A 144,179-nucleotide genomic window follows, 5' to 3' on the forward strand; every position below is an offset into this window, starting at 1 on the left:
TCCCACAAGAGCACCAAAGGTCAAAGATAAGATGTTTGAAATGGGAGGGAGAGAGTGCAGAAAGGATGTCCATGTGTTACCAAAGACAAATCTTGCCCATTCTGAAATTTTGCACTGTAGTCTGTGGGAAAATTAATTTTCTCTGTGTTTCTGTTCCTGTAAAACCCCAGCCTCTGGAGTCATGGATACTGATCTACTCTAAGATGAGAGTGTTTGCTTGGATGTCCCCCAGAAACATTTGCTCTTTACAGCCTTGATTGCAGAGCCATCTGCTGCCGTTTAAAGGGCAATAAAACTTCTCTTATCTTACCTGGAGTCAAAGCCTTACGTTCCAGGATAGGGAATTGCTTTCCCTCCTCCCTAGAGAGACCTCGGGAAGGATTGCGAGAACTATCACCCTAAGTGTTCACTCGTCAAAAGAGGAGAAAACCCTGCTTGTAATTTCAAAGAGGCTGGCTTTATCTCCCCTAGAGGCAATTTAGATTCCAAAGATAATTTAGCTTCCAAAGGGTAAGAATCCAAGATTCTTCCCCTTCTTTTCCTAGGGAAAATTAGTTTACATTAGGGGCAAAGATTTTCCTCCCTCCTTCGAGGAGGGGAAAGAGGAATGGTTATCCCTCCCTATATAAACACCCAGATCCATATATGAGAGTCCCTCTCTTACAGTGTCATCTCTCCAGACGTGGAGGTTTACCGCCCAGCTCTCACTGTCTCACTGTGTGGGGCGCTAGGCCTGAGGGACAACGCAGCAATGTTACTCTGCCTGGTGTTATTGCTGTGAGTAAATGAAGCTCTGATTTCTCATCCAGAGACCTGGTGTTTTTGCTAGTATCTATCTATCTATCTGTCTGTCTACCTATCTATCTATCTATCTATCTGCCTGCCTGTCTATCTCTACACAAGTAGGGTAATAACGTCTCAGACCCATCACAGTTTCTGACTTGACACCATCTTCCTTTAAGAAATTAGTAGGGCAGGCCCTGTGGCACAGCGGTTAAGTGCGTGTGCTCTGCTGCTGGCGGCCCAGGTTCGGATCCTGGGCGCGCACCGACACACCCCTTGTCAGGCCATGCTGTGGCGGTGTCCCATATAAAGTGGAGGAAGACGGGCAGTCTTCCAGGGCCGGTCTTCCTCAGCAAAAAGAGGAGGACTGGCATGGATGTTAGCTCAGGGTTGATCTTCCTCACACACACAAAAAAAGAAATTAGTAAATTACTCTCTTTAATAGTAATTCAACCAACATTGAGTGTCTAATATGTATAGAATATCACTTATGTGTTTTCCTGCCTAAAATGAACGAAATCTAAATATGAGGAAACATTGAGAAAATCCAAATTGACAAACATTTGGATCGGTCTGTGTGCTTCACAAACGTCAATGTCATAGAAGACAAAGTCTTCTTGTGAAGACTTAAAGGAGTCTACAGAAACATAGGACCTAAATGAAATGTGTGAAGGGGGAAGGACTGTTACAGAGGACATTAGTGGAACAACTGGCAAAATTTGCATATGGACTGTATATTGATAATAACAGAGTATCAATGTTAAATTTCCTGAATTTGGTAATTATACTGTGATTTTGTGAGAGATTACCTTTTTCTTAGAAGATAGATGCTAAATTATTTAGGTATGACAGGTCATGATATCTGTAAATTAGTTTCCAAGGGAGAGAGAGAGAAAAAAAAATGTTTACTGCATGTTGGTGACCAGGTGAAGGGGGTTCCAGAGTTCATGGTACTATTCTTGCAATTTTTCTCTGATTAATTTTTTTTTCCAAATAAAAAAAAAAGAAAAGTATTCCCATCAATAGAAAGTTTAATATGTGGCAGGCACCAGCTAACTATAGCCCTAGAGATAGAGTCATGGATGGGATATATGCCCAGGCCTCAAAACCCCAACTTTCTAGTGTAGGAGATAAACAAGCAAATTGATATCATGTGATAAAAATAAAAAAGTATATTATCATTATTATTTTTGGTGAGGAAGATTGGCCCTGAGCTAACGTCTGTTTCCAACCTTCCTCTTTTTGCTTGAGAAAGATTGCCACTGAGCTAACATCTGTGCCCATCTTCCTCTATTTTGTACATGAGATGCCTCCACAGCATGGCTTCATGAGCAGTGTGTAAGTCCACACCCAGGATGTGAACCTGTGAACCCCAGGCCACCAAAGTGGAGCACGCAAACTTAAGCACTATGCCACTGGGCTGGCCCCCAAAAGTATATTATTTTAGAGTATGATTATGATCATTTTCTTCACTTGGCTTACGTAACGTCATTCTTGATTTCTCTCCTATCTCCCTGGCTGTTACTTCTCAGTATCTTTTGCTAATTCCTCTACATCTCCCCAAACTCTAAATTCTGGGGTGCCACAGAAGTCACTCTGTGGACCTCTTCCCTTCTCTGCCTACTCTTGCTCCTTAGGTACACTTAACTAGTTGTATGGCTCTAAAGATCATCCACAAGCTGATAATGCCCCAATTTATTTGTTGAGCCTGGGCCTCTCCTCTGAACTCCTGCCTATTCAGTATCTCCCCTTGGATGTCAGATAGGCATCAAAAACTCAATTCATCTAAAAACAAATTCTTGATTTCCTTTCAAACGTACTCTTTCTATAGTATTACCTATCTCAGTGAAGAAAAACTTTTCTCTTACATGTTTAGGGCAAAAATCTTGGTGTCATCTTTGACATCTCTTTCTCTCAAGCTCTACATGAATCCTTTAACAAATTTTATTGACTTTAAATTCAAAACATAACATATCTGTAATCTGACTACCTTGTACCACTTCACTGCTACAGCTCTGTTCCAAACCATTATCATTTCTTGCCCAGATTATTGCAATGACTTCCTAATTAATCTCTATACTTCTCTGTATCTATTCTTTAAACTGCTAAAATGCAAGCCAGATCACGTCACACTTTAGCTCAAAACCTCCAGTGACATCCTATGTCACTCATGATTTGACAACCAACGCTCAGCCCACCTCCCTGACCTCATCTCCTTATTCTCTTTCCCTTGGTCCCTCAGCTCCAGTCACACTGTCTTCCTCTCTGTTCCCTGAATGCAAGCAGTTTTCCACCTCAGGACCTTTGCACTTACTCTATCTCCCATTTGGAACACTCTTTCATCCTATAACCATATGGCTTCCTCCCTTACTTCCTTCAGGTCTCTTTTCAGATGTCACCTTCATGGTGAAGCTTTCCACGACCACCCTATATACTATTTTGTATTTCCCCCGCCCCCAGGCCTGTGTATCCCCCCTGTTCTATCTTATTTTTTCTCCTTAGCACCTATCACCCTTTGATATCTTATCTATTTGTACTTTTTTGTGTTCCGCCAATAAATGTAAACTCTTTGAGAATAAAAACTTAGTTTTGTTCACTGTCTTATCCCTAGACCTAGACCAATGCCTATTGTATACTAGGTGCTCAATAAACATTTGTTGAATGTATGAATAAATGAATCATAATGGTATGTAGTAAACACACATAGAATTTACACAGAATTGTAAATAATAATTGTATTTAGTTAAAAGCTTTGGATAAAATAGAGAACAAGGTCATACAGATGCGGGTATTTGGAGGATTTTCAGTTCTATGGGAAAACTGCCTGGTCAGCAATAAAGAAGAAGGAAGTTGAACAGCTGGCTCTCAGACATGAGATAAGAGCGTGAAGCCAAATTATATTTCAGACTTGAGACTTCCAGATCTCACTTACCATGTAAGCCAAGAACACATTGGAACCTGGCCAAGGGGGTGGGTGAAGGGCTCCACAACGGGAGACTCCCCAGGCGTGTATTGGTTACTGTAGAAATGGGCTTCCTCCTCAAGATCGTATTGTAATGAGAAATGAAGTACATAGTCAACAAGAGCTGAAAAGCACGTTGGTCTGATTAGTGCCATCTTGGAGGAAGATCTGGGGGAGAGATATCTGAACAGGAGACAAAGGATAAGATCACCTGAGCACAGATTTTAGATTATAAATAAAAAGTAAACCGAGACTGGGGCTCAGGGACTTCGTGGGTACTGAATATCCATGAACCTTTCTTGTGAACCAACTGGCTTGATGATTGGGGTTTGTGGTTCATGTTTATAAATTTGATGTTTTACTCACCAACACTGATTCATTTTATACTTCAATAAAAACAAAGTATTTTTTTTCTGGAAGGAAATAGAATTTATTCTCTAGGTGGTTTGTGTGCCCTGGAGAGGAAATGGAAGGCCTATGGCCTCTTACTGCTTGGTTTGCTTTCTCTGCCTCTCACTGCAGCTAAGAGAACAGACTATCTAGACAGGGAGAGTGTCAAAGGGGAGAGCAACACAAATCAAGAATTATTATAAGTGTGAGGATGTTAACTAGACTTATTGTGGTGATCGTTTTGCAATATATACAAATACCAAATCATTATGTTGCACATATAAAACTAACATAATGTTATATGTCAATTATACTTCAATTAAAAAAATAATTGCGATTATACAATTATTTACAGTGTGATAGTGTTCTGATGTACCAAAGACCTGAAGTCAGTATATTAGTAATAATTATGATTAAAAAGTTTTATTTCTATGATACTTTACAAATTCAAGTGTGCACTATAGACTATTTCATTTTCACATCCACCCCATGAGCTAGGTGTCAACATTGCCATTTTACAATGAAGAAACTGAGGCTCAAGCAGATTCAGATGACCGGCTCAAAGTCATTCAATTGTGCCCTAAACCTAGAGTGAAGAGATGTCCTTCTGTGTCCAGGATAGTCCCAGTTTATGCCTATTGTTCCAGTGTAATTATTAACAGCACCTTTCACTCTCCGAAGTCTCCTAGTTGGACCGTAAATTTTAGGGTCACTCTACCAAAACCTACTTCTTCCATTCACTTAATTATAGTCTTTTATATCATTATTGCTTTGCTTCCTCTACTTATAGCAGCTCAGTTGGTTATAACAGCCGAGAGGGCTATCTTCAGACCATGAAATCACTTCTATGAGAAAGGGCATTTCAATTTGCAAACGAACAACTCAACCAGTAACTTTTAAAATTGAAAATTACCAGGATGGTATAGCAGTTAAATAATCAGGGTCTGCACCTCATCTCTACTATGTTTTAACTGTGTGGCTTTGGGGAAATTAATGTGGAAAAAATCAGCCAGAGCACCATTAGCATAAGACTTTATTAAAAAAAAGTCCAGCCTGAGAAGGCCCCTGAAGGAGCTAAAGAATGGTCTATCTTGGGGAAAGAAGGAGCAAGAATTTTATAGAACTTTAGATGGGGAAGGGGAGGGGACTGTCAGCCGAAATTCAGCTAGTTTTGGGAATAGTTGGTCAGAAAAGCTTCTTGGAAGAGGAGGGAATTGTTGCAAATTAACCGCCGTTGTTTGGACAATTTGGCTTAATCAAAATGGATGGTAGGAATTAGGCGCTAAGATCCTGTGCAAGAAGGAATGGGAGGAACAACTTCAGGCAAAGTAGACATATCGGGGCCACGTGGAAAATTCTTAGGACTTCAAGATCTCTTACATTAATTAACTTCTCCAAGCCTCAGTTTCTTCATCTGTAAAATAAGGATGAAAATAGTTTATATGGTGGTTCTGAAGATTCTGAAGGTGGTACTCACTACGTAAGTATTCAATAACAGTAGCTATTATTATTTCTTTGCGTCTCTCTCCCCATCCACTCACCCTCACCCCACGTCCCTAGTGTAGTAGCTAAGGGCATGGATTCTGAAGCTTAGCCGCCTGGGTTAGAATCTTGGCTCTACCATTTATTAGCTTTGTGACCTTGGGCAGGTTACTTAGCTTGTCTGTGCTTCAGTTTCCTCATCTGTAAAATAAGACCAATTATGGTACATACCTCCTAAGTTGTTGAGAAGAGTAAATGTGTTCTTAAAAATAAAGCAGATGTGGGGCCAGCCCGGTGGCGCAAGCGGTTAAGTGCGCACGTTCTGCTGCAGCGGCCCGGGGTTCGCCGGTTCGGATCCCGGGTGCGCACCGATGCACCGCTTGTTGGGCCATGGTGTGGCGGCGTCCCGTATAAAGTGGAGGAAGATGGGCATGGATGTTAGCCCAGGGCCAGTCTTCCTCAGGAAAAAGAGGAGGATTGGCATTGGATGTTAGCTCAGGGCTGGTCCTCCTCACAAAAAAAAAAAATAAATAAAAAAAAAAATAAAGCAGATGTAATAGTGTCTGACACATATTAAGTGCTTAATAAATGCTATTATTATTATTATTATTTTCTGTCTTCACTTATTTTTGTCTTCTAAAGGAGGGTGAAATGGAAACGAGGGTGAAGATACTATTCGCCAGAAAGGTTTAGGGCAGTGCCATCTCCAGAATTTTTATGTAGTTGTGCTTAGGACTGACAATTTGGAAGCGGGACAGTGACAAGGGCAGCTTGGATTGGCATTAGCACCTCCATAATTTTGATGAACTCTCCCACATACATCTCTGATATGGATAAATGACTTTGTCTCAAAGCACTAGCCCAACACAAATCCTTGTCACACTGTACCATTTGTCACCTCTCTCACCCCAACTAAGATGCCATCCCTAAACGCCAACGTCCTGGATCTGTAAGGGAGAGCTACGGGACTTTCTCAAGGCTTTCTAGTATTTGCGTAGTAAGGTCACCATTCACTACTTAGATTACGTATTATAGATGGATAAGTATAACACAATTTACCAAAGAAGCTTTGATTTACACTTTACATAAGTATGAGAAAATATCAGTTGTTTATAATAAAGGATGAAAACTCCAAAAGGCATCTGGGGTGAGGGATAGAGGGTGTGCATAGAGATTATGGAGGCAGGGAACCTCCCACGCCATGCTTAGACCTCACCCACTCAACAGATTGGAACATAGAGAGGCGACTTGTGGTAGTTTGAAGGTGCTTTGTTTATTATGCATTATTCAGAAATTTTACTATATTTTCCCTGGAAAAAAAAAATCTTTCTTTTTTGGCTTCTTGAAAATAAGGTAGATTTCTTCAGGTGTCAAAAATATTAATGACCAGTCCAACAGCTTTTCTTTAGCCCTAAGACTAAAAGAACAGTGATTAACTTCCATTTACTGTTGAGTAGTTTCGTTGCCAGCATTCATAAATTTTCCATTATTTTCTTGCTGAAACTATTCAAACTCTGTCTAGAACCAAAGGCTCTGGTAATACTGACAGTTTCCATTGTAAGTGTCAATGTTCTACACATTTTAACTCTATCTTTACAACAGCAAAAAGTGCTTTATAGGGATAGTGCTGCTATTAATCAAAGTCTGAAAAGGCTGGCCGTTTTTTCCCGTGTTCAAGGAAATCAGTCTCTTCTGAAATCAACAGAACTTCATGGCACATCTCAACAAGTTGAAACAAAAAAGATACTTCACGTTTTACTTCATGAAACAAATATATAGAATTGTAACACTTTTACAAAGGCAAATTATGGTTTCTAAATTTAAGGTGTATATTTTTTGCATCAGACTAGATAGATAGTCCTTCCTTATCCCAAGATTATACAAATATTCAACTAGTTTTTTTCCTTTTGTTTTTATTGTTGAATGTTTATTTGTTAATGTTGAAACAAGAGTTTCAACATTCCATTTTGCTCCTCTATATTTTCTATATTTAGATTGAACATGTTTTGCTTTTATAATAAAAAGAAAAATACATATATATGTAATTTACATAGGTCAAATAAACGCTAAGGTAGACAATAAGGACAGAAAGAATTCAGAGAAAAAAGGATGAAAACTTAGGTGGCTAAAGAATGCTTCGTGAAAGAGATAGGATTGAAATGGGGCTTGAAGAATGGAAGTGATACAGGTTAAGAGTAGGGGAAAAGGAAAGCAGAGGAATTAGGGGAGGGAGAAACGCAACAAAGAATTGCGACGTGCGTGTTACGTTTATGGAAAGGAGAAAACTTTGGGGATATAGGATCCACATTGTAAAGAGCCTGGAATTAGGATTTAAGGAATTTTAAACTTTATTGTGTAAAACTCAGAGACAAATTCAAGAACTGAATAGAGTTTTAACTTGCATTTGCAAAGGAGACAAGTCAGTACGGAACTGGCTCACCTAATCAAGAAAATAAGAAGCAGTTGAGTAAAAACATCACAAGATCAGGAGATAACTCAGATTGTTATATGGTAGTCAGCAATTCTGATTGGATAACTTTTGGGTCCATTTTGATAAAAAGAAAAACAAGATATTTCTGTCTTTTGAATAAAAAACAACTTTATGGCTTATCTTAGAATTCAAGGCTTTTAGAATATTCCTGTTTTTTAAGGCTTGTCTTAGAGTGCAAGGCTTTTATGAATGTCAGCCTTTTCTAGGCTGTGGTTCAGGATGAGCTTGATTAGTTGTTATGATAGACAGGATTAGACAAGATATCAGTTTTCTTTCTCATGTTGTGTAGACTAGAGTGTAGAACCTATGAAACCATAGGCTTCATCAGGGCCACCAGGTAGAGTTGTGCTGATCATACAAGCTGTACACTGTAAAAATCTAGGGAGTGCTATGTACACAGCGCCCCCTGGAGTTACACAATGCAAAATCTGCCCAGCCACGCTTGGAAACCTAGAGGCCAGGCAGATAACACAAATCAGTGAAGCATATGGCTCTTCTAAAGGATTCCAACTAATTAAAAAACAATGTTCAGAACACTGTGGAGTTGTAGTGAAACAAATTTGCAGCTATAGGCCTCTGCTACAGAATGTAGAGTCAGTCAACATTTTTGAGCAGGGTAATGATGCATTAAAGAAGTTTGTAAAATAGATTACAGTGACAAGAGACTAGAAAGAAAGAGATCAGTCAAAAAACTACTTCAATAATCTAAAGTGGAGGAAAAGGGGTTTCAGCCCAGGGTCATGGTAATAGGAATAGAAAGGAAAGAATTAAGAGGATTCAGTGATAGAATTCAGATTTGATTCAGACTCAAGTCAATTCAGACAATTTTCCACAAGAAAAAAAGAGAAGGGAGTCCAGAGTGATACAAGGTTTTGAAGTCAGGCCCTTGGGAACATACTTGGAGGAAAAATATTTACTTTTGAAACAAATTCAGACTTTTTTTTTTTTCATGAAAAAGATCGGCCCTGAGCTAACATCTGCCAATCCTCCTCTTTTTTTGCTGAGGAAGACTGGCCCTGGGCTAACATCCATGCCCATCTTCCTCTACTTTATATGGAACGCCGCCATAGCATGGCTTGACAAGCGGTGCGTCGGTGTGTGCCCGGGATCTGAACCAGTGAACCCCGGGCCGCCGCAGCGGAGTACGCGCACCCAACCACTTGCGTCACCAGGCTGGCCCCCAGACTTTTTTTAAAGGATTTTTAGATCCAAAATAATTTTAGATTTTACATGCAAAAAAAACAATTTTAGGAAAAGTTAGTAAAAATCATGTTTTGAAAGATTATGTAATGCTATGGTACTGCTTATAATTAAAAATATGTGCAAAAAATGCACACAAGAGGAAGAAGGAAATTAGAAAAACTGCAAAAATGTTAACAGCAGCTATCTATGAGTAATGCGACTATGAGTTAAAATAATTCTCTTTTCTATACTTATATGGAATTTCCGAAATTTCTATAATGAATGTGTTGTATTTGCAATCAGAAAAAATATTTTTAAATATCCCGAGAGACTTGTCTTTTACATAATTCATAGATTAAATCTCTATTTTGTTTTTTGCAACAACCGTTTGCAAAGGCAAACGCTAATAGGTTGGCCTTTTGGTGCTGGGAAAATAGGTCTTGTTCTAGGGTGCTAGATACAATCTCAAGGAGATAAATAGTAATGTTTTCCAGTAATATAGATTTGTTTTAGGCATTATTTTCTGATCAAAAATTAATTTCAAATGGGTTCATGATTTTTTTTTAAAGACATAGTTGTTTTTTTTCAGCATTAGCTATTAGCCTTTCTTAAGTTGTATTCAAGACTTAAAAAGCCTATTTAAGCTTTTGCCAAGAACATAAAGATTCAAAATAAGAAGGAATAATAATAGTATCAACAATAAAAATAATAATATGTTTATAGTGCTTTAAAGTTAAAAAAGTGGCTTCACATGTATTTGATGCGAGGATCATTTGACCTTTAAGACAAAACCAGAATACAATAACAGCAGGGTTTTTTAGCTCTATTTTGTGGAGGAAACATTGAGAATCAGAGAGGTAACATCTCTTGCTCAGTATCACACAGCTGGTAAATGGTAAAACCAGAATTCAAATCAAGTTCTTCCATCTCCAAGTACTGTCATTTTTCCTGCAGATTATGAATGGGAAACCATGAAAACCATGCCTTGCCCACCGGGTTAGACCTTTCTCTATACCGATGGTGGGGCCTGTTAATCTCACCACCTTTGCTCAGCCCCGTGACCTGGTTAAGCTCCAGGCTCTCACTGTGGTCCAGGCTGCTCCAACCTAGGGAAACCCAAAATACAAGGGAGAATAGAAAGTGGTTAAAAACTCTTTCATTAAAGGAAAAAACCACTTTTTTTTTATTTCTTTAAAGGATATTTGGCATTTTAAACTTTGCACAACAGTTTGCACATAAGTCCTTCCTAAAATGAGTACAAGAGTAAAGGTCTGAGATAAATAATGGAAACAACCAAAAAATTTACAAGTTTATTATTGCGATGAGTCACATCCACCAGCAGAATAATTTTTATGCATGAATCTTATATTTATCACAAATGGTGGGCCGGCCCCGTGGCTTAGCGGTTAGGTGCGCGCGCTCCACTGCTGGCGGCCTGGGTTCGGATCCCAGGCGCACACAGAAGCTATGGCTTCTCTGGCCATGCTGAGGCCGCGTCCCACATACAGCAACTAGAAGGATGTGCAACCACGACATACAACTGTGTACTGGGGCTTTGGGGGAAAAAATAAATAAATAAAATTATCACAAATGGTTAAAAGGGAAGCGTAATTCTCTTGGATAACCTGAAGCAGAACTTCAAGAATCAGCTTCAGTTCCACCTCGTTATAGCCTCAAAATTAGTTTTCCCTTCATACTTCTTTTATGTGATCCCATTTGGCAGTTACGCCCACTGGCTGGAAGAATCTCATTGTACTGTGATCAAGGGTGTTCATTTGTCTTAACCGATACTCAACTGTTCGTCATGCAAACATGATTTTTGCTTTGAACACAATTTTGACTTGATACGTTCTCAGGTTGTTCTTCATGCATGCATGGGTTTTTTCTATGTATCATTTTTTTTCTGCCTGGATTATTAACTTCGCACGTATACCGTTTGGGTATTTGCTCATGCTTTTATGGTAGCACCCATACTGCTTTGTTCAGTAAAGCCTTATTGCTGGATAATTTGGATATACTAGCAAATAGCTCGTCTATCACTCTAATAATCACTTTAAAAGCAACATTGCTTTCTCTAAAGGGTATAATAACGTCACAATAAATATGTATCAAATGAATGATTAAATGGATATCAGCTAAGAAAAGAGGTATTATAGCCAACTTTGAGTGGAATGTTACAAAAAGTAGGAGATTCTCATATTTTAAATATTTTTTGATAAGCAATGAAAATAGTTTGTCTAGTTGTAAGTTAGAATTTGAAATATTTTAAGATACCAAGCCTAAGCAATAAAGAGTAAGCTTAAAGAATGAGAATTTGTATAAATGACCAGACTTGATAGCTTCTCAGAGGAAGCAGAGTGCATCCTCCTGCCCAATGGCAATCCCTGCTGTATTATTTATCTATTTCTGCTGATGGGGTTCAGGACTTCCTACCCCAAAATATGGCACCTTGGCATATTGAATATTTTAGTCTGGAGGAGTCTGAGAAAACAGCAGAAGCAGGAATGTCACTCTGACCTTCCCCCTGCCCTTCTCCCTTGAAACAGATCGTAAAACCCTCATGTGGGAGGTGGCCTCCGTATACCCGGTGGAAAGGAGCATCCTTATCTTCAAAGACAAAGAGACACTGAGAAGAATCCTAGCAAACAGGCCTTACTAAGTGTCCCCCAGTTTACTACAATTACCTCATACTCCTTGACCTATCGTATTTCTCCACGACTGTCTACGCTTCATCAAATCCAGCATAAAAATCCTCAGGTTTAAATGTTTCTCCTGGTCTTCATTTCCTTATGAAGGTTCCTGTGTCACATAAACATATTAAATAAATGTGAATGCTTTTCTCCTGCTCATCTGTCTCTCTGTCAGTTTAATTTTCAGACCCAGCCAGGGAGAGTCAAGGAAAGCTTTTCTCCCCCTACACTGCATAACAAATTACTGGAGACTTAGAAGCTTGAAACGATAAACATTTATTATCTCACACCCTCTCAGATGTTGAGGAATCAGGGAGCAGCTTAGCTGAGAGGTTCTGGCTCACAGTATCTCATGCAGTTACAGCCAAAATGTCACCCAGCCTGCAGTCATCTGAAGGCTTATCTGAACTGCAGGATCCACTTCCAAGTTCACTCACACAGTTGTCGGCAAGAAGCCTCAGCTCCTCATCATGTAGGTCTCTCCAGAGGGTTGCTTATGGAATGGCAGCTGGCTTCCCCCAGAGGGAATGATGAGAGAGAGAGAGCATGCGAGTGCCACCAAGATGGAAGCTACAGTGTCTTTTATAAGCTCATCTCAGAAGTGACATATGTGGAGGCAAATAATCCATAATCAATCCATAAATCAAAATTGGGGTGAGTTTATTATCAGCCAAGTGTGAGGACTATAGCCTGGGGGGCTTCTTTCCACAATGAAGTAAGAACACCCAAGAAGTGGGGTGTACAGAGTGGTTATATACTGTCTCAGAACAAAGAGCATACATCACCTATGACAGGAATATCCCTTTTACCACTGTCACCAGATGCGTAGCTGGTATAACAGGTCAGTGCTCACAAGGCGAGCACAGCAGATGGGTGGTTAATCCTTAGTTTCCAGGAAGAGATGCTTATCCTTAAAGAAATGCCGATATGGGTGGGAGGCTATGTCCCTATCTTTGAGGGCATCATTCTTGTCTTTGGGACATTGTCAATGTTTAAAGCAGATGTACAATGCATGCTCAACAGGCCATGTCAGGCTGTTTTGGAAAAAACAAGGCCAGGCTATAGTAGTTTTAAACCAAATTGCTTCCTCGTATACTCCAAGATATCCTATTGTTTTTCATTTATTTATCACAGAGCATCACTTCTGTCATATTCAATCAGTCACGCAGACCATCTCTGGTACAACATGGCAGGGATGACACAATTGTGTGAATACCAGAAAGCAGGGGGCATTGGGGACCATCTTGGAGTCTGGCTTCTACACTTCCCTTGTGTACTTGATTATCTTCTCCCACCTCCATCTATACCTTATTGGGGAAAACAGAAAAAACAAACCCTTCCTAGACTATAGGTTCCGCTCTAGTTACAACTCTATCTCCAAGGCTGAGCTCCTGAAAGAGAAGTCCACACACACCTCCACTTCCTCACTTCCCATTTCTTTGGTCCACAGCAATTTGACCTGCACCCCAACCTCTCCAAAGGAACTGTGATCCCCAGATCACTGGGGCATTGCAAGGACTTCTTGGTTGAAAATTCCAGTACATTTTTCAGTCCTTACTTAATCTCTGTAGCATTTGTTTTCCATGAATCTCTTCCCTTAGCTGTTCTGACACCATTCTTCCCTGGCGTTTGTCCTAACCCTTTCGTGACCGTTTCTCAGCCTCCACTGCTGATCCTCTTCCTTTACCTCCCTATAAATATTGGGAAAAATTCAACCCTCACTGCTTTTTTCTTATTATCCTAAACACTCTCCCTTTATAACTTCTATACCAGTGGCTTTAGCTACCATCTGTATACTGTTAACTACCAAATCTAAATACCCAGATTACTTCTCTTTCTTGAGTTCCACACCATTGTAACCAACTCCTTGCTTAGCAGTGTGAAAGCCCTGCAGGTTTCTCAATTGATAGATGTGTTGGCTCAATTTGAGGGGATCAATTATTTCTGAGAACTTCTGTTGGGGAGAGGAAACAAACAAACAGAAGTATTCTGAAGGGAACCTTGTGTCCAAAAAGAGTTTGATCTATTTGGTACAAGCCCTAGTGCAAAGGCACTATGGAATATGGACCCAGCAAAGGGTTCCCCTCCCTTCCTAGAAGAAGCCACCATCCACCAAGCCTTTATAGTTTTAATTCAACATAAAGAAGAGCAGAAGCCTCACCCTAATTAAGAGCTGCACCCAGCCATATAGTCAACTCCTATTTGCCAGCACCTCCTTCAGATACTTCATGGTGGTTGTCCAAAGACTTCCAGAACTCCCAAACAGCCACCTTCTGTCCTCTCAGACCAAATTGCTCAACTAAGACCAACTTCACCCTGGAATGCTCAGAGTTTCAGACCTAAACCTCTCGTGAACCACTGCTATGAGACCAAGTTCTGAGTCATGTTCCACGTGTGTTGTTAGCATAGACAATGGGTCCACATCCAGCAGCTGGTACTGCTACAGCTACTCCTACTGTCCCCACATTTCTACCATATAAATGAGCTGTGAGCAAGAGGTCATCATGCTCAATCACATTGTAATGTCCCATCACAGGCTACCAGGCAGCAGCCTGCTGTTCCTATACATACAAGATCATTTCAACTTTTAACATTTCCATGTTGGTATGTGCCCTTTCTCAAGAGCAAAACCAGATGTCAGGTGGACAGGTGTTTCTTCTTACTCGAGCCATGAACCTTATTTTTGCCAGTGAAATTGCTGGCATTAAGACTGATTACTCAGAACTTCTCCACAGGTTTGACCCTCCAGAGCCTCCATTCTAAGACTGATGAAACCATCTCTGTGCTTCAAGCCTGTCCAGTCCCCAAGCCTGCCCAGAACCAGGCAGCAGCGCTACGGCTGTTCTAAGGTTTAAAACTGATCAGGAATCACAAGAAGAAACTCATGTTTCATCTAAGGAGAAATATCTGAACACTGAAAAACTTCAGTAGTGAGGGGTAAAACTGCAAAATAAAATGAAATTTTAAATAGAAAGAAAATTGGAAATGTACGTACTGAGAAAATGCCATGTCTAACAAACTTAATGCTAGTCCTAGATTGTTTATGGAGCTTTAAAAAGAGAGAGAAGAAGGAAGGAAGGAAGGAAGAAGGAAAAAAGGGAGGGACGGAAGGGAGGGGAGGATGGGAGAGAGAAAGGGAGGGAAGGAGATAAAAAAATATACAAAGGGAGCCTCTTTATCCAGAAATCAGTGAGAAATGTACAAGGCTTGGTTCTAGATACCCTGAACCTACCTTTTCAAGTTAGCCAATGTTCCTTCATCTCATAGTGCTACTTTTTATTTATTATTGGGATTGTATAAATTTATGGCTGGAGTTGTTTTATACCAATATGTTTGTATTTTTGTTAGGTTGAGAATGCTTTATAGACTCTTTGGTAATTAAGACATAATTCTCATCCTGTACTACATAAATTATTTGTAGTCGCCTGTAATCTTGATGCTCTGATGATCGACTTGGAAGAAGGTATAAAAAATTTCAAATAGGATCTCTGGTACGAGGACAAAGCAGGATAGTTCTGATCCTGACAGTTGTTTAAACATGGAATAGTGCTGACTTTCACAGCATTCCCAAAGCCCACAGCAAGAAGATAAGCTACTTAAAGATAAGACGTTTAAGCCCAACATTGTCAAATTAGGAGGAAGAATTTTAGCAGCAGAGTAGATTACAACCTCACTCCATCAATCTACCCAGTCTAACATGCATATCACAGAGTGGTACACATGTGCAAAAGGAACCACTGAATCACTCCAAGTATTACAAACACTTATTAGAGGATGTAGATAACGATAAGGAGACTCTGATCAATGTTGTACATTTGGGATGGCTTTGACTGTATGTGTTTTTTCAAGAGTTTATTGTTACGAGCTGAGTTTGAGACATCTTGGCACCGGCATGAATCACAAGATCAATAAAACCTTCCAAGATTCTGCAAACCTGGTACCTCCGTCTCCTTGACATTCTCCTGTTACACTTGAGACAGGCTGTTGAGATTGAGGGAGAGGTTGAATGGGCAGCCTAAAGAAAATTGTAAATGTTTGTAAAATCTGCTGAGGGAATTTTGGAGAAGCAGATGGCCCAGAACAAATAAAAAGATGGCTAACCTCTGTTGGAGGTTCACCTGAGTTTAGAGGTCATGGATTTATTATGGCTATTGCATGCCAGCCCCCTCAAGTTTGTTTTCACATTTAATCCTCATGACATCCATATACATAAATATAATTTTCTTGATTATACAGCATTTAAGTCACTAATATAAGCTTCTACAGCTAGTTAGTTAGGGTTTTGTGGTTGCAAACAACAGAAAATGACTCTGGCTAGTATAAGATAAAAATAATTTCATTGAAAGCATATGTGCAAGCTGACAAAACAAAGGGGAGGCTAATGAATCAATATGTAGAGGATGAAACCAAAGCGTTTTCACAGGTCTCGCTAGTAGAAATGAATAGACTGATTGTTTAGGACACAGCTGCCTATGTAAATCACTTAATGTCTTTGGATCACTCCACTCCAGAGTCCACTTCCAGAGAGAGAGAAACTCTTTGCCCCAGCAAGAGGCATATGCTTAGTTAGGGGAGCTGGCTCCAAGACTGGAATACAGTGTTGGAGCGGTAATTCACCAGAGAATTGGGATGCTGTTGCCAAAAGAAAAGGGGTTGGATGATGGTGAGCAAAAACTAGTAAATGTCCACTGCAGATAAAATAGCAGAATTAAGATCTGAATCTATATTTATCAGATGTAAAACCTAATGTTGTACATTCTTTAGCAAGTTACCTCCTAACAGGAATAGAGAAGGGAGACTGTTGTTTAGGGGGTTATAGCACATGTGAAACAGAAGAGTAAAAATGTGAGAGAGTTGAGAATGCTGGCAATAATGATAGATGATGGAGCCTACAAGCTAGGGAAGTAAATGAGGCCAGAAGGAGACTTGAAAACCAGGAGAACTGGAGGGACAAGATGGTAAGACATGTGAGGCAAGGACATTTCTGAGAATCTTCTGACATCATGCCAGAAATTCAATGATGTAAACCAAGTGAGAGACATGTCCTGAGACGCCGAGGTATCTCATGAAGGATCATCAAAGAACAAAGTCCCAATTGTGTTTTAGTTTCTGATACAGTCAGAAGCACATTAATTATTTGGTTTACTGAAAACTTAATCAGGAGGGAGATGGTTAATTGCCACAGTCATCTTAAATATAAAAGCTTCTCCAGAGCAAAGGAGAAATGAAACTATATTGATCATGGTATTTACAAACTAAGTGAAGAATGTCTGAAGAATATTTTATGAAGGAACTTATTTTTCTACTTGCTCTTTCCCCCAAAGAACTGTTTAATGACTCCAGATAATTCTTTCAAACAAGAGTGTTAAAACAAGCCTAGAGGCAATAGGTTTTAGGTGCCTAAAGATAGTCTTACTGTTACAAGAAATTGAAAACAGTTGTCTTTATTTGCTTTATATTGAAAGGAAGGAAAAAACAGCAAAAGAAATATGCCATTTATGAAAAGAGCAAAGCATGGTTAAAATGAACCTTCCAAGAAAGGGGAGGGGAGGGAAAGAAACAGGTATGGCTATACAAGGGTGACATGAGGGATCCTCGTGGGGATGGAAATGTTCTGTATCTCGACTGTCTCAATGTCAATATCCTGGTTGTGATATTGTGCTTTAGTTGAACAACATGTTACCACTGAGGAAAACTAGATAAAGGCTACATGGGATCTCTCTGTATTATTTCTTGCAACTGTATGTGAATCTACAATCATCTTAAAATTAAACATTTAATTAAGAAAGAAAAGAACACACACACACACACACATAATGAACTTTCCTAATTATAGGAAAGAACAGTTATCTCCACCCCCTAAGTTTCCATACACAATAACTTTGGCTAGCCCAGTGGTTCTCTACTCTGGCTGCACATTTATTCCCTGGGTGACCTCAAACTGCCAGGAGGACTGAGAATCACTGAGCCTCTCCCCATTCCTTATTTACTCCTCCCCAGGGGAATAGGAGTGACTAGTTGGACACGTGAGTTGGGGAGAATAAACAGCTCAGCCCTTCCCCTACCCTTTCTAGACCCTTGTCTTGCAGAGAGTGGGTCTGCTCTCCTCCATGGACCTGTCTCTACTGGGAAGCCTGTGTTATTCAACTGGGCCAGTGACTAGTGGATAAGTCTGAGAAAAGCGTGAGCATGCCCACTTGGCCATGTCTTCCAGTCGGCTTTATTAAGGTAATATTTTGACCTTCATCTGTTGACTTCTGTATCTCTCAGCTGATTCTGAATTCAAGAGGAAGAAAGGGACAATATTTATTAAGTACCTGGTAGCTGCAAGAAAAGGGTTTTCAGCTGATCTGACCTTTTACCCCAGGAACCCTGGGGATATGACCTTAGATTTGCCCTCTTGCCACTCTGCTCTCCAGAATGTAGCAAAGTAAGATAAATGTGGAATGTTAGCAGGTCAGATTGCACCTGGTTTATGGAAGCATTTATTGTGAAATCTCTGACTGATGAGTTGCAGCTGCACGGGGAGGCACGTGATGTGACTTGGCACTTATTCCTAGAAAGGCTGTGCAACAAGCGTGGGATACACACAGGTAGGGAATAGAAAGGGTGCCCTAAGGTGAAGTTGTGTGCACCGGGTTCAACCTCGTCTCTTGTGACTGAGCCCTGAGGAGTGGAGGAGAGTGGAAGCTGTACCTAACCTATTGCCAGATGTCAGAAGGTCTCTGCTGTTTGGCCATGGGCATTGTTTACTGTCTGTCTTTTAAAGCTAAGTAAACCGGTGTGGGGAACATACTGTAACTTGTGAGTCTTTTTATCAATATTGAACCTAGGGCCAACAGATATTGAGTAATACATGTAGCAAGCAGTCCAATAAAATTCCTACACTCGGTACCTGCTCTTCAGTAACCAGATAATTAAAGTTCTTTGTTAAATTCACCTAGTTGCAGTCATCTGTAGGTTAGCGCCTCTATCACTCATTCCAACCCTTATTTCAATTTTCCTTCCTTTTTTAGAGAAGCAGGAAAGCCAAAAACTTACCTTCTCAGATTTCCTTGTGAGTAGGAGTGGCCCCAGTGACTCATTTCTGGTTAAAGAAATGTAAACTGGAATTTTCTGGTGCTGCCTCTTCCACGTCATTCTTCTTGCCCAGACACGTGTGATGCCTGAGGCTTAGCAGTCATTGCTGAGTATGGTAGAGAGCTAGACAGGAATCTCCAGACTTCCTGGTGCACGAGACAAAGAGATCTTTTACTTCTTTAAGCAGTCAAGTGCAATCCTAACTGATATATTTATCAATCCCATTTCCATGTATGGTAGGTAGAATAACAGCTCCCTAAAGATGTCCATATCCTGATCCCTGAAACCTGTAAATACATTACCTTACATGGCAAAAGGGACTTTGCAGCCAGGATTAAGTTAAGGACCTCCAGGTGGGGAGAGTAGCCTGGATTATCCAGGTCGACCCAGTATAATCATAAACGTCCTTATAAGTAAAAGAGGGAGGCAGAGGGGAGGATTGGAGAAAGAGATGTGACAACAAAACCAGGGTCAGAAGAATGCTGTATTGCTGGTTTGGAAGACGGACGAAGGGGGCGATGAGTCAAGGAATGTGGGCAATCTCTAGAAGCTGGAAAAAGAAAGGAACGCAGCCCTTCCAACACCGTGATTTTAGCCTAGTAAGGCCTGTGTCAGACTTCTAGCCTACCAAACCATAAGATAATAAATGTGTGTTGTTTAAGCCACTAAACTTACAGTAATCAGTTACAGCAGCAATAGAAAACTAATACACTATATTAAGGCCTTTTAATAACAAATTATAAGTCTAAGAAAATTGCTTCTTCTCAGTGCAAGACACCTCTAGTTTTTTCATCAAGGACAGGCAAAAAGAGACATCCCTTTTTTTTTTTTTTTTTGGTGAGGAAGATTAGCCCTGATCTAACATCTGTTGCCAATCTTCCTCTTTTTGTATGTGAGCCTCTGCCACAACATGGCCACTGACAGATGGGTGGTATAGGTCTGTGCCCGGGAACCAAACCTGGGCTGCTGAAGCAGAGTGCCCCAATCTTAACCACTAGGCCACTGGGGCTGGCCCTTTATTTATTTATTTATTTTTTTAATAATTTTATTTATTTATTTTTTTCCCCCAAAGCCCCAGTAGATAGTCGTATGTCATAGATGCATGTCCTTCCAGCTGCTGTATGTGGGACGCGGCCTCAGCATGGCCAGAGAAGCAGTGCGTCGGTGCGCGCCCAGGATCCGAACCCGGGCCGCCAGCAGCGGAGCGCGCTCACTCAACCGCTAAGCCACGGGGCCGGCCCTGGCCCTTTATTTTTTAAGAATAAAAAAAATCCCCACAAACCTAGCAAAAGACTGATATTTTTATAGCCATGGCAACAAATAAACACCAATGCTGGTTTTAAATCTGTTTAATAATTGATCAGTGACAACTTGCTACAGTAAACATGTCTCAGTAACAGGAAACGAGCTTCTGTAACCCATGCTTCTAAGGCTTGTTTTCAACTACTCCTGCCTCAGTAACCAATATTTCCCAAGACAAACAATTCCCATAAATCCTATGTTTGCTTTGCTTAATGAGATTTTGTCTGATCAGTATAGGTTTCCCTTACTTAAATAAGCAGTAAATTCAGTTTCTAGGTTCCAGATTTGGGGTGATGGTCTCATCCTTTGCTATATTGCACATTCTTCTTAAGAAAAAAGAGATGTGTTCTTAACAAGGGGCAAGGAAAACACAAAGTACCAAGTTTTGGTACTAACTATTAAGTGAAGGGAGGCGGGAAAGTGGTATATGAGAATTTGTTTTAATTATATAAAGAAATAAGTATGTGTTTGTTTAAAACTTTTGATTTGTTCCTGTTTTTATTTGAAAAACAAAAACCCTAAAAATAAAGAAAGTCACTCATAGTCCCACCATCTTCATTTTTGAAATATTTAAAGAAGTAAAAGTCTTCCCTGATCTCCTTCTAACCAATCCCACTCAACAGAGATAATTGCCAATAACAATTTTATGTGTATCTTTTCAGATGTAAACCTAAGCACAGGGGTGTTTTTTGTTTTTTTGTGTGTGTATGAGGAAGATTAGCCCTGAGCTAACATCTGTTGCCAATCCTCCTCTTTTTTTTTTTTTTTTTTGCTAAGGAAGACTGGCCCTGGGCTAACGTCCATGCCCATCTTCCTCCACTTTATGTGGGACGCCACCACACCATGGCTTGACAAGTGGTGTGTCGGTGTGCACCCGGGATCCGAACCTGCGAACCCCGGGCCGCTGCAGGGGAGCACACGCACTTAACCACTATGCCACCAGGCCAGCACCACACAGGGCTGTTATAAAAAGCCAATTTTAACCAATAGCCATGGTGTTGCTGGAGTCTTTGGGACATATTTTATACAGTTGGATATAGTTTAGTATTTTAACATGGTTGTGAGCTTCTTGATAACAGGAGCCATGATACATTTATCTCTGCATAACGCATTATGTTACTTAGTAGGTTTTCAACAAATATTTATTGAATTAAGAACTAAACTTCTCTAATAAGATTCCATTTAATCTCTGGTATAAGAATTTAATACTTAGTCCTAATGGGATATAGATACAGGTACTGGGCCCAACTGCGGTAGACATTTTGGGATCTGAATGTTTCAAGTTCTAGGACAGTATTGCTCAAAAAGTGGTCAACTGGTGGTCCATCAAGTGGTCAAAAGAGTTTGGCCATGTCAGAGGAAAAAGCAAAGTAGTAATTTTGTTCACACATGGTTTATAAATGTGAAATTAAGATTACTACTTTTTACAGAAATTCTCTTATATTCTTAGTTTATTTAAAAAATAGATATGATTTTCACATGATTCAAAATTGGAAAAGGTCAAACAGCAAAAGGTCTCCCTCCAGCCACATCCCCTAGCCAGTACTGATCAGTTTGTTATGTATCCTTCCAGAGATATTTTATAATATACAAGAAAATACTTACACACACACACAATTCCCTTTTTTTACACAAGTAGTTTAGGCTATACACTCTTCTGCACCTTACTTGTTACATGCAACAGTATGTCTAGGACAACCTTCCATATCAGTGCACAAAGAGTGGCCTCATTCTTTTTTACAGTTGCAGAGAAACTTTTTTTTTTTTTTGTGAGGAAGATCAGCCTTGTGCTAACATCTGCCAATCCTCTTTTTTTGCTGAGGAAGACTGGCCCTGGGCTAACATCCATGCCCATCTTCCTCCACTTTATACGGGACGCCGCCACAGCATGGCTTGCCAAGCGGTGTGTTGGTGCACGCCCGGGACCCAAACCAGCGAACCCCGGGCCGCTGCAGCAGAGCACGTGCGCTTAACCGTTTGCGCCACAGGGCTGGCCCCGAGAATTCTTGAATGGACACAAAGATATTTTTCAAATTACAAACAAAGTCTTAATAAATAACTTTATACAAATGTCAATTCATATGCATTTGAAATAACAAATAACTGCACAAATGTCAGTTCATACTCATTTGTATCTATCTGTAGGACAAATTCCTAGAAACATAATTGCTGAGTCAAAAGGTATGTGAATTTTGTAACTTTTAAAGTTACTGCCCAAATCACTCTTCATGGAGGACAATTTACCCATTCACGGAAATAAATAATGCCTGGTTTCCCATAGGCTCAGCGACACATTACATTATCAAATATATTTTCTTTGCTAATCAGAGAGTTCAAAAATGATCTCTCAGTGGGACATTAACTTGCATTCTATTGCGAGTGAAGTTAACATTGTTTCCATATGTTCGAGGCATCAGTATTACCTTTTCTCTGAATTGCCTGGTCACATGATTTGTCTATTTTTGTAATGAGTTGTTTTTTTCTTTAGTTATTTTAGGTGCTCTTTTATATTAGGATAATTAGCCCTTTGTGATACTGTATCAAATGATTTTCCTCAAGTTGCCACTGCCTTTTCAACTTAGTTTAGGGTAACTTTTTCCACGCAGGATTTTTTAAAATATGGGATTGCATTTCTCAAGCTTTTCTTTAGCAGCTTTTGAGCTTCTAGGAAATTATATTTAAATTTATGCAATGATTTATTCTATTACTTTGATAACTGCATTTTTGTTCTATTTTAATCTTGGATTACCTAAGATCTATCTTGATTAGGGTGTGAGACATGGATCCAACAGCTTTTTTTTTCTAAGATGACTATCCAGTTGTCCTCAAATATGCATTGCATAGTTCACTTTTACCCTAGTGCTTTAATAAATCACTTGATTATATATTCATTCATGGAGTTGGGTCTATTTCTGGACTCCATTCTGCTCTATTGCTATGTCTGTCTGTTTAGGCTCTAGCTCCATGCAGCTATAATTACAGCTTTAAAACAGGCTTTACTCTCTGGCTTGACTAGTTCTCTGTCATTTCTCTTCTTGATCAAACATGTTCGGGTTTTTTAATTTTATAAACTTTAGAATCAGTCTGTCTCTTAAAAAAAAAATCCTTAGAATGAGGGGAGTGTGTTGAACACTAATTTAGAAAGAATTTTTAGTTTGATGATGTTGAGTCATCCTATCCTATGTTAAGTTATGCCTTTCCATTTGTTCAAACCTTTTGTTTCCCTTAGTAATGAGTTAGAAGTTTTCTTTGTTTAGATTTTGCACATTTCTTGTTAGATTGATCCCAGGAGTTCCTTCTTTCTTGTTGCTATTGTAACTAGATCTTTTCGAACTGCTATTCTTTCTTTGTATGAAAATGAGTGTGATTTCTGAATATTAACTTCATACCAATCCATCTTAATTCTCTTATAATCTATAAAATTCTGTGTTTTTCTCTCTGACTTCCCAGGTATATAATCATATCATCTGCAAATAATTTATAAATTTAGCACTTCCATTCCCTCAAAATTATTTTTTTCATTTTTTGAAAAATTCTCTACTATATGATAAACTTGAAGCTTGGCAATATTTTTGAGATACATTAAAATATGATAAAATTCACCATTTTAAAATGTGTAAGTTAGTGATTTTTAGTATATTCACAAGGCTGTACAACCATCACCACTATCTAATTCCAGAACATTTTTGTCACCCCAAATAAACCCCATAGCCATTAATAGTCATTTCCCATTCCTCCTTCCCCCTAACCTCTGGTAACTACTAATCTACTGTCTATATGGATTTGCCTATTCTGGACATTTCATATACAATATGTGGCCTTTTGTATATAGTTTTTTTCAATAATGTTTTCAAGGTTCATCCATGTTGTAGCATGTACCAGAACTTCATTCCTTTTTATAGCTAAATTATACTCCATCTTATGGATATACCACATTTTTTTATCTGTTCACCAGTTGATGGACGTTTGGGTTGTTTCCACTTTGTGGATATTATGGATAATGCTGCTATGAACATTTGTGTACAAGATTTTGTGTGGATATATGTTTTCATTTCTCTAAGGTATACACCTAGGAGAGGAATTGCTCAGTCATAATAATAACTCTTAGGTTTAACTTTTTAAGGAACTGCCAAACTGTTTTCCACAGCTTCTGAACCACTTTTTTCCCCACCAGCAATGTATTTCTCCACGTTCTCGCCAACATGTTATTGTCCTTTTTAAAGATTATTATAGCCATCATAGTGGGTGTGATGTGGTATCTCATTGTAATTTTGATGTGCATTTCCCTAATGATTAGTGGTGTTGAGCATCTTTTCATGTGTTTATTGGCCATTTGTGTATCTTCTTTGGAGAAATGCCTATTCAAATACTTTGTCCATTTTTTTAGTTGGGTTGTCTTTTATTGTTAAGTTGTTAAAGTTCTATATCTTTTCTAGATACAAATCCCTTATCAGATAGATATATGACTTGCAAATACTTATCCCATTCTGTAAGTTATCATTTCACTTTCTGGATTGTGTTCTTTGAAGCACAAAAATTTTTAATTTTATTAAAGTCCAATTTATCTATTTTTTGCTTTTGTTGCTGGTGCTTTTGGTGTCATATCTAAGAAACTATTGTCTAATGCAAGGTCACAAGGATTTATATCTATGTTTTCTTATATGGGTTTTACAATTTTAGCTCTTACATTTAGGTCTTGATCCATTTTGAGTTAATTTTTGTATATAGTATGTGGTACTTGAGTTCCAAATTCATTCTTTTATATGTAGATATCCAGTTGTCCCAGACCCATTGTCACCGAGTTGGGGCCTCGAGAAACTCAAAGGTGGGTTTGGAAGCAATCAATTGTTTTTCCAAGTTGTTTCTTTTCCTTTTGCATGTTAAGGAGATATAATCACCAGCCATCCTGAAACTGACCAAGTGAGGCACTCAAGGGAGATGTAACCACCAGCCATCCTGAAACTGACCATGCCTCACCACAAGAGCTATGCCCATGACCTTTGCCTTATTTTTAATGCAAAGATCTCTCCAGGAGGAGCTTAGGCCTCATTATGTAGAAGCATGTTCTCCAACTGAACCAGTGTAAGAGAATATCCGCCTCTCCCTTTTGAATATTTGTTCCCCAACCAAATAAAAGTTCCTGCTTTACTTTGTTTGGGGACTCCATGACTTTGGAAATGATTCCTCATGGCCTCCTATTTGCTGCCAATACGCTTTACTTTGTGAGGCAACTTCCACTGGTGTAGAGTCTTATTTAACTCACCAGGAGGTGAGCCCGCTTGGTTCGGTATCACCATTTGCTAAAGATTATTTTTCCCCCATTGAATTATCTTGACACCCTTGTTGAAAATTAGTTAACCATAAGTGTATGGATATTTCTGGACTCCCAATTCATTCCGTTCATCTATATGTCTATCCTTATGCCAGTACCACACAGTCTTGATTACTGTAGCTTTGAAGTAAGTTTGGAAATGGGAAAGTGTGAATCCTCCAACTTTGAACTTCTTTTTCAAGATTGTTTTGGCTATTCAGGGCCCCTTGCAATTTTATATGAACTTGAGGACCAACTTTTCCATTTCTGAAAAAAAGGCTATTGGAATTTTGACAGGAATTCTATTGAATCAGTAGATTAATTTAGGGGAGTATTGTCATCTTAACAATACTAGGTGTTCCAGTACATGAACACAGATATCTTTTTAATTGCAAGTCTTCTTTAATTTCTTTCAATGGTGTTTTGTTTTTTTTCAGTATGTCATCCACTTCTTTTATTAAATTTAAGTATTTTATTATTTTTGATGATATTGTGAATGGAATTGTTTTCTTAATTTCATTTTTGAATTGTTATTACTAGTGTATAGAAATACAACTATTTTTGTATATTGATCTAATATCTCTGCAACATTGCTGAACTCATTTATTAACCCTAATGAATCTGTGGATTTTTTAGGATTTCCTATACATATAGGATTATGTCATCTGCAAATAGAGATAGTTTTACTTCTTCTTTTTCAATATAAATGCCTTTTATTTCATTTTCTTGCCTAATTGCCCTGGCTAGAACCTCCAATACAAGGTTGAATAGAACTGACAAGAGCAGGCATCCTAGTTTTAGTATTTTTTTAACTTGTAGTTTTTCCCCAAATTATAAAGATAATTACATTATCTAGGAGAATGTTAGTGGAAATAGTAGTCATCATTTTCTTAACCTTTTATTAAAGAGAGTGCTTCTAATATTTTCCTATTGAACATAAGCTGTCTTGGATGTTAAAATAGATTCATGTTAAGGAAGTGTCTTCTATTATTAACATTTTTTTTTATTTTTTTAATTGATGTTTTAATAGTTTATAACATTGTGAAATTTTTGGTTGTACATTTTTGTTTGTACATCACCATATACATGTCTCCCTTCACCTCTTGTGCCCACCCCCTACCCCCATTGCCCCTGGTAACCACCATACAGTTTTCTCTGTCCATGTGTTGGTTTATATTCCACATATGAGGGAGATCATACGGTGTTTGTCTTTCTCTTTCTGGCTTATTTCACTTAACATAACATGCTGTAGTTGTTGATTATTTCTAATAGTTTTCTAATGGATTCTTTAGGGTTTTCTACATATAAAATCATGTCGTCTGCAAATGTGTCCAGTTTTCCCAACACCATTTATTGAAGAGACTTTCCTTTCTCCATTGTATATTCTTAGCTCCTTTGTTGAAAATTAGCTATCCGTATATGTGTGGTTTTATTTCTGGGCTTTCAATGCTGTTCCAGGTCCATCCATTTTGTTGCAAATGGGACGATTTTGTCTTTTTTATGGCTGAGTAGTATTCCATTGTATATATATACCACATCTTCTTGATCCAATCATCAGTCGAGGGACACTTGGGTTGCTTCCACTTCTTGGCTATAGTGAATAATGCTGCAATGAACATAGGGGTGCATAAGCCTCTTTGGATTGTTGATTTCGGGTTTGTTGGATAGATTCCCAGTAGTGGGGTAGCTGACTCATAGAGTATTTCTATTTTTAATTTTTTGAGGAATCTCCATACCATTTTCCATAGAGGCTGCACCAGTTTGCATTCCCATCAGCTGTGTATGAGGGTTCCTGTTTCTCCACATCCTCTCCAACATTTGTTGTTTTTTGTCTTGGTGATTATAGCCATTCTAACGGGCGTGAGGTGATATCTTAGTGTTGTTTTGACTTGCATTTCCCTGATGATTAGTGATGTTGAACACCTTTTCTTGTGCCTATTGGCCATCTGTATATCTTCTTTGGAGAAGTGTCTGTTCATTTCCTCTGCCCATTCTTTGACCAGGTTGTTTGTTTTTTTTTGTTGTTCAGTTGTGCAGGTACTTTATATATTATGGAGATCAACCCCTTGTCAGATGTATGTTTTGCAAATATTTTCTCCCAGCTGGTGGGTTGTCTGTTCATTTTGATTCTGGTTTCATTTGTCTTGTAGAAGCTCTTTAATCTGATAAAGTCCCACTTGCTTATTTTTTCTTTAGTTTCACTAGTCTGGATAGGCATGGCATCCGAAAAGATTCCTTTATGACCAATGTCGTATAGTATGTTGCCTATATTTTCTTCTATGAGTTTTATAGTTTCAGGTCTCACCTTCAGGTCTTCGGTCCATTTTGAGTTAATTTTTGTGAATGGTGATAGCAGATGGTCCACTTTCATTCTTTTGCATGTGGCTGTCCAGTTTTCCCAACACCATTTATTGAAGAGACATTCCTTTCTCCATTGTATGTTCTTAGCTCCTTTGTTGAAAATTGGCTGTCCGTATATGTGTGGTTTTATTTCTGGGCTTTCAATTCTGTTCCATTGATCTGTGTGTCTGTTTTTATACCAGTACCATGCTGTTTTGATTACTGTTGCTTTGTAGTATGTTTTGAAGTCAGGGATTGTGATGCCTCCAGCTTTGTTCTTTTTTCTTAGGATTGCTTTACCTATTTGGGGTCTTTTGTTGCCCCATATGAATTTTAGTATTCTTTTTTCTATTTCTGTGAAGAATGTCATTGGGATTCTGACTGGGATTGCATTAAATCTGTAGATTGCTTTAGGTAATATAGACATTTTAGCTACATTTATTCTTCTAATCCATGTGTATGGGATGTCTTTCCATTTCTTTATGTCATCATCGATTTCTTTCAATAATGTTTTGTAGTTTTCATTGTATAGGTCTTTCACCTCCTTGGTAAGATTTATTCCTAGATATTTTATTCTTTTGATGTGATTGTAAATGGTATTATCTTTTTGAGCTCTCTTTCTGTTAGTTCATTATTAGCATACAGAAATGCAACTGATTTTTGTAGATTGATTTTGTACCCTGTGACTTTGCTGTAGTTGTTGATTATTCTAATAGTTTTCCAATGGATTCTTTAGGGTTTTCTATATATAAAATCATGTCGGGCCGGCCCCGTGGCTTGGCGGTTGGGTGTGCGCGCTCCGCTGCTGGCGGGCCGGGTTCGGATCCCGGGCGCGCACCAACGCACCGCCTGTCCGGCCATGCTGAGGCCGCGTCCCACATGCAGCGACTAGAAGGATGTGCAGCTATGACATGCAACTATCTACTGGGGCTTTGGGGGGAAAAAATAAATAAATAAATCTTAAAAAAAAAAAATATTAAAATCATGTCATCTGCAAATAGTGAGAGTTTCACTTCTTCGTTGCCTATTTGGATTCCTTTTATTTCTTTTTCTTGCTTAATTGCTCTGGCCAAAACCTCCAGTACTATGTTGAATAAGAGTGGTGAGAGTGGGCAACCTTGTCTCATTCCTGTTCTCGGAGGAAGGGCTTTCAGCCTTTCCCTGTCGAGTATGATGTTGGCTGTGGCTTTGTCATAGATACCCTTTATTATGTTGAGTTACTTTCCTTCTATACCCATTTTGTTAAGAGTTTTTATCATAAATGAATGTTCTATCTTGTCAAATGCCTTCTTTGCATCTATTGAGAGGACCACGTGGTTTTTATTCTTTGTTTTGTTGATGTGGTGTATCACGTTGATGGATTTGCAGATGTTGAACCATCCTGTGTCCCTGGTATAAATCCAACTGGATCATGGTGTATGGTCTTTTTATTTTTTTTTTTTAAAGATTTTATTTATTTATTTATTTTCCCCCCAAAGCCCCAGTAGACAGTTCTATGTCATAGTTGCACATCCTTCTAGCTGCTGTATGTGGGACGCGGCCTCAGCATGGCCAGAGAAGCGGTGCATCGGTGTGCGCCCGGGATCCAAACCCGGGTTGCCAGCAGCGGAGCGCACACACTTAACCGCTAAGCCACCGGGCCAGCCCGGTATGGTCTTTTTAATGTATTGCTGTATTCGGTTTGCCGATATTTTGTTGAGGATTTTTGCATCTGTGTTCATCAGTGATATTGGCCTGTAATTTTCCTTCTTTGTATTGTCTTTGTCTGGCTTTGGTAGCAGGGTGATGTTGGCCTCCTAGAATGAGTTAGGAAGTGTTCCATCTTCCTCTATTTTTTGGAATAGTTTGAGAAGGATGGGTATTAAATCTTCTTTGAATGTTTGGTAAAATTCACCAGAGAAGCCATCTGGTCCTGGACTTTTATTTTTTGGGAGGGTTTTGATTACTATTTCAATCTCTTTACTTGTGATTGGTCTATTCAGATTCTCCATTTCTTCTTGGTTCAGTTTTGGGAGGTTGTATGAGTCTAAGAATTTATCCATTTGTTCTAGATTGTCCAATTTTTTGACATATAATTTCTCATAGTATTCTCTTATAATCCTTTGTATTTCTGTGGTATCTGTTGTAATTTCTCCTCTTTCATTTTTAATTTTATTTATTTGAGCCTTTTCTTTTTTTTCTTAATAAGTCTAGCTAAGGGTTTGTCAATTTTTTTTATCTTCTCAAAGAACCAACTCTTTGTTTCATTAATCCTTTCTACTGTTTTTTTTGGTCTCAATTTCATTTATTTCTGCTCTGATTATTATTATTTCTCTCCTTCTGCTGACTTTGGGCTTTGTTTGTTTTTCTTTTTCTAGTTCTGTTAGGTGTAATTTAAGGTTGCTTATTTGGGCTTTTTCTTGTTTGTTAAGGTGGGCTTGTATCGCTATGAGTTTCCCTCTCAGGACCGCTTTTGTTGCATCCCATATGATTTGGTATGGTGTATTTTCATTTTCGTTTGTTTCCAGATATTTTTTGATTTCTCCTTTAATTTCATCAATGATCCATTGCTTATTCAGTAGCATGTTGTTTAATCTCCACATCTTTGTCACTTTCCCAGTTTTTTTCTCGTAGTTGATTTCCCGTTTCATGGCATTATGGTCTGAAAAGATGCTGTTATGATTTCAATCTTCTTAAATTTATTGAGGCTTACTTTGTTTCCCAACATATGGTCTATCCTTGAGAATGTTCCATGCGTGCTTGAGAAGAATGTGTAGTCAGCTGTTTTTGGATGGAGTGCTCTGTATATGTCTACTAGGTCCATCTTGTCCAGTTTTTCATTTAAGTCTGCTGTTTCTGTATTGACTTTTTGTCTGCATGATCTATCCATTGGTGTAAGTGGGTATTATGAACATTTTTGATTCAAAAGTAGACATTAAAAGTTTTTATCAAATTCTTTTTCAAAGTCTATAGAGTTGATCTTCCTTAGATCTATTCATAAAATATATGTCCAAATATTTAATCATTCTTGTGTTCCTGAAATAAACCCCATTTTGTCATGTTATTCTTTTAAGATATTGCAGGATTCCTTTTCCTAATATTTTATTTAGTATTATTTCAGCAATATTTATAAGTGAGATTAATGGGCAGTTTTTTTCCCTATAGTCTTTGTCAAATTTAGTATCAAAATTATTCTGCTTCATATAAAGAATTTAGAAGGTTTCTTTCTTTCTCTATGTGCCAGAATAAATTAAATAATTTTGAAACTATCCATTCCTTAAAGGTGCAGCATAACCATCTACGAGAAGCCCCTGGTGCTTTTTGGGGGGATAGCTCTTTGTACTTTCTTTTATGGTAATTGATTTGTTTAGACTTTCTGTTTCTTTTGAGATTAGTTTTGGTAAATTACAGCTTCTTAGAAAAGAATCCATTTCATCTAGAATTTCCAAATTATTGCATCAAGTCTATTTTTGCTTTTTTTCTTAATTAACTTAGTTAAAAGTTTATTTTTTTTAGGCACCCAGCTCTTGGGTTATTGATTTCTACCATTTTTTGTTTTCAATTAAGTAGTTTCTACTTTTTTTTTTTTTAATCTCTTCTCTCTGCCTTCTTAGATTTATTTGCTGATCTTTATTTACCTTCATTTGGATGCTTACTCCATTTGTTTTCATTCTTTCTTATTGGTTAATATACTGAAATTTTCTAGCTGCTTTGTGATTTCTTCACCCGTGGATAAGACCGAGTTTGGAATATTTGTAGTGCTGGATTCTAGGATATGTTTGTATCAGCATGATCTGGAATATATGCAATTTATATCTGCTTAGAAACCAAAATCATTTCAGCAGGCACTGATAGCCATTGACCAGGCTGGTCAAACTTCGTGCTTGACATAATTTTGATCAGCTAAAGGACAGATAGGCCCTGAACTTTATGCAGACTCTCTGCACTGTAACTTGTTTGCCCCATCTCAGACCCAAACTCCACCCCATGTGCCTAACCACCGACTACAATTTCCTGCCCTGATGTTCCTGTTTTTGCAATACTCGACACAGTTCGTTAAGTTCAAGAACCCCCCCAGCAATTTTAGTACACTCCTTCCTCTTTCCACTGCCACCTGTCCTGGTCTCTACATATAAAAGCTTTGCTTGCCCACTCCTTCTCAGAGAAGTTTCTGGCTTAGTTTTTGAGTGTCTCCCTATTGAAGTAGTCTCCCTTAATAAAGTCATGCCTTGCTAATGTGCAGACTTGCATTTTTGCTTTGATACCAGAAGAGTTTGAAAGACACTTTGATTCGTAGAACTCCACTAATTTTTGGATTATAATTTTGCTGCAAGTGATTTTTGCTTATTAAATAGTATATTTACATATGTAGTAGGTTTTTGGAATCTCCTAGTACAATCTCTATCTATTCTGAACAAAACCACGTCAATATATCTGCTATTGTGGCATGTTATGAAAGTATTTAAAATATAATGTTTCCTCTGAACATTTCCTCTTTAGCAGTATCACATAGGTTCTGATATGTAACATTTTTATTATTGTTGTTTTCTAAATAGTTTTCAATTCCATTTGGATTTTCCTCTTAGGCCCAAGAGCTGTTTAATGTGAGGTGTTTTATTTCCAAGCGGGTAGGGGCTTTTGATTCCTCGTTATGCTATTGCCTTCTCATTTTATTGCATCGCTACTAGAGAAAGTTGTTGTAATATTTTATCTTTTTGGAAATTATCGCGATGTCCTTTTTAATTGGGAATATAAATAGGAGGTATATTCTTTGTTTTCAGAATCACGGAATTCGACATATATCAATTAGCTCTACCTTATTAATTATTGTTATTTATGTCTACTATATCCTTTTCTTTTTTTGTGTGCTTTGTTATGGACTGAGGGGGTGAATTAAAGTATCCTGCCACTAATGTGTCTCTATCTACTTCTGTGTACCTTAACTTTTGCTTTAAGGGCTCTGCTTATATTGATGCTATGCTATTTGTACATACATATTCATAACTGTTATCTCTGAATTGCAGATGAGCACATGAAGTGCCCTTCTTTGTCTCATTTAATGCTTTTTGTCCTGAACTCAGTCATATCTGAAATTAAGATTGCAACCACTCTTGTTTGCATTGACATAGCCTGGTTTACCCATTCGTTTATCATTTCTCTATTTTCATTTTCTATCTTCTGCATCTCTTAGTTTTAGGTTTTTCTTTTTTTATGGTGTAAGAGTATTTTTGTTTTGTGTCCAGTATGACTTTTCCCCTTTTACAGGATGAGTTTAACTCATTTATAATTGTTACAATGATTTACAATTATTAATATGAAAAGTATGGTTAGTCACGGTTATGTCATGTTATTTTGTGTTATGATTCATGTTTTCAAGGTTAAAAAATAATTTCCTGTGTGAGATTTTGCTTGGTTACGTGTGCCTTTCTTCTGATGTTTATGAATGTTTGTATTTTTGTTTAATGTCTAATCTTCTCTTTTTTTAGACAGTATTATAAATGTCCTATTCTGAACAATAATTAATTTAGTAGCTTTCCTCTTCCTTCCACCTCTCCTTTCTCTCCACAACTTCCCAATATTAATTATCTTTCTTAATGTTTATCTTTCTGTTTAATAACAATAATACTCACGTTGTGTTAGTCTTACTTATCAGCAGTCCTTATGCTGCTATCTAATTTATGCTTTCTAATCATCTCTTGTTTGATAAAATTTGTCCACTGACAGATTTTTCAAGTGAGGTAATGGAAACAGTACCCCTAAGGTCTTATGTTTTCAAAACTCTTTGCCTTTATACTTAAGCAACAGTTTGATTGGATATAAAATCCTGGGTCACACCTCTTTCTTTGAGGATTTTGTCTGTATTGCTCTGTCTACAATGTCTTCTAGAAATGAACATTGTGGAGAAATCTGAAGTCAGCCTCAGTTTTCCTCATTATAAATTGTTGTCCTAAAAAAATAAAACAGCCAGCTATTTTACCAGCAAAATGGGTTTATTTGGGAATAGGAGAGGAATTGCAATTCGGGACAAGCAAGCAATAACAAAAGCCATAGGCAAGTCCAGCAAGCAATGGAGAGGAATGTTATTTTACAGAGAAAAAAGAGAAGTTGAGTGTGGTTGTTTTGAACTAAAGTCCACGGTAGAAAGTGCGAGTTCAGGATGGTGATGGTTTCTCATTGGCTGAGTTGCTGGGATAGTCCGTTTCTTATTGGGGATGCAATGTACATCTCCTCCTGTTGGGGTCTGTAATTGACATTCTTCCTGCTGACCACTTCTTTCTGATGGGGGATGTAATTGACAATTTTTCCTGTAATTGACATTGATTGATAGTGATTGATAGTGCATGAGAGCTCCCCCTCTGGCCTCCTGACTCCACTTTAAATGAAGTTTCCTTTATTCAGTTTCACAAAGGGATTTATTTTCTTTGACTTTCAAAGAATGCTTTATTTTTGAAATGTGATAATTTTATGAGGACATCTATTGATGTTGACCATGTGGGACCATTTAAAAAAAATTATATATATATATATAAGGGCATATGTAAAAGGGCATATATATGTATTTATTTTCATTTTTCATTTATTTTCATTTCATTTCATATATTTATTCATTTTCAGACTCGTCTCCTTTTATTTCTGCAGTTTTTTCTTGAGTTATATTTTTAATTTTTTTTCCTATTCCATTTTTTTTCTTCTTTGCTTTCAATGTCTAGATTTCTGTTTTTCGTCAATTCTGGCAAATTCACAGCCATTATCTCTTTATATATTGCCTCTTCTCCTATCTCATTATTCTTTCTATTTGGAACTCTATCTAAATATTTGATCTTCTCATTCTGTCTTCTATATGTTTTAACCTTTTTTTCTTACTTTCCATTTCCTTGTTTTTCTTTACTGCATTCTGGATCAGTTCTTCAGATGTATCTTCTGGTTCACAAATTCTCACTTGAGTTATCTAATCTAGTTATTCCCTCCACTGAGGTTTTTTCTGCTGCCAACAATTGTATTTTTTATTTCTGGTTTCTTTTGGGTTGTTCCCAAAACGTTTCTGTTCATTCCTGAGTGTTTCTAGTTGAATGTTCACTTTTTTAATTGCATACTTTATTTAACCACTTCACATATAGCTGTTTTATGTTATATGTATGTAATTATAATTCTAATACTTGAAATCTTTGGGGGATCTGAATCTGTTTCTTGTTTCTGCTGACTCTCACTCATGGTTATTGCCTTCTTGTGTTTTTGGTAATCTTGTTTGTGAGTTCATAGCTTAATCATAATCTGTGGGAGTCCTCTGAACCAAACTTGGAGAGCTCTGCACCGAAGTTTGTGTCTACTTCTGTCAGTAACCAAAACCACTTCACTCCTCCTTGGGGTTTTTGGCTTAGAGTGTCCCAGATTCAGCTTGTCCACATGGCTGCGGTTCCAAACTTTGGTACCCACAACAGTTGTGTTGCTATAGCAATACTTCCTTAGGCAAACACTGTACTTCCTGGCTTCCTGCCCGTCCAAGCGGCTTCCTGTTGCTCTGGCTCTCTACTGTTTTCCAAGCCAGCAGGAATTTGGCTTATGACCCAGTATTTTGTTTATGAGTTAGTTTGACCTTGACTTCTCCCCAGCCAATGGAGAGAGGCCATGACAGTGATATTCACAATGCAAAGTCTCTCTTCTCCCCTACTGTAACAGATACAGACTATTTTCTGCAAATAGAATTTGTCCATGTGATACATAGGTTGCTGCACTTTCTCTGCTTCTTGGAACCATATGGGGTCCAGGGAAGCTCCTGCAGCTAACCTGTGAATCTCATTCCTGCCTTTGAAAGAAAAGATTCAGGCTCTACACAAGAGATTTAAGTTATGTCTTTAGCCTTCAAGCAGTATACTTTGCTACTTAACTCTAACCCTGACCCAAATCCAAGTCCAAACCCTAAATTTAGTGAGATGTTTCTAAAATCTGCGCTCTTAACATCCTCCCATACTCCACCCTTCCCGTTTATTTTGTAATTTAGGGATTTGTCTCATAGTTTGTTCTTCTCATTTTGGTTGTTAGTTTGGGGTGATTACCTCCCCAAAAGGAAAAATGCTAACCTTATACTACTGTCTTCAAATCTTAAGTCCCACTACATTCTTTGTGATCATTTTATTTTTGAAGATACCACATGCACTGTAAAAACTGGCAGTTTGTCTCCACTAATATTCCATTACCAGGTGCAACTCATCTTGGTTTAAAATATTTTCACAACATTTTAATTTTTCTTGTGGTTACTATTGTGTGGCCTTATATCTCCAATGTTTAAAAAAATTGTTATCAAGGACTTTGAAAGTGTTTTGTTAGAGCAAAAACATAATGATGAAAATAGTAATGTAAATATTCAAGTTCAGAACTTTATAAATGTAAAAAATGAACAGGACCACCATTGTTAGATAAGTGAAGAGGCAAATGTGATAATTTCATAGAAACAAGTGAAAAAGAAAAATATGAATAGAAGTGTGAGAGTGGATATCCGAAAATTAGCAATCCAGTTATTTTTTTTCTCACTGTGTTATCTTCTAAGAAACTTTGTCAAGTTTTGGCATGAAGTTAATGATGCTTTCATTTCAATTTCTAACAAAACACTGTGACCTCTGGTAACCCAGTTAAATTTTTCATTACTAAAACAAACGGAATGGTACAAAATTAAACAATTATTTCTGCTACAGTCAGAAAGATGCCCAAACTACAGATATTTTATTCAAAGTTGCACTCCTTATGTACTAAAACAGTTAGTTCTCACTGTTGTCAAAAGGTTTGTAAAAACCAGCTGCAAAGTTATTAAAAATATGCTCAGAGAGAAAGCTAAATAAGCTACTAGCAAAGTTTCCACCATCAACTTATTTGGCATTGTGTAATGTCAATGGCATTCAATGTGAAAGAGGAATTACTGTCCTGTTTGTATGCTAGCAAATATTCTGTTCAGAGCTGGATGAAGCCACTAATTACTAATATGCAGAAAATGAATCAGTGCTTGGCATATGTGGTATATGAGGGAGAAGTACTAGAGGACTTTTTGTTCTGCTCATTACTAAAATCCAATGCTTCAGGAAAATCTATTTTTTATTTAGATAATCACTATTTTGTGAGCCTTAACATAGACTGGAAAAATGTCTGACCACAAGCCCAGCAGTGTGAGCTGCGATGGGAAGGTGCCGGAGAGACCAAAGAAAAGACCCCGAGTTGGCTGTGTGAGACATAAGTGTTTGCTGGGAACTTGCATACGGGGAGTCCAGGAGTGGCCGGCGGGACAGAGTTGCGCACCGCTACTGCGTACAGAGAGACGGTTGCTTAAGTAGGCAGGGGAACAAAGGTTCCGTGCTTCCCAAGACAGACTGCCCTTACATGACCAGCATTCCAAGGACCAGTAGCTCACGTGCAAGGACTGTGTTCCTTCAAGACGTGATGTTCTTTGAGATAAGCAGATCCGTGTTGGCCAGGCCCTGGATTGTTGAAATACCAGATGGTTGGCGTCATGACTTGAAGGAGGCCAGGGGGACAGATGGTTACTATAGGGCATGTAGGTTATTGCCGGGCAAGCGAGACCTTACAAAAGGGTATGCTGGGTTCAGTTCTGATGGTACACCAGCTAACTACATGTAACAATGAAAGGTGCACTTGAAAGACAATGCATGCATTGCTTTATAAAGAAGAATGAGTGGTCAGTAATATGCCTCCTGAGCTTATTTGAAGGCAACTGTAAAAAAAAAAAATGTGAATAAACCAAATGGTGGCCACTGAGCACTCAACTCCCCAGTGTGTTTTGTAAAGCCAGTCGGACTTCTACCTGCTTCCCCTAATCTCTTATCAAAGTTGCCAACCATCTTCGTCTTGCCAAATCTAATAATTAGCTCTCTGTCCAAATCACAGTTGATCTCTTAGCAGAATTTGATCATTCCTTTCTCTTTGAAACATTTTCTTCTCTAAGCTTTCCTGAAACTGCACTCTCCTATTTCTCGTCTTCATCACTGGCTGCTCCTTCTCAGTCTCCGTTCTAGTACCTACGGCCTTGCCCATCTTCTAAATATCAGCATACTCTAGAGCTGGTCCTTGACACTTCTCTTCTTTGTCTACACTCTTTCTCTATGTTATCTCAACCAGTCCCATGGCTTTATAACAACCATATGCTACAGATTCCCAAATGTTTATCTCTAGCTCTGCTCCCCTCTCTAAACTCCAGATTCATCTATCCAATTGTCTTTTTGACTTCTCCACTTGGATGTTGAAAAAGCTACTCAAATTTAATATATCCTAAAGATAATTTTGTTTCTCCCCTCCAAATCGTGCTCCTTCTGCATTCATTGCCATCTCAGTTAACAGCACCACCATCTTCCCTATTGCTTCAGCCAAAAACCCATGAGACATTCCAACTGGTGGTCCTGGTTTCTCTTGTTTCACTACAACTTATTCTCTACAGACAGGGTACTCCACACAGTATCCAAAGCAATTGTTTTCTATTTATGCTTTTAAATCTATGAAATATATTTCACATATCAAAGAGTATATACAATATATTATAAAGTAAATATCCATGGATCTACACACAAGTTTAGAGATGGAACGCCATATGCAAAAGAATGGTGTTGGACCCTCTACCTCACATTATATACAAAAATTAACTCAAAATGGACCAAAGATCTGAATGTAAGAGCTAAAACTAATACTCGTTGAAGAAAATATAGAGATAAATCTTTGTGTCCATGGATTTAGCAAATATTTCTTAAATATGACACCAAAAGCACAAGCAACCAAAGAAAAACATAAATAAATTGAACTTCATCAAAGTTTTAAACTTTTGTGCTTCATAGAAATGGAACACTTTCAGTACCTCAGAGGGCTGCTTCCTGCTGACATCTCTTCCCTTCCTGTTGAGATAACCACAATCCTTATTCTTTTTTTTTCTGACCATTCTCTTAACTTCAGTTTTACCACGTGTATACACGCCTAAAAATATAGTTTAGTTTTATTAATCTTGCAATTATATAAATGGAATCCCACTATATATATTCTTTTATGACTTGTTGCTTTTTGCTGAATATTACGTTTGTGAGCTTCATCCATCCTGATGGATATAGCTGTAGCTCTGTGTAAAATTTCATAATATAATATACCATAATTAATACCATAGATTATGCTATTTATGGACCTTGGGGTGTTTTCAATTATTACTAGTGCTAGAATGAACGTTATGATACATATCTCTTGGTACTTACATGCAAGAGTTTCTCTAAGATTTATATCTAGGAAAATATAGATATTGGACTGTTTAATAAACATGAAAGTGCGCATCCTCAATTTTCCAAAATGGTTATACCAGTTTAACTCTCTGACCACCAGAGGATGAGTTTGTGTTGATATTGTCAAAGTTCTTTTGTGATGTCAGATTTTTTTCCCCACTTTTACCAACCTGGTGGCTTATACAGGTATTTATTGAAAGGTTTTCACATGTATTTCCCTGGTTGGTTAATGAGATTCATTTTTCAAAATTCATTTTTCATTCATTTTTTATATGTTTATTGACCATCTGGATTTCCTCTTTTAGGGAACTGCCTACTCAAGCATTTTGCTAATTTTCTGACTGCGTTTTTTGTCTTTTATCGTATTGATTCATAGGAGTACTTTTTATACTCTAGAGTACTTTTCTATACTTTTTTAATACTCTATAGCCTTCTTCAGTTATTCGTACTGCAGGTATTTTCCCCAAATTTATGGCTCCAAATTGATCTGTTAAAAATGCCTGTCAGATCTTGTCATATCCTTGTTTAAAGACTTCCAGTGACTCTCAACTGCACTTAGCTGTAAAATCTAAACTTTCCTGATCCTCAAGGCCTTATATGATCTAGTCCCTGCCTGCCTCTTTGGCCTTATCTCCTTCCTCCCTAAGCTCCAGCAACACTGGCTTTCTTTTTCTTCCTCAATTATGTGTGTGAGATAGACTTGAGCTTCCCTGCCCTGCGCAGCTTTGGACAAGTGCCAGTTCTTAGCAAACGCTCGCTTGCACCTCTGCACCTCTACAGGAAGTTAGAGAGGCCCAGCCGCAAGGTGCATAACACTGGCCCTCATAAAACGCTTTCTTGCAGTTGCGTAAGACCAGAAATAAAATAAAACAGCAAAAATAATCTCAACCACAAAAGAAGACAGAAACTAACCAGGGCAATGTCTATTGTTAAAGCTTGTATCCAACGGAAAATTACCAGCTTAAGTACTATACCAGATGTCACGTGCAAGGAGAATTATATAAGCCACAGAAGAAGCCCTTCAGATGAGTAGGTCCTACCTCCTACTGGTTGCAGGTCTGTTGGAGGCCATACTTGCTGAGTAGCTTGAAGCCTATGAAAACTGTGCATTCCTGGGAAAGAAACACCACCAGGGAACATCACATCTGAAAATATAGGGTATTTCTCTATCTTTTATTAGGAGTTCTGAAATTGAGTTCCATACCCTTTGTTAATAGATGAACTGTGACTAAGCTCTGCTCTGAGAATTCTCCACTGAATCTGACCCAGTGAATCAAATAAATCTTGTGACTCATACCGAGTTTGTCTAGTCTCAAGGTATTTGTGTTTACTGTTCTTTTCTTAAATAACAGCATTGAGATATCATTCATATGCCATACAATTCACTCATTTAAAGTATACAATTTAATAGATTTTAGTATATTCACAGAGTTTTACAACTATCACCACAAACAATTTTAGAACATTTTCATCAGCCTAAAAAGAAACCCTGTACCCGTAAGTGATGTGTTTGCTCTTCTTTATACCTGGAATGTTAGTTCCCAGATTTCATAAGACCGAACACCACTTCTTGACAAGACTCAAGTAAAACATTCCCATCTCTAGGAAGGTCATCTTACCTTAATGATCTCTAGGAATATCATTACCGTGCAAGAAATGGGGGATAGAGGTGGGTATGGTGGTCTGGGCAGGCAGAGACCTGCAGTCCCCACTCCAATTGCACAGAAGACTGGGCGAGAAACAAGGAGCCACTCCTCCATGCTCTGGACAGGAGTGGAGGCAGGGGTTAGTATTAGGGTTGGGGGCATTTCCTTTGTGTATATAAGGAGAGGCCAGGCAAACCCTTGTATATGTTCTTCCGCTCAAAAGATATTAAAAACTAAAATAATCCCTCAGTCCAGAGTGAGTATACGTTGTCATACCTCTCCTCTCACATATTTAGGTGGGAGGGACAAGCCAGCCCCATTTGACAGATGGAGAAATTGAGACTTAGTAAGGAGAAGCCATTTCCTCAGGGTTGTGCACCACTGCAGCAGTAAGGCCACAAGCAGACCATACGCCTTTTCCCTCAGGAACAATTCACATTACAGTTCGCTGAGCACCCAGCCTAAGCCTCCCTATAACATGGGCTCCATAAATAGGAGTTGTTCACCCTATCCCCTTTCTAGGCTCCTCTGAGAGGCCCTCCTGTTAGAGAAGGAGGGACTGAGAAGAGAAGTGACTGGCAAGGAATAACAGAGCAGACAGGCTGAGGGCTGCCTCAGGAGCTCTGATTCTAATCATAATAATAGCCAATATTTATGGAGTACTTCCTATGTGCTAACTCCTCTTCCAGGACCTTTACACATAGTATCTTTTTCCATCCCCTGGCAACCCTATAAGTTATATGCTACAAAGCCACAATCCCTTATCTGTAATTTGGAAGCCCCAAAATTTTAGAAACCAATAGACTTTTCCTATATTTGCTGCCCAAACTCTTTTGGTGGCAAAATTAGTCCTGAAGAGGTGTGAGGCTATTTAAATTATTATTTCTTATTTATAAATTTTAAAAATCAGGGAAAAAAAGCATGAATATTCATACCTTTATTAGTTTTCTATTGCCATGTAATAATATTACTACAAACTTAGTGACTTAAACCAACACACATTTAATATCTCTATGTATATGTTGGTCAGGAGTGCAAGCTAGGTCCTCTGCTTAGGGTCTCACAGGCTTCAATCAAGGTGTCAGCTAGGGCTGCAGTCTCATCTGGGTTCAAATGGGGAAGGATCCACTTCCAAGCTCACTCATGTTATTGGCAGAATTCAGTTTCTCAAGGTGGTACAACTGAGGGCCTTAGTTTATTTTGGGGGGTTGGGTTTTTTTTGTTCGTGTTTCTTTGTATTTTTTGCCACCTGTCAGCCAGAGGCTGCCCTCAGCTCTTAGAGGCTGCCCACATTCCTTGCTATGTGGGGTCTGCTACCATGGCCATTTCCTTCCGCAAAGCCAGCAAGGGGGAGGGGGAGCGAGATTGACTCCAGCAAGATGGATACTACAATCTTATATAACAGAATCATGTACATATAATCACACACGTCTTATTATCTTTGCTGTATTCTTTCAGTTAGAAGCACGTCACAGGTCCTGCCCACACTTGAAGGGACAGGATCACATAAGGGAGTGAACACCAGGAAGTGGGGATTGTGGGGCAGTCTTAAGCGTGTGTCCACCATAATACATTCTTTCAGTGCAGATATATTACTGTTTGATTATGCCCTTGGGCCTCATGGGGGTGTCTCACAATATCTGGTATATGCACCATAAGAGCTTCCTAAAATCCTGAAATTTTTAAATTCTGAGACATATCAGTCCTCATGGGTTTTAGATAAAGTACTATATTACTATCCTCATTTTACATGTGAAGAAATTGAGTTACCAAGGAGTTAAGTGACTCAGTCTAGGGAAAACTCACTTCCCTGTTTCTCCTCTACTCTCAGTACTCCACTACTCCAGTACTCCACTTCTGAGTTTTCCACACATCAAGCCATTCTGTGACACCAGCTGGGTATCCTACAATTTAACTATTTCTGACACTGTCTACCTGGCGATAGCATCAGATCCCAAAGGTTAAGGGCTCAGTCCCACAAGTCCTGCCCCCCACCCCCATCACTTCAGACGCCAATCACAAGTCCAGGTTGTTACCTGTGCTTCTGACCCACCAGCTATATATTGGAGGTTTCCATGAACCCCTCCTTGGGTTCAATTAATTTGCTAGAGTGGCTCACAGAACTCAGGAAAACATTTTACTTACTAGATCACCAGTTTATTGTAAAAGAATATAAGTCAGGAATAGAGAGATGGAAGAAATGCACAGGGCAAGTTTTGGGGAAGGAGCACAGAGCTCCCATGCTTTCTCTGGGTGCACCACCCTCCCCAAAACTACACATGCTCACCCACCCTGGAGCTCCCCAAACTCCATCTTTTTAAGTTTTTATGGAGGCTTCATTACATAGGGATGATTGACTAAATCATTGGCCATTGGTGATTGATTCAACTTCCAGCCCCTCTATCCTCCCTAGAAGGCTGTGTAGGGGGTGGGACTGAAAGTTCCAACCCTCTAATCACATGGTTGGTTCCCCTGGCAACCAGCCCCCATCCTTAGGGGCTTTCCAAAAGTCACCTTATTAACATAAACTCAGGTGTGGTTGAAAGGGCCTTGTTATGAATAATAACTCCTTTAACCTTTAAGGCTCTGGAGCTGTTTCAGGAACTGAGGACAAAAGACCAAATACTGTAACAAAAGATGCTCCATTGCTCTTAGGAAGTTCCAAAGGTTTTAGGAGCTCTGTGCCAGAAACAAGATGAAGACCAAATATACACTTCTTATTATAAATCACAATATCATACTCATCTTACACAAAATTAAGGGTTCAGACTCTGAGATCAGAGCCCAAGCTCTTAGCCACATGCAGGCTCCATGGTTCTGTGGGGGATCAGAATTTGCCACACCAAAATGTATCTCCTTGGCTTGACTATTTAAAAAAAAACAGAAGGCTCTGAAAGAAACTTTGACCTTCCCCCTAACTGCCTCAAAGAATTTAAGATAGAAGGCCTGTTCCAGGAAAGAGTTAATACCAGAAGGTAACTATAGTGTAATATAAACTAAGTGCGATAGACAGGGAGGAACCTAACAAGGACTTTTTAATCAAAGTCCTCTCCGTCTCTCATTGTCTTTGCAAGGCACGGTCAACATTTGTTTATCAAACATTTGCTTTTTCATCTCCATGCAAATTGCCTTCCTCCCCTTTGAAGTCCCAAACCACTACCCCCAACATCCTCCTTTGTCTTTAGCTGAAGATGGTATTTAAGATGGTGGCTTTGGCCATTTTTGGTGAGTTACTCAGATTTCCTGGGTTTCTTCCAGGTGTACATGTTATTAAACTTTGTTTTATTATTCTCTTGTTATTCCAGCTAATGTCGATTTAATTCTTAGACCAGCCAGAAGGACGTAAAGGGTAGAGGAATAGTTCTTCCTTCCCTACAGTTCTGAGATTTAGGAGTGTATGATGTGGAGATTCCATGTACCATCACTGCCATGATGGCAACCAAGGATTGAAGGATTCAGAGCCCTGGCACAGAGGTCCTGCAGATGCACATGCTGCTTACCACCACTACAGCTCTTCTTTCCCTGGAGGGCTGTCTTGACATAAGTACAGCCATGTTTGGCCATTCCATTGACCTATAGCCACCAGCACACAAAGAAATATAAAGCTGCTTTCCGTGTGGTGGGAACTGGCCTTTTTCCCAGGAACTGCCCTTTCTCCCACGGAGAGAGTTGCAAGTTGTAACATTTCAAGGCTCTTTGGGCGTCCTAGCATGGGATGGACAGGCCATCTGTGCTGGGCTGGGACCATAACCAGAGAGAACAATGCACATACATAACTACTGGGCTGGGACGATAGCCAGGGGTCTCAGTGCACGTACGCCACTGATAACCATTTTTGCCTGGGAACACTAAATGCTTGCTCTGCAAAACTCTGTAACTGCTTACTCTGGAAATTACTGATGTTATAGAAACTGAGGCCTGGTGAGAGTTCCACCTGTGGAAGGGACACCTTGCTCAGGACGTGTGATCCCCGCCCAGCCGTGTGGATTGACAGGACTCTCCCAGCAGTGGGGCGTGGATGTTGTGAGTAATTGATTTATTGTGAGCAATTGATTTATTGTGAAGTAATTGATCTGACGTGTTCTCTTTTGGGTCAACCTGGTGTTTCTCTTTCTGGTTGATTTGTGTCATTTCTCTTCAGTAGATGTGGATGCTTTCCCTTTCTAGTCAAGCTGATGTTTTTCCCTCTTAATATTTGACCTATTCGGATCTGTTTGCAGACTATCACCTTTACTATCCTCTATATAATAAAATATACCTTCAGTCCATTTGTTTGGAGTGGAAAGTTTCTTTTACGTCTCCGATCGAATCCCCCGAACCTCTCATAACAAGGGCATCTTCCATCTGCTTGTGAGGGGGCTGAGGATGCAAGGTGGGGCCTAAGGAGAGGTATAGCTTTGGGGGAAAGTCATCACCAGGCTCAGCTGTGGTCAAGACATTCTGTGATTCACTCCCCACAGCCTCCTCCATTCTTCACACTGCAGCCCAAATGGTATCAATCCCCTTCTTTAAACCTTCAATATTTTTCATTTCATTTTGAATAACATTCACATTCAGTCCTTTGGTCATCAAGGTTCCATGTGAGCTGGCCTCTGGTCTTATCTCCTACTATTCCTCTGTCTACGTAAATAATCCATAATCAATCTATAAATCAAAATTGGGGGTGAGTTTATTATAGGAGCCAGGTCTGAGGACTATAGCCCAGGGGATTCCTTCCCCAAGGAAGGAAGCACTCTGAAGAATCAGGGTGTGCATACCATCTTGGAACAAGGAACATCCGCCACATATGACAGGAACATCTCTTTTACTACCGTCACGAGATGCTTTGCTAGCACAGCAGGTCAATGGTCACAAGGTGAGCACAGCAAGGCAGTGGTCAGCAGGTCAGTGGTCATGAGATGAGTTAAAGCAGGTCAGTAATTAAGCCTTAGTTTCTGGGAAGAAATGCTTATCCTTAAAGAAATGCTGACATGGGGGAGGCAACAGCTCTATCTTTAAGGGCGTCATTCTTGGCTTTGGGACATTGTCAGTGTTTAAAGCAGATGTACAATGCATGCTCAACAGGCCACATCAGGCCTTTCTGGAAAAACAAGGTCTGGCCAAATTAGTTTTAAACCAAATGGCTTCCTCATATCCTCCAATATATCCTATTCCTTTTCATTTATTCATCACCTCCCTCCATTCAATCACACTGGCCTCCTTCAGTCCTTCAAAATTCACCAAGCAGATTTTTCGCTTCAGAGTCTTTCTCTTCCCTCTGTCCCCAGATTTCTTCATGCTTAGCTCCTTTTTATCCTTCAGGTCTATTAAATTAATTAAACAAAGAGGCCATTAGACTGAAGTGGCTCTAATGCCATAGCAGCCTACATAAGCAAACCAAAATTTAAGCCTGTAAATGCCTCAAGGTTACGATATCAAATGCTAAGGATAAGCAATCACAATCAGCCAATGAGGCTTTAAAAATGATTCCCTTTCTTTGCTTCTGCACTTTCTCTATATAAGTCTTTGCCCTGAATCCTGTTGGCAGAGCACTCCTAACTACTTCCGGTTTCGTGCTGCCCGATTCCAAACAATTACAAATGAATCAAACTCGGGCCAGCCCCAGTGGTCTAATGGTTTAGTTCAGCCATTTGGCAGCCCAGCTTTAGTTTCCGGGTGTGGACCTACACCATTCATCTGTCAGTGGCCGTGCTGTGGCGGCAGCTCACATACAAAAAGAGGAAGACTGGCAGCAGATGTTAGCTCAGGGCAGAGCTTCCTTAGGAAAAAAAAAAAAAAGAATAAGCTCTTGAAAATTTTAATATGGCTCAGTTTATCTTTTAAGAGGTCTCAGCAAAAATGTCATAGCCTCAGAGATGCCTTCCCTGACCACTCTGGCAAAAGTAATCACTCTTGTTACCTGTCTCCTCCCCCTTCTCCCTCTCTCCCCCTCCTATCTTCTTTATAGTCCCTATCTCCACATACTGTTTGTGTGCTTGTTTTCCGTCTCTCAATCTAAAATGTAAACTCCAAGAGGAGGTGTTTGTTTACTGATGTATCCTGCCTGGCACATAGTAGATATTACATATTTGTTTGAATGAACGTAATTAATGAATTTTTAACATCTGACTAATCTGCCAGAACAACCAGGTATTTGATTCCATTGCAAATGACCAATAACTGTGAGTTGGGAGTCATATAACTTTGTAAAAATAAAAATAACAAAGGAAGCTCACTAGAACAAGATAAGGTTTAAGTCGTCATTGCACAGGTTCTCAGCACGCTGATGAAAGACCACAATTGCCATCCCTCTCGCTGTATGAAACTATAATAATTATTACTTTGGCTCGGACTAAGCTATTATTCTTATTAACTGTCAAAATGTTTGTGATATTTAATTACTTTATCTAAAAAATCGGTGGTCTATGAATTGGATATTTTCCACTGTATCCTTCTCTACTCTGGGCTCTAACAGGCTGACTTTTGTAGACTGTGAAAACCGGGATCCCCTTGACCTTAACTTCTGGTTGGGTTGAGGTCCTGAGAGGCACCAGCAGGAGATCAAAAGGGGGATGGAGAATGGAGTTAGAGTATTTATTCTTCCAGCTCCCTCCTGGCTGGGTCGCCATAGGCTGGCTATGTCCCTTTACTGACCCAAAGGCCATAGCTCCTTGTAGGTGGCCACACCTATGGCCATTTTCTCCAGGTTTTGGTAACTGCTCCCTCCCCTTGCCCTTTCAGGACTAGGAGAGGTAAAGGCTTCCTGCTATTGCTAGCCCTAGGGTATTGAACCACCCTTACCCCTGTTTTCCCTTAACTCTGCCCACACCTTTGTAAACAGCCTCTTTATTAATATCTCTGCTTATCCTGTTTGAACTTGCCCGGCTGTTTCCTGCTTGGATCCTGAGTCATACATTGTACGCCTCAAACTCCTCAGAATTTGAAAGACACGGATCTATAGCCTAGAAACAAATTAAATCAAGAGTCCAGCCAACGGAAAATTTTAACAATGCACAAGAATTCATGAGCATCGGCACTATTGTTTCCAATTTGGAATAAGACATAATACGAGATGTAAAAAGAAATTAAATAAAAAGAACACGTTATTTTCACATTGCCACGAATTAAGGATACTCTTACTTGGAAATAACCTACACATGGTAGGATAATAAAATAGTGGCTCATTCGGCTTATCTTAGTTCTGTTTGTCTTCAGCCCCCTTCAGACTTATAACCTAAAGATTGTTAAGACAAGGTGGTGGCAAACCTAGGTTCTAGTTCCATCTTTGCCATTTGTCTGCTCAGAAATCTTGAGAAATCAGTCCACTTTTCCAAAACATAGTTTCCCAAACTGTAAAATTAGGATGTTGGAATAAATTAATGCTAAGATATCCTTTAGCTCTAAATCTCTGATAATCCTATTTTATAATTATGAAGAACTGTCAAGAGTTTTCATTTTAAAGTTGTAGGGGCAGCAATATAGTATTGCTTAAGAACCCAGCTCTCCAGCCTAATTGCTTGGTTTCAAATCCCAGCCCTACCACTGACTAGCCACGTGGACTTGGGCATGTTTCTTAATCTCTTTGGGCCTCAGTTTCCTCATCTGGAAAATGGGTATGATAATAGTAAAAATACCTACCAATCAGGATTGCTTTGAGGATTAAATGAGTTGGAACTTGTAAAATACATACTGTGCGCAAGGCATTATTCTAACTACGCAATAAATGTTCACAATTATCACTGATGCTGTTAAAAGCAAATACTCCACAGACAATTTACTGATCTAGCAGGCTTTTATTTCGCAATTCACAAATAGGGCAGCATTCAATCTGGCAGATAGAAAGGAGCTTCAAAGAGCTGTACAAGGCAAGAGCTGTTTATAGACCAAAGCTAGAAGAAACAAGAGAAGTTATATGGGGTATTTGCTGATTGGTTAAAGCAGTATTACTTCCCTTATCTGGAGCAAAGGGAAGTCTTGGAGTAGGAGCCTGAGCAGGGTCAGGTAACTTTGCTAAGCAGGCAAGTGCTGGTTGGTTGGTGTAGGCCTTCCTTTTCTGGGAGAGCTGAGCATAGAAACTTAATTAAGTTCCAGTTTGCAGATGTGGGGCTTAGCATAAGCAGCTCCATCTGGAGCCTAGTCTGGACACTTTAACAATAGTCAACTGAAATGATTTGGGGTTAGAAATACCTGATGATGTGTATGTTACATTGAATTGAAAATTAATATTAGAAGAGCAATTGCTATTTTTAATCCAAATATAAGCAGTATGGCTTAAGAACCTGACTCAGAGCCTCTTGTTATATTTTGAGATAGGACACGTGAAGATGATTTGAACAACAATTTATTGCCATCTACTTGTGCGCACATACGTTCTTATTATCAACCCAAGATTCACTATATATGTGTGTTTGTGTATGCACACTTACGTATATACAGCATGAGATATAATCATTTTATACACATACATTTATATGTTTTAATACACACATACTAGGAATGAATAGCATGATTTAAGGAAAGTAGTATTGCTTATTATTCTTATATAACCTACCCAGAAGAACAAACTTATAATAAACAAATATCTAACAAACAAATATAACAAACTTATACGGTACCTAGGGTAGGAAATGGAGGAGGTTCTGAGCTGGAGGAAACTACAGTAGAGTGGGCACGGCAAGCAAAGAGATGAGAAAGGGAAAATGACATCTTGCCCTTAGCCTAGCCTTATCCACAAATCACTTACCATGCACCAGAAAAGACTTCCATTCCTAATGACCTTGCATTCCAAGATAAACCATGAATAACAGGAACCTTCTAAAAGCCTTGACTAACAGGAAATCCTAAAAGCTTTGCCTCCCGAGATAAGCCACAAAAACAAGCACATCCTGTTTTCCTTACCAAAAGACAGGAACATTTTGTTCTTATCCAATCTGAATTGTCAACTGCCATATCATCTGAGCTATAAATTCCTCTTCTATTTGATGAGCCACTACTTCTGAAAGCCTCATTCCCTTGAACTGCTAGGAAAATGTTTCCCTGTGTTCGCTTTTGTCTCTGAATTTTATTTTGACAGAGTTCCTGAATAGTCAGTAGTTAGAATTGATTTTCTTGGCAAGTCCTGAGGTTGGACGCACTCAGGGCCAGCTTCACGTGTAGGCCACTTGTGCAGTTGCACAGTGCCCCGCCCTTGGTTTAATGCTCTGCTATCACCATCTTGACATTCTCAATAACTTTTTAAAAAGGGGCTCTGCAAGTTATATTGCTGGTCTTGGAAGCACCATAAACCTCTCTCCTGATCACCCAAACAGAGTAGAAAGAGCATGGTCTTTGCAGTCTGACAGACCTTTTCATTTGAGAAAGTTCTCATCTTCATCTATAAAATAGCGTGATACCTCAGACTTGTTAAATGATCACGTGAGGTCATCTAAGTGTTTACCATGTTTGACACCTAGAAGGTCCATAAATAGCAGTTCTGAATTGTCCCATTTACCTTCTTTGAAGTAGAGCGATACCCTTATACAATCTACTTTTCTTCTCAGCATGAGCCTAAATAGAAATAGCAATTCATTTGAACAAGTATTTATTGTGAGAGAGAGCTGAGCTACTTATGTGTTCATTTCCTCACTTCCCACTCATTGCTCCCATTACAATCAGGCTGCGTGGAGACAATGACCCTCAATGCCCTTCTTGTTGCTAAATCACCTTCAAGTGTTATCTTACTTGACCTCTCTGCAGAATGTGACAATTTTAATCATGTTTATCTTCTGTAGCATGCCGATGTTTTTTCCCTACCTCTTTGGCTGCTCTTTCTCAGTGTCAATTGCCAGCCAATTGCTGTTTCTCAGCTCTCTCTCCTAGGAATCTACATACTTTTTACTCTACATATATGGTTGGGTGAGCTCATCTATTCCTATACCTTCAATTTCCAGCTATGTGCTGGTGACTTCAGCTATGAATATGTAACTTAGTATTTTTTGGCAGCAAGAAAGAGCAAATCCAACTCCACTGATTTTATCAACAAAGGAGATTAACTGAATTATGTAACAGAAAGTAGTGTTGAAATAAATTCCTAGGCCCAAGATGGAGCTGTTCCTGCCCAGGACGCCACGTCAGCCAACCAAAACTTAGTAACTCCTGTTCCTGTAAATGCTCTGCTCCACCAGAAGCTTAGTGTATCCAGCCAGCCAATCCCCAACTGCCAAGAATCTGTAATGATTCTTCAGCCAATCAGCTTAAGCCAAGTACTCTTTCCTTATTAAGGAAATCTCTGACCTCCTAGCCAATCATGCCTGTTTCCTTATTGCTGCTTCAGACACTGAAACTCACTCTCGCCCAAACATCCCTTCAGACACTATGAAACTCACTCTCGCCCAAACATCCCCCAATCCGTGGATTACGTTCACTTGAATGAAGGACATCAAACTCATTGCTAAATTGTTTTATTTTTGTCACCTGACAGTAGAGAGGAGGGGTGATGCTCAGAAATAGTTCAATCAGGACCCTTGCTGTTCTCCTGTGATTCTTGTACTCTCTTCCTCTGCTTTACTTCGTTCAATATGACAAGGCTGAGAAAAGAGTGTTGCTTCACAAAGCATTGTCGTAAATTGAAGGAAACTTCTTTCCCAGAAATCTCCAGCAAAACTTTTCCTGCTTATTGGCCCCAAATGGGTCACATGCCCACATGCCCGTTCTTGAACCCATCCCTCTGGCTGAGGGAATATCGATGATTTCTTGATTGCTTTAGGCTTGCTAATGGCTGAATCATCCACTGCAGTGAGCACTGCTTAGCCTTAATCTAGATCCACCTCTGAACATAGGGTCAGTTCCCCAAATCATACGGCTGCTATAAAATAACGAAGGAATGAAATGAGTATGTCAAGGCAACCACAATGTACATCAGATCTATCTTATTCAGTGGCAAGAGACTCAAAATAAATTTCTTGATACAGTTATGCTAAATATCTGACAGGCTGGTTCGAAGATACTGCAGGCCCTAAAACCTGCAGGAAATCACTGTGAATAGTTCTAAGAATTATGAAATCATGAGGGTTTACACATCTTTAACCTTTAAAATAATTGGCTAGAAATAAGACTTTGTTATCTTACCTTGTTACATAATTCATGCTTTCTTAAAAACACCAGCTGTGACAAATTTTTTTGACTATCTAGAAGAATGCAGGCACCCAAAGCTGTACATCTCATAAGACTGGGGCAGTGCCCTGCATTTTCCTCACCTTGAAGAATCAAGTAATCAAAGAGAGGCCCTAGATGGACAGCTATGAATGACAGATAGGAACAACCATGAAAAATTCTGCCCTTATCTGCTCTGTCAAGTTCTTCCATGGTCTTCCAAGGTCTAACTGGCTCTCAGAGCAGCAGAGCAGTCTTCCAAAAAATTATTGTATTCATAAGTAAATACACGCACTATCACTGCTATTCAATCTCTTCTTTAAAAGCAAATCAGCACAACTTCCAGATCTATAGTTCCAAGCCTATATTTTCCATAGGCACTTCAAAATCCACATGTCCAAACTTTAAGTAATTTCCCCCTCTCTTCAAAAAACCCCTCTACTCCTCTCAGCTCAATAAATGCCACCACCATATGCCACTCAATTCTTCAAACCCAAAGCCTAGAAATTAGCCTTGACTCTTCACTTTCCCCTACCCCGCCAATCTCTAAATCTTATCAATTCTACCTCCATTACCTCTTGAATAGTTCATTCCACTGCTATTACTTTTTAGGCTAGTCATCAAAGGACTCCTATTTGGTCTCTGAGCCTCCACCTGTGACCTCCACAATTCATTTACCACTTAACAGCTAGACTTCTTTCTAAAACTCCTCTTGATACAGGCCTAAACCAAGGTTGACATGAGGGAAGCCATACTGTAACTTAGAATAACCTCTAACCAACCCACCCAGGTGTATATGTTTTAACTTTCACATAGCCTAGGTGATAAATAGCTACCCTTGAGGAAATATGCATGCTCTGTAGATTTTATAATCCTGGCTGACACATGTACCTCCCTGTAGTTAAAGATGATAACTTTGTTCTTTTTGAGTTTCTTAGGAATATGATGACCTCCTTGGAGAAGAACATCTATGCTGGCATCCACCATCAATGACAACTGAAAGACCTGGTGTGGCGTCTCTAGCCGTAGATGCCAGATGGTCAACATTCCTGAGCCCTTCCTTCATAGCCCACCAGCCCTATACAACTGCTTAAAGTTTGTGCTTGTTTAAGATGATCTTTGGGACATGAGTCCACCATCTTCTGATTTTGCTGGCTAATCGAATAGATCCCTTGCGCAACCACCAACTCCTCTTGCAATTGATTGGCTTCAAGGTTGCGGCAAGTAGAACGAGCCATTGCTCAGTTAAAATCTTTCTTATGCACATCCTATCCTTGCTCAAAACCTATTTATGACTCTTCCCAAAGTCCTCCAGACAAAGCCTAAATTGTCTAACTACACAGGCCATCAGGCCCGATTTTAGCTTTCTAGATTAGGAGAGGGCAAACCACCAGCCAACGAAATCCAGCCCACTGCTTGTTTTTGTACAGTTTGCAGTTTAAGGTTTTTAGATTTTTAAATGGTTGGAAAAAAACCAAAAGATGAAAAATATTTCATGACACTGAAAACTACATGAAATTCAAACTTTAGTGTCCATAAATAAAGTTTTACTGAAACACAGCCCCACCCATCTACACTGTCTATGGCTGCTTTTGAGTTATAAGTTGAGTAGCTACTCAGCCAGCCAGTATGGCCCACAACACCTAAAATATTTACTATCGGGCCCTTTATAGAAAAAGTGTGCTAACCTCTGCTCTGCACTCATCTCTCACCACTCTCCACTGTAGCTATCCTCAACTATTTGCAGTCCCTAACAAACCACCCTTTTCTCTCTGATCTGCTCCCATCACCCCACCATGGGTGCTCCCATGGAACTATCTCCATTTTAGAATTTAAGTTATTCTGATTGTCCGTTTACTTGTCTGGTCCAAGTGTTCACCACTGAATCCTTAGCGCCCAGCACAATCTCTGCCCTCCTTCAGTGCTTGATAAATGCGTACTGATTGAATAAGCAGCATCCTGAAGAGATAAACAAGACTGGGTTCCAATTTTCAAGAGCTTACGAAGGGAAGACAGACATACAAACAACAAATTCACCTACAAGGAAGAATAAAAAAGCACTAAAACGCAGCAAGTACTCTGCAAGGAGAGAGAATTCCACCTGGAGAAAGGTGCCCCTTCTTTAGAATCCTTTCTGATTTGAACATAAACCCCTACCCCATGATGAAATTCTTACTGAACTTTTTTGTTGGCATGTAGTGTCCTCATCTGTAAAACAAAACTAAATATTTCCTATTTCACAGGACTAAATGAATATGGCCAATTATTGAAAGCATGTAGCTCAGTGCGTGCTTCATAGAAGGTGCTCGGTAAACGGCAGTCACTCCCGGATCCTCTAAAACGCTCCATTAGACGGTATCTGTAAGGAGTCTGCATCTGAGGGGGGTCTTCGCTGTGCATCGCCAAATTCATGGCCCAGCAGCAAACGCAATCCTGCAGTAACAGCAGCGACCTCTCAGCAATGCGCGGCTCCAGGCGCACCGGGCTCGGCTGCGCGCTAGGATGCAACACCCGGGAAACCGCCCCGAGCCGGAGCCCGCGAGGCGGAAGAACTACAACTCCCGTCGTGCTTCACCCGAGTTAGGGGTACTCTATATTTTATCGCTCCCAGCGCCTTCCGCACAGCCTCCAGAGGCTCCGCCCCGAGGGTGGCCTCTCTTCTTTCCCTCTGTAGTCCCGAGCTTGGCCGCGCCCCCGTCACCGGAAGACTCCGTGTGACGTCACGGGGGCCTACGCGTCGCGCGGGGGGTGGGAGTTGACGGACGGTCTCTGGCTGGTTTCGGGCGGCCCTGGGACCGCGGAAGAGGCTCCCGAGGGCGGCCGCGATGCCTCGCCCGCAGCGAGTCAGTCAGCTCCTGGATCTGTGAGTCCACCCGTCCCCGCCTCCCCTTCGCCCCGCCCCAGCACCTCCTCCGCCCGGCCGGGCCCTGCGCTGCTCTGCCTCCCCGCTCCGTTCCACCCCCAGACTCTGAAGAGGCCCCGCTGAGGTTTCTATTCCTGGGTTTCTGACCTGTCGTCTCCTCGTTGAGAACGGTTGTGCCGAGTGGGCTGGTAGGCGGCCTTGCCCCTCTGTCCTCTGCCCTGGGCGCCCCCAGACGGGTGTCCGAACTCGCAGTCAGCCTTGACCGCTCCATGCCCGCCCGGGTAGCTCCTGGCAGTGGCCTGTTTCTGACATGAGCAGAAAGCCTTCGTAGGACAAAACACACTGGATAGGCTCTCAAAAGCCTTCAGCGAAGTTCCACCCAGTTTCTGTAACTGGGATAAATATTGATTCTTTGAGGCAGCACGGATCTTGATTGTGATTGCTGGATTCAGCTCCCGGCTCTGCGTTCACCAGCTGTGTGACCACGGGACACTAACAATCTCTCTCTGTGCCCGCGCTCTTGATCTATGAAATTAGTGTAATAACAGTGCCTAGCTCATGGAGTTGTAGTGAGGAATAAATTTAACACATGTAAAGTCTTCAGAAGGATGCCTAATATCAAAAGAAATTTCAGAGACTTTTACTTGATATGAATATCTTATTGAGGGAGAAACAAGCTCAGATGCATATAGTTACAGGATGGCTTATAAAGTGAGAATGAGGAAGTTGTTTAACCTTTACAATGGTTATTACAGTGGAAATTTACAGTTGGCAAAGGATTGGTTAAAAGTGATTGTCTTACACTATTTTAGGAAGACGATTTAAGTTGATTATCAGAGGCATTTACGGGAAATAACATGTTTTGCTTATGTTCGTGAAGTAAACTAGATTAAGTCTCGCTTGTGTAGCCTACATGGTTTGGCCTGCTTGGGGGGTTGTCAGGCCTGGTCTCCATTTTATTTTATTTAAAAAATTCTCCTGTTTTGGTCATTCTCTCAGCAAGCTGAGAATGTGAACCACTATAGTATTACTCTCACTACCACTTTTGATGTAGTCATTGGGATAAGTGGTTATGTAATCGCTGTTACCGACAGTTGTGTAGTCATCCTAGACAGGTGGGTGGTAGGATCATTGAGTTCTTCCAAGTTGTCTAATGCTGTGATAACATTGGATGTGTCAGTGGCCCTGAAAGGCATTTAAAACTCGTGAGAGGATACATCGCACTAGGGAGTTTAACATGATGACTATGAGGAGAATAATAGCCAAGGATTGAACAGTTCCCCGGAGCAGAGAGCCCCAAGAGCCAAGATTTAATCAACTAAATAAATTAATGGAAGAAGCATTGCCTATTTGATGAGAGATTGGCATCTGATCTTTAAGATCTTTTAGATTTGGGGTAACAATTCTTAAATTATTAACATACAAACAACATTATGTACCAGTTACAGCACATGCACCTCTTTGTGGGCTGGTCAGGGGGTCTAAGGCTATGCAACTGTCTGACATAACTTCGGCTAAAGAGTTTATAGATTCTTGCTGTAATTGTAGAGATTTTGCAGAGGATAAGATCTCTCCTAATGAGGTTTAAGTGCCATATTCTGTTGGTGTCTTTTCCAATAAACGAAGTGTCTAGGCTCTAATGTATGGGACACAGTGTCTTCCTTTGGAAGCAGATCTCAGAAAGCTTTTTGGACCTGGTAGAAATAAGCCTTTCAGTACTGCATTAGGGCCTTACAGTATTGAACTATGTCACGATTACTTAGGGCAGGTTAAACAGGAGGATGTCCTATTTCAGGAGGCGGTGTTATATAGGTAAGCGTCCATCTAAGTTAGGCCCCTGTATAGTGAGAGCATCAGGTATTTAATGAGGCATTTCTATGGAAACAAAAGAAAGACAAAGATTAATAGTTGGAGCAAATTATAAGCTTAGTTTCTGAGTCCAGAGAGGAGCCAGTTGAAAACATTTCTGGATTTGACCTCGAATCTTTAGATGGTAGAATGAGGATGGCAATTTCAATCTGATGGATTTTCCTGGTTTGCAGTTTAAATGTCTCTGATGATATCATCAGGTGTTCTGGTAAGCTCTCTTGGTGGCCCACATAGAAGTAAATATGAAGGTTGTCTATACATGATCTATTGTGGTGATTTCTCTGAAGTTTATACCAAGACATACAGCTTTAGCTTGTAGGGTTTGGAGAAAAGGGCAGTTTTAGTTTTTATTCCAAGTCAGAAGTGTGGGAGAAAATTGGAAATGTAGCCAGATATTGAAGGAAACTAGAAGAATTCAGGATCCAGTCCAGTTTACAGGTAGATACAAAACCTCAAAGACGATGAACAGGACTAGAATCTGATAATGGGTACACCAAAGTTTTCTGCTGAAACATAATTTTTCTCTCTATAGTCACCCCATTTTTACCAAAGATAATCACAATAAGATTGATTTGTTTGTAAAATAAGTCTAGTTTCATTACTTGGCTTGTTATTTACATAAGTGCAGCAAGAATAGTGATTTTATGCACATTCTCAGATATGATATTTCAGTCAAAGCTTTGGTAATGTCCAAGGGGTTTTATTGGCTCCATAAAGTCAACCTGAGTTCCTTAATACTGTCTGGTAATAAGGAATCTCAGATTAGATCTTTAAAAGCCTCTTTATGCTGAGAAGCCAGTCCAAGGATTCATCCAATTGTGTCCTCTTACAAAGAGAACAGGTTCTTATTGAATTTATGCAAATATCTATATTGCCATGAAAATAAGAATACTCAGTAAGAGTTTTTAAATTCTGTAGAGATCAAATAGGGAAAAAAGATAAATGTTTCATTTTGTTTTCAAAAGTATACCTCACCAAATTATTGTAAGTTATAGATAGTTTAAAAGAAAAGAGAAAAAGGGTTCTTTAAACCTAGAAAACAAAACATTAAAGAACCAACAGTGTTTCAAACAAAGTCATAAAAATTATCATCATCTTCATCAGTTTATTTAGTCTCATGAAATTAATCCTTGTTTTGCTTGATCTTGGGTTAGCAGTTTTAAGTTTTGATCAGTTTCTCCATTAAAGTTCTAGAAATTCTTACCCAGTTCAGTGGTATGATCTTAAAGTTATCAGAAACTTGTATTCTAGAGTACTTGTCAGGGTTCTTTCCATGAATGTCCATGAAGACAAAGCATTTTGGCCTGTAGTTGATTGTAAATGCTTTCAGGGAAGAATTAAGATTAAAATAACTGTCTGTGAATGGCAAAAGACTTAAAAATAGCCATGGTTAAAGATCTGATGAAAGTTCACTATTAAAAAATGACATGAGGTCGGCCCCGTGGCCTAGTGGTTAAGTTCGGTGTGCTCCACTTTGGCGGCCCAAGTTTGGTTCCCAGGCACAGACCTACACCACTTGTCAGCAGCCATGCTGTGGCGGCACCACATGTACAAAATAGAGGAAGATTGGCACAGATGTTAGCTCAGGACGAATCTTGCTCAGCACAAAATAAATACATAAATCTTCACATTTTTGAAAAAAATGACCTAATTGACAGGTAAATTTGGGTATTTCTGTGACCTACAGTTTTTAAGATAATAACTAGAGTTATGACTGATAACATAATACCAGGACATATCAGATTTCTAGGAATTTCATGCAGTTTCTGGAACACTTATATATTCTGGAACACATATGTCCAGAAAAATATAACCTAAAGAGGTTAAGCATCACCTTTATTTAACAATACTTCCCTTGCAATTCAACATATCAAAACAGCCTAATTAGTTTAATATCTCTCTTTATAAGGAGAGATAACAAATCTTTTGAGATCTTCCAGGGGCCCTCTGAAAAATCCCAAAATTAGTTCAAGATCAACGAGACCTCACTTAGATTTTGGGAAATTTCTCAAAAATGTCAAAGGGTTTAAAACACTTGATTAAATAAGGTCACAGGTCATTGTGACCTTGTTGTGAAATGTCACAGGTCATTGTGAAACAATACTCAGTTATCTATGCAACCAAAGTGACAGTTAAAAGATTTCAAAAGCAAATATAAAAAGTTACATAGTTGTGGTTATAAATTAGTTACAATACAATAAGTTACATTACAATAAGTTACAAAATAGAGGAAGATTGGCAACAGGTGTGTGTTAGCTCAGGGCGAATCTTCCTCAAGCAAAAGGAGAAAGATTGGTGACAGATGTTAGTTCAGGGGGAATCTTCCTCAGCAAAAGAAAAAAAGTTACATAGGTGTAAAAACAACCTTAGCTCTTTTAATATTGAAAAGATTCAGTTTTCCTAAGTAATCAACGACCTGATAAAACCAACATGAAGCACAGGAAATTGTTTTGCTAAGGCAGAGAATCTTTGATTCCTGGGCAGATTACACAAAAGGTAAAGAAAAACCTTTTATAATCTCAGAATAAGAGCAGACCAATAATCTAAGAAACAAAGAGAAAATTAAACTCTAGTTTTGTATCAGTACATTATTGAGCTCATTTTTAAAAAGGCTTAAAAATAAATCCATTTAATTTTAGTTAACTTTGACCTTGCAGCATAAAATTTCTAAAGAAGCCGTCTGCAACTTTCTATATCCATTTAGATTTTGTCTTATTCCTTTTTTCTTTTTCATTCTGGAATAACCAGTAATTTTACTTTACAAAATTACAGTACAAAATTACTCTCTTTTTTCTTTAACAAAAACACATCCTATATTTCTTGCATAGTCTTCATATAAAATGCATCTCATTTTCTTTCATACTTTATATACAAAGTTGTTTTCTTTCATTCTTGTTTCTAGTATTTTATTTTATATATTGATTATAAATTTTAACCATTAGTAACCTTTATTTTCCAGTGAAAACTAGGAAGCACACAATTGTGAACTGTCATATATCAGCATCCTGTAGTAGATTAGCAAATTCATGAATACATAATTATAAAAATTTATGTATTTTTAGAAACATACTTTTTCATAGTATAATTTTTTATGTGGCAAAAGATGTGTTTACTAATAGTCCCAAGTATTTTTTGTCTCTGTGAAAGTTAAGAAGCCAAAAGTAGATAAACTTAAACTTATATTTAGCAATTAATGTTTCAGTATATTATTTTATTTGGAAATGATCTAGATATTTAATGAATATCTATAATTTAATTTAACTTAGTATAAACTTTTACTTACATCTATTTAATTTACTTGCTTTTCATAATTATGCTTGGATTAAACATTAAACAGTTAACCATCATCTTAAATTGTTTTTCTTGCTGACAAATTTTGTAACATAGAGATGGCATGAGCTTATTCTACTAGTAAACCCAGGTAGAAAAGGTTGTATATTTGCATTATATTTAATGTTGACACTCTGAAGACATACCTGTTTTTATTAAATCAACACATTTAAATTAGCTTTTATTTACCAAAGATTATCTCAGATCACACAAACTTGAAAAGCATTTGGGTTCGTTTCTATATTTCTGAGAGTTTTAAGAATACTTATTTTATATAAATGCTTATTTTCCTTTAAGCCAATTAAATAGAGCTCTTTAAAAAATATCTCACATATATAACATGCCTACATACATACATACGTATGTACATACATACACACATATGCATAAATATACAGACACAAACAGAGATCTTACAGCTTTCATTTGAAAATTTTAGCCATGTGTCAGGTACGATAATATAAAACTCAAAAGAATAGTTGGATCCAAATTGTGTTTCTGGCAGATGGAATAAGTTAAAGTTCCTGCTCAGATGGCTGAAGCTTTTTTCCAAAAATTTTTTATCTGTGTGCCATGAGGATTCTTTCAGAGAAACTATTTTTGGAGTCATTTTGTCTTTAAGAAACTTTGCATACCAATCAAAGAATGCATTCCATTGTCTCTGAGAAGTTTGGAATCCTCTCTTTTTAAGCGCACCCCTAAGATAGACTATCGTATCTAAGTTAAAGGTTCCCCAAAGTGGCCACTGCAATTCCAATTATCCTCTGTAAAGTTCACCCATTTTTAAAAAAGGCACAAGATCCTGGTCTGAGATTTGGACCAGGTGGAACCCATCTTTGCTTTAGATTCCCTAAGACGTCTTAACTATGAGGGGTCTTGTTTTTCAACAGCTGTTCCAAAACACAAGGAATTATGCATTTCCCTCCCTGTTTTGAACATAACAGGGTGACTTACTGAAAAGTTTCAACAAAGCTTGCTCAGTAAAATTGGAGAGCTCAACACAAAGGGAATGGAGATTGGACGTGAGAGAGATTTACTGGGAACTCTATGACTGGTGAGAAAGCGGTGAGCACGATGGGCTCCATGAGTACTTGCACCTAATGGAGTGTGGGAGTGTGTGTGTTGGGATGTCGTCCATAGATCCCACTTCTGACACCAAAAACTGTCAAAAGAAAATTCAGAGAGCTTTACTTGATATGAATAGTTTTATTGAGTGAGAAAGAAACTATTTGTGAACAGGGAGACTTCAAACCAAGAGTGGTTAGAAGCTGAGAGGCATGGCTTATAAAGTGAGAATGAGTAAGGTGTTTAATCTTTACAGTGATTGGTTACAGGAGTTTACATACAGCAGGGGATTGATTAAAAGTGATTATCTTATACTATTTTAGAAGACAATTTAAGTTTTGTTTGTGATTGTCAGAGGCATTTACAAGAAATAACCTAAGTTTCACTTAACGTTCACGAAATAAGCTAAATTAAGTTGCACTTATGTGGCCTAACAGGTTTTGTCTGCCTGGGAGATTTTCAAGCCTGGTCTCCATTTAATTTTATTTTAATACTAGCAAATAATAAACTGAGTGTTAGTTATTATTGTTATTAATTACTTCACACCAGAAATTGTGCTAGAAATTGCAGTTACAATGGCAATTTCTTCTCTCCAAGAGCTTTCAGTCTGTTAATATTGCTATGTAAAAAATTAAGGCTAAGGAGAACAATCACTTTACTGAATGCTTTCTAAAACAGTAGGATTTGACATTTACATTATATCTCATAAACTTCTGGCCCTCAGTTCACAGTCACTTTTCGTAAAAGGGAAATCTGTTGATTCTCCCTTGTGTAGACTCAGACTTGTGTAGAGTCTTAAGAAAAGTGTCTTGCTTTAGTTCTTGGCATAAATTTTACACCTGATCCAACTGGAATGTTTTTTCTTTTTAAGACAGAGTAGTGGTTAAGAGTGCAAGTTAGGAAGACAGACTACCTGAGTTCTATTCATACACCTAACGTTTATTAGTTATAAAATCTTGAGCAAATGATATAACCTGTCTGGGTTTCAGTTTTCACATTTGTAAATGGAAGGTAATGATAATATTACCTACCTTATTGAACTTGCAAAGATTAAAGCCAATACATGTAAAGCCCACAGAACAGTGCTTGAACATAGTAAGTGTTCGTTTATGTTAGTTATTAATATTATACCTAGCATAGAAAGCAGTGTAACAAAGGATATGTTACCTAAGGCCTGACCTTTTTTCTAAGGCCTGGCTTAATTCCTATCTCTTAATTCCTATCTCTATCTCGAGGGTTCCGTACAACTGATCCATTGAACTACTGTGGCCAGAATCAAGTCTTTTTCCTCTTTATATCTAGTTTCCTTATTTTTAGTAGTTGCTCAGTATACATTTAAGCATGTATTTAAAGAGTATATGTGGCATATGAAGCACTTTGCTGATGATTGCGGGAAATAACTAGCATAAAGGAGATACAGTCTTATGGGACTAGCACAAGACAAGTATATAAATAACTATAACATAGGTAGAATAATACCACAAAGGAAGGATTAACAAATAGGAAGAAATGCATCCAAGACGGAGTAGAATAATAAGAGTAAAGGCTTGACAAGCAGGAAAGTTAGAAATATATGAGAAGACCAAAAAGTAGTATTTCATTTTGCCTGGAGAGTACAATATGAATGGTGGAGAATACGACATAAGGCCAGATAATTAGGAGTAGAACCTTGGGGAACAGAATGAGATAAGGGTGTTAATTCTGTAGTAGTGGGGAGCTATCAAAGGTTTTGGAACTGTGCTGGGAGCAGAGGGAGATTTGAATTAGGGAGGAGTTGGGAATAAGGAGACACTTAGGAAACTGTTACAGAATCGTGGGAAGAAGTAAGGAGAGCACAAACTAAGAGATATGTGTGAAAATGTTCATTGCAGAATTCATTCTGGTGACAGAATTGGAATGTCCATCACTGGGAAAGGTGCCTTAGAGTATTATGCAGCTGTTAGAAAGGTAAAAAGTAACAGCAACTAGAAGGATGTGCAACTATGACGTACAACTGTCTACTGGGGCTTTGGGGAAAAAAGAGGAGGAGGATTGGCAATAGATGTTAGCTCAGAGCCGGTCTACCTCAGCAAAAAGAGGAGGATTAGCATGGATGTTAGCTCAGGGCTGATCTCCCTCACAAAAAAAAAAAAAAAAAAAGGTAAAGAGTAGATGTATATGTAGTCACACAGATGAAACTTAAAAACATAGTGCTTAGTGAAAAAAGAGGAAACAGAGTAATACAGATTAAGAAAAATTATTCAAAACTTGAAAGTAAAGTAAAAGGATGATCACATGACCTTCGTTATCATACTCATATCATACCCCATGTAAGGATCCATATTTGTCTTTAGCTGCTCTTTTCTAACCCTCTTGGGACAAGGTATGGTCAGATTGGCAGTTGCTCAGCAAGCTATTTCTGGATTGTGACAAGGTAAGGAGCCTGATCCAGAATAGCAATCACCTGTTTTTACTAAGCACACTGTGTAGTCCAGATGATGGGACTTCCTCCATGAAGGAAACTGCTTGGTTTGCATCCTTGCATAAGCTCCTAATCTCCTCACCGACCAGCGCTTTGAATAGCACTGCCTTAGAGAATCCTTTGGATCTGGGATATGGTGAATACTTTTGAATAGAGGGAACAAGGAAAGAGAAAAATAAAAAATTACTCTAAAGTTTTCAGCTTTGTGTACTGGGAGAATGGTGCTATCGTTAGATAATTGTGGAGTTAAGTGTCTTATGAGGAAAATAAATCAGAACAACCAGTAGAAGTATCAACTAGGCAGTTAGAAATATAATTTTTAATTGGCAAGAGAGATCAAGGATTGAGACTAGGATAAGAAGTAAACTCCTTACAGATAGGTGAAGCCATGGTTAAGTGTAAGGGAGAGGATATAGAGAAAAGAAAAGGAAGCCAAGGACCAAGTTTTATGCAACACTTAACATTAGAAGCAGACCATTTTGCCAAAAGTCATTTCTTTGTTAGATTAATTCACCGTATAACTGATTGGCTAAATGTTAATAAGTTGTTTCTTTTAACTGTGAAGTTTAGAGCAACTCGTATTGGACAGGATGTCTACCTCTCCCCTTTTTCTTACAGCTTTTGAAGATTTTTTTTTTTTGTGAGGAAGATCGGCCCTGAGCTAACATCTGCCAATCCTCCTCTTTTTGCTGAGGAAGACTGGCCCTGGGCTAACATCCATGCCATCTTCCTCTACTTTATATGGGATGCCGCCACAGCATGGCTTGACAAGTGGTGCGTCGGTGCACGCGCCAGGATCCGAACCAGCGAACCCCGGGCTGCCGCAGCAGAGCGCTCACACTTAACCGCTTGCGCCACCGGGCCGGCCCCTTGAAGATTTTTTTTAAGTTTTAGCTGATCACTTTTTATTTTGTCTTGAGAACCGAGATTACCCGTGTCAACTGTTGGGATTGAGAACTGAGATCACTTACATTAATGTAATTTTTTCTCCAGGAAGTTTCTGCAATCAATTTATCTAAATAAACATTTGGTTATTAGGACAAACATTTTGATTGTTAGGGCAAACATTATGTTTATCAGGATAGATTGTTCATCCGGGCTTGCTTTGAGACTCCATGTCCATCAGTCTTTTAAGCTATTGTGTCACAACTTTTTGCTAATCCTAACCCGTTCCCCATTTTGGAGGGAGAGAACCGTCTTAAACTACTTGAGCTTACATCCCAAATCCTGAGTGTACTCTTCCCTAGCTTTACCCTATTGAGACACTACTAAAAACCTGTTAGACCCTTGCTGCAGTAAATGTAATAAGCTCGCTTTGTTTAACCAACAGGCTTTTTAGAGGGTCTTTGTGAGCCATTTAATAGTTCTCATAGCAGTATTTTAGGAAATATTTGTTTCTGTCCCAGCTCCCTGCTGTTGCTGCTGGAGGGAACTGGAACAGAAAGAGGAAGCCATTGACTGTGGGGAACACATGGCACAGCTTGCACAGCTGAGCTCAGAGAAGAGGCTATTGAAGGGCCAAGATGAAAAAGACTGAGAGGAAGAGAGAGGGGGGAGAAAAAAGAATGGTATTGTGGAAAAAAGGAAACATTTAAAAAATATAGCTGAAATCTGCATAAAGGAAAATATAAGGGGAGTGATTGTTAGTGTGGAATTTGATTTTATCCTTCTTATAAGCCAGTGTGTTTTTAGCCTGGTCTTGTTTCATGGATGCTGGTAGAAGACCGGAGACTCTTGGGTCAGAGACACAAAGGACTTGATTATTCATTGCACAGCAAGCAGCGTGAGCATTAGCATGTTTATGTTACTTCCCCTTGACCTTCAAGACACAGCAGCAACACAGAGGGCCCAAAAGGATGCCTACACAAGCAGTGGGTTGCACTGCAGAAGAGAAACACAGAGGGCCCGGATGTGTGCCTACACAGGCAGTGGGTTGTGTCACAGAAGAGAAATACAGAGGGCCCCGATGGATGCCTACACAAGTAGTAGGTTGCATTACAGGAGAAACACTAAATTTGGGGACTCTGCCGTTTTATAGCAAGCAGTAAGCAGCCTCTTGGTCCTGGAGGGAGACATTACTTTATCCCAACAGTGTTGTTCATTATAAACACAACCCTGAGAAGGGCCCAGATAGAGAGTATCAGGCCTTGTATTCTTGCCATTCCCAGCAAGACAGCTCGAACCATGAAAAATCTTAGAAGATTGCCTTCCTCAACATTCCACCTCTTGGTCCTGCCATCTTGGCTTCTGACAAATTGTCACACGCCACTCCTTCAGCCACACTGATTAATTTGACCAGCAGACACTGGGACCAAATGTATTCAATTTGTGTTATACATTATTTAACTAATAGTGCTCCGAGAAGCAGGATGAGGCATACCTGCGTTATTGACCTCAACTATGCCCCCAGGGTCCCAGACTCAGCCAACTGTTGAATAAATCCCAGGGGAGACCAGTATGTCTTATTTCAGACAGCCAAGATATAGTCTAAGCCCAGAATAGTATCCATTATGACCTGCACAAAGATATTTAAGTTTATCTGCTAATCTTTGGTGGTGGTGTCAGTAATTACAGGGCCAATAGATAGGCCAAAAAGCAACCTCCAACCCAACTGAGAGAGATTCCATGGCCTATTCTTCTGTACATACCATCATATAATCCAAAGGAACAGAGGTCACTCTAGTACAAATTTATTGTTAAACTTGACTCGGATCACCATGACATTGTTTTGCTTATGCCCCATGGGCAATGTCTCTGAGTAGTTGCAGCCTTGATTGCTATACATAGAATAGCCCAAGATCACTTGGGCATCAGGAGAAACATGAATTTGTATCTGTCAGAATGAAACAACGTTGTGCTAGTCCAAGGTTTTATACGCACGTGTGGAGAGGCCAGGCACAGCAGCATAGTTCAGGGTCATCCATCTCCATGTGAATTTTTTTGTTTTCGTAGCACATGGACAAGGATGAGAAACCCAGTAGCAGGTCAGATTGTCAGCTGCAGCTGCTGCTTGCCTCAGGTGGACCATATAATTGTTTTGCCAAGGTGCAGTGCTGGATCCAGAGGACAAAGGGAGAATTAATTCCTCCTCTCCCTGGAGTACTTCTCAAGGTCTAAAGTGTTCCCTCCCCAGGTTCTGGAGTTATTGCTATTCCTTATGATCACAAGAGTGGTGTGTCCCATACCAGTACATATAGCTTCACTTTTTCCAGTCATCTCCTACTCACAGAAGTCAAGTGCAAGAGGGACAAGGGTCTTTTTACAAAAGTTATAAGAGACCCATCATATTTCCCACTTTGACAGGCATGGGCCACTCTAGGGGGACTTGGTGAACAGTGTAGTCAACCAAGTGGTCATTATCTTCACAGGACAGAGGTTGGCAGACTTTTTCTGGAAAGGGCCTGATAGTAATATTTTCAGCTTTGTAGGCTTCCATCATAGTTACTCAATTCTGCCATTATATAGCAAAAGCAGCTGTAAAGAAATGGTCATGGCTGTGTTCCAATAAAACTTTATTTCCAAAACAGGCAGCAGGCCAGATTCAGCCATAGGTCACAGTTTGCTGACCACTGATCTGGAACTAATTCATTCTAACAGGAGAATTCAGGGTACTAAACCAGAATTAAGTTTGAATTCCCTAAGCTCCCTTTTGGCCAGGCTGCCACCCAGAGGGTGTACCAACCAGGCTGGATTGGAGTTGCTATTAGGGAAAAGAAAGACGCATCATGCTCAGGAATTGTCAGAGTGGAATCCTAAATTTTCAGAATAGGTCTAGATAACCCTCCACCCCTTTCATCCTGATCATTACCTAGAAGGTGACCAAGAGGATATGAACTCTTTCAGGGGATGCTTGCATTTAGTGACGAAACTACCTCACTAAGGTGTGTGGGGCAGGAGAAGGTGAAGGAGGTAGAGTCAGAAATCTCTTTTAGTTGATTTTTTTTTTTAGTTGACTTTTTTAAAGTCCGTTTTATCTCTTGTTGGAGCCAGCAGCCTAAGGATGATAAGGGATATGAAATTGTCCATAAAATACTTGGACTATTGGCCCAGTGTTGAGTGACCTTTGCAATAAAAGGCATCTCATTGTCAGACTGCAAATGATCTGAAAAAGCCAAAAACATAACACATTTTATGTGATGGCCAGTGTGGCTGGAGTTGGTTGATCAGACTGGAACAGTGGCACAGTAACCTGAAAACGTGTCAACAACAGTAAGGCATCAGTGGAGGCCCCGAGAGGGGAGCCAAAGGCCTGATGTAGTCAGCTTGTCAGGAGTGAGAGCAGATAACACCCCATGCAATGTGGCCTATTTCATTAAAGACAAACAGGCTGACTTTTGAAGGGAGGTACAGGACTGGCATGCAATGGTAGCTTCAGCATCAGACACATGTAATCCTTACTTTGTTCCCAGGCCATGGTGGTTGATGTGTTGCTATGTTTGGTATGATAATGGATCCCAGTATCAATGGCTGGGATCTGGGTGGTACATACTTAATCAGCAGCATAATTTCAGCCCATTCCATTATAGAATGAGCCATTGCCATGTATATCTGTCCAACTGTCAGCTATAATTTGTTTCCATAGTTCACATTCCTAAAGAGGGGTGTCTTTAATCTGCTTATCTATGATCTTCCAAGTGGCAGACCAGGTGACTAGGCCATTGGCAACAGTCCATGAGTCAGTAAAAATAAAATATGCCTCAATCTTAGGAGTACTGTCTATTATCTAGGGCAGATATTGGCAAACTTTGTCTGTAAAGGTCCAGATAGTAAATATTTTTGGCTTTGTAGGCCATACAGTCTCTCTCACAACTGCTCATCTCTGCCATTATAGTATGAAAGCAGTCATAGACAGTACATAAATGACTGGACATGGCTGTATTCCAAGAAAACTTTATTTACAAAAGCAGGCAACAGGCTGGATTTGGCCAATGGGCCATAGTTTTATGACCTTGGTCTAAGGCAAGGGTAACAGCTTTCATTCACCCGTTGCCCTGACCAGCCCATACTGCAGTCTATCTTCCAAAGTTATCATTCGGGCTGGACAGCTACTGACACCCAGTGACCACCATCCGCTTTCAGCTGAGCTGAACCATCAATGAATGAGGCTCAGACTTTTAGGGAAACCTGTGCATGCAGGGCCACTGAGCCAATGGCTTTGCTCCAGGTGGTAGGAGCGGCAGGTAATGTGTCCCCCAAAACTGTCGTTTTTCCACACAAAAACAAGATCCCTCTAGAACCAGGCCAGTTGTGATCTTGACTATACAATTTCCATATGATCAGCAAGGCCTTTGGGCCCTTCTCTTGTTAGTTGTAGAGTCCTAGTTGAGCCACACCAAAATGAGCATATCAGGCCGTGCAGTCACAAGGCCTCATGCTCAGCATTCTGTTTCAACAGGAGCTTATTAGCAGATTAATAGCTGCCTTAAAAAACAAGTGTATTTATGTGCATCAGGCAGGTAGTAATGTTGTCCTTGAAAAGGGCTTGTCTGAATACTCTGGCAGCTATTAAGTCTTTAAAGCTGTGATTTTTCCTTCTCTTGGGATTCTGTATTTTTTCTTCTGGACTCTTCAGGAGGGGACAGAGAGGTAGAGCGCAAGTTACATATTCCGTGTTACCTTTCTACATGTGGCATTTCTGGAACAGGAGAATCAGCTCTGATTCTCATGGAGTAGAGAAGTATAACCATGTAACACAACAGTATCAATTATACATTCAGCAGCAAAAGCCACAATGACAGTATATTGATAGGCCCAAAGGGCTCCACCCATAGGGTCACTTTAGCATCTCTTCCCCACTGAGAACTTTACTCAAATGCTGTAAGTTGAATTTGGGTGCCTTTTCCTCCTAAGTTATCAGAGACCAAGGATCTTAACGCATGCACAAGTTATGAATTACAGCAACAGCCAACAAGAGACTATGTGATTCCCTAGCTAGTGGAGAATGCAGAGTGGTGAGAAAGGCTAGCTCAGAGGGGATATTAGGAGTGGCAAGGATGCTTTTTTCTCCCTTGGCCCTCCCACTCCAATATTGGTGAGCGTAGGTACTGCTTCCTCCTCTGGGTACCTCCCAGTGAGCATCCTGGCTCAGAGGTCCCTTTCTTTCTGCCCCAGTGGACACCACTGCATTTTACCCCACAGTCCTTGGTAATTTGGGCCACCTCTATGCCCAGCACCCCATCCTCCTCACCAGTCACACTGGACTGTGGTGGGAGCCAGAAACATGAGCAGCTGGCTTTGCACTGTTAGGCAAGGCTTTACATTCACTTTTATTTTGAAGGGCTGCTCACCTGTGGCTCAACCAAAGGAAGTTCTAATGTTTTTGGTCCACTCATAGGTCTGTCAAATAGCAAGATCCTCACTACTGTTACCATTTATTTCAGCATTAGGGTTTAATTGCCTCAGAAGCCACAATAATGTAGCCTTTCACCTGGAGCCACAGGGTTTGCTACCTAATTGTCATAATGACATCCCTTCCTCCTCCCATATAAAGGAGAGGGAGCAATAACCAAAACACCATTCAGGTGGCTTGTTTCAATCCTTTGTCTAATCACTCAGCCTCATCAACAGGTAGGACAGTGGAGGACCCTTATTCCTTTCTCTTCACCCACCACCTGGGTGAGAACATTTGCTACCAAATCTCAGAGAGTCTCCTTGTATCCCCAAACCTGGCCTACCAAACCTTCCTCTTCCATAAAGCTGTGTTTCTGTCAGCATCTGATTCTCATTGCCAAACTGTCAGATCTAGGATTTAATTTTACGTTACTTACACAATAATAGATTAGACTGTTATTGTTTCATGGATGCTGGCAGAAGACACAAGATTCCTGGGTAGGGACAAAGGACTTTGTTACAGCACAACAAGCAGCATGAGTATTAACGTGTTTGCCTCAGTTCCCCTTCTCCTCCAAATCCCATAGGGTGACACAGAGGGCTCGGATGGATGTCCGCACATATCTGTGGGTGCATTACAGGAGAGGAACGCTGAGCTTGGGTAAGAAACCATTTTATAGCAAGCAAAAAGCAAACTTGCCCTTTGTCCTAGAGGAAGACAATATCTCATCTCTTAGAATTGCTTGCCACAAACACAACCCACCTGAGAAATGGGCCCAATAAAGATCAGTGAGGACCTTGCATTTTTGGCATACCCGTAGAAGTGTGAAAGACTTAACTATGACCACCAGGCGGAAGTTGGAAAACTATCTCACTGCAATTTTTAACACAATTTAACAATTTTATGGAGTTTTAAAAATATACGTGAGTATAACACACACACACACACACACACACACACGCACACTATGCTTTCCAAGAATTGTTTTGGAATCCATTGGGATGGAAGAACCCTGTACTCAAAAGTAAGCAAACTTAAAATGACCAATTCATTCAAAAAGAAATTGAGTATATATTTGAAAAAGAAGGAGTAACAGTATTTCCTGCTAATGGGATCTAGATGTTTGTTAAATTGATGAGAAGATTGACAAGATTTGGAAGACTTACAAAATGGCAGCATGAGGAGCTCCATGGACCCGCTCCCCAGTAAAATAAGCATAAAAGTTGAAAATTATAAAACAAAAACAACCACTTAAACTCTGGAAATCATCCTAAGGGGATACAGCAAATGAAGAAACATTCATTCAAGATAATTTATTAAAACTCAGTAAGAACAGCGAGAGTCTGTGGCATTTGAACTACACCTGCTCCCTCCCTCCATCTTCCTCCCCAGCTCAGCTTGGCTGGAAGCTCCACTCCAGGTGAGTGTGGCCAAGATGATGAGGCTACCTCTCCCCTCCAGCTCCCAGTTGAGGGCTTCAGTATCTTCCTGGGAAAGGCGGGATGCCAGCATTTCTCATCACCTATCTCCCCAGATACTTGTTCACAGGCTAAATTATAAGCAAGTATGGCCAAGAGGTTGGGTGATTGCTACTTCCACCTAGCCTCCACTGATAGGACAGAGACTCTATCTCAGCATGTCATGCTGAGAATACTGGGGTCCCAAACTCCCTCATCCCAGCTCATTCATGAATAGAAGTTCCATCCTAGAAGAGGCAAGCCAAGAAGATCAGAGGCTACTGCCTAGCACCCTTCTCCAAAAGCAGGGGTGTCATTCAGAGAGAAGCACGTCATTGTCCTTGTTCCCAGCTCTGAAATTGTGGCTCAGAGATTTTTCCCAGGAGGAAAGGCAGGCTGCAAAACAAAGAATTCCAAAACTCTCGAGAAACTGACTTTATTTGAAACAGAGGGTGAGGGAAGTTCAAGCCTAAGGGTGCTCTCAAAATCAATGGAGATTTTGGTATTAAGTAATTACAAAGAGGCTGATGGCTTCATGTGAGACACAAGCTAACCCATAGGCCAGCAAGTTTACTAGAGAAACCCAGAGAAAGAGACATCTAAGAAGAGCCTGCCTGGAGTCAGAGCAAACCTCAAACACTGACCTCAGAAACTAACCTTGCAAAGGAGTCCAAAGTGAATTGGATGACATAGTGAAGCAATTTATACCCTAGGCATTGTTGAAAACATTAGAGCAATTAATCTGCCATGAGTGAAGGCTAACAGCTGGGTGTGATATCAATAGAGGCTTAACAGAATAATCAAAGAAAGAGATGGTCAAAGAAAGCCCTACAAAAACCACTGTCATTCCAAAGTGACAATGCTTATGTCCAAGGCTGTGCCCACTAAGGAGCAACATCAGAGGTTGTATACAGTGAGGGAAGTATATTTCACTAAAATAGTCCAGCCATGTAACTAAACAAATAAACAAGTAAACAGTCACAAGTCTAGGGGGATCACTATCCAGAGTTACTATATTATATTATCTAAAGTGTCCAGTTTTCAACAAAAAATTGCAAGACAAGCAAAGAAACAAAGTATGACCTATGCACAGGGGGAAAAAACAGGCAACAGAAACTGCCTATGAGAGGACCCAGATGTTGGACTTAGCAAAGACTTCAAAGAAACTATTGTAAATATGTTCAAAGAACTAAAGGAAGCTTGCTTAAAGAAGTAAAGGGGAAAACAGTTTGGCACTTCCTCAAAAAGTTAAACATAGAATTACCATATTACCCAGGAATTCCACTCCTAGGTATATACATAACAGAATTGAAACTGGGTACTCAAACAAATACTTGTACACAAATGTTCATAGCAGCACTATTCAATAGCCAAAAGATGGAAACAACCAAAATGTCTGTCACCAATGAATTAATAAGCAAAATATGGTATATCTATACAATGAAATATCATTCAGCCATAAAAAGGAATGAAGTACTGATACATGCTACAACATGGATGAATCTTGGAAACATTATGCTAAGGGGAGGAAGGCCACATATTGTATGAATTCTTTTATGTGAAATATCTGAAATCGGAGAAATTGGAACCCTCATACACTGCTGGTAGGAATGTAAAATGGTGCGGCCACTTTGGAAAACAGTTTGACAGTTCCTCAAAAGTTTATACACAGAGTTACCAAATGACCAAGCAGTTTATGTGAGCCATCAATTGAACTAGATATGTCCCCAAGAGACATAAAACCATATGTCCCCCCCCCGAAAAATTGTACAACCTTTATAGCAGCATTAGCAGCATTATTCATAATAGCCAAACAACCCAAATGTCTGTAAACTGATGAATGGATAAACAAAATGTGGTATATCCATTCAGTGGAATATTATTCAGCAGTAAAATGAATAAAGTGTCAATACATGTTACAACATGGATGAACATGAAAACATTATGCTAAGTGAAAGAAGCCAGTAACAAAAGACCACATATTATATGATTCCATTTATATGAAATGTGCAGAATAGGCTAATCTAGAGAAACAGAAAGTAGATTGCTGGTTCTGTAGGCTGTGGGAGATGGGGGAAATTGGCAGGTGACTGCTAATGGGTTCAAGATTTCTTTTTAGAGTGATGAAAATGTTCTGGAATTAGATAGTGATGATGGATGCAGAATTCTGTGGATACACTAAAAACCACTGATGTTATGTCAATTATATCTTTAAAAGTAGTTACCAAAAAAAAATTTTTTTTTAGTTAAGCTTTTAACTTTTAGAATAAGTGACATAAATTTCTGTTGATGGTAGAGTATCTGATTTCAATATCAATCTAAGTTCCTTTGCACATTTCATAATGGATCATAGACTGGGCTTTGACTACGTCCTGTCTGTCTAAAATAAAACCTACTGGTATCCCTTCCTGCCATACTGATTCACGGTTAGCTGAGTCTGGGACTCTGGGGGCACGATTGAGCTCATTACTACAGATTGGCCTTATCCTGCTCCTTGGCATGCTGTTGATAGTAGCCTTAATTAAATACTTTAAGACAAATTGAACAGATTTGGTTTCAGCCTCTGTTGGTCAAATTAGTCAAAGTAGCTGACAGAGTGGCATACTTATATAAATATTTGAGTTCAGTCAAGAACATGTTGGGTAGATAGTTGGGAGAGGCAACTGCCATGGACCAGCACATTCTTGCTGGGTATGCCAAGAATGCAGGGCCCTAATTGCTCTTTACCTAGGCATTTCTTAAGGTTATGTGTTTGCAGCAAGCAACCCTGAGGGATAAAGTATTGTTTCTTTCCAAAAAAGAGCGGGCTTGCTTCAGTTTGCTATAAAAGTGGTGAATTGCTCAAGCTTAGTGTTCCTCTCCTATAATACAACGCAGTGCATGGGCAAGCATCCATCTGGGCTCATCTACTTTACACTGAAGGACTTGGAGGGCCTGGGGAGCCAAAACAAACATGAAGGTCTGGATACTGAGTATTAGTATTACTCTTGTCATGAGTAATAAAGTCCTTTTTTTCTGACCCAGGAATCTCATGTCTTCTGACAGCATTTATGAAGTGGTAATAGGCTAACTTGTAAGCTTATAAGTAGGGTAAACTCTCAGACCCTGCACAATTCTTGACATTGTAAAAATCAGTTCCTGGTGGTTTTTAAGTCAAAAAGTAAAAGGTAAAACAATAAATTTAGTTAATTTTTTCTAGAAAAAAACATAGAAGACTATCTTCATAAACTTAGGACAGGGAAAGAGTTCATAAACAGGACACAAAAAATACTTGCCATAAAGAAAACACTGATATATTGGACTATATTAGAATGTACTTCTCTTCAGCAAAAAAAAGTGATTAAGAGAGGGAAAAGGCAACCCCCAGAATGAGAGATATGTTTACAACATATATATAACCAACAAAAGGCTCATGTCCAGAATGTAAGAGGAACTTCTACATATCAGTAAGTAGATCAGTCGACCCAAAAGAAAACTAGACAAGAGACTTGAGTAGATACTCCACAAGAGGCTATCCAACTGGACAATAAAGAAATGAAAATGTGTTCCAATTAATTAATAATCAGGGATTGCAATTTAAAGCCACATTGCATTGCTACTATACACTCACTAAATTGGCTAAAATTAAAAAGACTAGCAATGTTGAGTGTTGGCAAGGATATGGATTCCAGGAACTCTCACTGACTGATGGTAGGAGTGTGAATCAGTATAACCACTTTGAAAAACTGTTTGGCATTAAGCTAAACATATGCATATCCTATAAGCCAGTAATTCTACTCCTAGATATATACTCAATTGAAACACAGGTACATGGTGCAGCAAAAGACATGTCCAACAGTACTTAATATTATTCAGAATAGTAAAAAATTATAAGCCACCCAACTATATACTTCAGCAGTGGAATAGATAAATAAATTGTTCAAACAATGGAATATTATGCAGCAGTGAAAATGCATGTGAACAAACTGAAAATGAAAATGAACAAACCATAGCTATCTACAACAGTGCAGATGAATCTCGCAAATGTTAGCAAAACAAGCCAACGAAGGCTGGTGGAGCAATATTAAAACCAGACTGAATAGAATCTAAAGTGAAAGACATTAATATGGGTATGGAGAGACATTACTTAATGATAAAAGGAATATTCCACAAGAAGATATAATGATCATGAATTTGCAACAAACACCATAGTCTTATAAAAAGGAAAATTATCACAATTATAAGGACAATTGACAAAATTCAGTCATGGTAGGAAACTTAATATGCTACTCTACATTTTATAAATACAGAAAATAATACTATATGTTATTTATGGGTATATACTTTAGTATTAAAAGTATAATACAATCATGGACAGAAACTAGTTTAAAAACTTCATGGTAGTAGTTACCTCTGGAAAGGGAGATAAAGAGAGTAAGCCTAAGTAGATATACAAAGGAGACTTTAATTTTATCTGAGGTGTTTTATGGTTTAAGAAACAGAGCTGACACAATATGATAAAGTAGTAACATTTTTAAATGCTAGGTTTTGGGTACATGAATTTAGATCATCCCATTTTATTTTTCTGTATTTTTGAAATTTTTCATTATAAAACAGTAATGCACACAAACTAGCAAAAACTAGTAGAAATGAAAGGAAAATTTGATTTCAAAATACAAGTATTGTAAATTAAGAATTCTACAGATTTAGTAGAAAAAATAAGAAAAAGAAAATTAAATAATACTATTAGTAAACAGTATATTTACATAATATATTTGCGTCCACATATATATACACGCGTGGAAAGGGATATTTAGACATATGTAATAGAGAGAGAGAAAACACTACATCTCTCAAATAGAGACTATATATTCTTTGAATATTTATGGACCATAAACAAAATCAATCATGTATTTGGCCACAAAAACAGCTCTTACAAATTTAAGCCAAAAAAATAGCAAAATAGGCAAAGGATATGAATAGACAATTTAGAGAAAAGCATATCCAGATAGCCAGCAAGTTCATGAAATATGTTTAATTTGTATTTTTCTAATTACTAGTAAATTTAAGTAATAAGGAGATACCACTTTTCACCCGTGAGATCTTCCAACATTTAAGAGTAGGTAGATCTTAAAAACATAGGGCTGAGTGAAAAACTAAACAAATCTATGACAAATGCCGTATACGTAAATCAAAAATACATACATACAACAATCATGTTAAAAGGACACATACAACAAAAGGACATTAGACATTAGAATTGTTTGCTGGAGTTATAGAGGATGGGATTGGGAAATGGAAATAATGGAAACAAATGGAAAAATAAGTGAAATGAATGATAATACCTATTGCTTGAGGGATGTAGAGGACGAGCAACCCTTCGACACTGCTGATAGAAATATGAAGTGTTACAGACTTTCTGGAAAACAATCTGACAACATATGCTACCATATTCTAGAAACAGTGGAATGCTCATCAGTAGGGGAATGACTAAATAAATCATCCGTACTGTGAAATGTTATATCGCCATTAAAGGAGAATTAAAACTATACTTGATGCTTTGAAGAATTTCATAAGGTATTAAATAAAAGAAGGTGTAGAAAAATGAGTGTACAATAATGCCATTTTATTTATTAACGATTCCCCCCTCAACCCTTTAAATGTATATATGAGTATGTGTGTGTGTACGAGCACAGAGAAAAATGAGAAAGAACATACGCTAACTTAGCATGAGGAGCTAAACTAATGGGAGGTGGAAGGATAGGAGAGGGGAAGGTGGAGGCAACCAAAACAGGAAAAGAAAAAATAAAGATAGCACTAAAAAACTCAAGTGTGTGGGGCTGGCCCTGTGGCACAGTTGTTAAGTTTGGCATGCTCTGCTTTGACATCCCAGGTTCATGGGTTTGGATCCTGGGCACAGACCTACACCACTCATCAGCCATGGTGTGGCGGTGACCCACATACAACAAAAATAGAGGAAGATTGGCACAGATGTTAGCTCAGGGCTAATCTTCCTCAGCAAAAAAAAAAAAAAAAAAGAGTTCAAGTGTGTGATCACATTTATTCATGAATGTAAAATTATGTATATGTGGGGTATTTGTAGGCAGAGAATAATACGATTTGTATTTATTTGTTTAACGTATAAGTTTCTTAGATAGTTGGAATTTCAGGCCACCTATGAGATACATTGGTCATATGGGTCTTGGTTGTTGCCTGCTCTGATAATTCTACTTTATGCATATACAGTCCTTACACTAAGTTTGTTATCTCTATGATTTGTGCTATTTGTGGAATCTTTGTGGTTATCGTTCTTTCTGTAGTGATTCCTTACCCACATAATTTTTAGGAAAAATAGTGAAAACAAGTTTCCTGGGTTAACAGATAAAACTTGTTGATTAGTAGGCCCTAGTTTAATATTGATCTGCATCAATAGGCATCAATGTATATCTACATCAATAGGTATAGGCAACTGAAACCTTGGTGGTAACTGTGTCTTAGGAATTTGAGAGACGGCCTTAGAAGAAACACTTTTTTGTCATTTAGAATGCATTTTAGGAAATGAGGTATGCTGAGAAAAGTTATGTAGAGGAAGAGCAATCTGTCCATAACTGAGCACAGACAAGGCTTTTGAATCTTACCACGCTTAAGTTGTAAATATTAATATAAAATGTGCACCCTGCTTAGGACAGGACTAAGTGCTAGCAAACAGCATTAAACAAATATTAGGAATCAGTACTGTGCAGTGTAATTTATTATGTTGTATTTGTGTTTCAGATGCCTTTGGTGCTTCATGAAGAATATTTCCAGATATAGTACGGACATTAAGCCTTTGCCTCCCAACATAAAAGATAGACTGATTAAAATAATGAGCATGCACGGGCAGATAACAGATTCAAATATCAGTGAGGTAAGAGTATGTACAGCTGTAAAGCAAGCATACTTTACTGTTTAGATATGGTTTCAGACTGTTGGAGCAATGGTACACAGTAAGATTAGTAATAATTTTAAAATATAATAAAGCATCAGGGTTCTTTTTTTCTCCAGATAACCAGAATGTCCGTGTGTAATAGTTCCTAAAAAAAACTCCCACTATTCTTCCAATTACTTGCCTTGTCTTCATGGTACCAGCACCCTTGATCTCCATGTTTTCAAAAAGTTTTAAATTTTTTGATCAATTGTACCTCAATAAAGCTGGAAAAAATAAAAATAAAAATGCAGAGTGAATAAACACATGGCAAAAAAAAAGACTCATAGTAAGAAATATATGTTACATTGTGACTCTAGTACACAAACCACACTTACGTGTACCAATACTGTGTGCAGTATACTTGGACATCTTCTATTTTATTCTAATTTGTCTTATTTCATTTAAAAAATGTTGATCACAGTCTAAATCAATTTTATCCATTCATGGATAACAATCAGCAGTTAAAAAATCGCTCATCTAAACTCTTCTCATTCTTCTGGGTACCTTACTCTTGCTAACTTAGACTTACTCCCCTTCCCTACAACTAAGCTAAAATTGGCTATTTTATAAGGTAAAAAGTATAGTAAAGGCCTCCACCCTGAGTTAAAATTCAGGCTTTGCCATCTTTTCTGAGATTGAGCCTCAGTTCTCTATAAAATGGGTTTGCAGCCACCATCACTATCTGCAGAGACTGGAACTACTAATTGCTGACTTTACCACACATTCTGCCCAAATCCTGTGATCAAAAGGAAACAAACTGCTGATAGCATATCAGCTATCCTGCATATGACCGTCCCTGTGATTTCACATTGTGATTGTGCTTCAGTGGGCCATTCATGTTTCTTCTACATTAACCTGAGGTACCTTTAATGCTTTATATTCTTCATGTTAGCTTGCATTTGAACATAGACATTTTAGTGTTATAGCCTGCTTGGCTCTAGGGAGGTAGAATAATATCTCTAGGCACTTATTGTTGATGGTTCTGTGGATGTATATAATTTATGTGTGGGGCCGGCCTGGTGGCATAGCAGTTAAGTTTGTGCACTCTGCTTCAGTGGCCTGGGGTTTGCTGCTTTGGATCCTGGGTGTGGACCTATGCACCACTCATCATGCCATGCTGAGACAGTGTCGCACATAGAGCAATTAGAAGGATGTACAACTATGACATACAACTATCTACTGGGGCTTTGGGGAGAAAAAAGGAAAAAAGGAGGAAGATTGGCAACAGATGTTAGCTCAGAGCCAATCTTCCTCAAAAAAAGAAAAAAATTTATGTGTGGTTCACAGATGAAACATGACACTACAGACACTATAGGTTTCCTTCACTTCCCCACTATCCCCATTTCGTTCTACCCCTTTAGCCTATATTTCAGTGACTTAAACTTTTGTTTATGGCAATCCTTAACATTCATTTAAACCTAATTTTACCTGAATAAAAAAGGGGTAAAGGGATGAATGAGATGAGGAAAAAAGCATGATTTTCCTTGTTGCTCTCCCTCTAATCCCCATCCTTACAAGAGTCCTGCTTATGAAATTATTCGAAAAGCCAGATCTAACGTCTGTTACCAAGTTGCACACATCTTTAGATGGCTCTTTTTGAAATATTTCCTAAATCTTTTTGTAGTCTCTGGATGGAAAAAACCTTTTTAAACATGACACCAAATTTAGAAAACAAGAAGAAAAAGATTGATGGATTTGATTACATAAAAATATAAACTTATTTATGGCAAGAAGAAAAAAAAAAAGAAACAAAGTTAAGTAACAAACTAGGAAAAATATTTGCAATATGTATGAAATTCTACAGGATTTTTAATCTTGAAACCAATTTCAAGATAAAATCTACAAACCAATTTTTATCTACAAATCAATAAGAAAAATCAAATAACAAAATAGAAGAATCAGGAAATACTCAAAGAAAAAAATATAAATCACCGATAATATATAAAAGGATATTTAACCTCATTGGTAATCAAAGTCACAGTTTGTCTATCAGTTTGTCAGAGACTTAAAAAATAATAATACCGAGTGTTGGCAGTAATGTGGGGAACTCGCTTTTATCCCCTGCTGGTGAGAGTGTAAATTGATAAAAACCTTTTAGGAGGACAGTTGGGCATTAACTCTCAAAAGTCCCAAAAATTTGCTTCCTATTGACTCAACAATTTTACTTCTGGTATTTTTTTTCCAGCTTTATTGAGATATAATTGACGTATTGTGCAAGTTTAAGGTGCAAGTACAAGTTTAAGGCAGTCTGCCTCAAGAGCACGTGTTCTTAATCACCATACTATATTGCCTCCCTAAATCAGCCCGAATGTTCAACTTGAGTGTTTGCCAGTGTAGGATATGTTTAGTAAGTTATGGTACATGCATAAAATGGAATAGTATGTAACCACAATAAGTTATTTTTGTAAAAAGTGCTCATCTTATGGTATATATGATCTGATCCCATTTTTCTTCAAAGAGTTTTTCTTTTTAACTCAAAAACATCAAAACTAATATTATGTTTGTCTCCGGATGTTGATATTATGAGCAATTTTAAGTATAGTGGTTAAAAGCATAGCCTTTGGAATTAGAAAAACCTGGGTTCCAATCCCAGCTCTGCTCCTGTTTTGGCTGTGTACTTTGTGTGCGCTGCTTAAGCTCTCGGTGCCTCAATTTCCTCATTTCTAAAATGGTAATGACCCATCTCTCAGCGGGTGTGTGTGTGTGTGTGTGTGTGTGTGTGTGAGAGAGAGAGAGAGAGAATATTCAGTGACAATGTATGTAACATACTTAGTACCCTTCCTGGTAAGTGCCCAATAAATAGAAACAGTTATTCTTATCATTTATTATAATTTTTCTATATTGTCTGAATGTTTTACAGTAATAATACAGTACTTTTATATGCATAATAGCAAAGGCATTTCTATTTTGGAAAAAATAAAGTAAAAGAAAAGGAAAATACCCCCAGGAAGAGAGCTCAGAATGCTTTGAAACTGATCTGCTATTTGTTAGTCTCAAGTAAACACTCAATAATACTGGGTTTGTTACTAGCTCCCAAAAATAAGAATGAAGAAGGTAAGTGTACTAGATAAGCAATACTAATACCCTGTAAGCATTTGGTATATAAGTGATTAAAGACTCATACCTGCTGAGCAAAGAGGCATTATAGCCAGAATCTCTAATAGCAGTCAGGAACTACTAGAAGAGGAAAAGTGCCCACCACCACCTTGGTTCTGCATCTCAGGTCTAGTGGATCCTTACTCTGCACCAGCTTCTCAACAGTGCTGTGTGTCCCAATGAGGACTTTGGGGACATTAGAAGCTGCATCTCCAGCTGGAAGTGGACTTGGTTTTTTCATGCTTTATATATCTGTCTCCACACAGGTAAACTTCTGTATTCTTTGCTGTATCTTCCATCCACTCTTTGTCTGTTATGACCACCAAAACACTGAATATGGAATAAACATTTGTATTTACAGGAAAAGTTAATTTTTCAAAATCATGTATTTATTACAGATTTTACATCCTGAAGTCCAAACTCTAGATCTACGGAGCTGTGATGTTTCAGATACTGCTCTCCTGCATCTGTGTAACTGCAGAAAACTGAAAAAATTAAATTTAAATTGCTCAAAAGGAAACAGAATTTCTGTAACTTCAAAAGGTATGGTCATTAACACTGAATGAATTGGTAGATTACTCTTCACTATCTGGTATCATTTTGGAGCAAAGAAGGGGAAAATATGTCAAAAGAGAGTATGAAGGTATCAAAAAATAGGTACTATATTTATCAATAAAAATATTCAAACTAAGATGAAGAATCCAAATTAGAGTTCTTGATTATAACCAGTGCTGAAAGTTAAGAAATAATTGGGTAAGTCACTACCTTGTATTTTAAACATATTTAAAATAAACATGGATAGATAACTATGTATTTTAAATATTTTGCCTGGTATAGTGGAACAAGAAATGAACAGTTCATACTTTGTTAAGACTTTTTTTTTTTAATTTTATTTATTTATTTTTTTTCCCCCAAAGCCCCAGTAGACAGTTGTATGCCATAGCTGCACATCCTTCTAGCTGCTGTACGTGGGACGTGGCCTCAGCGTGGCCGGAGAAGCGGTGCTTGGTGCTTGGTGCACGCCCGGGATCCGAACCCGGGCTGCCAACAGCGGAGCGCACGCACTCAACCGCCAAGCCACGGGGCCGGCCCTGTTAAGACTTTTTTGATACAATATTACAACAGAAGGTTAAATCAGCATCAGATTAAATTTACCAGACACTCTCCAATCAGTCTGTACAATGTATAGTTTTTTATAGCCAGATTTCATTTTTCAATGTCACTATACCATGAATTAGTGGATTTTTACCATTTTTTTCAATATAGACCATTTTTTTTTCAATATAGAATTTTTACCTTTTTTTTTTTTCAGTATAAGAAAGAGGGACTTATATGGCTAACTAGGTTTCTGGAAAATTTTGTGGGTAGTCAGCTATATTTTGCAATCAACTTCGTTAGCAAGTTAGGATATTCACAGTATTGCAAAGAACCATAGTTTTTAAATGTTCACACAAGTAATGACTGACTAGAAAGAACTTCCATGCTGGACAATGATGAATAAAATAAAAATTCTTTCTTAAGATATGGAAAACAATAAAATATTGACCTATTCATGAATTTACCATCTTCCCTTTTGTGTATTTTGCCCATAAGGCTATCTTTTAACGGTTCAATAATGTTTGTCTGTGATTGAAGGGGGATCTACCAAGTACACTTTTATAGTCATGTGCCACATAATGACATTTTGGTCAACAATAGACTGCATATACGACAGTGGTCACATAAGATTAGTGCCATATAGCCTAGGTGTGTCCTCTATAATGTTCACACAATGACCAAATCGCCTAACGACATTTCTCAGAATGTATCCCCGTCGTTAAGCGACACACAACTGTATTTATGTGGCACGTTATCATGTACCAGTCTCCATCATGCATTTACATCTGTTTAATTGGATTTAAGGACTTCTCTTTTCTTGACCCTCAGTAAAATATAAGATTGGTGCGGGGGGCCAGCCCAGTGGCGCAGTGGTTAAGTTTGTGCATTCTGCCTGGGCGGCCCGGGGTTGGCCCGTTCACATCCTGGGCTCAGACCTACTCACCGCTCGTCAGGCCTCGCTGAGGCAGTGTCCCACATGGAAGAACTAGAGGGACCTACAACTAGGATATACAACTATGTACTGGGGCTTTGGGGAGAAAAAAAAACAAAAAAAGAGGAAGATTGGCAACAAATGTTAGCTCAGGGCCAATCTTCCTTAAAAAAAAAAAAAGAAGAAGTATTTGAAGGGCATTAAAAAAAACAAAAAAAGATTGGTCCAGACTAACAGAGAAGGAGCTTGGTAGTAGAAAAGAACAGAGTCAAAGGAAGAAGAGAAAATGCAAAGACACAGGTATGATTCTTAAGGATAAGCATGAAAACTGTTACTTAAAGCATTTGGGCAATTTAACGTCTGATTTCCCTTGAGAGTTCACAAGAAAATTAATTTTACTACATTAAAACTTTTGTTTTAACAAAAAGGAGAATCATTTACTATTTAATTACCTAATTTGGTTCTGAATGACTTTTGGCTGTTTCCTAAAAGCAAATCTACTCATAAACAATAAAGGCTTGCCATTAATTGCAGATATTCTGAAGAAGATACTGTGTAGAGAATTCCTGAAACATTCCAAAAGACTTTTAAATAATGACAGCATCACTAGAGAATAAGTATATCCTCACAGATGGACTACTTTGAAAAAGGCTAACAAAGAAGTGGATGTACCAGTCCTGGTGACGCTAAAATGAAAATCAGTCACATTTCTCATACATATACATATATAGCTCATCAATACATGATTGTGTTTTCTCCCAGGAATAAAAGCTGTAGCATCATCTTGTTCTTACCTGCATGAAGCTTCTTTGAAAAGATGCTGCAATCTCACTGATGAAGGAGTTCTTGCTCTCGCGTTCAATTGCCGGCTGCTGAAGATCCTTGATTTAGGTGGCTGCTTGGGTATTACTGATGTATCCTTACATGCCTTAGGAGAAAACTGCTCATTTTTGCAGTGTGTTGATTTTTCAGCTACTCAGGTAAGTGAAATGTAGACTTGAAATATAAAGACTGTATATGTTTGCCAGTGTATTTCCATGACTCATCAGAAGAACATAATTAATTTTTGTTGTTGTTGAAATTGTTGACCACTTCATGCTTTGGTGGTTTAAATAATTGCAATACAATTTGGCACATTCCCCTCAATTATTTTAAGTAAGGGTGGAAGGTGTGTGTGGCTAAAACACATGTTTGCTGAATGGGAGGCAATAAAATTATATCTAAATGCTTAATAATTTTTAGAAAATTTTACTTCCATCATCTCCATTTATGTGCTGTATTGCTTTTTCCCGTTGCTCAGGTGTCTGACAATGGTGTGGTTGCGCTTGTCAGTGGACCTTGTGCCAAGAAATTGGAGGTAACTTAAAAATATCTGTAATGATGATGCTAACTAAATTTTTATATTATCCTCGGAAATTATTTTTTAAACCAGATAACCAAGGCCTTATTATCAATGAGGTATTTCCATGGAATTTTTTTTTTTTTTGCTTCCACCTCTTTATTCCCAGAGTAAAGGAAAACTGATAAAGTTAGGAGATAAAGTATGCTTTAAAATAAAAACCCATTTTACTTCCAGTGAAAGTTTTTATTTTCCAGAAGTTTTAGCTTCTAACACTTTTAAGAATAGTCTTATTATAGATGAAGATTGTGATAATTTGTCAATGTAAAGTGATATTCCGTACAATTTTCATGTCTGACTGATATTTCTACCAGGACTACTTATTCTTTTGCCATCATATTTTCCTTGCTATTGTATTTATTTTCTTGCCATTGTATTTTTCTGAATCCGTGAAGGGATCCAGAATATACCACTGCGGCATAAAAATTATTTTGAGCTGAAGATGTTTGAGAATCCACAGATGCAGCAAGAGGCTTTGTCTAAACCCTCCCTTCCCCCCATCTGCCTAAAAGCAGAGCCTTCCAGAAGAATTCAGCTGCCATCAAAACCCCTTCAAGGAAGACTTCCCATACCTGGGAATATCACTCCTATCACTGGGGAAGCCAGATGAGAAATTGCATAAACAAACATTGTCACGAGACTATCGTACCTCCCATCTACTTTCCTAAAGGCCCATTTTGTCTTCCCTGAAAATCATTTGGTTTTTGTCCTTTCTCCCCTTCACCTGCCCTATTAAGATGGTATATAAATTCTAAATTCTAGCCATTTCTTTGAGCCACTTTCTTTGTGAGCACTCATGTGAATAAACTTTGGCTTTTCTCTTGCTAATCTATCTTTTGTCAGTTTGATTCACAGGCCTCCAAAACAAGAACCTAAGAGGATAGAGAAAAGGTTTTTCCTCCCCAACAGCCACATTGTACAGCCATTTAAAAAGGTCTTAAATTAGTGTTCAGCCTTTGGATCCAATGACTGATATGGCACCTATAACCTATTTCTAAATATGTTAAGAAGACTTTTGTGCCAGGGATTTTGGTTTCTTCCTTTCTCGGTTTATAGTGGTTTTTTTTTTTTTAATTCTTCTTTAATATAGCTGTGCTTTTCATCAGTAAGCCACACCAAATCCTTTTTGAAAGTAACCAAGATATAAATGAATTATAAACGTTAGTAATAACTATTGTGATAGAATGGCAGTGCCATGTTTTTGCCAAAATATTTTTCTTTGATTTATTGCCCAAAGAGTTTTTTTGTGTAATTTATATATCTGCATCTTGCTTGTATGTATCTGTGTGTGTATATATATAAAAATCACATATATATTTTTTATAAATCTTTAGATTAAGAAATTACCATATTTTCCTTATACCAAGTTCCAAATTCCAAATTGCATCCTACTTGTAGCAGAAATAAATTCTGCCATAATTTTTACTGTTTTAACTTTTTGTGTGTGTGTGTGAGGAAGATCGGCCCTGAGCTAACATCAGTTGCCAGTCTTCCTCTTTTTGTTTGAGGAAGGTTGTCCCTGAGCTAACATCCATGCCAGTCTTCCTCTGTTTTGTATGTGGGATGCCTCCACAGCGTGGCTTGATGAGCAGTATGTAGGTCCATGCCCAGAATCCAAACCTTTGTGCGAACCCCAGGCTGCTGAGGCGGAACGTGCGAACTTAACCACTACACCGCAGGGCTGGCCCCTGCTGTTTTAAATATTAACAGTTGTTGAGCACTGACTATGTTCCAGCCTCCACGCTACTGCCTTATATTCATTAGGTTATTTAATTCTTACAACATTATCCTATAACCACCATCATTTTTAATAAAGTTCTCAAACAGTTAACCTAGTTTATCACTTCCTTATAAAACCACCAGGAAATTAGTTGTTATGCAGTGATAGGAATATACCTACATATTTACTTTAGTGTTATAAAATTAGGAGCACCAACCTAAGCAAACTTAGGAAAAAATCTAATAACCAGTAAGTGTTCGCGATTATAGTGCCATATCGTTGAATTTTTCATTTTTCCAAAGGTTGTTTCTTTAAGTGCCAAAACATTTTAATGGAAATCTTTCTAAAATTTGTTAGAACTTAATTCCTTCCTTAAAGAAAGTGGAGTGAATGTACTTTGACGTTTGGCTCATAGCATTTTTGTGCCCACAATTTCTGACTGAAATTGAAATACAAACTTCTTCATCTTTTTAACTGGTTCTTCTCTTGTACGTAATATGTATGCCTACCTTTTATCAGATGCCCTGTTTTAATCTGTTGCTCTGAATTTGTTCTATTCTGGGAAATTAAATTATTAATGTTCCCAAATTGTTTATAACTTGAAAATAAATTTGCTTAAAAGTCTAAGGACCTCTCCTAAAGATTGACAAACACTTAGTACAAACTTATGTTACAGCATTTATTAAATGTCATGATTGTTTCTAAAATCTCTGTTGATCTGAATTCCTAGTGAGCAGGGACCATTTTGTTCATCATTTTATCCTCAGGTTTACTATAGTTCTAGACACATGGTAGTATCTCAATAAATATTATCACATTCTTCATATTCAGTCATTTTATAATTTTCTACAATCTTCATGATTAAAAGTTTAATTTGCTCTATAAAATTATTCATTTATTCAACAAATATTAAGTATCAGATATGTTCTAGGCACTGGCATATCAGAGAACAAAATCTGTCCATATAATGTATCATTCTTTCCTTTAATCATTTTTCTATTGTTGATAATTCAGATTATTTAGTTTTTAGCTATTTTAAATAGTTTATGTTGTGGTGTATCACTTTTTTCTTCCGTTATTATAACAAACCCACAAAAATGGAACAAGTGGATCAATAGGTATAAACAGTTTTTTAGTGGTCCTAAATTCATATTGCTAAATTGTTTCCTGTAAAGGTTATGTTGTAAATTCACAATTTTTGCCTGGAGCCCAATTAGCCAGAATTGAATATTTTCTGTTTTTTTTTAATGCCTTAATTTAATATATTTTAAATGGAACCTGAGCTGAACACTGTTCCTTCCATCGGTTGTTCTCAAATTGTAATTCTTTGTAGCCTTTGCCAATTTATATCATAGGATACTTTTTGCATCAATTTTTATGAGTTTTCAATATACTCAGGTTTCCTTTATTTCTAAGATATGATTGATTGTAATATGTACACCAACTTGATATCAGCTTTTCTGGAGAAAAGAAATACTACTCCCATAAATATACAGATTTTCCTCAATTTACGATGGGGTTACGTCTCAATAAACCCATCATAAGTTGAAAATATCATAAGTCAAAAATACATTTAATACACCTAACCTATTGAACATCGTAGCTTAGCCTAGCCTACCTTAAATGTGCTCAGAACACTCACATTAGCCTACAGTTGGGCAAAATCATCTAACACAAAGCCTGTTTTATAATAAAGTGTTGAATATCTCATATAATTTATTGAATACTGTACTGAAAGTGAAAAACAGAATGGTTGTGTGGGTACAGAATGCTCGTAGGGTATTGGTTGTTTACCCTCGTGATTGCGTGGCTGACGGGGAGCTGTAGCTCACTGCTGCTGCCCAACATCACAAGAGAGCATTGTACTGCATATCACTAGCCCGGGAAAAGATCAAAATTCAAAATTTGAAGTAAAGTTTCTACTGAATGTGTATTGCTTTTGCACCATCATAAAGTCAAAAAATTGTAAGTCAAACCATTGTAATTGGGGACTATCTGTACACATCAGCTATTAGATGAATCTTACTTCCAGAATTGTTAAAATATTTTTTATAGTGGTCAAATGTACATAAAATTTACTATTTTAACCATTTTTAGTGTACAATTAGTGAAATTAAGTTCGTTCACATTGATGTGCAGCCGTTACCACTATCCATCTCCAGAACTTTTTCATCATCCCAAATTGAAACTCGTTACCCATTAAATAATAACTCTCTGTTACCCCCTCCCCCAGCCTCTGGCAACCTCTATTCTACTTTCCATCTCTATGCGTTTGCTGATTCTAATCACATTTTGTTTATCCATTCATCCATTGATATTTGTTTCCACCTTTTGGCTATTGCGAATACTGCTGCTATGAACATAGGTGTACAAATATCTGTTCGAGTCCTTGTTTTCCATTCTTTTGGGTATATACCTAAAGGCGAAACCGCTAGATCAGATCATATGGTAATTCTGTGTTTCATTGTTTGATGAACCGCCATACTGTTTCCATAGCAGCAGTGCCATTTTACATTGTCACCATCAAGGCAAAAGGGTTCCAAATGAGAACATCAAACAAAGGATATATACTCTTTCAAACATATGGGAAAGTATAGAAAATAATATAACAGAAACCTGTGGACCAACCACTTGAATTTTAACATTTTTTGCATTTACTTCAGTTCTTTTTAAAAATGATATGTTCTATCTAAAGCTCCCTGCTCCTTGATTCCCCTTCTCTTCCTTCAGAGTAACCACTATTCTAAAGATGCCTGCATCTTTTCTTGCACATTTGGATCCTTCATCTCTCTGCCCCTCTCTCTCTCTATAGAGATCCGTAAACACGATATAGTATTGTTTTATATATTTTAAAATTTTATATAATAGTTTCATAATGTATGTGTTCTTTTACAGTTTGCTTTTTATTCAAAATTATGTTTTTTAATTTTTCAAGCTTTATTGAGGTATAATTTACATATACAATAAAATTCACCCATTTTAAGTATACAGTTTTATCAATTTTGGTAATTATTATAAAGCCTTGTAATCACCACCACAATTAAGTGTAGAACATTTCCATCAACTTAAAAAGTTTTTTCCCATCCCTTTGCAGTCAGTCCCCTTGCGTGGCCCTCCCCCAAGCAACCACTAATTTACTTTGTCATTATAGTTTTGCCTTTTCTAGAATTTTATATAAATGGAATCATACAGTATGTAGTCTTTTGGTTTTTTACTTTTTTCTTTTACTTCTTTCACTTAATGTAATGTTTTTGAGATTCATCCATGTTGTTGTATGTCTTAATATTTCATTTCTTTTTTTTTGCTGGGTAGTATTCCATAGTCTGGATATGACACAGTTTGTTCATACGTTCACCATTTGATGGACATTTGGGTTGTTCCAATTTTGGACTATTATGAATACTGCTATGGACACTTGCATACAAGTCTTTGTGTAGACATATGTTTTCAATTTTCTTGGGTAAACACCTAGGAATGGAATTGCTGGGTCATATAGTAAGTACATGTTTAGCGTTATAAGATACTACCATATTGTTTTCCATAGTGTGTGAACTAACATTATGTTTGAGATTTATGTCTATTAACCCAAGTAGATTTTTTTCATCTTAACTGTTTTATATTATTCCATTATATTAATGAACCACCATTTATCTACCCATTCTCCACTTCTTTACTATTACAAATAATATTGCAATGGGCATATTTATAAATTGTTTCCTTGTGCACGTGTACAAGCGTTTGTCTGTATAGTGGACATCTGCAGTTGGAATTGCTGGGTTTGGGGGTATACTCTTCTTCAGCTTTAATAGATATTGCCAAATTGCTTTATAAAATGGTGGGGCGTTTAACTTTTAAAGCTGTTATAGCTTCCAAATTACTGCAGACTTACACTGGTCCTTTCTGTAGTTTTTCTTGCAAGTATGTATTTGGTTCTTTTTGGATCAGTGTTTTCCAAGCTTTTTCAAACTGTTATTGTAGGCCTGTTTTTTCTTTGGATTATCCTTTCTTTATTTTTGAACAGGAGATTCATATGGGACATTGTGTGAATCTGACTGACGAGGCTGTGGAAGCTGTCCTTACTTGTTGTCCTCAGATACGCATCTTACTCTTCCACGGATGCCCTCTTATCACAGGTTAGTATGATAGATTGCTTGGGTTCACATCCTGGTTTCACCTTTTAATAACTATGTCACCTTGAGTAAATTACTTAACCGGTTCCATTATTCAGTTTCCTTGCCTGTGAAATGGGTATAATGACAGTACCTACCTCATAAACTTGACCATGATGATTATCTGACGGCACTTTATATGGTGCCTCCACGTAGTAAGGGCTCAGTAAATATTAGTCACGATGACGATGGTAGTGGTGATGGTAAGTGCTCAATAAATGTTAACTATGATGAGGATGATGATGGTGGTGGAGGTAGTGGTCATGATATTAAACTTATGCTTTATGTAGACAATAAAAAAATTCAAGTTTATAATATTACATCTATCAAATATACTAAATGGCCTGTTAACTGTAATCTCATCAAGCGGTAGCAATTGAGATTCAGAATAATTTGGACTCTTCACCTAATGTGGCACTTCACTGAAGGAGAACAAAGTAGTCACAGCCCATTTGGCCTGTACAAGAGCCATGACACTGTATATCATTGTGCCCCCTAAACCACAGCACCTCACCCCTTTCATATTACCCCTGCAATGGGTCCCATACCACAATATAACCTGGGTCTCACTTGTAAATTGGTACTTATGCCCAGTCCTTCCAGCTCATTTCTCTAATTACAGTCTAAACAGTTACTCTCTAGGTTGAGTTATTTTCCTAGAAGTCCTTTTGACAAGTTCTGTTTTTTCTTATGTTTGGACTGCCAATCTAAACCAAACATGTAGCGGGTTATATCTGGTTATCAGTGACATCTATAATGAAGACTAAATCTTATTTTAGGCAAAAACATTTCTCAAAAAATTAAAACCAGGGGCCGGCCTGGTGGCGTAGTGGTTAAGTGCGCACACTCCGCTTTGGCGGCTTGGGGTTCGCGGGTTCAGTTTACATGGCGGCATCCCATATAAAATTGAGGAAGATGGGCATGGATGTTAGCCCAGGGCCAATCTTCCTCAGCAAAAAGAGGAGGATTGGCATCAGATGTTAGCTCAGGGCTAATCTTCCTCACAAAAAAAAATTAAAACCAGAAGGGACATTTGAAACCGTTAACAGTGGTTACCTCTAGAGAAAGTTGTGGAGGGACAAGAATAGGAAAAAGCCTTTATTATATACCCTTTTGTACCTTTTGAATTTTGTATCACGTGGATGATTTTAGCTATTAAAAATTAATAATAATAATTTTAAGAAAATAATTTAGAACTGGAAAAACTCATGGGACTGAGTACAGGGGATTGGTACATGTGTACACTATTCTGGCAGTTGTGAGAAGGCAAAGAGAGGCTCTCTAGTCATCAAACAAGGCAGAAAATTGTCTTCTGAGTAGGCTGTTATTGTAAGGTGTAGGTTACCACAATATGTGAAATGTAATAATGGCAACCTTTGATAATCTTACCAGAATACCAACTAAAAATGTGTAAATCTACCCACTGAGCTATGTGTGCATTTAATCAATACATTGAATAAGCAAGTGGGACTCATATAGTGACTCTATTTTCCTCACACTATTTTACTACAAATCTGCTCTAAAGGGAATAATTTTTCCCAAAGCTAGGTGAAATCTCAGACATGTGCCATTGACTTTTCTCATCATCCTCAGATAGTTAAAAGTCTTGTCATTTCATATCACTGAAGCCCTCTCATTTCAGTAATTAAAATGTCTTAGACCCATGTAACACTCTAAACAAGTGCAAGTTAAAGCTTTTTGCTCCTCCAGTCAGCCCAGGGTTGCTGGAGGTGGAAAGGCTGCAGTGGGTAAGGGGACTTTGTTAGTTTCTCTGTTTTACCATCCTGTGCTTTTCCTCTTCCTTCCCCATGTTGCCCATATGGTTTCTGACCCCACCAATGTCAGTACAGGGTGGGACAGGGGTGGGTAGGAGGGCGAGGTAAGGGAAAGAAAAATCTTACTTGACCACTACTGCTGTGATCTAGTGTCAGCACTCTGGGCTCTGTGGGTGAGCTGATTCTGATCTGTACTCTCTCAAGGGTGAAGTTGTTTCTGGGGTTCTTCAGAGCCCTTTTCTTCCTATCTCCACCCTCATCGTTGCATATGTCTCCTGTCTGCAGTTCTCTTGATTCAAGCAAATGTGTCTCTTCTGCCTTGTAGCCAGCATTTTCTTCCTCTGCCCTCAGGCATCTGGCAATACACCCTCAGTCTCTTTTTGTCGAGGTTTCCTAGCCCATCCATGTTGCTCTCATGAGGCAACCCTATGCCAGCCCACGTCCATCCACAGGAATACATGCTTCAGACAATGAGAGTGCAGGTCTTTCCCAACTTCAGTCCTCTCTTTAGCTGCATGGACTCTTGCCATAACCTCTGACCCTTTAGTATTCTTAGATGTGTGTCTGATATTAGTGTGCAGTGTCCCCCAAGCTCCATGGGACATATCAGACTCTGCAACTGATCTCCTTAGAGCCCCCTGTCACTAGGCTTGAGGGGAAAAGCAAGCACCTCTAAGCCCTCTCTCTAGAACTCAAATCACAGCTATCTTCAAAGAAATTTTCAACTCTCCATCCTTCCCACTTTAACACTTTTGTACCTTTGAAAGGATGAGGCACCATGGATTCTGAAACCAGTTTTCAGCCAAGCATTTGCAAGTCATGTGTATAGGTGGTCTGGCATCTCATTTTGAGATGAGTTGGTACCTCTAGTCCTGGAACCTTAGCTGAAATAGTTCTATTTTAATGTTCTGTTATATTTGTCTCAGGATCCCTTGGCTATACAACATGTTATAAAATCAACCTTTGCTAATTTTATCTTGATTATCTTTCTGGTTACCATTTGGAAATAATTAAATTGGCACTTTCCCTCTACTTTTAACAGAAGTTAAGTCAGAAAAAATGTATACAGTCAACCAAGAAAATGTATCCTTAGGCAAACTGCCTAAAACAGTTATCAAAGACCTTATGGGTAATGAAATCTTTAGAAGATATAACCAAAAGCTTATTTAAATACAAGACCAATATTAAAATATTTAAATGTGCCTGTATTAATACAGAGATGACTGACAAATACCAACAATTTTCAAGTCTGAAAAATATGTTGGATGGGTTAATCTGATTTTCAAACCAGGAGTCTTTTGAGATAAATAACATAATTATTGAGATCACTGATAACCAAAGATATGTTATCAGTTGGTGGATTCAAGATAAACGCCTTCCTGGTATGATTCCAGAAGCTGGGGAGGCTTGGTTTTTTTGTTTTTTTTCCCCCAAAGCCCCAGTAGATAGTTGTACGTCATAGTTGCACATCCTTCTGGTTGCTGTATGTGGGATGCAGCCTCAGCATGGCCGGAGAAGCGGTGCGTTGGTGCGCGCCCAGGATCCAAACCTGGGCCGCCAGTAGCGGGGCCCTCGCACTTAACTGATAAGCCACCGGGCCGGCCCTGGGGAGGCTTAATCCTAATAAATTTTTCCCCATCCACATAATGACTCAAAATGCTGACCTTACCAACTCAACTTGAAGATCGTAAAGGACAGGGATTATGCCATGCAATTCTTTTTTTTGTTTTGTTGTCTTCCATATCTAGTGTAGTGTTGTACACATAGCAGATACTCAATGAATATGTATAATTAATTCTAGATCATAAAAGTAAAATTAATTATATTCTTCTATACAATATGGCTACTTTAGTAAAACATTAAATTGGAAATTTCAACTAAGGCAACTAGATACAGTAGGTATAAAATTCTAAGGTGAGAGAAATGCCAGAGATGCAAATTTTCAAAAGATATATCTGAGAACCTATTTCACAACCCTAAAAACCCATCATCCACAAAAAGGTTTTAAAGGGGTTGAGATGGTGACTATTGAGAGAGGGTTTTGGTGAGGACTTCTGGATAGTGCTGCTGTTTCACCTTTCACCTAGAGTCCAATGAGAGGACCTTCAATGGGACTACTCAGGCCTGATATGTGTCCCCTGCAGTTGCCAGGTGGCCGTAGGCTAGCTGCTGGCAGTAGAAGTGAAGGAAAGGTTATTGCTGCTGCACTAAAATCAGCCTGCACTCGTAGAATTTGAAGATACATAAATGTTGCCCATAGACCAGATGTGGGCGTAGTGGGAGGGAGAGCCATCCTAGAGGGATAATTGCAGAGGCGGGACTGGATATTTTGCAACTTAAAATGTAGTTGGATAGTCTATGGTAGGAATGATTAGAACATCACAGTATTACCTAAATTTTCATCCAAAAGCAGGGGGAGAATGATCCCTCAATGAACAGTTTTGGAAGGACAAAAAGAACAAAAATAGAGTTGATATTAACGTTGTACCTTAAGAGCCATGCTTACTCAACATACAAATGAAAGTCTCATTATAGAAAAATGTCATGACATGTTTAGAAACATTTTTAATCACAAACAAAATGGTAATTACAATTATAAAAATAAAAATATTCAGTTAATCAGAAAAGCTATTCCCATGCCTATGGTCAATTAAAGATTACTTCTTTTTCTTCAGAAAAAGAAAAAATACTTTTAAAATATTCTGATTTATTCAGAGGTCATAGTGCCTGAAAATATAATACAAAAACCTAAACTGATTCCTAATCCTGAGAGACTTACCTAGCTATTCCCTACTTCATGGAATTCTTATTCATTCAGTAGACTTCCAAATTAATGTGTTTAGAAACTTAATCAAATAAAGCTATTTACTTGTACTCTCTATTTATGGAATTATTAGATTATTCAATCTGTAATATTCTGTAATACCTTTGATAAATGTTAGTCAAATTATGAGCATATAGTTTATTCTCTTGGCACTGAATATGGACCATTTCTTCCCAAGTTTAGGGGACTTCGTGACTCAATAGTTCAATCCTTTTGGTATCACAATGGAAAGAGTGACCATCCAGGCTGTGGTCACCTCCTTCAACTCAGGTTCACTGAGAGAACGATTGCCTAAACCAGACCTCCTTATAAACATGCTAATGGTATTTGCCAGTGGAAAGGGTCTGTTTAGATTGCTTATTTAAATAGACCTGGAATATATGACTTTATGGGGCATGGCTGGATGGAGAATAGTTATCACATAGACTCTTTTCTATCTGTGTAACTAGCAGAGTACAATCATGTGTCATTTAACCATAGGGATATGTTCTGAAAAATGTGGTGTTAGGCAATTTCGTCATTGTGCAAACATTACACAAACCTAGAGAGTATAGCCTACTATACATTTAGGCTATATGGTACTAATCTTATGGGACCACTGTCATATAGGCAGTCTGTCATTGATCAAAACATCGTTGTGTGAGAATGACTGTATATAAAAATAGAAGAATCCCAAAACAGAACCAGCTTCCTCTGAGAGCAATGGTCCACACACATTATTAAACAGTTGTTTAACAATATCCCTTTTGAATCACTTCTTATATTTTCGTGTAGCTGCAAAGTGGTGGAAGCAGACATTGAAATGACAAGCGTTCAAAATATTTGGGATAGAATAATATTTTTGACCTAGAAGATCACCTAGCCCAGTATTTACCAACTGTATTACTGTTATATAAATGAGCCAAAGATGGCCTCTATATATTGGCCCTCTGTTGGTTACTTCTTCACAGCAGACTGGGACTGTTAGTTCAAAAGCCCACCAGCACCAAACTCAAATTTTCACCCATCCAGTTGTTTTAAATGTAACCTAACTAAGCAGATTTTTAGCCATCTGGAGCCTGCCTGCTTTGCATACCCCGAAAAACAGCACTCAACGTCTACTACCCATAGATAAGATGAAACCCAGGGCTGTAAAGACCCCAAGCCATTCTTGCCCTTTGGAGCTCTCTGACCCAGAGACTCCCTATCTTGTTGCCTAGCAACATCATGAAACATAAATCCCCTCCTGAGTCCTCTGGGAGTTCCCTTACCCTGATGCCCTTCTGAGTAGTATCCCCTCCCCCACACTCCCGGTTGGAAGGTTTCATGTTGTAAGGGACTTCTCTCCGTGCAAACCTATCCAAGTGCTGCCCAACTAAAGCTCGTTGTGTCCTGCTGCCACCTTGTGGTCATATCTTTTTCCTTGATCTGCCCTCAAATCCCTTAAATTCACTAACTACTATTATATGGTATGGTGTTCTGGAAGACACCAGAGGTATAGCATAAAACAAAAAATGTTTCTATGTCCAAAAAGTTTGGGAAATGCAACATACCACTATAATGAATATCAATTTATCAAAGGCTCTGAAAAAATACTATATCTAAGAAACTTAACTTTTTCACCCAAGTACTTCCCAAATTTTTTTTTAGCACGGAATACTTTATATATTTCTTCTGATCCCTGATTTCACAGAATAGGAAAGTGAGATATTGAAATCTTGTTTGCCCATTGTGTCACAGTTTTTAATAATAGTGCCAAGACTAAAACTAAAATCTCAAGATATAATGAAATGAGCACCAATCCCGTCTGCTGCTGTGTCTCCAAAATGTTGAAGAACTTAACTTTTATAGACCTCAACTTTCCCTTACGTGAGTCATAAGATGGGGGGAACTGATAATAATGTAAAAGAGAACACAATGGCTTTTATCAATAAAGGCTCTTAAAGAGAAAAAAGCTGAAGTTTTTCAACTACCCAGATCATCTCTACTCTTCCTCCTTTCCTGTCAGCACTGCTACCATTGTATATTTTGTATATTTTTGCTACCATCGTTGAATGAAAATAGAGTGGGCTAAGATATTCACCTCATAGTTAATTTTTAATTTCTTTTTTCTCCAAAGAAGACAAATGCTTTTTTTTTTTGCCTGATAAGTGAAAGTTCTTTCTTCTTTCATGACACCTTATAGAACATATTTCCTCTTGCTTATGTATTCATGTGATGGCTCCTATATGACTATATAAGACAATACAATACTTATTCTATAAAAAGAATATATGTACGTCCATATGTTTGTGCAATTCTAATGTTATGTTATCCTCAAAGCAACCTGACCCCTAGATTGGCAGTGTCCCCTGTAGTTACCATTCAGATTCCCTGAATTAATAGGTTTATCTTCTCTGCTATATTTCTAAGTATTTATAAAATTTCTTAACCTTACAGTCAGGCTGTAAACAGAACTCCACATTATAAATTGGAAGTTTAAACTGTTAGAAGCATTCTGATTTTCTTTCTTCAGAGGAGACAAAAAAACTAAGGTGCTATTTAAAATATTGTAAATCATAAACGTTATGGAAGCAGAAAATAATTTTTAAACTTATTAAATTCTCTTTAATTCAATTATGTTTACAATGGTTATCAGTTAGTTCAACTCACACACTTTGTTAATCCCCTACAATGGACATTCATTTCGGTTTCTCATAATTGTCTAAAAATGTTTCACAGTATTCACACACATGAAGGTTTGGATTTTAGAAGGGCAATGAAGGAATTAGATAGCCCTCGAGTCCTTATGTTTACATTGAAAGGCAGGAAAACCCAGCAGGAAATCTGCCACTTTGATTTGATTTGACTCGAATTTTAGTGATATCTGAGGATTTGTTTCAACCCGACTATTTTACAAGCAAGTTCTTTACTTAGATTCCTGAGTAATAAATATGTCAAGATTTACCACAAAGAGCCAAAACAAAAGTATTTTAAGACCCAAGTGGTTTGCTTCAGAGTTTCCCTGTAATTAAAGCTGATTTCTTGCAAGGACAGCTCTTTTTTTATTTCATATTTTTCATTTTCTAAATGCTATATTCTGTTTCCTCATCATTATTTATTCGTTCATTACTAATCCAGCATGACAGAACTTTTTTATGCCAGACACTGTGATGAAGCATTAGAACCTTGACTATTGTTTGTAAAAATGTGCCCAGCGTCTTTTTTCATAGTGTATTCTATAAAAATGTCTAAATTTGTTTTACTTGATCATTTGAAAAAAAGATTGTTAATTTATGTTTCCTATAGTTTCTTTTCCTTGGTGCTCCGAAAGCTCCTGTCGTGAATCTCTTTCAAAAGATGGTCTCCATCCATATTAGTCATAGATTTTTAGAGAGATGGTGAAAGCTTCCTTAGAAGTCATCTGTCCAACTTCCTTGTTTTAAAGATAAGCGAACAGAGATGCAGTGAATTTAAGTGACTCACGCCAGATCTTAGAAATAGTTGATAGAACTGGAAGTAAAAATCTAAGTCACCTGATCCATAATCTCTAATTCTTTCCCCAGTAGAGCAATTCCTGAGCCTTTGGTGTCAAGTGGCTTAACTATGACTAGAAAAGGGAAGGAAATAGGAGAGTGACTTCAAGCATCAGTAGTGTGACTTCAAGCATCAGTAGTGTGATTGGTATAAATGACCTTTTGGGTCTTTTTCAGTCCTGAGAGTCTGTGTTTTGAAGGGTAGCAGAATATGCCACCCTAAATTATACCTCTTTGGCAGAAGGATTATTTTGAGCTGATTATTTTTGAGAAACAGCAGGCACTGCAGAAGCTCTGAAAACAGAGTGGAAGTTACGCTTTTGTAAGGGAAGTTTACATTTATAAAGGAAATCTCTATTTGTAAAGTGTTTCCCTCTGTAAATGTTCCCCTCTCTGTTCAAGGAAGAGAAGGATGCCTCTAAATCATAAGAAAATCTTATCAATGGAGAAGGCACTGACTTAAATCTGTAGAGCAAACATTACCCTTGTTTACTGTGCTTTTCCTGGCAACCTCCCATAACTGCCCCTCCCCACCCCAACATCTTTCTTTTGTCTTTAGCTGAAGATAGTGTTTAAGGTGGTGGCTTGGGCCATCTGAAGGAGTTGACTCATTTTTCCTGGGTATCTCCTGTGTATGCATGAGGTATACATGTTGATAAATGTATGTTTGTTTTGAAATGAGAAAATTTTTATTTTGAAGTATATGGGGAAGCCATTCTGGTTTGGCCTGAATTTTTTTGAACCAAAGAAGCCTGACTTAAAGCCTGTCATACATTGTTCATCTGCTTTAATCATTACCCTAAAATAAAGAATGTACTCTTTAAAGATAAGAATTAATACCTCCCTTCTTATGACGCCAGTACCCTCTGAAAATAAGTCTCCCTTCTCATGATGCCAGCGTCATGTTGACCCACTGTGTATGTGCTAATCTGTAATGAACATCTCCTCGAACCCTTGAAGGAATGTACCCCCGTCATGCTTGATGAAGGTATCTTTGTTTCGAAATGGTATATAACTATGCTGAAAATCGGTCTTCCCCAGAGCACTTTTTTCCCTTGTGAGGGCTTCGACTCCTGGGCTGTCGTCTTCAGTTTGGCTCAAATAAAAAACTCTCTTCTTTTCTTTACTATAGAATAATTATTGATTATCTGTGTCCACAGTTTTTCTCTTGTTAATCTGTCTTTTATTACAGGGGGTCTCGACCAAGAACTCAGAAGGGTAGAGAGAAAATGCTTTTTTCTCCCCTACAGTTTCTATAAAGTGTTCTGGCAAGGGATCATGAACTAGAGACCCCACAGTTTCTCTTTATAGCATAATAAACTCACAGGCATTGAATATTCCTGCTATTCAAACTCACAGACTGAAATATACTTTCAAAGGAAAAAGCTGCCTGAGGAGACTTTGAATAATGTAATACTGCCATCTAGTATCAAAATTTTTAAACTACCTAAAAATATATTGTGTGCTTACTATTGGAGGGAAAAGTATCTTCCTATTTATGTGCAATAGTAAATTTCTACAGAAGAGTGACACAAATATAGTCAGAAAACAAATCTTTGTATATAGTATTTGATAACATTCATAACTAGTAAAAATGCCAAAATAATTCCAGAAACACCAGCTAAAATGAAATTGGGAAGTGTAAGTTTCTAATTTTGTTCGTTTTCAAAATTGTGTTGGCTATTCTGGGTCCCTTGAATTCGCATGTAAATATTATGATCACGGGGCCGGCCCGGTGGCGCAAGCGGTTAAGTGCCTACGTTCTGCTTTGGCGGCTGGGGTTTGCCGGTTGGGATCCCGGGCGCGCACTGACACACTGCTTGTCAGGCCTTGCTCTGGTGGCATCCCATATAAAGTAGAGGAAGATGGGCATGGATGTTAACTCAAGGCTGATCTTCCTCACACACACACACACACACACAAAATAAATAAATAAATAAAAATTCAGTTGCTTTAAAAAGAAAAAAATATTATGATCATCTTGTCAATTTCTAAAAAAAAAAAAGAGGCCAGCTGGGATTTTGGTAGGGATTGCATTGAATCTGTAGATCAATTTTGGGAGTATTGTCATCTTAATATTAAATCTTCTGATCTATGAATATGAATGTCTTTCCATTTATTAAATCTTTAATTTCTTTCAATAATGTTTTGTAGTTTTCAGAGTATAAGTTTTTTTCACTTCTTTTGTTAAATTAATTCCTAAGTATTTTATTCTTGATGGTAATGTAAATGGAATTATTTTCTTAATTTCATTTTTGGATTATTCATTGCTAGTGTATAGAAATATATTTGATTTTTGTACAGTAATGCATCACTTAATGACAGGGATATGTTCTGAGAAATGTGTCGTTAGACGATTTCATCATTGTTCAAACATCATAGAGCGTAAACCTAAACCTAGATGGTATAGCCTGGGACACACCTAGGCTATATGATACTAATCTTATGGGACCACTGTTGTATATGCGGCCTGTTGTTGACTGAAACGTCATTATTCGGCAAATGACTGTATATTGATCTTGTACCCTGAAATCTTGCTGAACTTGTTTATTAGTTCTAACCTTTTATTGGATTCCTTTGGATATTCTATATACCACATTACATAATGTACAAATACAGATAGTTTTACTTCTTCCTTTCTGATGTGAATGCCTTTTATTTCTTTTTCTTCCCTAATTTCTGTTGCTGGAACCTCCAGTGCAATGTTGAATAGAAGCAGCAAGAGCCGACATCTTGTCTTGTTCCTGATCTTAAGGGGACAACATTTAGTGTTTCACCATTAAGGATGATGTTCGCTGTGGGTTTTTCATAGATGCCCTTTATCAGGTTGAGGAAGTTCCCTTCTATTCCTAGTTTGTTGAAGGTTTTTTTCATGAGTGTTTTTATCATGTTGAGTTTTGTCAAATGCCTTTTCTGTATCTATTGAGATGATCATGTGGTTTTTGACCTATATATTCTATTGATATCGTGTATACCATAGGCAGAATAATGCCCTACCCAAAGATGTTCATGTTCTAATGCCCAGAACCTGTGAGTTTGTTGACCTTAAAATAGAGAGATTATCCTGGATTATCAGGTGGGCCCAGCGTAATCACAAGGGTCCTTAAAAGTGGAAGAGGGAGGCAGAAGGAGAACCAGAAAGATGGCAGCATGAGAAGGACTCTGTCCAATGTTGCTCACTTTGAATGTGGAGGCATACAAGGAATGTGGTGGTCTCTAGAAGCTGGAAAAGTCAAGGAGGTAGATTCTCCCCTAGAGCCTCCAAAAAAGGAATGCTGACCTACTAATGCCTGATTTTAGCCACATGAGACCCATTTTGGAATTCTGAACTCAAGAACTGTATGATAATAAATTTGTGTTGTTTTAAACCATTAAGGTCATAGTAATTTATTTCAGCAGCAATAGGAAACTAATACAGTGTATTACATTAAATGATTTTCAGATATTAAACTAACCTTGAATTCCTGGGATAAATCCCAGTTGATCATGGCATATAATTCTTTTTGTTAGATTTGGTTTGCTAGTGTTTTATTGACGATTTTTGAGTACATATTCATAAGAGATATTGGTTGGTTGTTTTGTGTGTGTGTGATGTCTTTGTCTGGCTTTGGTGTCAGGGTAATACTGACCTCATAGAATGAACTGGGAAGTGTTCCTCCTTTTTCTATTAATATAGGCACTCCAACTTTATTATAGTTGCTGCTTGCATGATATATCTTTGTCCATCCTTTTACTTTCAACCTATTTGAAACCTGTCTTTAATCTAGATTTCCCATGCAATAGATTTCCTCTGTAATAACTGATGATATTTTTATTACAATGAATAAAACTGCATTTATCTTACTAGCTGCTCTTTTTTAATTTGCTGATGTAAACCTTTATTTTCACTACTGTAATAACTTCTTGTTTCCATATGCTCTCTGGTTCTCTTTCTTGCACTGAACTTTGGGTATTTTGGCTTTTTTTTTGTTTTGCTTAAAATAAAATTTAGTAACCATATTTGGACCCACTATTTTTTCCTACTGATCTATGAAATCTGTAAGTCTCAGAACCACTAAACTAGAAAATTTCCAAGACTAGATTAGAGATATATTGTACATACAACATAGGTTGTATCTATGGAACAAGTTTGTTAAACTTCTGAGTAATTTTCTAGGTAATAAAATTTTAGCAGTATTTTTGCTTTAATTCATAATTTTCGAAGGCATTATAAAACTGACTTTGCAAAAGGGCTGTAAACCGTATTAAAATTACTACTGTACACTGAATAATTGAAAACCATCTGGATGTCAGATAATATAGCTTGGTTAAATTATAATGAAATCATATAATAGTTATCTATTAAAAGTCATGCTTTATAATAGTATTATATGACGTGGAAAGATGTTCAACTACAGGTTCAGGTTGTCCTGTTCTAGTAACTGCTCCCTCCCCTAACCTTTTGCGCATATTGTAGCTTCCCAAGGTGCTTTACCACATGTGTCAGCTTTCTTTAATCTTGCTCACTCCTTTGTAAATAGTCGCTTCATTAAACCCTGTTCAAACACCTCACTTTAGTGCGTCATCTATTTCCTGCCGGGACCCTGGGAAACATTATACACAGGTTAATGGTGAAATTACACTGTTACTCTGTGGTTGGTGAAATTATAGAGAAAACAATAAATGCCTATCTTTTAAAAAGTATTACTATGTTTTGTACACTACAGCTAATAATAGTGAGGGTTACCATTAATTAAATGTATTTTTAGTTGTATACTATTCTTTTTTTTTTTTTTGAGGAAGATTGGCTGTACGCTAACATCTGTTGCCAATCTTCCTTTTTTTTTTCCCTCCCCAAGGCCCCAGTACATAGTTGTATATCATAGTTGTAGAGATGTAGCTCTTCTATGCAGAATGCCACCTCAGCATAGCTTGATGAGTGGTGAGTAGATCCGTGCCCAGGATCCAAATTGGTAAACCCTGGGCCACTGAAGCTGAACACTCGAACTTAACCACTATGCCACTTGGCCGACCCATATACTATTCTTTATATATCGTCTCATTTAATCCTTTAAATAACTCTATGAGATATAATAGTTATCATCATCCCCAGTTTATACATTAGGACACATGAAATATCATTGATTACTGTGAATTAATGTATTGTCATTGTTTTCTTTTATAGATCATTCACGAGAAGTCTTGGAGCAATTAGTAGGCCCAAACAAGCTAAAGCAAGTGACATGGACTGTTTATTGATGCTTATTGAAGCTTGTCAAAGCTATGATCGTCATACTACTGTCCCAGGAAACAATGGTCTTAGAGATTGGCTTTCCAATAATATGGTTTGTGCTTTGAAGTTAACCAGACCCTTAAACATTTTAATAGTGCTGTTGTTCTGTGTTTGTTTAATGAGTCATTGTTTTTGAAATGGTAATCGTAACATGCCCTCTGATGTATTTGGAGTGGGAGTGAAGTGTTGTGTTTGTTGCGTAAATAACAAAATTTCAAATTACCTGTCTTCCCCGTAGATTTCCTTCTCCTACCTAGATATTTGAGCTGTTATAAATTTACCAATATGGATAAACATTAGGAAAATTCTAAGTAAAGTTACTTCTAAAAGCATAATTACCTTCCTAGCTATTTTCTGGCTCCTACCTACCTGAAGTATTTAAATGCCCATTTGTAACCGAACTCAATGGGTTTGTCTCTTGGTGAGTGCAAAGTGGAAAAGCACAACCAAGGCAGAAGTAGGTGAAGAAAAGGTTTTTTGCTTGCACAAGCAATGGAGACCACCGGGGATATCTCCCCAAAGCAGTGTCTCCCTGAGCTCAGTGCTGGTGGAAACTTTATACACAAGACAGCAGAAGATAACAGGTTTATTTATAACAACTGTGTAACAACTGTGCTCATTCAGGGTGCATGCATAGCAGGTAAACATGCTACTACATACATGATCTGAAAATGGCTGCTTAGACCCTCCCAGAGGAGGAGAATTTAAGATGCTAATGAATTTAAGGTAACTTTAGGACACTTAGAGCTGGAACATTTGCAGGGGTCTTGCTGCAAACATGTAAGTTTATCTGCAAGATAGCAACATCTGCAAAAATGGGAACATCAATTTCTGCAAAACAGAACGCATAGTTTCTTCCTGTCTGAAAAACATTGGACAGACCATGTTAGTTATTGAGCAGATCCTCAGTAACCTTTTCTTTGCCTGGTTCCCTGTTCACACATTGGCCAAAAGCAAAGCTGAACATCAGGCCTATAAATTCTTTACAGAATTTAATATTTCAATGAAACAGAGAAATATAATAGTTTAATGTCATAATCCATGACATAATACACCTTAGCCATTCAGCATATGAACATTACTGAGCCCCTTGCCCAGCCATTATTTCATTGATTTTTACGGCTACTTTTCCCAAATACGTCTATGAACTTCCTTCCTTAAAAACTGCATTCAGGAATGTGTAAGAATTAGTAAATACAAAATATCATTACAGAGGTTGTATCCAGAAGCTCTATTGGTTTTCACATTGTGAAATAAACAGCACAGGTCTTAGTTTTCAAATGAGATGTATTACTTTTCTATAATCAAAAAATTCCCTGAAGTATACTGTGCTTAAACTGCCCCTAAATTCAGCATATTCCCTGTGCCATGAGCCTGTCTCAGTGGGACTTTGTCAAGATTTCCTATTTTAACTCTGATGTAGTGAAAAGCTAAGAGAGTAAGGTATGGTAAGTTTCTTGTACCTGTTTACAGGGAGGGTTTACATATTCAACTCTGTTTCTCGTCCTCACTATTAATTACTTTATAAATGTGGTATGTTTATAGTGTGGCTATATATATATTGCCACTGCATAAGTGGCACATATGTATCTACGTGTAAAATGAGTAAGGCCATAGTTCCATCTATGACATTTTTCTGAAGGCAAATTCAGTAAAATTTAATATTGAACATCTAAGTCAATAGCTTTTTCCCCTTTTTGGGAATATAGTTTCAAGATCTAAAATGTCAGCTTTTTAGGGTTTGTGAAGGATTTATCTTCCTAAAGCAGTTTGCAGTTTGATCTTGCTTTTTTTTATGTTGCTGGTTGTATTAGCTATTTCTTACCACCCTGTTTAAAATCTCTGTACCTCATTCCCTACCCCACCTATCCCTATCTCCCTGACCTCTCTTTTTCTCCTTACCACCTATCACCATCTGACATCTGTTTTATTTATTATCTGTCTCTTCACCCCAGAATATAAGCTTCATGAAGACAGAAATTTTTGTCTTGTTTTTTAACTGTTGTATCCCCAGTGCCTAGAAAACAGTGTCTGGTACATAATAAGCATCCAAATATTTGTTGAATGAATGGACAAGAAAATAAATAAAGGAGAAAAGAAATAAATAACAGTAACACATACTTCTAGCTTCCGTTCTGACATGTAGAGAGATTAGAAGTCATCACTCCCATCCTCACAATAAGATAAAAGCTGAACAAACTGAAAATCATGAAGCAGTACAGTATTATTTGAAAGTGGACTTGGATTAGTTGTAAATGTATACTACAAACTCTAGGGCAACCACTAAAAAAAATTTTTAAGTAAGTATAATTGGTATCGTAAGGCAGGAGAGAAAATGGAATCACATAAAATGCTCAATTAAAACCAGAGAAGGCAGAAAAAAAGAGTAGAACACAAAAAAAAGAACAGGGGCAATGGATAGGAAAATTAAAAATATGGTAGGAATTAATCCAACTGTATGAATAACCACTTGAGATGTGAATGGTTTTAATACAAACCTGTTAAGCTATGAAGTCACTTCAAGTCTCACTGTTATAAACATGAGAGACTCAAAAATATTTTAAGTAATATTTGGATACCTCAAAGACCTTCTTGGGCCCTCTTCATAAATCATTAAGATAACAGAAACAGGGTTGTAGATATTTAAAATTAAATCTACTCTTTGCCTCATCAAGTTGATTTCTAATGGTGCTCCAGAGTTTAATTTTCTCTTTCTTATCTTGCTGAGAAGAGCAATAACCAGAATACCCTGAATTTTCAAAGCATATGTCAATAAAACTTTCCTCTCAAATATCATCCAATGCCACTGTAGCCTGTAATTTCTATTAATTTCAACCAAGGCTGAATCAAAATTTTGAGTTTATAATTTTTAAGCCCCAGTAGACCAATGGAAATTGGATGCAGCAAGAGTTGACTGGCTGGGCTGTAATAAACTCTGACTTCCAAAGTTCAAGAATCACAAGTAAATAAATTTCAAGATCCTCTGTGACCCCAGCTCCAAAACTCCCATCTAATTATCCTGTTTTCCTATCTAAGCAACAACTTACCCTTAATTGCTTTCTCCACATTTCTGCTGTATGACTGTAACTCTGATCATGCCTCCCTGGTGTCCTAATCCCACTGGCATGTGTATATTATTAGAAAGCAGAATGTAAGTGTCATAAACAATTCCTAAGCAGTATATAAGAACATGAGAGTACATTGGAAAGGCTGCACTTTATACTTCACTTGTAACCTATATAGTGGTAGTGTTTAGTTTTAAATTAGAGAATAGGAAATACAGTACATATAATTAGTACAAAATTACAAGACCCAAAGGTAAAAAGGAGGTCTCCCTCCCATCCCAGTCCTCCAGCTATCTGGTACCCTCTCAGAAGGCAACCACTGTTACCAGTGTCTTATTTTAGTGATATTCTATGTATACTGCAAGCAAGTATGTATTTTATACACATACATACATATGTAGGTATATACATACATCTTTTTTATATAAATAGTAATATGCTATAGACATTCTTATTCACATTGTTTCTCATTTATGTCATAGTGTTTTTATTGATATATAAGATCCTGACAAGCTGAGGCATGTAGTGGTGGCAAAACCAATTTCTAGCTAACCTTAGTGAGGCATAAAGAGGGACCATAAGGTGTCACAGTACAGAGTATGAAGAAAATTCTAAAATCTTTATTTTTATCCATGGTTGTCAATTGAGGCCCTATAATGTACTAAATACTATATTAGGCACTTTATACTTCCATTTAATACAATAGCCATTTGAGGTGAGGTTTATAAATTTTGTTACTATTTAATAGATGAAGAAATTAAAGCTCAGAGAGCTTAACTAGGCCAAAATCCCAACTAGAAAGTGACAAGAGTTACCTGATTCCAAAGCCCATGTATTCTGTACCATACTAACTGCATCTTTGATCTTTACAGATAATTTTTTTAAAATACCAGTATTCTTCAGGGACCGGCCCAGTGGCATAGCGGTTAAGTTCGCACACTCTGCTTCAGCAGCCCAGGGTTCGCAGGTTCGGATCCCGGGCATGGACTGATACACTGCTTGTCAAGCCATGCTGAGGCGGCATCCCATATAAAGCAGAGGAAGATGGGCACAGATGTTAGCCCAGGGCCAATCTTCCTTAGCAAAAAGAGGGGGATTGGCATCGGATGTTAGCTCAGGGCTAATCTTCCTCACACACACAAAATATATATATATAGTATTCTCCAATATTTTGTACTTAGATACATCATATAGTTGTCCTCAACTACAGAAACAGACTCTTGCTACAATATCTAATTCCTCTCCACTGCTTAAATTACCTGTTGCTACCATTGGGCATTGCCTTCTATAATTATATTCCTATAGCAGTAAAATGAGGAAAAAAAAATTACAAATAGAGATTTGGCATAATGCAGAACTAGTTACACGACACAGGCTGACAAAACTTTAAACCTTCATATTTTGGAAACAAGATCTGCTATTTAACAGGAATTGCATTCTTTAAACTGGAGAATCTTTTAGGGTTAAACCCCAACATTGCCATATCCATCCTTGGAAGCACTTTGACAACTCAAGGCTGAAAATCCCACACTGTGCTTGTTGTCAGTCCGTTGTTTTCCTGCCTAGTGGGCTCTGGAAGTGAATATTCTACCACTTTGTGCAGGTGATGCTGAATGCTGTGTCCACTGAACTGGGGTCGCCCAGGGTCACCAATCAATACTCGAGTTCCGTGGGTCCAAAAGCAGTTCTTCAGCCATTGATGAAGACTATCTGCAAGGTCTTCATCATAAAACATATCTCCAAGCATGACAAGGTCCCACTTATCTTGTTCCAAATCCAAAATGTTTTTGGTTAAAATGGGAAAAGGATTCAGTTGGTTCAATTCACAATTTAGTGTGATAGCCATTCCTGCAACTTTAAAAAAGCACATAATGAATTGAGATATGCTAGGCTGTTTAATTCCCTATTGATTAATTTAAGTAATTTAGAAAATCTCATAACAATATTTTTTTCCCTTTTTGGTGAAAGTTGTTTTTTTAGTTAAGGAAGCTGCAATTTTCAAATATATGAATGGATATCCTGAAAATAAAACAAACAATACAAAACACCTGCAAATGTTGAGGTTTTCAGGAACATGTGCTGATCTCAATAACCAAGAGTTTTGGTTTGTTAGGGCTATACAGGAGACAGGGAAACAAGCCTTGGGCGAGAAAGCTGGCAAGTTAGAACTGGGACCCCTGTATAAAATAAGAATCTTCAAGGGCTAGATCCTCAGTGAAAGGGAAGACTAGAAGAAAACCAGATAAAATTAAAACTTACCTGTCTCAACTTGGGTTCTAATGGAACAAAATCTCCCTCAAAGACACAGGCCTATCCTCACTTGGGTTTTGGGTCAAATAAACACCCACCTACATATTTCAGGAAATTCCTAGCTCAGAAATTAACAGTAAGTGCTCCCAGGTTGGTATCACTTTGGGATATCTGACAGACACAAATACAAATCCTCTTGGGAAAAATGCACCGTCAACTCAGGCCTACATGATTCCCACAGATAATGTCCCACTGAACAAAATTCACAATATCAGATTGCAAAATACACATGGAAATAAGCTATCACATTGAGGCATTTGTAGTTATTTATCCTGGAAGAAAAGAAGATGAGCTTTGAATATTTTTCAATATGAAATCCTTACTAGGGTCTATGTCGTTGGCCAAGACCCTTGATGCCCCACTCATCTTTGCAGCAATAGCTGTCGCTCCACATCCACTCCCAAGATCCAACACAGATTTTCCTCTGACAACGTCAGGATTATCCAAAAAATACCTAAGTTAGAAAAAGAGAAAGCGAAAAACATTATCTAAGAGAGATGGGAGAAGGTCGGTAAGAGATGTCCAAAAAGAATTTCTTTGAGTTGACTGGACAAAGAAATAGTGGAACTTAGCAGAAGAATTTGGTCCAACCTTGGCAAGTCTGTCCTGACTAGCGTGAGACAAAATGTTAATCTTAAGAGCTGGGCAGAAGTGGCAGAGAGAGGCCCTGATCATTTGGTCTTTCTCTTTAGCAGTTGTGAAGAGCAGTTCCACACAACTGAGCACTTACTATGATCCAGACACTACCAAGCACCAAGAATATAGACTGACAAAGTGCTGCTAAAATCAGGACTCAGTAGGCTAACCCCAAATTAACCATCTCCTTTTGATTGTCCATTAGACTGGTTTTACCGACTGCTTGAATTGTATTATAATGACCTCTCTGGTAAGGTATGATCAAAGTCCAGTTCAACCAAAGATTTGGACCAGGATTAAGTAGTAACCAAACAAGTGAAGATGAAGAGGAAAACACTGAAATAATAAATCAACTGACACTCGATCTTAGTATTGGAGTAATAAAGAATAGCAGGGACTAAGGCAAAGTAAGGGTGTACATGCCCTGTCTAAAGCGACAGTTGCTAGCCATCTTCAGCTAATTGTTGCCACATAGAAATCCCGTGTTATCAGAGATTCCTGTTTTTCAAATCAAAGTAGATTTTTAGATGAAATCTCTCAAGTTTTAAATGTTAGCAACTGATCTGTTATAAGTTTACAAATAAAGGCCAAACAAAAGACATCTGTGGGTCACCAGTTTGTGACCTCTGATTCAGACAGTCTCTTAAGGAGTTTGACTGTGTTTATATTTGGAGTTGATAAACGATAACTTTAATAGACATCACTTAAAATGTCAGTATTTTAAAAATATGATGTAAGTAAATAAAGCTTGAAAATTTGGCAACACAACAACCAGAAAATTGGAATTGTTTGATACCACCTGGAAAGTTTTCTAGTCCTTGGGATTCTCCAAAAAGCTCTATGTTTGCATTTATTTATTTTGCATTTAAAACTATAGTCATGTGCCGCATAATGACGTTTCGGTCAACGATGGACCGCATATACACCTGTGGTCCCATAAAATTAGTACCATATAGCCTAGGTGTGTAGTAGGCTATACCATCTGGGTTTGTGTAAGTACACTCTGTGATGTTCACACAGTGACGAAATTGCGTTTCTCAGAACATATCCCCGTGGTTAAGTGACGCATGACTGTATATACAACATCAATTCTGTTAGGCCATACCGTTCCTGTGAAAGAGAAATCCACATCCTTCTCATTTCACAGCTTTGTAACCTCAAAGCATAAACATTAAATCATTTACCAAGCCAAGAGCAAAGACTAGATGAAATGCTGAAGGTCCTTGGCTTTGTTTCAGCAGCTGTGTTTTAATAAAAGCATAGTGTGAATGTGTGAGAAAATGTAGTAGAGAAGACCTTTGCAGCATGGGGAGCTGGAAGGGGGAACCTTAACAACACAGGTTCGGGTCCAGAGTTCACCTGAGATGTCAGCAAACCACTAAAGAAGAGGGAATCCTTGAGCAGCCCAATCACTCATATCTCTTATTCTTTGGGAGATGGAGAGGCAACGACGGAGGAAGTGTGAGGCTTAAGGAGCAACATTTACAGGATTAAACTAGGAGAACTGAAGGACTGGGGCTTTAGGTTCCATTGAGGAACTGCACTGGCCATACATTATGAACCATGAACCTGAGGATACTGTGAGATTTCTGGATCACTTATAGCTATCTAGGGTCTCGACAGGTGACCCTAGCATCTCTCTTAGGGAGAGAACTATATTTGGGGAAATACCTTGATAAGCTTGGAGTAGAAGGGAGAACTGTGCAACAAAGCACCAAAAAATATTCTTAATCTGCTCTAAATTAGGAAAACAAGAATTTTGGGTTTTGCTCTGGTTTTTTGTCAGCGGCAAGGAGAATGCAGAGTTGGAAGGGGCTGAAAAGAGAAAGGATCTGTAGCAGCCTTAAAGGTTCCCATTTCAACAGGGGCAGTACCTAGACAGGGCTTGGCCTCCGGGCCAGTAGATTGCCCAGTACGGGTCGCTGTGGGGCCATAGGTCAGCTCTTTCCCACCAGAACTTGCATCTAGGGGTCAAAAGCCGCAACTGGATTTCGGGGGTGAGGCTGCCCCTGTTGGTGACTTCAGTGTTCTCCTCCAGGAAAGCTTTCATCTCAGGGTCCAAAAAGCTTCCAGTTCCTCTCCAGGGGCAGTGGCCCCAGGGAAACAAGGGAGGACCACTGTTCCTCACAGCCTTCAGAGAAACACCGAAGTGGTTCATGGGAAGCAGGGCAAATGCTCTCCAGCCTAGGCTCAAAGCCATCAGGCCTTTTCCAAAACACAGGTTCTGTCAATGTTGCTGTTGGTAAGAGCTGCTCCTCACAGGGAAAGAACAAGGGTCTGGCTGCCAACTTGCTCTCAACTGGAATCTCTGGATCTCTGAAAACAGAAATAATACTGAAAATTCCAAGGCTCACTGGCAGTTCCAAATCCTATTACGTAGTAAGACAATATTACAGTGTAAGTTCTGTAGCAGATGATTCAGAAGTGCAAGTTCATTTTAGATGAAGACATAGGTGCATCAATTTAGGAAAATTCAATCTTTTACAAGGATGTCTTTTCACAACAGGATGCTTTTAATAATTTAGAACAACAAATATACAACTATTTGATTTTGAGAGAAATCCTCAGGAACATGCCTGTTACAGAAAATCAAGTATACGCTTGGCAATTATAAACAAACAAAAGTCCCCCTCTTCAGGAAGCTTAGATTCTAGTGGTGAGAAAGAGCAATTAACAGGGCACACACAGTTCTTGCTTTTATGAAGTCTAGCCAAGAGGTGTCGACGTTAACAAACTACAGTTGTCTGTGGGCAGCAGCATAGAAATTATACTGACTACACCCTATTTTGATAAAGATTGTCGTAGCATAAAACATCAATGTAATCAAGACTCAGATTTTTTCCTTAAAAAAAAAAACTTTAGGGCCGGCCCCGTAGCTTAGCAGTTAAGTGCAGGCGCTCCGCTGCTGGCGGCTGGGGTTCAGATCCTGGGCGCGCACCAACGCACCGCTTCTCCGGCCATGCTGAGGCCGTGTCCCACATACAGCAACTAGAAGGATGTGCAACTATGACATACAGCTGTCTACCGGGGCTTTGAGGGAAAAAAAAGGAGGAGGATTGGCAATAGATGTTAGCTCAGAGCCAGTCTTCCTTAGCAAAAAGAGGAGGATGAGCATGGATGTTAGCTCATGGCTGACCTTCCTCACCAAAAAAAAAAAAACACATTCTAAAAAAAAAAACTTTATGGATTTAATTGTAATAAAAGAATATTAACTCCCAAGTCTCTTTCTGTAAATATCTCTGATGATCCTTACCAAGCCTGGGCTGAAAAGTCTTGTTCCAACAGAAAACACCTTGATAAGAATAAGTAGGAATGAGGAAGAGTAGTTTTAACACAAATTATACACCCAAGTTGTTTGGGACCTCTCATCTGTTCTGCATAAATGTTTTAGTCTTATATCCACCCAAGTATTTAGAGAAGGGGCCACAAACTTAAATGCCAGCCAGCAGCCAGACTGTGGATAAATGAATGATGCAGGCTGGTTATAAGGTAAAAGGGCGGTGATGACAACCTGGAGACTGTTTCTCAACAGTCCAAAGGGGCCAGCAAACTGCTGCCAGGCAGGAACATGCTGCCAGATCTTCCAATGTCTCAAGATAATCCAGATATTTACATATAAAACTCCACTTTTAAACGCTGGCGATTAATTAAAATATCAAAACACAGGGCAGGCCAAAATGCCTGTCAGGCCACTAGTGTGTGAACTCAGGAGAGACTTTCAGTGGGTGTTAGCTCTCCCACAAACCTGAGGGTTTGTGCCCTCAGGATCCCAGGGTCTCTAACAGCCTGACTTCTCAGGGAACTAATTCTGTTAGGCAGTATTGGGTCAGCCCTTGAATCGCATAAGCCTAAGGTTTAAAAATAAAGCAGAGTAAATATGAGATGATTTGGGTTTTGGACACCACGTCTTCTAGACCGACGCCTCCCCCTCCACCCCAGCGCCAATGGAACATCGGTTATGAATACGTGTTTATGTGGCGGACACTGTACATGTGTTAACTGGTAAGGAAAGAAGACAGGGTAAAAAGTGTAAGTTCCAACGGTGTTTGTGACCACGTTATTTTTCCCTCCAAGAGGATAGGAGACAATCTTAAAGGGGCAGGCACAGTCCTCCTTTTCTCCTTACCTGTCTTTGCTAACACCGCCCTGGGAAGCTAAGCTCAGGGCACGTCTGTCACTTGCCCTTGAGCCTCTTTTCTCGCATTCTTTACAACCGAACGTAGGTTCCGCTTCCAAGCCGGAAGCTGCCGCCGAGCAGCAACACTGGGTCCCCAGCCCTCCCGCTCCGCCCTGCGCCCTTCGTCCCAGCAGCGCCTGCTCTCCCTTTTCCTGCGCTTTCTTAAAGGGGCAGGAAGCGCGAAACCACAGCATGCCCTGACCTCACTTCGGAAATAAGAGAACTTCAAATTCTGATTTCCAAAAAATCCATTCTGAAACTGTGGAGCATCTGCTTTGTGCCAAACACAGTCCTAGGCACTGTGCACAGATTGATGAGCAAAATAGACACAGTATAAGCCCTTATGATGCTTACAGTCAACTAAGATTAAATTGTAATCCCTTTTATAATAATTTCCATAAACGTAAAATCTAAATCTATTTGCAATCTGTATCACTCAAGTTCTGGACCTATATGTCCATCTTCCAACCCCTCATTCAACACATTTCAAATTAACTGACCATATCACCTGACAACAATTAAAACCTGCTCTAGAGTGCCAAAGGGAAAAAAAAAATTGACCCAAGAAATAGGCAAAGCACATTTCTGCATCTTAGTCTGCAGTTTGAGAAATGAACTGGCAGCTGCCGTTCAAAATTAGAGCTTGTTGCTTCGGTTCTGTGCTTCTGTTCTCAGTTTAAGACTTTCCCATTTTCCCTGTAAACTGGAACCTCTAGGCACATCTACAGGGGAATGAAATTGTTATTCCAATTATCAGCCCCAGACGCATCCTTATCATTTGCTTCTTAGATGAATGGCATTTGAATTGATAGGCACTTCAAATAGGATTGATTGGCATTTCAGAGTATTCTGCCCTAGATTTCCTCTGAGAACTAAAATAGGCGTTTTTATGACTGTGAATCAAACTGTATTCATTAACCTACTAGCTGCTTTTTAAAAAATTAGCTGCCGATGTAAACCTTTCTCAACTATAACTTCTTGTTTCCATACACTCTTCGATTCTCTTACTAGCTATAAACCTTAATACATGTTCAAGATCAATTTGTCCAAGAATTGTTTTTAACCAGCTTCTGTGTTCTATCTCTGTGAATAGCAAGAACATCCCAATCACTGCCCAAGAAACCAGGGAATGGAGGCAAGCCTAATATTTCTACGAAAGAGAGTTTCCAGTAAAAATCTTGGTGCTCATCATGGAAGATGCATTTAATAATATGAAGACACCTTATCCAAAAGTTGGAAATAGGCTAAAAGGAATGCTGCATGTCCTGCCCACCACTTAATAGTTTTTTGATTGATCCATTTCTTTCTATCCCTCCTGCCATTGCCTTAGTTCAGCGTTATGATCACTTGCCTGAATTCCTGCAACAGGTCTCTCTGCAATCCTGCTTCCTCTATCCTCTATCTCATTCTCTATACTACAGCTTAAACGGATTTTCTGAAACTTACTTTCTACAGTCTAGAAAAGGCGTTACATTCCCATAAGATAAGCCAGATAACCACGAAAAACAGACTTGGATTTTCTTTTCTGTTGTTTGGGGTTGATCTGTTGTTGTTTTTAACTGAAAGAAAGAACTGTCTTGCTTTTATCAAATTTGACCCAAATGCAACCAAGCAGACTCTTCAACCGTCTGATAATTGAGCTATCGTCTTACCTTGTGATTTTTGCCTTTAAATATCTGCCTACATTTTTGGTCAGAGAGCCAGTTCTCTAATAACTAGACTCACTTGCAAGTGCAATTATTTTTATTCCGTACTCAAATTTGTCTTTAAGGGTTTTTTTGAACAAGCTATTCAGTTATACTTATTAGCTATATGACCTCAAGTACATTATTAAACCTTCCTAATGAAGGGGATCAGGATATGCCACCCCAAAATATGCCACTTTGGCATAAGAATTATTTTGAGCTGAACGGATTTGAATTCCTGAAATCCCTTATCTGCCTAAAGCAGAGCCTCCCAAAAGAACTCAGTTGTCATAAACCTCCTCCCCGGGAGCAAATCTAGTCTTCTCGGACTTGAGAAGTAGACACCACACCCAAACAGACATTGTCCCAAGACTATCATATCTCCTTTCTAGTCTCCTAAAGGACCATTTATCTTTCCAAAAAGTCATTCCCATAAGTGCTCTTTCTCCCCTTCCCCATCACCTACTAAATTAGGTATACAAGCACCAAATTCTAACCACCCCCTTTGAGTTACTCATTACTGAATTCTCCTGTGTGTATGTGTTGTGCGTGCAAATTCTGCTTTTTCTCCTGTTAGTCTAGCTTTTGTCAGTTTAATTTGCAGGTCCCAGATACTGAACATAAGAGGGTAGAGGAAAGTTTTTGCTCCCCTTTACTAAGAATCAGTTTTCTCATCTGTTAAATAGCAATGATAATAATAACAACATATTGGGAGGATTTAATGAGATAAAAGTAAAGTGCTTAGCACAGTTCCTGGCATATGGTAAATGCTTGATAAATGATTAAAGCACTAAAACTGTGATTATCACTATTGGAAATATGGAGATAGTGTTGGTAAGGCTTAAGAGTGGAGACTGAAGATCAGGTTTTCAGCTAAGTGTGAGAGGAACATATTTGAGTCTTAGAAAAATGTTTTAAGGAGCCGGCCCAGTGGCATAGTGGTTAAGTTCGTGTGCTTCACTTTGGCGGCCCAGGGTTCACAGGTTTGGATCCCAGGTGAGGACCTATGCACCGCTTACCAAGCCATGCTGTGGCACGTGTCCCACATATAAAGTAGAGGAAGATGGGCACAGATGTTAGCCCAGGGCCAATCTTCCTCAGCAAAAAGAGGAGGATTGGCAATAGGGGTTAGCTCAGGGCTAATCTTCCTCACACACACAAAAAAAAAACAACAAGAAAGAAAAATGTTTTAAGCTGCAGGTAGCAAGTAGAGGCAGGACTGAAGACAAGACCACCTGTTGGAGGATGTTGTGGTAATCCAAGTGAGCAATAATAAGGGCAGAACGAAGGCAACTGCAGCAGGGATGGAAAGAATTGGACATATCTGAACATGATCCAGGAAAAGCTCTTAGCAGGACTTGGAGCCTCATTAAATATGCTCCTCATCCTTCAGAACATAGCTCAGGGTCAAGGTCCTCTGAAAAGCTCTCCCCAACACACACACTGATCTGGACATTCTCTTAGCTTCCTATGGGTGTAGCCAAGAATATCCTGCAGACCTCTCATTGCCTGGCTCCTCTACTCGACTTCGAGGCAGACCATCTCATCCCTCTTTTATCTTCTGGCACAGTTAGACAATAAACTCTGTTAAATGAAAGAAAAAGCAAGTAAATGAGTAACAAATATTACATATCAGTGCCTCATTTTTTAATTTTATTTTTAACAGCTTTATTGAGGTATAGTTTACATATAATAAACTTCACATACTTAAAGTGCACACTTTGATGTTTTGATATGTGTATACTCGTGAAACCATCTTGACCAAAGTCAAGACAGTGAACATGATATCGAGCAATGGGTTCACTCTGCTTGCTGAGGTGTGAGCCAATTAATTACAACAAGTTGGGGATCAAGAAAGGTAGTTTTAATTTGATTAGCCAGCATAATTGGAAGACAGGTGACTAATGTCTCAAAAAACCCATTTTCAAGAATTACAGAATCTTGAGGTAGTAGTATAGGGAAAATGGGCAGTAAGGCGTGGGTTTAGAAATGTTGGCTTTCAGGCATGACGGACTCCAGGGTCTTTCATTGTTCTTTTCTTCTGTCAGTGATGACGAATATCTTGTAGATGTGTTTCCCACCTGTGGTCAGCCTGTTCCTGAAGAGAAACTCACAGAACAAAGTTTTAGTTTATCAAGCTAGAGGGGAGTACATGCGTAAATGGAGGCCATAAATCAGGAGAGCATGTGAATTCTTTTAGAATATGTGCAGAGCATTGAGTAGTCACACAGAGGTGGGGCTGGGGTCATTTAGCATAACAAGATGGCCTCACTATGTTCACTTACAGACATACTCAGAGTTATACCATGTTATCCCTCCCCCTCCTGTCCTTCCACACATTCTCCATCGCCAGGCAGCCACTGATCTGCTTTCTGTCACTATAGATTTGTTTGCATTTCCTAGATTTTTATATAAATACAATAATACAGAATGTACTCTTTTTTGTCTTTTCCTTCAGTCAACATGATTATTTTGAGATTTATCCATGTTGTTTCATGAATCAATAGTTCACTCCTTTTTATTCCTAAGTAATGGTCCATTATATGTATATACAAAGTTTGTTTATCCATTTACCTATTGATGGACATTTGGGTTTCTTTTTTTTTCTATTACAAAAAAAGCTATTATGAACATTTGTACACAAGTCTCTGCATGGACATATGCTTTCTTTTCCATTGGGTAAATACTTAGGAACGGAATGGATAGATTATATGGTGGTGTGATTAACTGTGAACTTCTTCAAAAATGGCTGTGTCATTTTACCTTCTCATTTTACCATCAGTGTATGAGAATTCCAGTTCCTCCACATCCTCATCAACACTTGTTATTGTCTTTTTGATAATAGCCAACCTAGTAGGTGTGAAGTGGTTTCTCATCATGATTTTAATTCACATTTTGTTATCTGGCACGATAAGAAAAAAATAACTTCTCTTGCCATTTGGGGGGAATATTATTTATAGACATAACATATAATTTGTAAATGTTTATAAATATAAATTCTAAATAAATTTGTAAATATATTTCTAATAAAATATTGCCATTTCTGTTTAGTTTTAAAATCAGCCTCGAGAGGCAAACAGATAAATTGTACCCAAGCAAGTGTGATTTGCCTCTGCAACCCTAGAATGTGTTTCTCCCAAGACTTTTGAAGGAAGTTTGAAGTTTTGGGTTCTCTAAAGCTTCCGCTTCCTTCTAGCTTCTCTCTCCACCAAACTGCCCTTGCAGCCAATCTACAGCGCCATGTCTGTGTGAATTTGGAACTTTCCTCTTTTCGGTTCCCTATCTTTGGTTTGCAGTTGCTGCTCCTTCAGTTAGTCGCTAGGCAAACTTTTAAACACAGGTCACTAAGTCACACCTAAAAATCCAGACGGCTGGCCCTTTAAGACCAGTCAGCTCTACAAGGGTTTGAGCTCTCACCTCTTGAACTAACTAAAGTGACAGTGCCATCTAGGGATGATTTAGCTTAATATCGGCCAGGTGTGTCTGAGCTAACATGGTACAAACAAAAAATAAAAAACTAAAACTGAAACTGTGAAATAGACTTTGTTATATATACAGAGCAGAGATTCTCACCCACAATGTTATCACATACTGGCATGCTTGTCTAGTTGTCAGATATGGAGGAAATACTCATCATTGATAATAGTTAAGGCCCAAAGTTTGAGAAACATTTGGTACCATCCATGACACATTCTCTGTCTCTCCGTCTCTGTCTCTGTCTCTGTCTCTCTCTCACACATACACACACACACACTCCACAACTAACCCACCAGCAAATCCTGCGGGCTCCACCTTCAAAATACATGCAGAATCTGACCACTGCTCACCACCCGCACTGCTTCCCTCTAGTACAAGCCGCCATCACCTCTAGCCTGGGCTATTGTAATAATCTCCTAAGTAACCTCTCGATTTCCACCCTTGCTCCCTGTGGTCTGTTCTCAACAAAAAAGCCAGAGGGATCCTTTTAAAAGGAAGTCAGGTCACGTCATCCTCCACTGCAAACCCTCCGATAGCATCCCATTGCCTTTCCCTTCACAGCAAGCCTGGCCTCTTCTCTGACTTCCACTCCTGCTGCTTTCCCCCTTTCAACAACTTTTCAAACACACTGGGCTGACCATCTCGCTGTTTCCTACTTCAGGGACTTTACAGTTGCTGTATCGTCAGCTTGGAACGGCCTTCACTCAGACGGGTGCGCAACTAACCCCTCATCTCTTTTAATTTTGTCAGGTGCTTTTTCTGCATCAGTTGAGACGGCCATGTGGTTTTTCCCCTTCCTTCTGTTAACATGGTGTACTACACTGATCAGTTTTCATATATTGAATCATCCTTGCCTTCCAGGGTAAATCCCACCTTGTCACGGTATATAATCCTTTTCATATGCTGCTGAACTCTGTTTTCTAGTATTTTGTGGAGGATTTTTACCCCTCCTCGCCTTTAAGTCTTTGCTCAAACGCTACCAACTCTGTGAGGTCTGACCACCCTATTTAAATTTTAAAAATTTAAATTTAAAATTGCAAACCTTCCTTTCCCCGCTTTGCTTTTCCCCATAGACATTCATCACTTATTTTGCCTATTGAACCCTCCTGAGGACAGAGACTTGCCAAGAGGACAGAGATTTGCTTCCTTTTTTTTTTTCTAATTGAGGTCTAATTCCCGTACACTGAAGTGTATAAATCTTAAGTGAACAGTCTGATGTTTGCACACATGTAACCCACACCTATAGATAGATACAGAACATTCCCAATGCCCCAGAAGTTCCCACCGGCCCCTTCTCAGTCAATCTCACACATCTACCCACCCAACTCTAGGCAACCACTGTTTTGACATCTATCCTTATAGGTTAGTTTTACCTGTTCTGGAGTCTATATAAATGGAATTATACAGTATATTCTCTTTTGTATCTGGCTTCTTTTGCTCAACATAATGCTTTTGAGATTCAGCCACGTTGTTGCCTATGTTGATACTTCGTTCCTTTTCGTTGTTCAGTAGCATTCCATTGTATGCACATGCTTCGGTTTGTTTATCTCTTTTTCTGTTTATTGACATTTGTGTTGTGTCCAGTTTGAGGCCATTATAAAGAAAGCTAGAAAGCTGCTATGGACATTCTTGTAGAACTCTTCATGTGGACATATGTTTTCATTTCTCTTGGGTAAACTCCTAGGAGTAGAATTGCTAGACTAGAGGTGTATGTTTAACTTTGTAAGAAACTGCCAAACAGTTTTCCAAAATGGTTACACCATTTTAACATTCCACCAGCTGTGTGCAAGAGCTCCACATCACCCACTGCAGTGTCAGTCATTTCAGTGTTAGCTGTACTAGTGTTGTGGGGTGGTATCGCATTGGGGTTTTTAATTTGCATTTCCCTATGACTCATTTCCACATGCTTATTGAAGGCTGGGATTTTGTCCATTTTATTTGTTGCTTTATTTCCTGAACATAAGAACAAGGTGGAGCTCATGCTAGCAGATCAACAAATATTTGTTGAATGAATTAATGATTTACTCTAAGAAATAAACAAATTAGAGTGGATTCAAGGTTATTATCCCTTGATTATAACCCAGAGAATACTCTCTCTGACTTGGGTTTTGAGATCTTTCTTGAATGGGAGAGAAAGGACATCCTGCCTAGTTGACTTGGAATGATATTCAACTCACAGCCCTTTTTTTTTCCATTCTGAACCAATATCACACTGATAGTCATGGTAATTACAACTTACCGTGATGCTTTACTTCCCTAAAAATTTGTTTACAATTTTTAAATTTATTTTATGCCCACAGGGCTGTGTGGTACTGTCAAACATCATAAGGCTTTTATAGCTTGGGGAGAAAAAAAATACGAGAACTTTTAATAAAATGTATGTAACTGTTTGGAAATTATCCTTAGGGTTTTATTTTCTCCATGAGCACTTATTTGATATGCTCTAAATTCTTAAAATGTAATGACTGACATATGCACAAGCTTTTTTTTTTTTTTTAATTTTTTTTATAAGTTTTATTTTATTTTATTTTACTTTTTGGTGAGGAAGATCAGCCCTGAGCTAACATCCATGCCAATCCTCCTCTTTTTGCTGAGGAAGACTGGCCCTGGGCTAACGTCTGTGCCTATCTTCCTCCACTTTATATGGGACACGGCCACAGCATGGCCTGACAAGCGGTGCATCGGTGCGCGCCTGGGCTTCTGAACCCGGGCTGCCAGCAGCGGAGCGCGCGCACTTAACCAATACGCCAGGGGGCCGGCCCCTGCACAAGCTTTCACATAAACCATTAACTTATGTAACAAAGAAAAATTAAGCTAGGGATAGAGTTGTTAACTATAAGGATCTCTGTAGTTAGAATTTCTCTCTAATGGTTATAGGGAAAAATTTATGCTCCAGTAGAAAACTATACATTGTTTAACATAATGACCCTCTGGGTCATCTGATTTTGATTCTCTGGGAACTATTTCACAATGTTGTAAATTGTAGATAGCCAACAGCAATCCTAAAGAAATCCTGACTATAGACGTGCAAATTCTGTCCTGTCCAATTGCCTTCTCTCCTGCTCTGTAGAGAAAGAAGCCAGTTTTGCCTCCATTTGCAGATTCAATATTCCTGGATCTATAAATGCATCCATTGGAGTCTCCTTTGAACAAGTTGTGATAGCTTACAGTGTCAAAAGAAAATTCAGAGAGCTTACCTGATACGAATATTTTATTGAGCGAGAAACAAACTATTCGAAAACAGGGAGACTTCAAAATCAAAAGCAATAAGAAGCTCAGCTTTCCACAGTTCCACAGCTCAATTTATAAAGCTTGAAGGAGGAAGTACATTGCTTTCTATTGTGATTGGTTACTAGAAACTTACATTAGAGCAGTAGCCTTGAGTAAGCTTCCTTGCTTGTAGCTGATTGGCTGGGAAGCTGCAAGGTGACTCGGACATGAAGAAAGCTTAAGTTTTGTTGAAGGTCAGAGTCAGCATTTTGGGGAAATCAGGAAGTTGAAGTTTTGGTTATGTGGCTCTGGGTGATTGGCTTCGCGGTATCGGAAAACTGTGGCCTCCATTTTGGTTTTTCCTTAACGCCAGTTTCCTCATTAGTGAGTTTTTAAAAGTCTTTAACAAGTGTTCATTTTATATCCATGTGGGAGTAATGATTTTACCCTTTTGAGGAAAATTATCGTTTAAATAAGTGGTCGATCAACTGAAGAATTAGTTAACCGTACAAGAGGCTTATAATTAAGTTCTAAATTCGGGAGTCTGGTCTATCTACTTGCATCATTAATAGAAAGATGATCTTATGGGCCAGCCCCTTGGCTTAGCGGTTAAGTGCGCGCGCTCTGCTGCTGGCAGCGTGGGTTCGGATCCCAGGTGCGTCCCGACGCACCGCTTCTCTGGCCACCGCTTCTCTGGCCATGCTGAGGCCGCGTCCCACACACGGCAACTAGAAGGATGTGCAGCTATGACATACAACTACCTACTGGGGCTTTGGGGGAAAAAAATAAATAAATAAAATTATTAAAAAAAAAAACAGAAAGATGATCTTTAGTAAGTGGGATCTGGCTTAGTATGGCCAGAATTAGTTTTGTTGGGGTTTTTTCCCCCACATATACCTATTGATCAAGCTGATCAGATTGTGAATAGATAATTGAGGTGATGTTTGATCAGAGACTTGGTCTTCAATAGACACGGGCTCTTACATCTTTTAAAAGCAAAAGTTGTCTAGGATAGATTAGCTCTAGAATATATTTTCTATGCTTCAAAATATATTTTATATATAGCTTGTGACAGATAGGAGCTATTCTTAGAAGCAAAAAAAAATTCCATATCTTTTTCCAACAATTTCATATTGAGAGACTGAATAACAGAGAACGATGATCACCCTGTGTGAGCATAGAACTCTGACCCGCAACCTTTGCAGCAACCAGTCCCAGGAGCCAAACCACAACCTCCGCAGCAATTAGCCCAAAACAGTCAGACTAGATCAACGACTGCCAGCTTCCTTAGTATTTGCCCCACTTGCAACTCAGGACCAATCAGAGAAAGCCACATCTGCTCCCCAAAACAATTTCATATGACTCCCCGCTTCTAGTTGGCCCACCTCCTGCTTCCCCACGCCACCAGCCTCCAGTCTCAGCATCCTTGGACACTTCCCACTCCCCTGGGAGTTTCTGCCAAATGTAAGTGATGGTAGTTCACTCCCTTGCTATAGCAAACTCTGAATACATACTGCTCTTCGTTTATTTCCACAACACAGTACATGTATTTCACTAGAAAATTATGAAACTGATTTGAAGAGTTTATTGTTGGCCCAGAGGAAACACTCAGAAAGCCACAGATTCATTTATTCTTCCTGGAGATCAGAAAGTGGCTAGAAATTCCTTACCTATATTACTGATGTGAAATCATACAGAAAAGTTCTAGGACAGCAAACAAGAGAGTCAAATTCAAAGGCCAGTCATTTTTGTCTTAACAAATGTAGTATTACAAATGAAACTTTGAAAGTGAACTTGTTTTTAATTTTTAGTACGGAATAAAAACGTAGCTTTTTCCCAGTTTTCCAATCTTAAGGCTGAAAGGGACTTGTTCCTGGCTAAAGTCTTTGTTGTTTACAGAAGTCAAAATTAAGGTCTAAGGAGATGAAGTGGTCTGAGCAGTGGGGACCCCAAGGATAGCCTGAGTGTCTTCTGCCATGACCCCCTTCTCTTAGCAGCCTCAAATAAGCATACACCCTAAGGAGAAACCATTTGCTAACACAGTTTCAAGACATGTCCCCCAACATTCCTTCTAGCCATATTGTAGCCTCTAAACTCTGAAGCTCAAATCTTGCTTACTCTTACTTCAATTTCTTTCCATAGTATCACTTTACCATCGTCTATTTCCAATTTTCTCATCAGCAAAAACTGTTTTTCAAATGAAATATTACCCAGAACTCAAGAAGGTGTAATGGCTCCTCTTCACAGGCACCTTGGTGCATCCCCTCTGGAGAGAGGCCTGCACTTGTCCTACATAAATGTTGGGAATGGAAATACCTGCACCTCCGAGTACCCCAGGGCAATGCTTCTCAAACTTGAATATGCATGCCAATCACCTAGGAATCTGGTTAAAGATCAGATGCCGGTTCAGGTCATGGTGGTGCCTGAGAGTCTACATTGCTAACAAGTTCCCAGGGAAGCCAGTGCTGTCGGTGGGTCTCACCAGAGAAGAGTTTTTAAATTACACATGCACATCCCTCACTACACATTTAGATGTAGGCTTCAGAACGCAACTGGGGAGCTCTAATTTTAAAAGCTCCAAGTGCCAGTTCTGTTTACAAACACAGTTCTAGAACAATGTATTCCAAACTCCCCTGATGATAAGAACCACTAATACACTTGATTCAATTCCAATTCCCAGGCCCTCGCCTGGAGATGCTGATTTAGTAGGTTTGGAGTAGAACTGAGGAATCTGTCTATTTTACAAAAGACACAAATGACTAGCAGCCCAAAAGTTTGGCAGACAATGACCCTCAAATACAATTTGAAAACCATTCTAATCTGCTTTCCAGCTCTAAGATTTCTTCATTCTTTCACTTGTTTGACTTCAGTGTTAACTTCTGAATTATCTCCTCCAGGTCTTGATAAGTTGCTCTGTTTCTTTATCTTCACCTTAATCAGACATTCAGGTAATGATTCTGAAAGGACCCAGGCATTCCCCCAGAGAGCATTTTAGAAAGCTTAATTATTGCTTATGTGGAAAAAAATTAACCACAGAATCTTAGCATGAGACTTTATTTGATAATACTTGGCAGGAGAAATCTCAAGAGGAGCAGTCAACTTCGGGACAATGAGTAGAATGTTTTATGGTACTTTAGGAAGAGGGGTCTGTCAAAGCTTAGCTTGTTTGAGGAATAGAGAGAGATTGTTCTTGAGGATTAACAGCCATATCTTGAACAATCTAGATTTTACCTAGAGTGATGGAGAGGAGCAGATAGGAGCTAAAGTCCTGTGCAAGAGGAGTGGGGCAGAAGAGCTGTCGGGACAAAATCTGCTCGGTCCTCAGTGGAAAATTTCCAGTCTGTCAGGGTCATGCAATCCCCCATCTTGGTCAACTGGGATATTAAGTCTCATATCTTGACTTGATCATACCTTGTTTTTTTAGTTTACTAGATCTACATTACTCCTAAAGATTATCTCATACTCTGGTAAGAACAAGCATCAATGCTTCCCATGACTTTTGCCTTTGAGGCTGAATTCCAATCATTTGTCAAATGAGTGGTTGCACAGAGGGGAGTATAGTGAATGACTGTGAAGACAAGCGCTAGCATGAGATTTTATCAGAGGGCCTTGAATAACGCCTCTAAATCCTTTTAACATCAGCTATGATGGACTGCACGTTTATATCCTCTCCAATTTCGTGTCTTGAAACCCTAGTCCCCAAGACTTTGGGAGGTAATTATGTCATAATAGCGGAACCCTCATGATGGGATAAGTGCCCTTAAAGAAGAGAGAGGAGAGAGCTCATTTCTCTTTCTGCTCTCCACCATGTGACGATATAGCAAGAAGGCCGCCATCTGTAAAGTGGGAAGAGAGCCCTCACCAAGAGCCCAGCCACGCTGGCACACTGATCTTGGACTTCCAGCCACTAGAATTGTGAGAAATAAATATTTGTTGTTTAATTCACCCAGTCTACGGTATTCTGTTAAAACAGCCTGAACTGGCCCACCTGGGATTAGGAGGGAAAACAAGTTCCATCCCCACCGTGAGTCTGTAGGGAAATGAGATTTGATATTAATGGATTTGTGTAACACTTTCTTTGTTCATCCTCCTTTTTTATCCAAAGTAACAAAGATTATGGGAAGAAACTTTAAGAATTTCATTTTAGCAATAAAAGCTTTAAACCAACAGAGAAAGAAAAGATAGCCAAGAAAAGGAGGAGAAAGAGACAAGGGTGTGGCAGTCAATGACTCTGGGTGTGCCTGGATCCTGATTCCAATTTGGTAGAAATTATTTATGTCTAGCCACCTGCTCATAGTGTGAGGCTCTTGAGAAAATGGTCTCCATCGTGATGCCTTCTGTTTCTGATAAAGTTCCTCCCAAGATGTTCAAGAACAGTCTTACAATGTTATCAAATTCAGAAGCTAGGTCTCTGGGAAGAAGATCATGCAGGGGTTCCTGTGGTTTATCTTCAGGAAAATCTACTGGACCTGTTGATTATAAACTTGGATATCTGCGTTAACCCTCTATAACCTTTTGCCATATAGGACTGTAAAAGAACAGAGCCAAGGATGAGGGTAAGATCCATAGACTCATGGAGTATTCAGTGACCACCTTATGTGAGGATTGTCTATGAATTCCTGTTGGAGTGACCCTAATGGCCATGAGAGCCAAGGGCAAAGCCTTTGACTACAGCTACTGAAGCTCCTCTGGTAGTTTCTCAAGTTACCATTGATTCATTCAATTTTCTCTGAGGACTGTGGATGGTAAGGTTTATGGGTGACAGAGCCATCGAGATTTCCTTAATTACTATTTCAGTGAATTGGGTTCCTCTATCACTATGCAAATTAGGTGGGTTTTTTCCAAGTGGGAAATATAAAAGCTAAAAAGATTATTTGCTACTGTCAAAGCAGTTGCTTTACAACACGAGAAGGCTTTACCCAACTAGAAAACAGAGACAGAGAAGTAAGAACATATTTATAACCCTATGAGGAAGAAACTTAATTAAATCAATTTGTAGAGATTTAAAAGGACATAAAGATTTTGGCTGATACCAATGTTCTATCCTTATGGTTTTCCCAGGAGTGTGATTTGAACAGATGGATCATATTCCAGAGATATCTTCTGAAATCTTACAGATTTCCCACAAAGGCTTGTTCAAGACTGTGGTATAATATAAAATATATATTTGGTCTTTATCCCTGGTGAAGGTTGTGCCTTCACCCTATCTGGCAAAATTGGGGTTAACAGTGAATGCAACTGTATCATCTAGTGGTAGAAATAGCTATATAGAAATAGAAATACTAGTTCTGTAACCCCACGCTATACATATGGATATGGGCTGAAGGAGAGGTACTTGCTAGACTAGTGTTGCTGCCTGCAATCTAGACCAGTGCAGTGGCCAAACTTAATGTCCCTTCCAAAGGTGGAAAAGCTTGGGTATAATTAGAAAGAAGGAGGAATAGTAGCTGAGGGTAAAGGAATGAATAAATGAGTTATGTAATAAGAGAAATCAAATAAAAGACCTCTTCTGCTTGTGGAACGTGACAGGATCTAATAGAAGCCTGCAAACCTGAGTGGCCTCACCTTGGGAGACATTTTCATACAATAAGGATGATGGACTGGACTAATTATGAATGACCGAATGGGACACTAGTAATGTGCCAGTATCTTTTAACTGTTAGAATCCTTAGACTAAGGGATAGCCTGTGGTATCTCGAAAAACATGCATTTGGTCTTTGTCTCCAGTTCCTGGCACAAAGTTTCTAAAACCCTTGGAATTTCCTGAGTGATAGGAGCATCTTTTGTTATACATAACAAGCACTTTTCAATCATCCCTGAGTTTATGTTAGTAAGGTGACTCTTAGCAGGCCACTAGATAGCTTCAGGATGGGAGCTGGTCACCAGAGGAACCAACCGTGTAATTAGAAGGTTGGAACTTTAAGCCCCATCTCCAGAATTTAGGGGAGAGAAGAGGGGCTGGAGATTGAGTTCAATCACCGATGGCCAATGATTTAATCAACCATGCCTACGTAATGGAAGCTTCATAAAAACCTTTAGATGATGGGGTTCAGAGAGCTTCCAGGTTTGTGAACACATTGAGATGCTGGAGAGTGGTGTGCCTGGAGAGGGCATGGAAGCTCTGTGCCCCCCTCCTAATACCCTCCTGATGTATCTCTTCCACTTGATTGTTCTTGAGGTGTGTCCTTTACAATAAACTGGTAATAGTAAGTAAAGTGCTTTCCTGAGTTCTGTGAGTCATTCTAGTGAAATATTGAACCTGAGGAGGGATTTGTGGGAACCTCTAAATTTGTAGCCAAGTTGGACAGAAGTGTGGGTAACCTGGGGGCCGGGTGAGGGTAGTCTTGTGGCACTGAGCCCTTGAAACTGTGGAGTCTGATGCTAACTCCGGGTAGTTAGTGTCAGAATAGAATTAAATTGTTGGACACCTTGTGGGTGCTCACAAAATTGGAGAATTGCAGAAAGATGAATTTAAAAGTTTTCGTTCTGTAGTGGGTCATAGCATGTAACATATTTGAGAGGCTCCATTTCAGCAGATCAAGCAATCATCTTGGTGCCACCAAGGAGCATCTGAGTGGAGAGAATCATTTGATCTTTTCCAATGCATTTTCTCAGAATCGGATGCTTGAGACCGGAGTTAACTGAAGACCTAATGACAATACTCAGGAGTTAGTTTTGTCTTTGATCATTGGATCTGTTGGAGAGCCTGGCAGTTCATTAAACCCGCTCATTTAGCACCATAATCTTTTAAAGCATTACCCTTTGCTTCTTTTTATTTATTTTTTTTTTGAGATATAGCTCACATTCTATAAAATTCAGCCTTTTAAATGTGTGATTCTGGGACCGGCCAGGTGGCGCAAGCGGTTAAGTGCATGCGCTCCGCTGCAGCAGCCCGGGGTTAGCCAGTTCCGATCCCAGGCGCGCACCAACGCACCACTTGTCAGGCCATGTTGTGGCAGCATCCCATATAAAGTGGAGGAAGATGGGCATGGATGTTAGCCCAGGGCCAGTCTTCCTCAGCAGAAAAAAAAAAAAAAGGAGGATTGGCAGATATTAGCTCAGGGCCGATCTTCCTCACCAAAAAAAAAAAAAATTGTATGATTCTGTGATTTTTAGTATGTTCACAAAGTTGTGCAACCATCACCACTAATTTCAGAATATTTTCATTGCCCCCTAAAAAACCTGTACTCTTTAGAAAGACAAACACCGTTTGATTTCACTCATATGTGGAAGATAAAAAAACACATGGATAAAGAGAACAGATTAGTGGTTACCAGGGGGGAAGGGGGTTGGGGGTTGGGCAAAAGGGGTAAAGGGGCACATGTGCATGGTGACGGATAAAAACTAGACTATTGGTGGTGAGCACGATGTAGTCTATACAGAAACTGATATCCAATAATGTACGCCTGAAATTATACTATATTATAAACCAATAAGACCTCAATAAAATAAATTTTAAAAAAAACCAAAAAACTCTTACTCTTTAGCAGTCACTCCTCATTCCCTCCCACTAGCTCCTAACAAGCACTAATCTACTTTCTGTCTCTACAAGCTTGCCTATTCTGGACATTTCATATAAATGGAATCTTTCAATATGTCATCCTTTGTGACTGGCTTTTTCACTTAGCATAAAGTTATCAAGGTCATTCATGTTGCAGCATGAACCAGTACTTTATACATTTTTTGTGGCTGAATAATATTCTATTATATGGATATACCATATTTTGTTTATCCATTTTTCAATTTATGGATGCTTGGGTTGTTTCTGCTTTTTGGCCATTATGAATATTAGTGTACAAGTTTTTGTGTGGATATATACTTTCATTTCTCTTGGGTATACACCTAGGGGTGGAAGTGATAGGTCTATTGTAACTTTATGTTTAACTTTTTGAGGAACTGCCAGACTTTTTCCAAAGTGGCTGCACCACTTTACACCTCCATCAGCAATTGATGATAATTCCAATTTCTCTACATCCTTGCCAACACTTATCATCTGTGTTCTTGATTCTAGCCATGTTAGTAGATGTGAAGTGGTGTCTCATTGCAGTTTTGGTTTGCATTTCACTGTTGACGAATGACATCGAACATCTTTTCATATACTTTTTAACCATTTGTCTATCTTCTTTGGAGAAATGCATATTCATTCCTTTGTCCATTTTTTATTTAAGTAATTTGTCTTTTTATTGTTGAGTTACTAATATTCTTTATATATTCTGGATACTAAAGTCTTATTAGACGCATGATTTGCAAATGATTTCTCCCATTCGGTGGGTTGTGTTTTCACTTTCTTTATGGTGTCTTTTGAAGCACAAAAATTTTCAAGTTGACAAAGTCCAATTTATCTATATTTTCTTTAGTTGCTTGAGCTTTTGGTGTTAAAACTTAGAAACCATAGAATGAGTCAAGATGGCAAAGATTTGCACCTAAGTTTCCTTCTAACAATTTTGTAGTTTTAGCACTTATATTTTGGTCAATTTGCTAGTATTCTTTCAAGGATTTTTAGATCTATGCTTATATGGGATATTGGTCTGCAGCTTCCTTTTCTTGTAATGTCTCTGGTTTTGCTTCATGTAATGAGTCAGGAAGTGTTACTGGTGTTAATTCTTCTTTAAACATTTGGTAGAATTAACCAGTGAAGCTATCTTGTCCTGGGATTTTTTTTTTTTTTAATTTCTAATTCAGTTTCTTTACTTGTTACAGATCTATTCATACTGTCTATTTATTCTTGAGTCAATTTCAATAGTTTGTGTCTGTCTAGGAATCTAGCCATTTAATCTAGGTTATCTAACTTATTGGCAAAAAGTTGTTCATAGTATTTGCTTACAATTTTTTTTTATTTCTGTAAAGTCAATAGTAATGTTCCCTCTTCTGTTCCTGGTTTTAGTAATTTGACTAAACTGTGACTCCCACTTTTCTTTTTTTTTAATCAATCTAGCTAGAGGTTTGTCAATTTTGTTGATATTTTCAAAGAGCCAACTTTTTTTTTTTAAGAGCCAACTTTTAATTTCCTTGATTGTGTTTTATTTTTCTATTTTCTATTTCATCCAAATATTTATATTTCCTTCTTTCTGCTAGATTTGCTCTTCTTTTTCTAGTTTCTTTAAGGTAACGATTAGCATTATGGGATGAATTGTAGCCCCCAAGAAGATAAATTGAAGTTCTAACTCTTGTTACCTGTGAATGTGATGTTACTTTGGAATAGGATCTTGCAAAGTTGTAAGTAAGATGTAAGTTAAGATGAGGTCATACTGGAGTAAGATGGGCCCTTAATCCCATGTGACTGGTTTCCTTATAAGAAGAGAAGAGACATAGAGATAGAGATACACAGAAAGGAGAACGCGATGTAAAGACACAGACATAGAAAGGGAAGCTGGCCAAATAAGGATGGAGACAGAGATTACAGTTATGCAGCTACAAACCAAAGAATGCCAAGGATTGCCAGTAACTACTCAACGCTGGGAGAAAGTGCATGGCCTTGCTGACACCTTGATTTCAGACTTCTAGCCTCCAGAACTGTAAGACAATAATTTCTGTTGTTTTAAACCACCCAGTTTGTGGTACTTTGTTATGGCAGCCCTAGGAAACTAATATAGTTAGGTTATTGATTTGAAATCTCTATTTTTTTAAATATAGGTATTTCTAGCTATAAATTTCCCTTTAAACACTGCTTTAGCAGCATCCTACAAATTTTAGTATGTTGTGTTTTTGTTTTCATTCATCTCAAAGTATTTTCTATTTTTTCTGGTGATTTCTTCTTTGACCCACTGGTTATTTAGGAGCATGTTGTTTAATTTCCACATATTTGTGAAATTTCCAAATTTCATTCTGCTACTGATTTTTAATTTCAGTCTATTGTGATTAGAGAACACATTTTTGTATGATTTCAATACTTTTAAACTTATTGAGACTTGTTTTCTCACCTAGACAGTAGACACTGTCTTTTCTGGAGAAGTTCCATGTGTACTTGAGAAGAATGTGTATTCTGCTGTCACTGGATGTAGCATTCTATGGATATCTGTTAGGTCTAGTTGGTTTATAGTGTAGTTTAAGTCTTCTATTTCCTTGTTGATCTTCTGTCTAGTTGTTCTATCTATTATTGAAGGGGGGTACTGTAGTCTCCACTCATTGTTATTGAATTTTCTACTTCTTCTTTCAATTTTGTCAGTTTTTGCTTCATGTAGTTTGGGGCTTCGTTGTTAGGTGTGTATAGGTTTATAATTGTAATATCTTTTCCATAAATTGGCCCTTTTGTCATTATATAATGTCCTTCTTTGTCTCTCATAACTATTTTTGTCTTAATTGTCTGTTTTGTCTAATATTGTTATAGCCATTCCAACTCTCTTTTGCTCACTCTTTTCATGGAATATCTTTTTCTATTCTTTTACTTTCCACCTATTTATGTCTTTGAATCCAAAGTGAGTCTCTTGTAGACAGCATATAGTTGGATTATGTTTTTTTATCCATTCTGCTAATCTCTGCCTTTTAATTAGAGTTTTAATCCATTTACATTAAGCGTTACTGATAATGAAGGACTTACTTCTGCCATTTTGCTACTTGTTTTCTATATGTCTCACTTCTTTTTTGTTCTTTTATTCTTCATTACTGTCTTCTTTTCTGTTAAATAGATACTTTTTGGTGTACCACTTTAATTCCCTTGTCATTTGTTTTAGTATTTTTTTTTTTAGTTATTTTCTCAGTGGTTGCCCTGGGGATTACAATTAATACATTAACTTATAAAAACCTAGTTCACATTAATACCAGCTTAATTTCAATAGCATACAAAATTTTACTCCTATAGAACTTCATTCCTTGCCCTCTCCTTTGTGCTATTAATGTCATACATGTTACATCTTTATACATTGTATGCCCATTAACACAGATTTATAATTATTGCTTTATGTGGTTGCCCTTTAAATCAGATAGTGTAAGAAAAAAGTGTTACAAACAAACAAAACCATTTCTAATGTTCTTTCATTTCAACCTGAAAGACTCCTTTTACTATTTGTCTGCTATGGACAAATCCTCTCAGTTTTTGTAATCTGAAAATGTCTTAATTTCTCCTTCATTTTTAAAATAGATTTTATCTTCTTAGAACAGTTCTAAATTTACAGAGAAATTGAGAAGATGAAACTCGTATACTCTGCACCCAGTTTCCCCTGCTACTAACATATATGTAGTTATGTAGTTAGTATGGTGCATTTGTTGCAATTAATGAACCAATATTGATACATTATTATTAATTAAAGTCCATGTTTTATTCAGATTTTCTTAGTTTGCACCTAATATTCTTTTTCTGTTCCAGCATACCATATTACTTTTAGCTGTTATGCCCTTTTAGGCTCTTCTTAGCTGTGGCAGTGTCTCAGACTTCTTGTTTTTGATGATGTTGGGAGTTTTAAAGAGTACTGTTCAGGTATTTTGCAGGATGCTCTCTACTGGAATATGTCTAATGTTTTTCTCATAATAAGATGGGGTTATGGGTTTTAGGAAGGAACATCACAGAAACAAAGGGCCATTTTTATCAATGGTAAAATGGTATCATATCAACGGTACATTCTATCAACATAATTTTTGACTATTGATATTGACCTTGATTACCTGGTTGTGGCAGTGTTTATCAGATTTCCTCACTGGAAAGTTACTCTTTTTCCTCGTTTCTATTCTGTACTTTTTAGAAGAAAGTCACTATGTACAGGAAAGTCACTATGTACAGCCCACACTTAAGGGATGGGGAGCTATGCTCCCCCTACTGGAGAACAAAGTGTCTACATAAATTATTTGGAATTCTGCATGGGAATCAAGAGACCATATTCATGCAAGGCATTATAAAGTGTGGTATGACCCCATGAGGATGTCCCCTCAGCTCACAATCCACCTCCCTGGTAGCTACCCTTCCCTCAGGCCACAGAGGTCCCTGATCTGATCTAGAGGGCTGGGCTTCTACCAGCTTGTCTACATTATGTGACCCAGCCTCCCCAATTCAGCTGGCCCACGAGAGGTAGCTGACTGAATGTGGACTTGGAACCAAGAAAGAGGCTGATTCTTAGGAACTATCAGGGAACATATTTCCCATCAAGTGAAATGGACAGTAGATGTAGATAAAGCTATGCATGGAGAGGTATGGTGTATCAAGGGCCTATGGAAGATACAAAGAAGTATGAAATACTGTCCTTATCTTCAGGGGAATGACAGGAAGATAAATTGAGCAAAAGGGAGTTCCTGTTGTGTCCAGGCCATTAGGTATTCCCTAAAAGTCAATGACGAATGAGTCAAGGTCCTCAGGAAACTTATCATCTCATGGAGAAAATTACGAGGAAGACTATTATATTACAGTTTGATCAATACTAGAGTTAAGTGTAGGATGCTGCGGGCACTCAGAGGAGATCTTCCTAATCCAAACTCAGAGCCAGGGAAGGAGAGGGTTCATTGAAGGCTTTTGAAAGGAGCCTAAACTAATTCTTGATATAATAATAGTTAACACTATTAACAGATTGCTATCTCATTTAATCCTCTCTACAATCCTATGGTACAAATATCCCCATTTTACAGAAGAGGAAACTGAGCTTCAGTAAAGTTCAGGGACTAGCCGAAAGTCACACAGCTCTGAAGTGGTAAAGCTGAGCAGTCTTTATAACCAGGCATAACGACCCACACTCATAACCACCGACACTCGTAACTACTGTGCAGCATGACAGATGACTGGTAGTTCGCTAGGCTGGAATGGGACAGGGGACCCTCAAGTCAAAGGAGTCAGATTGAGGAAAAAATGGAGGGGTGAGAGTATAGGATGTGTTCCAGAAGTTGAAGTAGTTGAGAATGGCTGGATCAAGAGAGTAAAGGGGGAAATTTTTAGAAAAGAGGAAGAACAAGTAGATAGGACTCAGACCATGAAAGGGAACCATCCATGATTTAAAGCATCAAGAGTTAAGATAAGATTTAGAAAGTATGCAGAATGGATTGCGGAAGGCGAAAGTGTATGACTAGATTCAAAGAGACCAGGCAATAGACAGTTGCTTAATCCACAGCAGAAATGATCTTAATTAAAATTGCAGCAGGAATAGGGAGGAAGCAACAGATTCAAGAGACACAGAGACATTATACTCAGAAATGTGGCTCTCGGCTGTTTTTCTACCTGAGCAACATACTCTAATGAACCTTCTCAGACTTTGGTAAAATCCAGAAATTTTGCAAAGAACCAAGGCAAATGCACAGTAGACTTTTTCCTTTGATGATAACACCCAGCTTTCTGATTTAAAGAACTGTATGCATAGTGGTAATACTCTCCTAGTTAGAGAAGTACAAGAAAAGGAATATATTTTGGGTAGAAGATATAAATTTGCATTTATATTGAGTTTGAAGTAACTAAGAGACTCTGTGATTATGGAAAGTTCTAGAGGCACTCAGATTTACTTCTAGCATTCAAGAGCGTTCTGGGTTCGATGTTGTGTAGGATGACCAATCATTCCAGTTTGCCTAGGACTGAGGAGTTTCCTGGGGCATGGGGCTTTCAGTGCCAAAACCAAGAAAGGCCCAGGCAGAGTACGGCTGGTCACCCTGCTACAGGTCTGGGGTCCGAGAGAGACCTGAGTTAGAAACATACATTTGGCAGCATCAGCCTATAAGTGACAGACAGGAAGTGAATGGAATTACTCAAGAAGAATGTGGTGTAAAGAGAAAACTACCAAAGAAGGAATGTGAGGAATACTAACACTGAATGAAAAGGTAGAAAAATGAAAAACTGGCCAAAGTTGTATGGCACTGTTGGTTGCTCACCCAATAGCCATTCTCCCTTCTTTAATTTTGGGCAGCAGTGGACTCAGCGCTGAGGGTGAATCATGACCGATTCAAGCCAATCGTGACCAATCTTTCCCCTTTTGCCAGTGGTGGGTCTAAGGGTGGACATGTGACCCAATTCTGGAAAATGGGATTCATTTGTTCCTTCAGCAAACAGTGCCATTGCCTCCCAGGCGTCAAGGCTGTGGGGGACACAGTTGAGAACAAAATCTTCGCCCTTATGGAGCCTACTTTTTCATGGAGGAGACAGATAATAAAGAAATAAAGGCATATGTCAGCTATTGATAATTCCTAAGAAGAAAAAGCAGAATAAGGGGAATGGGGGAAAACGGGCTGAGGTACAGTAATATTTTATATGGAGTGGTCAGGGCAGGCCTCCCTGGTAAAATGGCATGAGATGTACGGGACGCTGTCCTAGTAGGTACAAATACTACCAACCAGGGGTTTCAGCACCACCTGGTGACCAGACAGGGAGGTACCACACAACCAGGTCCCAGGATTCTGGATGACATCACCGAGCAGCCAAACCCATCCTCACTGATACAGGGCTGGAAAAGGAAGGAGAGAAAGTGGGAAGAAAATTATAAAGAATCGTATCCTAGAAACTAAAAGGAAGGAGAGTCGACAGTTCTAAAGGCTATACAGAGGCCAAGGAAGAGAAATGTTTTAAAGTGTCTGACAGCGGCCTCGACAGGGCAGTTTCAGCAGAGCCGTGTGGGAGAAAGCATCCTGCTGCAGGAAGAATGAGGAAGCATGTTACCATAACTTCCCGAGGACCTTGCTGTGGAAATGGAGGGTGAGAACTAGTGCAGTCACTGGATGAGGATATAAACCAGAGGACAAAATTCTTAATGACACTTAAATTTGTTTTACATTGAGGAAAAGTAAAAAACAATAGAGAGAGAGAAGCTAAAGATACAGGGGTTAATTGATGGAGATAGTACCCAGGGGAAAAAGACACACTTATACAAACTGCTTTCCTTCTCAGAAAAAAGCCAAAGCCCTGATAGCCTTCAAGGCCCTCCCTACTGCTCTGCTCTCATCCCCAGCACTCTCCCCCTTGCCGTCTGGAGGATGTAGTCACCCTGGCCTTCTTGCTGCTGCTCCCACGAGCGAAGCAAGCATTTGCATGCTCTTTCTCTCCAGATATCGAAGGCTCTCCCTTGCTTCCTTCAGGGCTCTGCTGGCAGGGCACCTTTCCAGGGCGCTTGACCACCTTAGATAAAATAACAACACCGCCATGCCCACTCCGGCATCCCCAATCCCCCGCCTAATTTTTTTCCATCGCATTTATTACCATCTGACATACTGTCTGTCTCACTTATTTAATTGTCCACTGCTTGTCTCCCCCACTAGAACATAAGCTCCGTGAGGACAGGGATTCGCTTTGTTTACAGCACTGAGAACATTGCGTGGCACATAATCGGCACTCAATAAATATTTGTGGAATTAATGAATATGTGGCAAAGAAGTAGCAGAGATTATATATGAGTTTAGAAAAAGGAGTCATTGTTGTGAAACAGGGTGGTCAGAAAAGGCTCCAGTCCGAGAAGACAACATTAACAGTAACAGCTAACACTTGTTGGTCACATACTACCCACTAGATACTGTTCTAAGCACTTGATATAAATTGTCTCTTTTAAGCTTCAAAATAAGTCTAAAATGTAGGTACTGTTACAACTTCTGCTTTACAGGTAAAGAAATGGAGGCACAGGGAGGTTAGGTACCACGCCTGAGGTCTCATAAATAATTCTCAGTGGAGCTGGGAAGACAAAACCAGGCAGTCTAGTTCCCGGTCTGTGTACGTAAACACCGTACTATATCCCTTAGCCTTTAAGGATTTAGACTCGATAATGAGAAAGGAGAAAGATATTTCAAGCACAGAGTCAAAGGCAAGAATTTACAAGTTCATTCTGGAGATGATAAAGAGCCCAGTCTGGCTAGAGAGGAGCATTCACGGGCGCCGGGGAGTGGGAGATGAAATTAGAAGGATAGGTTGGACCCAGCTGGTGGAAGGTCTCGATTCACCAGGCTTAGAAGCTTGGATTCCATTGGGAACTTTAATTGGGAGTCATGGTAGGTGTGTGATCAGAGGAGTAACAAAATGAAAACAGCAGTTCTGTGGCTGTCAACACGTCAATGGCCTCTGGAAATGGAGTACACAATGTAAGGAGTATTGGGAAGGTGAAAGAAAAGCTTTCTCATCACCAAGCTCAAACAACTCTGTATGTTAATTATCCATTATAAAAAGATGGAAGAATAGTCCAGTTATCCTCACCAACTTTCCCTGCCTCCATCAGATTTGGATGTCCAAGTCAATAATTAGCTATTATTAACAGTGATGATACAATCATGACCTGGTATCACCTATGTACTACGTTTCACGTCCCTTATATAAAGTATTTCATTTATTCTGCACAGCAGTCTGTTCAGAAGAGGAAACTCATGGTAGGTTCTAGAATCACAGGCTGCTAGAATGGAAAAGCAGCTTTAACGTCATGCACACTAACGCTCAATTTTCTCTACAACATCTGGAGGTCACTAGAGTCCTGTCTATTGAGTCATATATGCTTCTGGGAGTGGGAACAGGCAGTATTTCACAGTCTGTCCCCAACCCTCAGCCCACGGTGATTCTCAGGAGCTTAAAGAACATCAGAGAAAAATATCACTGATATCTCCAAGAGCTAAGTGCTGCTTATATTTGCAGTGGCAAAAACCTTTATCCATATAAAAATGTAGTCCAGGAAAGTTTAGTGTCTTTTCCCCTCCTAGACTCAGCCAATTCTGCCTAATGATTTTTTCATATGGCAGAAGTACAGGAAGGGAATTCAGGGGAAGGTAAAACAATATTTATCGAGTGCCACTGCATGGCAGGTTCTCATTCACATTATCTCATTTACTTCTCATAGCAACCTTGTGAAGTAGATGATTCTTCTCAGTTTTAATACAGTATATGGAAACTAAGGCCAAACAGCTTAAGTAACTTGCCTAAATTCACATGGCCCTGGCAATTGCAGAACCTGGATTCCAATCCAGGTCCATCTGCCTCAAGACTTCCTTCTGTATCCTGTCCTTTATACTCTCTTATCTCTCCATTTTCTTTTCCAGTAGTAGTCTCTAGTTATATCAGAATTGCTCTCCTTCAACAACCTGCTTGGACAGCTTCTGGCTTCAACAAATAATGCCTTGAACTTTGGTATCAGTGCTAGGGAGGAAACGAGCTGGCCCTCACATGTTAGAGACAGCGTCCAGGAGAGTCTCCCACCCACCCGCTCCCACCATATCATGTAGCAAAAGACTCCAAGGAAAGGGAAACCCAAGAACTTTGCCCCACTCTTTTTGGTCAGGCTACTTCAACAAGAGCTCACATGGCCCACAGCGTCCCTGGCTCCACCATCTCTGGCAGTGATCAGCAGGCAGAACCCAAGGTTTTAAACAGAGACAGGGAGGCCGCTGGTGGAATGGGTGGGACCAGAGCAAAGCAGGTGCCTCGGGTATACGGTGACCCTTGACCCGGCCAGGTTCTGCTACAGGCTGCGGGGGCTGTCCCCCTCCCAGCCAGCCCTGTAGGGACTCACCTGCACCAGTGTCGAAAGCCACTCTTCAGCTCTTCCGAGTAAATCAACATTTACAGCGCTGACCGTCTTTCACACCTGCTAAGGCATGTCCCTCGGGGGCATATTGGGAACAGAGAATCCTTGTGTATGAAGGATAATAGCCATCAGAGAGAGGTATCCCCAACCAGCTTAGTTGCCAACAACTCTCCTGAGAGTGTGCTAGGGGTAAAACTGCGAGAGAAACAAAAATGAATAAGACTTGGTGCCCAACTTCGCGCAGCTTTAATATGAATCTCTGGTTAACTGAGATTTCAAAATATGCTGTGTTACAGAATCGATTCTGCAAAAGAGCGGATTACGGTGGCTCTAAAGTCAAGCTGTTCCACCACTTACTAGCTCTGTGAGCTTGAATAAGTGACTTAACCTCTCTATGCTTCAGCATCCTTGTCTGTAAAACAAGATAACAGGAGGTGTCTGCGGCACAGGCTTGTGATGAGGATTAAATGAGTCAATGCATAGAAATGTCTTAAGCAGGGCCTGGAGCACAGGAAACATTTGATAAGCGTTTATAATAATAATTATTATTATTTAAACTACTAATAAGTCTTATATCCCTGCATGAGTTCAATCAGCTAGAATTTTTATAAACTTAGCACAAGAAGTCCTCATCTGTTTGTTATTTCAGAGGTTGGAGTATATCTTTTTTTTTTTTTTGAGGCTTTTTCCTCCTTTTTTTTTTTTGGATATATCTTTACACAGAAACATTGTAATAGATGATGCTTAGTTCCCAGGACCTCCAACAAAAGGCTCTTCAAGCCGTGCTATCACTGAAGACTCACGTGTTTGCAGTTTAAAAACAAATTTCAGACCTTTCTATTGTAATAACAGAAAATAAATGGAACAATGATTAAAAATATAATCAGTAGCTTTTTATTTATCTTGAAAGTTGACACTTGAAGAAAAACAGGGTAGATTTTTAAATGGATGAAAAGGAAAATGGAAATTTGTGACAAGATGAAAAGAAACATGTGCGCACTTGAAAGGTTTTAGAGGTTGATACTCAAAATTGTTTCGAAAGTCTTATTTCACTCAGGACTTATATGGCTTTCTTCCCCCAGCCACTATTGGAAGTGGTTTTGCACCTGTACATGGAATTGAAAGACAGAGACAGAAGAGGACAAAAGGAAGATATATTTTCCTTAAAATGATGTGTATCCATGTGGGAGGAAAAAAAACTGTCTGGAATGGAATAACTCAGCTTTAAGAAATAAGGGCAGGATAGAGTTTCCAAAAAGAAAAATAAAATATTATAAAAGTCCTTGACTTTCATACTTGCGACCACTGCATGTTTCCTTTTTTTTTTAAATTTTTATTTATTTTATTTTTTTCCCCCAAAGCCCCAGTAGATAGTTGTATGTCATAGCTGCACAGCCTTCTAGTTGCTGTATGTGGGACACGGCCTCAGCATGGCTGGACAAGCAGTGTGTCGGTGCGTGCCCGGGATCTGAACCCGGGCCACCAGCAGCAGAGTGCGCGCACTTAACCGCTAAGCCAGGGGGCCGGCCCCCACTGCATGTTTCAGACCTGTGATTTTACATGGTAAACAACGGTACCCAGCAAACGACGGAGTTGGGCCCTTGTACAGAGGTCCTTGCCCCCAGCAGACAGTACGCCATCTTTGTTTGGCACGTTTGCCCATGTGATTTAATACTTTATTCTGTTTTCCCTTATTTTAATTAAAAAATCAGAGAAAATTTCAAAATAAAGACAACATGTTGACCATGTTAATAGAATACAATCGAGACAGAGATGACTCTCAGAGGAACACGTCCTAAGCCTCGGTCGAATGTCCACTGATGCAATAGTAAAGAAAAAGAAGAAAATTAAAGAATATGTGCCAACTATTAGAAATATATATTTGAAGATTGTGAAATAAAATTAAGAATTTGATTATCCAGTTTAGTTCTCTAGAAATGGAAACTCCCATAACATGTAAATTCATACAGAGTACCTAAATCCAACTTTTTTTACCTTTGATTTTCAGAAATGGTGTCCATAGGTACAAGAGTAAAGAGATGGCTGATACAAAGAGAGGCAGCACACTGTGCCAGATGGTTCCCCTTGTTAGTCACCAGGGGACACCATTGGCTCATAACTGCCCAGCTATGGGAGCTATAAGTGGGGGAGGGCTGTTTTCAGTGTGGTTTGAGAAGGAAAAAGCAACCCGCTTTTTAACGCATTCATTCAGTTGGGACTTGTTTACAAATTAGTATTTGTAACCTAGAAACTACCAGAGATTCAGAATGTAATTAAGTTTTTTCTGTGTCACTAACAATCCCTGTGTAAATGCTTTTAAATGCAGTCTTGAGGGTAATTGACTCACTTCTCCATTCTCTCAAGAGCCTGTAGAATTATTCCAGTTCTGACATGGCCCCAGTGGCTTTATCTGTTGCAGTAGATTATCTTATCTCTTTGAACTCTGAAACACCAAGTCTAAGTAAGAATCTGACCTTAGATTTTTATAAGCCTTTAAATTAGATAAACGGTCGCACTTACGTTTGTCTGCGTAAGCGCTGTTTATGCCAAGACAGGAGTCAGATTCTAGACTAAACCAAACCATCAGTCAAGACAATGGCAGCCATCCAGCCCCACTCAGTTCCCCATGAAGACACGTGGTGTTGCTGCGTAAGGGCTGTAGGGCCCCGTCTCTCGCACCAATGCTGTTGAGTAGTTTGCTTTTCCCTTTCAGCTGTTTCCTCTTGCTGACAATTTTAAGACCTAAGTTACTCTAAAGTATTTAAAGGACGACGGGGCCACATGAGAAATTTTGGCTGGTAAGCCTAGTTGGCTGCTAAAGCAGGTCTTCCTGGGAAGCAGAAAGCTGGTGGGGAACCCACAGTCCAGGTCTGGTCCTTCTTTTCACAGTCCACAAACCAACTTGGGCAGGGCACCATGATTGCGTCTTACACTACCACGTTTCCAAGAGCCTGTTGTACAAAGAACAATAAATTGCAATCTATTAAATCACAATGAATAAATAGGGTATAGGAGTCATGAGGGAGGCACATGGTTTAATGGAAAGAGCTCTTGGGTTATTGAGGTTGTTTCAACAGATGGTAGCCTAATCTATTAAATGCGGGTTTTGTTGGTTGATTTCTCAGTGGGTACATTATTTCCAAATGTGGGGAATGCATTTTCCTGTAATGTTGCATATATACTACAATATGAATGTGCCCTATTTGATAATCACCACACCGTATATCCCACATGGTGTTTCTCCACAGGCTGACATGATCCTCCCCTTAAAAGAAGAGTAAGGAAGATTGCGCCAGGGTATTAAGATAGGATAGGTTATGCGAGTACCAAATAAATCCTGGACTCTCAGTGGCTTAACCCTATAAATGTTTGTTTCTCGTTTGTGCTGATGTTCCTGGTTAGAAGGTTCACCAGGGCAGCTATTCACTAAGTAGCAAATCAAGGGATCGCTGCACCTTCTACCCTGTGCCTCCTGTAACCACGGGCCCTCCAGGACCAGTTCAACTGACCCCATCTATTTTTTCTTTTTTTTTTTTTGTAAGGAAGATCAGCCCTGAGCTAACAGCCATTGCCAATCCTCCTCTTTTTGCTGAGGAAGATTGGCCCTGGGCTAACATCCATGCCCATCTTCCTCTACTTTATATGGGACGACACCACAGCATGGCTCAGATAAGCAGTGCGTCGGTGCACACCCGGGATCTGAACCTGCAAACCCCAGGCCGCTGCAGTTGAGAGCGCTTAACCGCTACAGCATCCAGGCTGGCCCCTAACTGACCCCATCTCTTATCGACTGAGTGATTAAGAATTGCCTTTCAGAAAATCTGCAAAGTGACGTAGCCAGGGCAGGCACAAATGAAGAAATTGCTACCTGAAATGATCTCGGAATCAAAGATCCCAAGGACCAGCATACAACCAGAACTTGAAAGTAGGAGTCTTTTCAGAAGCGAGGGGTCCCTCATTCAGGAAGACCCAGTGTTAAAACTCCTTCCCCACCTCATCAAAAATGTTTAGAACCCCATCATAAGTGTTTAGAACACTGTCATAAATGTTTAAAACCTTACCATAAATGCTTGTAGCGCACCAATTGAAACCTGTCCCACCAGCGTTTCTGCATGCCAGCCTATTCT

At 38.8% G+C, this 144,179-nt stretch overlaps 2 protein-coding genes and 1 long non-coding RNA gene across 4 annotated transcripts; 2 read left to right on the forward strand and 1 right to left on the reverse strand.

Moving 5' to 3' along the window:
* Nucleotides 1-18,127: 18,127 nt before the first annotated feature.
* Nucleotides 18,128-53,412, forward strand: LOC131416209 (uncharacterized). Its single transcript, XR_009222559.1, has 3 exons — nucleotides 18,128-18,208; nucleotides 44,805-44,919; nucleotides 52,944-53,412. It is a non-coding gene; the product is annotated as an uncharacterized LOC131416209 (long non-coding RNA).
* Nucleotides 53,413-54,749: 1,337 nt separating this feature from the next.
* On the forward strand, nucleotides 54,750-104,440 carry AMN1 (antagonist of mitotic exit network 1 homolog). 2 transcript variants are annotated; one of them, XM_058558544.1, is made up of 7 exons: nucleotides 54,759-54,868; nucleotides 78,135-78,267; nucleotides 81,822-81,966; nucleotides 84,215-84,432; nucleotides 84,753-84,809; nucleotides 90,593-90,704; nucleotides 103,998-104,440. In XM_058558544.1, the coding sequence occupies exons 1-7, from the start codon at nucleotides 54,831-54,833 to the stop codon at nucleotides 104,069-104,071; spliced, it is 777 nt and encodes a 258-aa protein (XP_058414527.1). In that variant the 5' UTR covers nucleotides 54,759-54,830; the 3' UTR covers nucleotides 104,072-104,440. The 2 variants fall into 2 exon arrangements, with proteins under 2 accessions (XP_058414528.1, XP_058414527.1); XM_058558545.1 differs by lacking the exons at nucleotides 90,593-90,704; nucleotides 103,998-104,440 and adding an exon at nucleotides 85,695-86,078 and having other exon boundaries at nucleotides 54,750-54,868.
* Nucleotides 104,441-107,620: 3,180 nt separating this feature from the next.
* On the reverse strand, nucleotides 107,621-114,357 carry ETFBKMT (electron transfer flavoprotein subunit beta lysine methyltransferase). Its single transcript, XM_058558543.1, has 4 exons — nucleotides 114,243-114,357; nucleotides 111,991-112,432; nucleotides 109,804-109,934; nucleotides 107,621-109,024 (listed from the first exon to the last, which is right to left on the reverse strand). Exons 2-4 carry the CDS (start codon nucleotides 112,314-112,316, stop codon nucleotides 108,681-108,683), a joined length of 801 nt encoding a protein of 266 aa, XP_058414526.1. The 5' UTR covers nucleotides 112,317-112,432; nucleotides 114,243-114,357; the 3' UTR covers nucleotides 107,621-108,680.
* Nucleotides 114,358-144,179: the final 29,822 nt, after the last annotated feature.

Source organism: Diceros bicornis, chromosome 17 (genome assembly GCF_020826845.1).
Source record: "Diceros bicornis minor isolate mBicDic1 chromosome 17, mDicBic1.mat.cur, whole genome shotgun sequence".
In the NCBI taxonomy this organism is placed as follows: domain Eukaryota; kingdom Metazoa; phylum Chordata; class Mammalia; order Perissodactyla; family Rhinocerotidae; genus Diceros; species Diceros bicornis.

Excerpts from the sequence above, each read along its gene's own strand:
- AMN1 (XM_058558544.1), top strand. The coding sequence starts at position 54,831 with ATGCCTCGCCCGCAGCGAGTCAGTCAGCTCCTGGATCT. Across the intron at positions 78,268-81,821 it reads CAGATTCAAATATCAGTGAG|ATTTTACATCCTGAAGTCCA; the intron begins GTAAGAGTATGT and ends TATTTATTACAG. Across the intron at positions 84,433-84,752 it reads TTGATTTTTCAGCTACTCAG|GTGTCTGACAATGGTGTGGT; the intron begins GTAAGTGAAATG and ends CCCGTTGCTCAG.
- ETFBKMT (XM_058558543.1), bottom strand. The coding sequence starts at position 112,316 with ATGGCTTTGAGCCTAGGCTGGAGAGCATTTGCCCTGCTTCCCATGAAC. Across the intron at positions 109,935-111,990 it reads GGAGGCCAAGCCCTGTCTAG|GTATTTTTTGGATAATCCTG; the intron begins GTACTGCCCCTG and ends TTTCTAACTTAG. Across the intron at positions 109,025-109,803 it reads GGCCAACGACATAGACCCTA|TTGCAGGAATGGCTATCACA; the intron begins GTAAGGATTTCA and ends GCTTTTTTAAAG.